The following is a 141,236-nucleotide window of genomic DNA, read 5'->3' as shown; positions in this document are numbered from 1 at the left end:
AAAATACCCTGTGGTTTGTTATTGTACTGTAATAACTATGCACAGTATGGATTTCTTTCCCCCTGCCGATACAACCGATAATTACCTGCTTCTCATGGCCGATACTGATCAGATAATTTCACATTTTTGTATTTTAAAAATAAGTTGATAACCTGTTTATGCACACCTGAGGGGAAGAACGACTAAGATGTAGTGAGAAAAGATGAATGATTTAATATTCCATAGCTCTGACCGAACCAAATCGAACTATATTATAATTTCATTATCGGAATAATTCATAATAATATGAATCTACCATTATGGGACGATAATTTATTGGCCCGGTATATATCATGCATCCCTAGTATTCTTTGTGTCTAGCAGCTTTGCCTGGTTTTCATGTAATTAAAACATACTTGATTCTTGCAGTGTAACCACAAAGAAATTATATGTAATATGCTACCCATTGATAAGCCCAGGTGGGTGTGTTCAGCTAAGAGTTGAATATGTTTATATTCCCACTGATGTCATTTGTTGAGGGAACACAGTTCTGGCAGGAAGAGGCTACAACAAACAGTCAAGGTCATCGACCCACTTCAGGGAAAAGGCCACCAATCAGATACTTTGTCCACATCCCCGATGTTTCAAAAATAGCAACGATTCCCTAACGTGAGATTGTAGACAGGGGAAGCGAGTATTCCGTCTCTATTAATGGTCAAATATACACCATTTGCTAACAGTTCCCTCCTCTTCTTTCTTTATTCTGTAAACGGCTCTCTTCCTCCACATTGTTCCACACTGCCACGTTGCAGCCCAGTTAACCAGGGGGAAGTCGAGACACCTGGATCTAGCTCGGTTTTCCATTGAGATATTGTTCTCCTTCCAGGGCCGTTACTAAAGCCGTAGTCCACGGTCATGTGATGACCGTGCTGATGATGTGGCCTGGCTGACCTGATAGTGAGAAGCAGGCGAGCGAGGGGACTCCACACCCCCACGGCCCCAGAACACTCACCCCTCTCCTGGATCCAATGCGCGGCGGGGGTGTGTGGGATTACTCTCACAGGAGGAACTTGAACCCTCTGACTTCCTGCCCACTGGTGAGGTCACCGGTCTCAGTGGGAGTGTCTGTGAAATGCCGGCTCCATAACAGCCCACTGATGGCAGCCAGGACCGTGTGGGTGGGGAGGAGGGACGAGGAAGAGGAGCAGGGGATGCGGTGTGGGGGTGGAGGAGGAGATGACAGGTTGATGTGGGGGGGGGGGGGGGGGGGGGTGCCTAGGAGGAGGCCAAGGAGGTGGCCAAGGAGGGGTAAAAAAACAAGTGTCCAGTGCCTGTCTCCAGTGAGCCCCAGGCTCTTGGCAGAGCGCAGCATGCGCTCGTGTTATGGAGAGGACTGCTCTCTCTTAAAAAATTAGACAGAGGGGGTGGGGGTGTGAAAGCGACATAGCCAGGAAAATCTCACGAAATGGCGGAGAATGTTCCAGAGCTGCCTGCCCTGACAAAACTCTCTGCTTTTCATTAATCGCAGATGCTTCGTTGTAGTAATTGCTCTGCGAGGCAGTCTGTGGCCCTAAATCTCGCTACGTGAAGGTTCAGATAAGGATCAGCACTCCATTAACCAGAATGCTCTGCTTCACCCCGAGGCTGGACTCATTTATGACTGGCAACATGTGGCCTCCAACAAGCCAGATGTCTGTGTCTTGGGTTTTTACAAAGGTCCATGCTGTCACAATAAAGTCACTTTGGACAAAAGAGACGTATAAAAGAGTGTGTTACACACTGTGTGACGGTACCTCATGCTGTTCCCTGCCTCTCGCTGACTGAAGGATGATCTCAGTGTGATTAAAGCCCCAGTGTATTTTGTCATTTTGAAGATATTTCATATTTTTCGGAGTCACGTCCTGACAGCCACACTGTTTGCCAAATATTTTTTGACAATTCACTTGATTTTGTGCTCAAGACTATGCAATGGAACTATAGTCATACTATGTCAATTCGATCCTGACTCAGGATGAGCTGTTAACTAGCTAGCTAGCTGTTAGCTACGTTAGCTGCCCGCTGCCTCCTGCTATAACAATGTTAGTCGGGCTCAAAAAGCTACCGAATGACCAAAACACTATAGCTTGTTAACCATTTTGAGTCATGCTGTTTCCTATGGGGCCGTCCGTTTTCCGTTGGCCGGTTGTTGAGATCTCAGCAATAATGTGGTGATCCTGGTGGCTAAGCTATGGAGGGATAACTGTTTCCGGCGTAATTCATGCTGTTTTCCCCGGCCTATCTCCTTGGTGTATCTCACACAGATAGCGTAGCACATCAGATGACGTGCGACTTTATAGCAGGAGCTCATAGGAGGTTTGAAATAGAATACCAAACCGTTAAACGGGCAGAAACACTGACTGGAGGGCTTTTTAACGAGCGGGCTGCGCCCAACTCTCCATGAAGGTCAGGTTGCTCGAGGTGATCACTGCTCCCTATAGGCAGCGATGTGAGGAGCTGGGCTGCTGCGCGCCTGCCGACTAGGGGGAGCACCTGGTGCTGCGCCTGAGGCTGCAGCGGCTGCGGCCCTATAGGTATAGGGGTGAGCTATGGTAAAGGAAGGGAGGGGCAGCAGCATGGTGATCACACACACAAAGCCATCTTGTTTTAGGCCCGGCTCAGATGGAACTGCTCTGTTGCCAAGGGGTCCGGGCTCCACATCCTGCCACCCCCTGAAAGACCCAGTCTTCAAACAAGTCGCATGAACAAAGACCCATACAGGCTGCGAGCTGCGCACGCAGGCACATGCATGCACCCACTCAAACACACACACACACACACACACACATGCACGCACGCACGCACGCACGCACGCACGCACACACACACACACACACACACACACACACACAGACACACACACACACACACACACACACACACACACACACACACACACACACACACACAGAAGTACTCAGTATTTCACTATCCATATCTCCCCTCCATCTCTGTCTTTACCTCCCCCCCCTGCCACCCTCATTCATACTCCAAGTATTTCTCAAGAGGTCATGCTTTCATACGCGAACTCACACACAACAATGTGATTACGCTATTCTCTGTCAAGCACACACACACACACACACACACACACACACACACACACACACACACACACACACACACACACACACTCTCCCCCTCCTCATCGTCTCCCTATGTCCCACCCTTGGGCAGTGGGAGCGTAATGCCTTCCAGATGTTGAGATGCTGTACTCTCCAGCCTTACCAAACTCTGGAAGTTTGTGCCCCTCTCTCTCATGGCGTTAATGGTGCCCAGGAGGCCTCAGAGGAGGAGGAGGGGGGAAGGGGGGCGGGGGGTCACAAGACCTTTCAAGCCCCTACTGGGCCTACAAAAAAGCCCCTGCATCCTTTCCCTTTCACAAGGTAATCACTAATCTGTCCTCTCTTTGCAGCCATCAGCAGGGCTTCAAACGAAAAGCCGCGTGAGGAACACGGGTGTGGTCTGAAAGACATCCTGGTATCATTCGAGAGAAGAAGGTGGGCTCGCATACATGCAAACAAAGCCATCTTCTCCAGCTGTCCTCCTGACCAGATGGGTAGTGGTGGTGCTGGTGGATGGTGGTAATCCTATTGGGTTTCATTTGTCTGCAAGCATCTTCGGGTTGGGCCTTTGGGTATCTGGTGTCAGCTGCTCCTCATCAGCCCAGGGCGTATTTACCGTCCTACCTCTGTCTCCCTTCTGTCCCTTTCATGTACTTCTCAGTCGAGTGCTGGGAGCATCCAGCGTAGAAAATCAATGACCAAGGGTCTCCAGAGCCAGCTTATGTTACTGTCTTCTCTCCTTCGCCTCCCCTTGACCCTTACTCAATGATCTTGTGTCACAGTCTCACAGATTTATGTCCCATACCATGTCCCAAGCTGCGTTCAATTAATCCGTGAAAAGCCGATCATTAGGCCTTCCTCAGTGTGGACCCTAAAGCGTCCTGGGACACATGCTAGAGAGGCACACTCCCTCAGGCGCTGTGTTTTAGTATGCTAATCTGTTCTTTAGAACCAGTGCTGGATCTCTTCTGGCTGCTATATGCTCTACTGCTCATTTCATCGGGATGTTTTTCTAGACAACCTTGGGGTGTTTGGATGGTGAAATATTAATAAGAGTGACACAGGACTGCGTCCAAAGTTGCGGCACATATCCTCCCGGGAAAGACCGTGGAGAGATCAGTGAGTTTATGGCAAGCATTGCAGGGCTAGACCATTAGAAATATACTAGTATGGCTGGGACAGAGGGACACTGCAGCGAGACGGCACAACAACATTTTGGCAGGCAAGCGGGTCTGCTGGGTCTTGAGGCCATGAGTGGGGCCGCGGCCTCAGCTCGCAGACCCAAACCAGAGAGTGGGCTGGGGAGAGTACTGTAGGAAAAAGCTCCAGGCACAGCAGCTCTGTGAGAATGGGTCCATCTGCAGCAGCACATGTTGGACACCGCCCAAAACAAACAAGTTAAAATTAAACCACAGAAAGACAGCCAATCTGTGTGTTTAGAGTTCTTTCAAACAGAGGATTACCGTGTTACCATTTTCAAAGGTCTGAGAAATTGTCAATTTTGTGGTTTATCTGACCACAATACAACCAATAATCTCGGTAACAGTTACACCACTGGGCTGAGGAACAGCTGGTCGCCACGTAAAAGTAGTAATGTAGCTCAACTGATAACAGTTTTAAAGGGAAAGCCGAGGGTTTTTATTTCAACTGAGGCGTGTCTCAATAAGCAAGTCACATCCTGGTCATGTGGTCAAACACTTCTTCTTCTGCGAGAAATTATTTGTATAGCCAAACCAATGAAACGCTTTGTTCCGAAATGAGATTTTTGAAATAAGTGACTATTGGCCTTTGACTGCTGACATCAAAGTATAGAACTCACAATTGAAAGCTGTTTTATGACCAGTGTCCACAAACATGTTTGAGGATAGAATTATATTGGGTCCTGCTTTTAACATTCTTTCTTATCTCCCCCCCTTATCTATATTGAGTATTTTAAATGTGCATTTTGAGTTCAGCAACACTACCTCTGTAGCTACTGTACTGTATCATGCTCACAGGACACTGCTACCAATTTCTCAAAAACAAAAACAGCTGTGTGTAAACAGAAATAGAATACATACCTGAAAAGGCCATTGGTAAGTGATAACTAGGACAGCCTTCTATAATCCTCAACCTGAATGGCACAGGAGATTGTTTCACAAACACCACAATGTAATGAAACCTGACCAATGTAAGTCAATCCAGGCGTGCAGTATCGTTAGAGCTGAGTGACGTGACATGAAATTTGCCTTTGAGTCACAACTTCCAAGTTCATAAGTTCACTTGCAGCTTTCCACTTGAAATGCTTTTGCACTTCTGATTCGCCGTTTGATGTTCAGAAAACCACCATATCCTTATAGATCAGAGTACGTGAGCGTTGAGGGCTCTGAACACACACACACACACACACACACACACACACACACACACACACACACACACACGTGATGCATTCTCTTCCCCTGCACTGATAATACGTGATTCCAGGTACATGTGAGTAACAGGAAGCCCATGTTCTTTTTTTTTATATTATACAGTATTTATTGGTTTTTCATTACTTGACAAGGCAATAATCAACATAAGAGCATACAACAATCAACAAAGCAAATAGATACATAACAGCAGTTACATTGTTTACAAATCTAAAATACACAAAATAATAATGTGAAAATAAAAATCAGACAAAAAAAACTTGCATCCCATCCAGAGAAACTCACGTCACATTCAGAGGTATAGGGTAGCAGAAGTGGGAGTGCAGAATGGGGGAGGGAGTGGAGGGCTCAGGGGGTGACACATTCAAAATATGCCCAAAATGGAGACCAGGTCACGTAGAAAACCTTCAGGTTTAGGAAGGCCATGTTCAAAACCAGTCACCTCTGACGTGACCTCTCTTGGGTTTTCCTATAGGCTTTGTTACGGCCTCTGAGTGAGTGTATGTGGTTGCTGTGGTTGCCACTGCGGAGGTTCCCAAATCCATATGATATCCAACTGGGTGCAGCAGCTCCCTCCCTCCACCAATACCAAAAGCTTTGCTTGCTTTATAACGTTTTGCGTGGCAACAACATCCTGTTTACCGAGAAATAGAGAGAGATCAAGAGATAGCTTGGGTGTTTTACTGTTTTTGGTTTGTTTTCCCTGAAATCTATTTCATGTCTTCTATTGCTTATTTCTTTCTTTCATCCATTCAATTTGGCAGCACATGACAATAAAAGCAATAAATAAAGCAAGTTGAAATTGAAATGGAGAGAGAAAGAGATAGAGTGAGAAACCTGATCAGATTTCTACCTAGGTATGGTGTTGGAGGTGTTGGAGATGTGGGGCGTTTGATTTGACACTATGCTGCTATCTAGTGGTGACTAATATGAACCGGTGCGGCTTTACTGCTGTGGCCTTGGAACTGTGAAACAAAGTAAAATCAATCCCATATGAAATGTTTATTATGTCTAAATGAGCTCAATGAAACTTAGTATCCGCATAGTGTAAACGAAGGCATCCAGAATAATGGATTGTGTGCTGTGATTTCTTGTGGGCCACCCTCCTTGTATTCAACATGTGGGGGAGCCAGAGATCAGGGAGAATATTTATGTCTTCAGAAACAGAAACATATCACTTACACATGGTTGATGTTTCTCTGCAGTGACCTCTTCAGCATCATACTATAGTGCATGGTGGGTTATAAGCAATAACACAGTCACATTCTTTCCCTCCACCTGGGGTTGCGTTGCACTTCATGGCCAGATGCCATTATTGTGAGCTGTTGACAGATTTGGATATCGTGCAAAGGAGGCCTTTGGAGGATTTCTCCATATATTGACATATTGGAGCAATAAGAGGATTCAGGAGAGTCTTTGTCAGTCAACTGGAAAAAATATTTACAGTTTATTACTCCCAAATGCATTACATCATCTTTTACAATCTCTCCACGCAGCACGTTTCACCCAAAACCCACTTCTTTCACACTCTATAAATACATGTAATATGGTGAGGCTGTTGCAAGTCCAAATGCTCATTGATGGGCTTTAAATGCATCTTTTGTATTTAATTATTTGGTAACATTTTACATTAAGGGTACATTAATTAACGCTTAGTTAATGCTTAATAAGCATTCATTAAGCCTTAATTAACATTAATTAATGTGTCTAGTAATCGTTTGCTAATGGTGTTCATGTAGCCTATACATTAAGTAACAGTTAATTCATACAACAATAAAAATGTAATCACTTAACAAATGTCTCTTGTTAACATTTATTAATGGTTTACATGTTACACGTTAATTAAGGTACTAACTAATATTAGTAAATGGTTGAAGAACATTTTAATTAATATACGCCATGAAGTTGAGGTTTGTGGTTCCTTTATCTTCATGTGGCTCTAACCTGATTGTGCATGTTCTATTAACATTACCATTAACCATTTATTAATGCTATCTGTGACTGTCCTAAAGTTGAAAACATGTAACCCTTAAGTAACACTTCATAAATGCATACGAGTGCTGAATAAGCATGACTTAACCATAATTAACAATTTATTAATGCTCTTTGTGACACTTATTTTAAAGTGTTACCAATTATTCATTGTTAAGTTGCTTTTAAAAAACTGAAAAAGCCTCTATCAGAAATCTTTGCCTTTGTCCTCCGTCTTTCACTAACCATTCCCACATGGCGATGATGTCAAGCTGTGCGTTCCAGTAACCTCACGTCACCAGGCTCTCTCAATGGAGAGAGAGCCTGCTGGTATCTGTTACTGGTCAGTTTTGTCATCCGGTGTGAGATCCACAAGATTCGGCGGATCTCACGGCCTGAATCTGACAATTTGTTTCCGGTCTGTGCTGCAGTGTCATCGTTCCCTCAAGATGATTTTATATGCTTTTACTTATTGTTATTTTTGTGGATTATAGATAGCTAGATAACTAGATAACATCGCTACTATGTGTAGCGATGTTTTTAGAGCAGAATTGTTTTTTGGAGCATAGATCATTTCCATACCCGCTGGATTTGCAACTGCCTTCTCTTTTTACCGGATGAGGTGATGCAAAGCATTTTGGCCCTAGACTAGCGTTCCAGAGCAATGATCCTCCTCTTGGGGCCATCAGGCACGATAGTTTGACCAAAGCACCTGCGGTCAAGCCCTGTTGTGTTGCCAAGCATCCACCCTGCTGAAGTGCCCTTGAGCAAGAAATCCCTACCAGCTCCAAGTGCTGCTCCAACATCACTGCTGGAAGAGAGCAAGTGGGGGTGTGGGGGAGAAGATAATTTCCTGGCTGAGATTACAATAAAGTATCGCATTACTATTGTGGAGTCTGTGCAACATCGTATAAATCAAAAATGTGTCTTGGCTCACGACTCATATGGTTGTGATCAAGGAGCTATTAGATGATCCCCTGTCTCCCGGCTGCCACCTGGGAGCTGCTGGATGAAGCAGACTGTTGTCAGTAAAAGTCCAGGGGCAAAGAGGGGCCTCCCACATGGGAAAGGGAGGATTGTTCTTGGAGAGGCTTTCTCTCCTATGACTCAGCTGGACAGGAGCTGTGAGCCTCCCTTCTACAATGCAACAATGTAAATTACTCAGAAAGGAGGTGCCAAGGTCCCCTCAGACCCATCCTACTCCTTTCCTCATTTCCAACTGAAGAGAGTGGTTGCATATAAAAGGAGGTGGGTGCAGAGTAAAGGGGGGGGGTTGGAAAAGAAAACACAAGAGAAGAAAGGGGGAAAAGGGGATTTAGGCCAACACCTGTATGTTGACTTCATGCTGGCACGTAGAGCAGCAAATCTACTCAAGGCAGGATAAATAAAAGCAGGATCATTTCTTTGTTAACGGCTTTTTAGTAAGAATGAGGGTGAAAGAGTGGGGCAGTAAACGAATGCAATGCAATCAGTGAGTGAAAGGCAGAGGGGGCTGTGGGTTTGAGAGGAAGAGGAAGTGAATCTGGTGCATGTTGAGTCCGGTCAGCAGACAGATTATTAGAGGTCATGAGATAAGAGGAACGGACCAGGGGGAAGACTAGTTATCTCAGTCACGACTCACTTAGACGGGAGAGTGGTGTCAAATGTTTTACACTGATTTTTGAAACCACTCTTCCTGCCGTGGCTGCCTTTTCATCGGCTTCTTGCAATGTCCTCATAAAGTGGATATTTCCTGTTTGTTATCTAGTTCTTTGTTATCTGGTTCCTGCATACACTAGCTCTTCCTTCATGGTCACAGTGGATATTGGCATGGCACGTTTCCATCATTAACTGTTTAACAATGTGTTTCTTGCTCTGCCCATCTACAAAGAAAGTTACTGGGCTAAAAAAACTAACTTGAAAAGATGTGTCTGTGAATGAGGAATTGATACAACCACACATGACTGAGTTCAGGAAATGAACATGAACAGGAAATGACCTAAACTACTTAAAATAATAACAGGAACAAATGCATCCATACAGAAGTTGTCACTAAACCTAATAAAAACGCTTCCTGTTCCAGCAGCCGATTTGTATTATTTCACCTTCTCATGATATTATATTAATTATGAATATATAAGAATTAATTTTAGACTTCTATCCTAGTAATGCAGTGGTTATACTTTCTTCACACACAAAGGTGTTTTGTGGAGAACTGACAGAATGATAAAGAAGGCGTAGGAGACGGCTCGCATCTGGTACACTGGAACCTCCCCAAGAGAGTTTGTATGGAAGGAGATCATATACAACATCCTTCCTAAAAGCACATATGTATTCCAGATCGGGCCTGTGCTCAGGCTAATGATCAAGGAAAGAATGTGATCTTTGGCAGGGGAGTTTCTCATTGTTAATACTGGGGCCTGTAAATGCTCAACACTGAGCGGGGGGATTTGTGCAATATGAGGTCTGAAAAGAAATCTGGGAATGTGTGTTGAACATAAATATTACGATATCAACATGATTGGCTTCCATTAGGACAAATGCAGATTAGATTTGGGATACAAGTAGTTTTACTCTGGAATTCCTATGGATTTCTGACAAAATTGGCAGGGGCAATATGGTTCTCAAACTTTTTCACATCGAGGATGGCTAAACTGACACAAATTAAAGCACGGACCCCCATTTGATAATATTTTTTCCCGGAGTCCCCCATCTAAGATTTTTTACTTTTAGATGTTTTATTACAGAAATATGAAACCCATGACCAAAATAGTCATTCTGTCTCATGGAATTACACTGAAAATAAATGGTTCCCCTTTTTGCTGGGAACCACCTGAAACCCTCTCAAGGACCCCTGTGGGCGTCCGGGTAGATTCCTGGAGCTATTTTCAGCTTAATGAGTTACTAGGCTGATACATGGGACGGGATGGGATTCATTTTCTGAGATGTCAATTGATGATTCGTTTGTTGTTACATGCTGCTTTGGCAATACAGCACTTTTTGTTTTTAAACTGTCATGTCAATAAAGCACATTGATTGAATTAAATTAAAGAGAGAGAGAGAGAGAGAGTTCATGAGAGATGGTGAAGTAAGCATGTGTGAGAGAGAGAGAATTAAAAAGATGTGTGTGTTTGTGTGTGTGTCTGAGAGAGAGAGAGAGAGAGAGAGAGAGGTAGTGATGAAATACAAAGCTGCTGAGACAAACCTCTCTGGAAATCAGGATGACTAAGCTTGAGGATATTTTTCCCAGGAACTTGGCTAACAATTTTTACTATATAGGAAGCAAAAGGAATGAAGCATCAAAGATATCCTAATGATGAGTCAGGGCATTTTTGGAAAACATGCCCAAGGAGTGTGTCTGTCCAGGCACCGGGAATGCTTCTCATGGACACAGAAATTGGCTCCAAAATGCCAGCAGTTGCACAAGGAATCCGCAGACACAGAGGGACCTCTGTTAAGACTCATGTATTCTCCAAGATCACATTACAGTGACCATTGCCTGAGTTAAGTCCATGGACAACAGTCATTATTGTTGTAATGCGAATGGCCCTGGGATTATTCTCTGTAGGCTATTCACAATTCTTGTTTTTCAGTTAAACATGCCCACTGAGTTTTCAACACAGATGCTGAGGGGGCGGGCTGTACTCAGAGGTGTGAGAAAAGAGAATCTGGACCTCCAAAGCTGACGTGAGTTTGGCTCTGAAGTACAAGGTCACCCTATCAGTGTCCAGAGTTTTGTGTATTAATCACAGACAGCACTCACTGCTTCAACACACAGCCTATATATCAATGTTTTCCCTCATTTCCTTCATTGTTTTGGCCTCTCTAGCTCTTTTAATTGTTTATTTTCATATCCGTTTCCTCTGTCTTTCACAATAAAGTGCTGATGATGAAAGAGTTAGTGTCATCTCCTGGAGTGGATTTAGGATCCTGGTTGTGTTTACTTTCCCCAGCCAGCAGGCTCATCACATTCCTTTCACTAGTCCTCCCACTGGCCTGTACAGTGTGCAAGTGTGTACACAGTGTATGTGAGCTAAAAAGGCACAGGGCCGGATTAACACAGCGTGGTGCCGCTGGGTGACCCCACTAGAAGTGCCCCCCTCCTTCCACTTTACATGTATTTTTTTATTTTATTTACTATGGCAATAAAGACAACAGATTTACATGAACGTATTGCTAAAGTGCAGGTTCAACACATCTACTAAAGAAAAGTGTAAGACACTACTAACTAAAATAAGCAGGTCATTTTATACAGGGAGGTGACGTTTTGAAGAATGGTCTCACTACAATGAAATTCATCACACACAAATAATACATTGGGCTAATTAAATCCACAAGAGTCTCAATTTTCAAGTCATACCCAATTTAAGCAATTCCAAGACTGTTTAGGGACCACAGTATGCAGAAATATTCAAATAGATAGATAGAAAGATAGATAGATAGATAGATAGATAGATAGATAGATAGATAGATAGATAGATAGATAGATAGATAGATAGATAGATAGATAGATAGATACGTACGTACAGAGAGAGAGAGAGATACAGAGATAGATAGATAGATACTAGATAGATAGATAGGTACAGAGAGAGAGATACAGAGATAGATAGATAGATACTGTAGATAGATACTGTAGATAGATAGATAGATAGATAGATAGATAGATAGATAGATAGATAGATAGATAGATAGATAGATAGATAGATAGATAGATAGATAGATAGATAGAAAGATAGATAGATAGATAGATAGATAGATAGATAGATAGATAGATAGATACTTTATTGATCCCCTTGGGGAAATTTGGGTGTCCAGCAGCTCATACAGTCTGATAAAAACATAAAAACACAGATTAAAATGACAAGAGACATTAGAAGAGAGGAATAAAGTATACACAGGGATTAAAAACCAGGGTTATCTTAAAATGAGATACTTAAAAACATAAAAAACATGGAGTCATAAAGAAGAATTGTTAAAAATAATTGAATTTAGTAAAAAAGTGCCAATAAAAATAAAAATAAAAGTCCAATAGTGTAGTAAAAATTATGAAGATTGCACTAGTTCCAGTCCAAGCATGTAATTCATTGCACCAGAGTCCAGTCAGGTAATGAGCCCCTACTACTGGCAGAGTTGTACAGTCTGATGGCTGTGGGGACAAAGTACCTCCTGAAGCGTTCCGTCCTGCAGTGCAGTGAGAGGAGCCGACCACTACCTCTGCTTCTCTGGCTTGTCAGGGTGGTGTGGAGAGGATGGCTGGCATTGTCCATTATGGCCTGCACCTTGTGGTGTATGCCTCTCTCCACCACAGTCCCCATGGAGGACTGAGCCAGCCTTCTTCACAAGCTTATCCAGCCGACCAGTGTCTTTCTCCTTACCGCTGCCTCCCCAGCAGGTTGCAGCGTAGAAGAGGACACACTAGCCACCACTGATCTATAGAACATGTGCAGCATTTCACTGCGCACATCAAAGGACCTCAGCCTCCTTAGGAAGAAGAGCCGGCTCTGCCCCTTCCGGTAGATAGCATCCTGTGTTCCGCGACCAGTCCAGCTTGCTGTCCAGAAGTACTCGCAGGTATTTGTAGGTCTCCACCACCTCAATGTCCACCCCGCGGATGTTGACTGGGTGAGGAAGAGGGGGCTTAGACCTACGAAAGTCAACCACCATTTCCCTGGTCTTGGAGGCATTCAGCTGGAGATATAGTTGTTATTGCTCCAGTCGCTGAAGGACTGTATCAGTTTTCCGTACTCCGCATTAATCACGGTGTCATCAGAGTATTTTGGGATGTGGCAGGATGCAGAATGGTACTTAAAATCTGCTGTGTACAGAACGAACAGGAAAGCCAAGACAGTCCCTTGTGGAGCCACAGTGCTGCTCATCGTCATCTCAGAAACAAAGTTCCCAAGCCTGACGAACTGTGGTCGTCGTGTCAGGTAGTCTGTGATCCAGTAGACAAAGGAGGGATCCACCCCCATGCATCACCTCGAGCTTGTCTCTGACTATGTGGGGTTGGATGGTGTTAAACGCACTTGAAAAGTCAAAGAACATCATCCTCACATAACCACCAGGCTCGTCCAGGTGAGAGTGGGCCCGGTGAAGCATGTAGACTAGGATGGCATCGTCCACTCCAATGTGTCCCTGGTATGTGAACTGCAGAGGGTCCATTGCATGCTTGACCTGGGGTCTCAGTAGGTGCAGAAACAACCACTCCATGGTCTCCATGATGTGTGATGTGAGGGCCCTACTTTGGGTACCAACACGAGACGAGGCATGATGTTTTCCACAGAACCAGGACCCTCCCCCTTTGCAGACTCAGGTTAAAAATCCGCTGGAGAGGCTCACTCAGTTGGGCTGCACAGCTCTTAAGCAGTCTTTGGACACACCATCTGGAACAGCTGCCTTACCAGGGCGCAGCCTCCCTAGTTCCTTCCTCATCTCCTCTGGTGTGAAGTGCAGGGGAGGGGTCCAGGTGTGTGGGGAGTTGCAGCCGAAGCAGTGCAGGTATTGACATGGGGAGGAGAGGGGGAAGAAAAAGCTGCTGGTGTCGTGGGGAGAGTGAGCGGGAATGGCTGTACCAGCTGGGGCAGGGCAGAAATTGGCTGCAGAATAGGTGAAAAGAAAAAAGAATGCGTGGTTTTTGCCAAAAACTGGATGGGATTAGCATAAAGTGGGCATGTCTGAAATGTGGGTACCCATAGAACCCATTCTCATTCAGATATCTTGAGGTGAGAGGTCAAGGGACTCCTTTGAAACTGGCCATGCCAATTTTCCCCTTGCCAAAATTTAACCTAACTTTGGAGCGTTATTTAGCCCGCTTCCAGACAAGCTAGCATGACATGGTACCAATGTCTTCTATAGTTTATGATAGCGCCTCCTTCACTGGCAGCTTTAAAAATGAGCCCATTACAGCTTCTGAAAGACGGTAATGTCAGCCGTGGCCAGCATCCACAAATCATTTGGTGCCCCCCCCCTTCCCCCCAGCAAGCAATTGGCTCGATCCCCTGGGCACTCACCCAATGCCTTATATGGATAATCCAGCGCCGAGCACCTAGCAGCGTCTCAGCTACAAATGAGATCACCTGAATTTGAGGGGATTTCCTTACGTGAATCATGTGGGAACTTTCTTTCTTTTCCATCCCTTTGCTTCGTATCAGTCCCCTCAACACTTTCAGTTTCCTTCTGAATGTCCAGGGGTTTGCATCCCTAAGTGACCTTAGTGACTTTGCTGCGTTCAGTGCAGTATACTGTATAGAGGACAGAATTAGAGCAACACAGAGATGATAGTTATTCTGTATGTAAAGTGTAGCACAAGTGTACAAGCACAAACACTGCCATGGTAAAGGGTTTATTTTCCACCAGGGTCATCCATAGTAAACATGTCTGCCCCAGGCCTTATTTGTATAGATTTGCTCGCAGTTAACCACCTCAAACGTTCTTGGATTCATGTGATTGGCTATACAAATAAACTTGACCTGACATTGACTTGACTACCGCAGCAACAACTCATACAGTCTGTGGTGGTGAGTTCAGCGTGCCGATATGACACACAAAAAATATATATACTGAAGTACTCTACTGGTATTGGTATCACTTTCACCCATTGATACCTGATGCAGCATTTGCGTGTATATCCCTCATTTGTGTGTGTATCCCTTTATGGAATTTTCGTTAGTCTGCACCTCTCCAAACTTTTTGGGTGTGCTCCACTCTACTATATTTTGAACCCCTAGCAGGCTGAAATTTGGCATGGAGGTGTGTGTGTGTGTGTGTGTGTGTGTGTGTGTGTGTGTGTGTGTGTGTGTGTGTGTGTGTGTGTGTGTGTGTGTGTGTGTGAAGGTGTGTGTTTGTGTTTGTGCCAAGTGGCTAAAAGCTAAAAGGGGGGCAGTGGGGGATTGTGTATGTGTGTGTGTGTGTGTGTGTGTGTGTTTGTGTGTGTGTGTGTGTGTGTGTGTGTGTGTGTGTGTGTGTGTGTGTGTGTGTGTGTGTGTGTGTGTGTTTGAAGGTGTGTGTGAAGGTGTGTTTGTTCTCATGCCAATTGGCTAAGAGTGATGGGGGTGGGGGTGGGGGGGGGGCACATTTTTTAAATACAGAATGGCAGAGGCAGAGTAGGGTGGCCTGCCCCTATACCATGCTGCATTTCTGAAATTCACATTCAGATTCACATTCACATAGCTGCGACCAAGTTAACCCCGGTCGCAGCTATTGCAAATTCATGCTTGTTTTTTCCCCCTATCAAATGAACAAATTAATATATAGTTGGTTTCTCTTTAACTCTATACAAAAATCTCAGACAGTGTCGTACTTTTCCCATCATTTATTTTCCTGCATGCTTCGACTTGTGTAAACAAACATCTGAGGACAATTCAGCCAAAGAATCAGGAATGCTTTGACAGTGACCAACATGTCTCTCTGATGTCCCTCCAAGCACAGCTTTTGAAATGACAACAGGAAGGCACCCCTGGGAAATCAGATAAAAAGTAAAGCACACAACCACTTGCTGAGCAGGTGCAGGACAAACAATCAGTAATCAATAAAAGTAGTAGAGTCCGCACACTGCTGTAGACTTCTCCCACATTTATTTTTGACGTTTCGGTCACAAACGACCTTCAGAATCATTCTGATGGAGATCCTCTGTTGATCGAAACATTAATAAACTGCATATCTAGTGTGCGGACAATACTTTATTTTTCAAGCATTCACGGACAATACTTTATTTTTCAAGCATTCACGGACAATACTTTATTTTTCAAGCATTCACTTTTCCCATCATTAATTTTCCTGGGACAGTATCCTTTCACTTGTTGTGTAAACATCTGAGTACAGTTCAGCCAAAGGAATGGGAATACTTTGGCAGTGACCGACAAAGCTCTCTGAGGTCCCTGCCACAAAGCTCTCCGAGGTCCCTCCCAAGACCCAACATGTCTTTTGAAATTACACAACAGGAAGTTAACCCTGGAAAATGACCAAACTGATAGTGATCACACTTGCGTGCCACAAGGATAACGTTTGGAGACTCAAGCCCCCTGAACATTTCAGTCCTCTTTGGCAGCTTCGCTTGTTTAGTTTTCTGGTCCTTTCACCCTGTTGCTTGGAAACACCCAGACCCCCTTGTCGAGATTAAACTTTGCTATTGGCAAGTGTTCATTTGGCAATTTATTGCAATTCTAATCACAATCTTCTGTTTGTTATGTGAGTGCGTATGACCAATTGGGCGAGAGCAGAGGCAAAACTGTGCCTGTTTTTACTTTCTCGTGAATAGGGAGTGCTTTTACAGACACGACTGGAATCCCAATTGCTTGTTGTCTCAACACAAAACCCCCTGTTGTCTTTCACGGACTCACTCCCTGCATATCTTCTCCTATCTCTCCTTCAGCTCCCATCCGACACGCTGTTCAAATAACCTTTGACCCTAACTGGAGTCACTTGACAACTTGCAGTGTGCAGCTGTTTATTCTCAGCCACCTTTGCAGCTTTCCACTGGTCTGCCTGAAGTTACCTGCGGAGCTCTATCAGAGGGAGTGCTGGGACAGGAAAAACATTCTATTATTGTTATATTATCGTTTGTGATCGATATCTCTCTGGGCTTCAGTTGCAGTTGGCTAACCCTAACCCTCCTAAAAAACAACAACATGTGTCTCAGCCTCCAGTTTGTTATTTCTGGCTGGAGCTAGTCTCCCACAGCTTCATCAGTCTAAGGTCACTTATATCATCAGCCTTTCTGCATCGGCTCTATCAGAGCTTGTGTTCAGACCTTTACTCATCATGTATTCAGATCCTGCCATTCTAAGAAACTGAAAGTATACTGTGCTGTGGAGAAAGAGGAAGAAAACAGGATGTTACCGCATGTTGTGGAAATTCTAGCGTCAGATTCGTTTCTTCTTTCAATGTAATTATGACGAGTGAGTGACGCAAAGTGCTTCTTACTGTAGAAACGATGCCAAAATAATTGTCTTATTGGGAAGCGGGGCTTCCTAATACAATAAAACCAGGACTCGTTAAGACTGGCTGTCACCATGGTATCTAATGCAGCTCCAGATACAGTGGTTACAGCTGCTCTTAATGAGTCCAAACATAACACACAGAAGATATCATCTCATTTGTGAATGAATGCAACCATTTCCATTATTCTAACTGTAACAAAGCAACAACAAAAAAAGTATCAAAATAATTTTGATTGCATAATTATCATCTGAAAGCTCACTGGCTAAATAAAGTATGAAAATGTGGCGCTGGTAGAGCCATCACTCTGCCAAAACCTGTGCGTGTGGGGGAGTAAATCTTTGCACTGGTGATCTGGAGAAATGTGGGCATAATGAACCCTTCCAGCAAGAATACAAAAACATTTGGGGCATTTTATACTATCAATTCTGTTGATCACATTACTCCAATCCTCATCTCCCTTCCCTGGCTCAATGCAAGCCAGATCTGGTGCTTCTGTTAACTTATAACACCATTATCTTTCATTATCCTCATCATCCCTTATTGTAATAATAAATAATAATGGTTAATTTATTTTATAAAGCACTTTTCAATGACCCAAAGACGCTGACACACTGTGAGTACATAGAAAGCAAGATGACAACAGGCACCAGATATATGGAAACAGAGGGGAGGGAGGGAGAGTGTGGGAGGGACAGGGACCAGACAGAAGAGAGGGAGGTGGGGGAAAAAAGGGGGGTGGCGAGGTAGGAAGAGGTGGTTAAGGGTAGGGGAGGTTGTAAGTTTGAGAGAACAGGTAGTTTTTTTTATTTTTTATATATATTTCAGTTTTTCGGAACAACATATGAACAAGACAAACAGGCTCAGACACAGGAAAACGAAAGAAAAAACTAATAAACAAACAAACAGAAACACATTATCAACATTCAGTGCTACCAGTCGTGTAAGGTGCTTATATGCTTATAAGAGGTACTGTTGAGGTCTGTGGGGAACCAGTCTGGTGAATCATCCGTCGCCCCCAACCTCAACAAGGTAGGCTAGAAATAGGTCCCAAATGGCAAAGAATTTCTCTTTAGTGAGTCAGTCCTCAGGAACCTAAGCCTCTCCATCCGTATAACAGAGGTCATATCCGTCAGCCACAATTGAAAAGAAGGCGAAGTAGAAGACTTCCATTCTTTCAAGATTAGTTTTTTGGCAACAATTGTCCCTTGTGTCAGAGATTGCTGCACAATTGTGGAGAAGTCCAGAGAGGATTCTGAGCAGCCGAAGATGGCAAGTTCTGCTTCGGGTTGAAGGGTTATTTTATAGGCCTTAGAGTACCAGTCAAATATCTTGGCCCAGAATCCGGACAGTGAAGGGCAGAACCAAAAAGCATGTGTCAATGTGCCCTCCGACGCCTGACACCTATCACATAGTGGTGAGACAGAGGGATATATCTTATGTAACCTATGCTTGGAGTAATGGAGACGGTGAGTGACTTTAAATTGGATCAGCTGGTGTCTACTATTAACTGAGCATAGTTGTATTATAGACAGACTCCTTTCCCAAATAATGTCAGATAAATCCACACCTAGTTCCACCTGCCATGCTTCTCTAATCCTCTCCGTGGACACCATGTTACATTCGTCAAACAGACATACAAATCTGGAGATAAGACGTTTGGAGTGAGGAGGGACCCGCAAAACATCGAAAAAAGCGTGCTCACTTGGTAGCATTTCAAAGGTTTGAATCTTGGATTGAACGTGATTTCTGATTTGGAGGAATCGGAGCCAGTTTGTGTCTGACAATTCAAACTTCCTTTTCAGTAAATCGAAGGATGCAAAATAACCATCAATGTATAGATCTTTGAGGGAAACTAGCCCCTTCTCACTCCAGACATGGTAGATTTTGTCTAACCACAGAGGCAAAAAAGAATGATTGAAACAAATTGGCATGTGAACAGAAACATCTGGTAAACTCAAAACCTTCCTAACTTGGTTTAGAATTCTGACAGAGTTTCTCACAACAAAACTTGAATTCTGTAATGCCCCCGGCTTCTCTAACTTAGAAAATAACAGGGTTGGTAGAGAACATTTGGCAACAGAGCTGGCGTCCATTTTCAGCCACAGGGGGGCTCAAAGAGTTAAGTTACGAGGAGTACCTTGCCGCCAGAACATTAAAGCCCTCATATTGGCAGCCCAATAGTAGTGCCTAAACACTGGTAAGGCTAGTCCTCCCTCAGATTCCCCATCAATTCAGCCCCGAATCCATCCGGTCCAGCTGATTTGCCTGATGGGAAAGATTTAATGGCAGAAGTTATTTCTTCCAAAGTGAAGTCGGAATCCAAGTCCTTTCTGGCAGCGTCACTAAGTTTGGGTGCTTCAAGAGAATCAAAAAAACAATTCAGATCAGTTTGGGCGGCCTCACACTTAGACGAATATAGTTCACTGTAAAATTCTCTAAAGCGGTCATTTATCTTCTTGGGGTCGGTCAGCAGGTCGCCCGTACTCTTGATTGAAAGAATTGAGAGAATTGACCAGAACAGGTAGGTTTTGAGTCAGGATTTAAAAGTGGGGAGTGAAGGTGAGTGAGTCTCTGATAGGCTGGGGGATGGAATTCCAGAGTCGGGGTGCAGCTCTTGAGAATGCTCGATCTCCAAAGCTTTTCAGTTTGGATGGTGGAACGGTGAGGGGAACAGTAGAGGATCGGTACGGTTAGGGCGATGGGGGAGAAGCATCGACCTACATATCTCAATGGGGAGAAGGAGGTCAGTCAGATAAGGGGGGGGCAGGCTATGGAGGGCTTTGAAGGTGAGGAGGAGTAGTTTGAAATGAATGCGGACAGGCGATGTGATCATGGGACCGGGTGTTTGTGAGACAACAGTGATTTATGACCTCATCAGTGTGTATTAAACCGCTCATCAAAACACTGGACTATTGCTGGGGATTAAATTAGCATTTTAATTGATTGTTTTTAGTGAGCCTCTCTTCTGAAGAAAGTGCATTTTCTAAATCCAATTGAGGATTGTTTAGACTTCATTGAATCTCGTCCTCCCCAACCCATGGATGGCACCAAAGGTTCCACTGAGCATTGTTGGGCCTCTCAATCACCAGCTACAAATAAGTAACTTAAGAAAACAAATTTCAAATTTGCTCGAGTGACCTCACTGATGACATCATAACTGCTCAAGTGACATTACTTCCGTCACTTTTGTGTGACACAAATTGTGACTGATAGACAGACACTGCCCACACCATTCATGCCCCCCCCCCCCATCCCGGGTACATCTACCCATTCCCCTTCCCCCCATTCATACATCAGCTCTCCCATTTAACCTTTAGCTTCAATAGACCTGAAAATTATGAACAGTTTGTTTTCCACCAGTAAATCCTAAACATCAGAATCTGTAGTGTAACTGCTAATAATGACAGAAGAACATTAAATTGTCATTTATAATTTAATATAACTATGAAAATAATTCTAATTTGATGTAAACACAAATATAATGCTTTATAAAACACATGACTACAATCACTTTCCAGTAAACCTCTTTCCAGTAAACTTTTTCTGTTGCACATTGAGAGAGAGAGAGAGAGAGAGAGAGAGAGAGAGAGAGAGAGAGAGAGAGAGAGAGAGAGCGCGCGCGAACGAGCGAGTACACTTCTTCTTCTTGTCAGTGTCGGGGTATTCCAGTAAGTGGGGCATGTGTTTGCGGTTTGCCTCTCCTCTAGATTTACTCATCGGTTCATAAGACAACAGATCACGAGGACGCAGAGCCAAATGAGTCGCTGAGCCGAACGGACGACAGAATACATTTGGAATAGCCTACTGTTCATATCAAATGAGTGGAAGTACTTTTCTTCGACTTGTGGGTCTCCTCCTCAGTGCGACAGGTAGGCTGTTTTTCGTTTACTTGCTCCTCAGCAGTTGCTTGTTTGATAATGGGGAAAATCCATTATTATAGTTATTATTATTATTATTATTATTATTAATAATAATAATAATAATAATAATAATAATAATAATAATAATAATAATAATAATAATAATAATAATAATAATGTTTTTGATAGTGGCTAAGGTAGGCTAAACTATGTTGCTGGCCCATGAAATCTCGGATTTTTATTATTATTATTATTATTATTATTATTATTATTATTATTATTATTATTATTATTATTATTATTATTATTATTATTATTATTATAGCAGACTACAAAAAAAGCGTTGTATGAGCATCTTATTTCCCTAAGCTTGACAATGAAATAGCGGCTTATTAAATACCAGCAGGTTGAAAGGGTTGAACAGCCACATACCAGGTGCAGAACCTTGTTTAAACCAGAAGAGGGCACCATCAAAGAGAAAACTGGCTGTCATGACCATGCTTTATACAAACCAAGTTGTGGAAAGCTAAGAAACGTCATCATCATGTCGACAGAAGGCATGTTTGACCGCATAGAATGAAAAAGAAACCCTGCCGTTTCATGCTGCCACAGCGTTGACTTTCTTGATTTATTTCTTGGATTTGAGACTGAAGCTAAATTTAATTGAACTGAATGAGGCATAAAATGACAATGAAGGCCTAGGCCTATTCTAATGCAAGAGGCAGCAGCCAACATCTCAAACAGGAGTAGCCTACTACACGTTTCACAATCTAGATAAGTCCCACTTGAAACCTTTAAATAAAGTAGGCCTACAAATAACTTCTAACGATTAAAGGGATACCAGTGTCTCTGTTTTGGGGACATGTGGCTCTAACTTGTGTGAAGTACCTCTTACTGCTTTGTGTCTCATCGTATAGTCAAGTTTCCAGTCAATGTAGCCTACATTTATTTTACAATCCTAAAAGTCTAAGTGTCAGAGGAAAGTCTATTGAAACGCCATGGATTACTGCTGTTACAAGATGGTTAGATTTTTTTCTTTTAGATCAATCATCCTTTTAATGCCATTTCAACCATATTTTACTGTCATACTCCAATATGTTTAGCTAATACACATTATAGGGGAGGGCAAATTAAGCACCTAAACACAGTTTACCCAGGGCGATTAGATATACACATTTATGACCTAAATTCATGATATAATAGTAAATGGTAAGTGATGTAAGTTATAGGCTACTGTACAGAGATATAGGGTATTTCAAGATCATCATCATCATGACTAGTTTACCAATACCTTCTTATTTTAGCCCTACCTCGTTGACGGTATAAAGACACACAAGACAAAGTGTTAGCACAAATGAAATGTTTCCCAAGTGTGCAAATACTATGGATCTGCCCTCCACCCTGCAGGTTTGCATGCCTCCTGTCCTATTGAGCTGAGCCCCCGCAGTGTTGTGGTGCGATATGGAGGCTCCGTGTCAGTCAACTGCAGCACATCAGTCGAACATGAGGGGATGGGCTGGGAGGCTTCTGTTGGAAGCGGCATCGGTCTAAAGGAGGATGTCAACCATGTGACCTGGACTGTGGAGAGCCTAACAGACTGGGGCATCGCTCCCAAATGCTTCATCAACCCCCTGCTACCAAGTGGGGAGAGTGGGAATCAGTGTCTAAAGACCCTACGAGTGGTTCTTTACAGTAAGCCTTGTTTTGATCCTCTTTGTACAGAACAGAGCAACACGTTGGTTCTCCAGCTGTTTTTCTGATAACCTCTACTTTGTCTCTAGCGTTTCCAGATAGCATCGGTGTCGTCTCCAGGGCTGGCTCTGCTGGTGTGATGAACGAGGGGGAAGTGTATGACCTCACATGTGACACCCAGCATATTGCCCCGGCTCAAAATCTCACTGTGAAGTGGTTCAAAGGGAATGAAACCATAAATGAAAGCAGGTTTCACAGAGGTCTTCCCGTAAATGTGCACAGCTATACAGCTAATAGGACTGATGATGGAGTCCAGTTCAGATGTGAGGCTCATTTGGACCTGGGGCCAGAAGGACCTTCTCTTTCTGTCACTTCACCACAGTATCCTGTTACAGTTCACTGTAAGTATACAGTACCATACATATTACTAACTTTATTTTCCTGGAGGGAAGGTTAAGGTCAAATTGGCCTCGGAGAGAAAGGCATATTACTGTGTTATAGCTCATTTGACCTTTAGAAAACGGAATAGAATCCTTGATAAGTTAGAGTTTGGAGTTTTTTTTTACTATTCCATAATAAGCACTAAAGCACTATAAGAGATATTATGTCAGCAGAAAGCCATCCGTGATAATTGCATCCCACAATGGGTTGCTGTTACTTTAATTTCGGTTGGACAACACAGCTTGCTTGGGTCCAGACCTTCGAATCTGCCCAGTCCACTGAGTTGAGTTTTGGCTGCTTCTGGAAATGGAGCGTCATGAGGTGACACTTCAGTCTGATATCCGGGTAGCAAATGTAGTGTAAAATGTCTTTTGGGCCTCGAGAAGAGATGTTTGAAAGCAGGCGAGGCCTGCTGGAGCCTTCTGCAATTTCCCTTTTAAATATGACACATATCATAGCTCAAGGTCACCTTAATCCCACGACAATTTCAGTAAGTTGAGCAACTCAGCCTGTCTCACTCTCCCTGATTATATGCCAATAACTTCAATCATACTTAGTAAAAAGACTAGTACTCAACCAATATCTGAGAAGCTCATAGTTCATAATCTTCCACACACACAGCTGTCATAAGAACAAATAGTCCCATACTGGTGGGGCACAAGTCTAAAAGAGGAACGCAACAGTTCTTGTGCATTACTGTATAATTGACATCTTGGTTGCTTTTTGTCTGTTGAACTCTAGAAATAAATATAATATGGTGGCATAAGTTTTTGTTGTTTTTGCCTCCCTTTAGTTGGACCAGATATAAACTGTTCTACGATCGAGATATTGGAAGGGGAGAGCTTGGAGGGGCGATGCCGTGTAGCGGGGAATCCCTCCCCCTCCGTCACCTGGCTGAAAGATGGGAAGCCCACAGACCCCAATGACCCACTGGGGAGGCACAATGGTGGGCCATACACCATCAAAGCTGAAGGCAGAATCATCACCGACAGGGACATATGGGTCTCCGTGTTGTGTGAGTTTCACATTCAGTGTTTGCATCAACCAGGACCACATGGCCCACAAGCCCAACTCATTCAAATTAGTCTAAGCGAGCTTGAATTCCTTGACTCCACCATATAAGCAATTGTTTTGTTTCAGATGGACCCGAGTTAAGCTGTCCAACAGCCAATTACACTGCGGTGGAGGACGCTACTCACAACTTCACCTGCACTGTTGAGGGCTATCCTCAACCTAACGTCACCTTTTACAAAGACGGGGACAAGGTGGACCTCCCAGAGAAGCTAACCAGGAGTCATGCAGGGCGGTACATGATCGTTGCCTCGAACCAACTCTCAAGCGTCAGTCACACAGTGGATATTCATGTCTTGTGTAAGTTATACAGATTGTCACAACACCGCCGGCCCCGCCCCGGGCATCGTTATTATTAATATCGTTAGGCAATCGTTTGTCTAGGGGCTTCCAGCGACCTGCAATGATCGTAGGATTAAGAAAGAAAGAAAATGGTTGCCACAGCTTAGTGAGTTTAAATGAGGCTTACTTACCTGTTGATGTAGCGCTACTAGCACCTAGCTCCGGTCCAGCTGCTTGTCTTTGGCGAACCCGTTCCTCCGGTGGATCACCAGCCCTCTGCCCGTTTTTTCTGGGTATCATTCAAAGTAAAAAACGACTCGTTTAATTATCAAGTCTTACATTATGGGGTAAATCTTTCCTCAGAAGCCAGCAAGAGACGTTTCTGGAGTTCCCTCTCTTTCTATGGCTCTGGCCATTCGTTCATGTGGGGGAGGAGTGGCGGGAATACGTAAGCAGACATGTGCACATGACCTTGGGCCGCACATCACGGAAGTAAAACAAGGAAGAAAAACCCCTTCAAAATGCTTCATGAGCAGCTTACATTCGAATGAATGGACGGCCATTTTCGATACCCTATCTAGTCTCTTTTATACATCCATGGGAAATACACATGCATTTGTCTATCTCACGGCTTATGAGAATGCCATAGTTGATGCAGTCTGGGATGCTACTCGGCGAGAGCGTCCTAACCCGGAAATCCTATTTTAAGCCGTCCGTACTGACGTAACCCCTGTAGGCTCCACCCAAACTTCACCATGGCAACCCGTTATAAACAACATGGCGGATCGGTGAACATAACACAGATCAATAGTGCGAGTGACTCTTAATACCGGAGATCTTTACTTTTGCTCTGACACTCACACTCATTCATATTGTCTCTAGACCCACCATCGAAGATCAACGAGCTGGAGGACACTGAAATTGAGCTCGGCTCTACCGTGGGGCTGAAGTGTTCTTCCATGGGCAACCCGCGACCAGAATATCGCTGGGAATATTACCAGGTTGACAATGTGAAGGAGGAAACGGAAGATGGAGTGTCCCGTCTGCACATCCACCATGTCACTGCAAACAACATGGGCTCCTACACCTGTCACGCCAGCAACCAGAGGGGGGTCGTCTCTCACACAGCCAGGGTCACCGTAAAAGGTAAGGTCAATATAATCAATACAACAAGAACGCAATAAGCAGGCTGGTGCCAGACGATGCAAACAGATTGTCTGGCATTGGCCGCCTGCTTAGCGTTTAACATTTTGTCTAATGAGAAAGGGTAGACAGTTAAGTGGGTTAATGTGCAATATAGTCCTTGATGTGAGATAGATCCTCATTCATTCTAATTGAAAGTAGGTTATTGTATTTACTTTTTGTTTGGCAGTCAAGCCTTTTAATAAAATCTGAACACAGTAGTGGTTCTTAACGTGGGCTTCGGGGACCACCAGGGGTCCTTGAGGGGGTTCCTCCAGATCCCCCGAAATGCCACAGGCTGCCACTGAAGTGCCACTAGCTGCCACTGATGGAGGCTACCACTATAATTGATTTAATTCATTGGATTTATATAGTCCCTTTCAAAGCGCTTCACATAGGCTATCAGGGGAGGGGGTGGGAAGAGCTCAACTCATCCACCACTAGCTGCTACTGACATGCTACTGAGATTCCACAAACTCCCACGAGGTGACATACCTGCCAGTGCCACTAAGAGGATCCAAGAGGGACATCTCTCGGTTCCAGGGGGTCCCCAGCAAATTGATGATGAATTGCTAAATCTCAGCACAATTTCTTTTACAAGACAGAGTGTAGAAGATTGAGTATTTTGACGAGAGTTTATCTGTTATCTCTCTCCCTACGATACAGATAGTTATGGAATTCTGGACACACACACACACACACACACACACACACACACACACACACACACACACACACACACACACACACACACACACACACACACACACACACACACACACACACAGGGGTGCCCAAATCACACACACACACACACACACACACACACACACACACACACACACACACACACACACACACACACACACACACACACACACACACACACACACACACACACACACACACACACTTTCACATTCCTATTATAGGATTAGGGCCTACAAAAAAACTACAAAAAAGTCCAATGAATGAATGTTCGAGTCCAAGTCCAAGACAGTCCGAGTCATGCAGTGCTGTGCCCAAGTCCAAGAGCCACTACTTGTCCTGAAAATGTGTCCAGGACTGTCCTGGCAGGACATTGTGTCCAAGACTCAAGTCCCACTCGACTCCAACATTGGATCCTTGATATGAAAAAGGTTGAGAATGAATCACTGCCCTACAGTATCCTCATCCTGTAACTGTACCACAAATGCTATACAGTAATAGGCTTACATTTATAGACGCAGGCGGTGTCTACAGGCCAGGCAGGCCAGTGTGGGGGAGGGTTGTTTCCTTTGCAGGCTGTGATGTTTAGCAGCCAGGCAGCGACACGGTGACTGGAGCCAGGGAGCCGCAGCTTTTAGCTTAGCGAACTCCCAAAGTCAACAAGTCCAGCGCGTCCGGTGAACTTGACGGGAAGGAGCAGCAGAAACTTTACAGGGGCTCAGACAGTATAACGGAAGCGACTGAAAACCAAACTATTCGTCCAATGGAGGATTTACACTCTGTTCGCCTCCTTTCACTCATCTTGGCGTTGGAGCTGATGTCGTTTTCTAACGGGTCAGAATCAAGTAAGTTGCCATACCTCTGGTGGCACCGTCAGACCACCGCGGTGCGCGGCGCGCTCCCTTCCCGGCGAGATTGACATGGCCCGGGCATGTATAGTGGTTAGGTAGGCTGCTAAATAGCACAACATAAAAGTGGGTATTTTGCCTGTTTTATGGCCTGTTGCTGAAGAATCATGGTGAAACCACTCAGCGGCGTTGAAACGAGTAGACTGGAGCAAGTATTTTAAATGTATGAGTCATTTTAAAGTGCCTTTTGAATAGTTAACGGATTATCTGACATAATGGGCTACGGTAGCCCATTCACTACCTTTGGTGATTTTGCTCAACATAATATATGCGTATGGTGTCTCTATTGCACCAATTATGGAGTTTATAATAGCCTAAATGTTCTGGTATCACTATAGAAGTATTTATATCTTTTCTATAACACAATTTGGTTTAGGTAGGCTATGATGAGTTTATTTCGATTTAGTTTGGGAGGAAAAATACGGTTATAAAAAGTTTGACAAATACTATTGTTGGCATCAAGTGCCCCCTTTCCTAAGCGGATGGGGAGGGGGGTATATCCTTCCTGACTCTTTTCCTGTTTTAATCTCTGATTCACAGCATAGGATATTGTTCTACAGTCTACAGACATGTGACTTTTCACCACTTCTTCTCAGTGCTGGACTACTAGGAAATGTGTTATGATGATAGAGTGTATAATATTATAGAACAAGACTGTAATAACATCTCCCCCCTTGTTCTGTATGCCACAGGCGCAAAACCCGAATGCCCTATCAAGATAACTCCAGACAGGATGGTGGTACAATATAAACACGATACCAACGCAGTCGCAACGTGCAAATCAACATCCAACATATCCAGCAATGAGAAAGAAATATACTGGCAGCGTCCACATGGCATCATCATCAACAACACCCAGTGGTCGCCCAGCCAGGACTATGAGGAATGGGACCCCAGGCCTGTCTGCACTGCAACGTTCGAGGGAATTGGAAGATGCCAGAGACATTTGGACTTCACCATGTATAGTAAGTACTGATAACTTCCCTTTCCTGCTCTTTTTTGTACTAGCCCTGTCATTACATCTAAAGGGGTGTCAAACATGCGGCCCGGAGGCCAGATCCGGCCCCCCAGAGGGTCCAATCCGGCCCAAAGGATGACTTTGCAAAGCGTGAAAATTGCACTGAGAAGTCCTTCAATCCAATGTGATGCACTTGTGAAGGCTAAGAGGTACCAGGTTTCAGGAGCAGGGATGGGACTCGATACCCGGGTCCAAATTTCTCAAAACCTGAAAATCAATAAGGTCCGACCTTATCGATACTGTTATCGAGTAGCGGCCGCTGATCCATTAATTCCCCCCCGCCAGTCTTTCCCCTCTCTGATCTGTGCGCTGAATTCCCTGTCAAGTGCCCTGAGGCTGTCACTGACTCAAGCCTGTGCTGCCGTGCAGACGTGACTCACGTGAGTGACTGTCTTAAGTAATAAAACTTAAGGATTGAATCACGTGCATCACGCGTGACGTGACACGCCCCCTGTTCACTATTAATTTCATTTGGTTGCGAACTTGCGTGACAGTCCAGTCGACACAGGAGGAAGTGACAGGATGAAATGATCAAAAGCTTGGCTACACTTCACCAAAGTGAAAGACAAACCTGAAGCCAAATGCCACCCAAAGTATGCATTGTCCACGGACGCCACGCAAGTCCCATTCGTTGACATAATCCACTTGATAACATAATCCCAAAATATGCGGTCCCAGGCAGTGATGAAAGTTCCTTGTGCCATGCGTCCTGCTCTGTGACACGTCATGACAAGTACCGTGGTCCGACCATATTAGGAGGGCAGGCGGCAATGTAGCCTAATAGGTAGTCTCGCTGGCCAGCCTCCTCTCCCTTCCGTCCGAGGAGTCTGGTGCCGCAGGTCTCCATAGTGGGATTGCGATGGGCGGCGCTTAGCGGCAGTGCCCTTGGAAAATAGTTTCCAACAATCCAATTTGCCGTTTTCTTTTTCTTTTTTTCTCAATGATTTTTATTGAAGGACAGACATGGCAAACATGAGCAATCAACATTAATTATCTCCTTCAGATTTTCTTTTTTTTTGACAGCAGATGCCCCTTCCCTCCTCCCTCCCCGTTCCCTCCCACCCCTACCTTGAAAGACCCTGATTCATACTGGTTCAGCGAGTGTATATTCAGTCCTGATTCCGAACAACAAAGTAAAGCACATCGATAATTCACAACAGCAAAATGTATGCACACACACCATAGCAAAGGATAAAAATAAATAAAATAAAAAATGAATAAAAATAAATACAGTTATACAAGTAATACAAATAATTTTCTCATTCCGGGGGGAGTGTTTGAAGGTTCATAAAGTAATCTATCATGCCTTGCCATCAATTTGCCGTTTTCAGCGTGTAGCAACGGACTAGCATGTAGGTTTCTGCCGTTACCTTGCTAGCTAGTTAGCATTGTTGTTTTCACTGAGGCGGGAGGGCACTATTTACAGCGACACACAGGGAGGAGGGAGCGGAAGCCGCTCTGATTGACATGGTCGGAGCCAATGACAGAGTTTGTAATAAGCCGGGAGCGGACATCCGGCTGCCACCGAAACAGTCGCTCCAATGGGAGAGCAGAGTAGAGCAGGGGAGGGTTTATCCCAGTTATGGAGACCTGCGGCGCCAGACTCCTCGGACGGAAGGGAGAGGAGGCTGGCCAGTGAGACTACCTAATAGGTGACCGTGGGTGTAGAGCATTGATTGTATATATTAGGTATAGAGGCTATTCTACCCAGTGTGGATATTCAATGTGTATTCCGTAAAAAAAAAAGCCCAAATAGTTTGCAGTGCACAATATGTGCAAACTATGAAAAATGTGTTTTCACAGCAATATAAAATTGAGAGAGGGAATATTATGAGTTTATGACCTGTTTAACTCCTAACAGCTTGTTATAGGCTATAAAAAAAACACTAATGCCAAGATTTTTGTTTCAATCAAAGCAAATATTTAAATTAAAATACAACCATTCATTTCATAATAGTTGTTTCCACTGGTTCAGTATCAGTACAGAGCACATCACATCTTGAAAAGTCTGGAAACAAATCATAGTGGTGTAAGGATAACAGTTACTCGGTATGTGAATAACATTTATTTTCTTTATTGTTGGAAAAAGTGTTGCTGAGTGCTGATGTCTGTGCTGCTGATATTATTTTACTATTTGCATGTCATCATGTGGGCCCTATTCCTTTTCAAATAAATGCACAGCAACAGCATCAGCAGTTTTTGTTTATTGGAGGCGAGGCTAATCCGTCATGTCTTTCCACCAAATAATACAAAAGAAAAGTATCGATAGTGGACCCGATAAGGACCCGGTTCGTTAAGCAGACTCGAAAATGGTATCAATATCAATAAAAATTAACGAGTCCCATCCCTATTCAGGAGCAAGTTAAATATTAAGTATCCTATTCATGTTATCTGTATTAATCACTAAATCGTCAGCTATTTTCATTACCTTTGTTTGACTATAGAGAATTGCACAGTTGCCATCAATTGTAATCAGGCATGTAGTGATAAATACAGAGGTGGGTAAACTATCCAAGGTGAGTAGTTTACCCACCTTGTTTGCCCTCATTGATTTAAATACAGTTGATCTGAAAATAGGTGAGTAAACTATCTGCCTCATTTCAAAGGTGTGAGTAAATTGCGTTCACTTGCGTTTACCTTCCACTACACCTATGATTGTAATGCCCACAGTTACAGACAGTAGATAATGTGCTTGATGGTACTGTAGCTGAGATAACCTTACATGAGAACATGTTCTCAAATGTACCTGTAATTCTTTACACTAAAATAAACTGGAACATTTTGAGATTTTGTCATGGGTTATTATTTATTATTCGTTTTCATTGTCTGGCCCACTTGACACCAAATTGGGTCGCATGTGGCCCGTGGACTAAAATGAGTTTGACACCCCTGATCTAAACAGATCTGTCAAAAAAAGTTTTCAACTATTGTGATTTGTTTGACACTTTCTTTTATATGACCCCTCCAAAGAAACACCAGACAGTGTCTCCATCCAGGCTGTGAACCACACTGGCCCGATGGTGGAGGGGACGGAGTACCAGCTGCGGTGTGACATCATCAGCGTCGCTCCTGTGCAGAACCTCACTGTGCGGTGGTACCAAGGGAACAAAACCATCAAGAGCACCGGTAGGCAACTTTTCTGTTATCAAGAGAGATTTCAATTTAAAAAATGCAGCACAGGTAAGATAATGCAAACTGTGAAAAGAGGTAGTGGCGTGCTCAATGACTCTTTATCATATAAGACTCACGGAAAAAACGCAGGTGCTCTTGAAGAAAAAGGGTTCGAGATCATCAGATGATATCAATCAATATAAACTGTAATTCTTCATATATAAACCAGTCTATTATGAAGCAGGACATTGCCAAAGAAAGGCTTCTCTCAGACACTGATGCAGTAGGGTAGTGTTCAGGATTAGTGTTCAGAACTGTTCAGGATCATTACTGTGTAATTGCTCACAAACTGTCCTTCACTTGGATAAGGAAGTTACTTTAAAATGATTTGTTTTGCCTTATAGTCTATTATGCCTCTTTGACCGGCCTGCACAGCCTGCTTTGAAAACTTTACTAGGGAATCATCTGACTTCAGTTACGCTTGTTGTGACCGTAAGGATGACTGTGATTGGATGACAGTTTCAATTTCTTCCTTCAATTTTCGCCCCCTTTTGACCAGCAGGCATGCTGCGAGTGACTGGTTGCCCACCACAGAAGAAGGCGGACTGCGACAACAATGTGATCAGAACACCGGTGGATGTGTCGTCCACCATCAGTGTCACTCTGGGCAGAAATCAACATGCAACGGAGTTCAGATGTGAGGCTTTCTTGGACCTGGGACCGCAGTCTCCTTCACCTGTGACCGCCAGTCCTCTCAACATCACTGTCTATTGTGAGTCAGAGACCCGAAATACAAAGTACTCTTTCTGTGTGTGTGTGTGTGTGTGTGTGTGTGTGTGTGTGTGTGTGTGTGTGTGTGTGTGTGTGTGTGTGTGTGTGTGTGTGTGTGTGTATGTGTGTGTTGGGGAGGGGGCATAGTTAAAGTTGAATACCACTGAATGTCAGCTTTGAAATATAATATAGCTGCACCCTCGGGCAGTCGAGCCTGTCTCCCGTAACCAGAAGCCCCCTAATCTGTGGCATCACACTGACATGCCGCTCTACCAAATGTACCACTAAAAATTTTATCAGTTCATCCTGGAGTCAAAGTGGACGTTTGAGGCAAATTTGAAGAAATTCCATCAAGGCGTTCCTGAGATATCACGTTAACAAGCTCGAAAATGGTGTCCGAGAGGTCACAGTGGCCTTGACCTTTGACCTTTGACCACCAAAATCGAATCAGTTCATCCTTGAGTCCATGTCGACGTTTGAGGCAAATTTGATTAAATTCCGTCAAGGCGTTCCTCAGATATCGCGTTAACGAACATCGGACGGACAACCCGAAGCCATAATGCCTCCGCCATGGCTATCGTCGGCTGACGCATAATAATCGTTTTATAGGGATAAGAGAATATTTTCTGGCTCAACACTTACATGATAATGATAATAATACAAAGCTCATTTGAATCTCAAAGTTCAGATAATACTTAAATATGTTCACAAAGTCAGTCTCCCATTCATTAGGAATGCTAAGACATTACTAGTCTTGTCTCTGGCTCCGGGAGATGATTGTTTATGTGTAACAGTAGCCAGCAGTCGTGCTGTGCAGTGAGTCAAACTCACTCGCCCTCAAGACATGCTCCAGCGACAGATGCTAGGGGCACGGCGGCACAGTGGTAGTGCTGTCGCCTCACAGCTAGAAGGTCCTGGGTTCGATTCCCGCCTGGGACGCTGTGAGCGCTGAGGGTGTGTCCCCCATGTCTTCAGTGCCTACTGCTCAAGTGGGCTATCTCATCAAAAGGGCCTTTGTGTGTGGAGTTTGCATGTTTTCCCCGTGCTTCCCCTGGGGTTCCTCCATACAACATCGGTATAGACCCCCACTGAAAACATGCAGAAGATTGTCATCTGACCAGTGACGTCAACGTTTCAAGATGGTCCCCGGGCAATGGGCGCTGTACACAAAGAAAGCTGCCGACTGCTCTTGGCTGCCCCCTGGAGGAAGGACATGCCTGAATGGGATAAATGCAGAGTATTTCACCAGCCACCATCGGCATGAGTGTGTGTGGCTGGCCGCATGGGTGTGTTGTGGGTTGTCGCGTGACAAATAAGACGGGTTTGTCAGTCCAGTAAAAAAAAAAAAATAGAGCCCACTAGAGCTCTCTCTCTTTCTTCATTCACTCTCTGATATAGCTCACACGACCACCACTTTGGCTCGAGGAGCTGGGAAGGAGGGGCCAACTTTGAATGCTGGGTGTTTACAAACAGCAACTGACAATTCCTGAATAGTATGCCTTTAACAGTTAAACCTTAGCACTTTATTACCATAACACCTGAAAGTCTCGTTGCCCCCCCCTTTCCAGTGCCAGTGATACACATGCATTGAAGTGTAAAACAAGAAGTGACTACTACTAAAAGAAAAAATATGAACATAGAGTGGTTTTGGCGGTTGCTTGCCATCCACCGCAGTTGGCTTGACTATAGCGCGATATCGCAATATTGTGGTTATTGCAACAACCCTATTTCAGTGTGTAGCCTTCTGCCTGGGACCCAAAAAATAGTCTAATAGCCCAGACACACCAATGCGATCGGGGCCGTCGGAGAGCATCTGTCGCCCTAGTCTCACAGTGCCAGCCATGCCTCCATCGCTGGAAGCTTGCTGACGTCGACGGTGTGTCTGACTACGTGAGACTACTGTCGCCCTAGTCTTTGAGGTGTGCCCCGCACAGTTGGCTCTAGTCGGGCTTGTCGGCGGATTTCTTGGACGATTCTACACGTTGAATCGGCGTCAGTCCGTCGGTGAGAGAAATCACTCTGATTGGCTGGTTAAGCGAAGCAGTGCAGGAGAAGAGAGGGCACACACAAAAACATTCTTCTCATTTTTCAACTTTATCTCATCTGATCATTCCAATTCATGAATATTTTGACAAAAGACCCATTTAGTGTGGTCTCTCCTTATTTGTACACACATCTGCAAAAGACCAGGCAAGGGCTGACAACGCCACTGCCATTTGCAACTTTTTATCAGACATACTCTCGATTAGAAGTAACTATATTACAAAACCATCAATTTTCCATCGAGGACCACTTTGGAAATACGTGTTTAAGTAATGCTTTTAAGTGCTTTTGTATGTGTCCTGATACTCCTCTTGAGTCTTTGTGCTTCTGAATTCCTCATAAAAATCTAATCAAAAATCAAAAACCGTTTAAGTGTTAAGCAAGAGTAGTGTGAAAATGATAGGCAAACACTGCTTTGTTGCATCTATCTGGTTTGTATAGCCGCAGTCCTAGGTCTCACGCAGGCGCAGAACATACGTGGTAGTTGACCGTCGGCCACAGTCTCCGCGGTGTGTTCAAGTGCAACTTTTTGGCCCCGACACAGGCGACGTGAGGCGAGGCAACAGTCGGCCTTCGTTGCCACTATAGTCCTTTGAAGTTGGGTGTGTGTGTGTCTGACTGTCTGGGGCTTTACTCTGTGTTCCTGGTTTGAAAATATGTGTCTTGCACTGAGATCCAGGTTAAATAAATGTTTTTCACTGCCCAGTCCTACCATTATGTCATCCATAACACAGGCCAAGATCAACTTGACATAATACTACGTTTGTCATGTAGAGCTACCAGAAATATTGTAACGCATTTTGGGTCGCATCCTTTTAATGGTTTCTGACCTCCCTCTGCTCTGTGCGCCCCTCTGTCTCCACAGATAAGCCCGTCATTAACGCCACAAAGCTCAACGCCACAATACCAGTGTTCAGAGGTTATCCTGAAGTGCTGGTTTGCGAAGCCGAGGGTCACCCGCCACCGAGGATCCAGTGGTTCTACAGCCCTGAGAAAGTGGTCCGTGTGTCTGGAGCCAATCTCACCGTCTATGAAGCGGGCCTCTACACCTGCAATGCCACTAACGATGTCGATTCCAGCTCGCTGGACGTGGTGGTGATTCTAAAAGGTAACGGCACATTTCACCTTAAACTCCACTGTGTGGTTTTGGGAAGGAAGTTGGAATCTGTGCCAAAGAGCTATAATTGCACACAAGGGCTCCATTAGGGAAAGAGGACCAGGAAGATGGCTTTGAAGCTAATGACACACTCCCTTTCCTCCGGTACAACAGAGGAAGTCATTTTCAACAGTTACTGTTGTTATTTTTGATTTCTTAGGAGGTTTGAACATTTGCAAATGATTACTGCATGTCATTTTCCCTCACAATTACATGGTGCGGCTGTAATCTGTGACCCTACGTTCAGACAAAACGCAGAGAAAAAAGAAAAATAGGTGTCAATAAAAAGATGAAAATGGAGTGAGACGGACGCAATTGCACTCTAGACGGTACACATTTAGGCAAAGAGCTGTTAGCTTGCGTTTAATTTTTCCCACTTTGAGCAAGAAATTCACCTGATGCAGAGTAGGAGTGGGTCTCTATCCTGATGCAGAGTAGGAGTGGGTCTCTATCCAGGTAACCTGACGTGCCAGATTGTTTGTTACACCGAACCATCTGGGAACTCATCATTGAAACATTTGGAAAAGGGCAGGCATTTTCAAAAAATACCTGGCAGGTGACTGGATGAACAATCTGTCTATCGCTGTCTATCACAGGCTAATGCTAACTTTAACCACTTAGGACCGCCTCCTCTTTCCTCTGACACTGATTGGTCCACACCTGGTGTTTCGGAGTCAAACGGATTATGTGGCAGCATGGCAAGTTGGATTTCTCACATGATCGTGATCTCGCAAATCCAGCTGGCTTGCAAGGTTACCATCGAGGCGTCGAAATTTATTTCCAAAATGGCCAAAGAGCTCCTTTTAGACATGCGTTGCTATGGGGGTCAGTCACCTGGTAGAGAGCGTACCACAAAGGCTAGTCCTTCCCACGGCCAGGCCGGCTCGGGTTCGAATCCGACCTGTGGCCCTTTGTCGCATATCATCCCCTCTCTCTCCCTATCTTTCCTGTCTATCTACTGTCCTATCTAACAAAGGCGAAAATGCAAAATGCAAAAAAAAAAAAGGTCACTCAACGTCGTTCACATACGGAGACAGAAACAAAAAGGAGAGGGCATGGCAGAAGGCCAGGTTCGGGTAAGTTTTGTCAAGAATGTTTAGCTACTTTTTATACATTTGTTGCTACTTTTGTATCAATCGGTGTCATCAAACATGATTGCATGTCGCCATAGCATTCATGCGAGTATATTCTACATTGCTTCTTGTCTGAACGTAGGGTTACATGTTAACCTCGTAAGCGGATAATTAGCAACATTTTCATAATGTTGATTTGCACTTCTGCTTATAGGTAGGCATAGTTGCATCTCTATTGATACACTGGTAGAGTAATAACTGGAATCGTAGTTCAGATGTTGTCATTGCATGTCAGAGAGGGAGACCATTTGAATGTTTACAACATTAATGGGTTGTCCATTTGATTTTGCCTCTTTCATTACAGAGGACTACCTGCCCCTCATAGCAGGATTTGTGGCCGTCACAGTGGTCATCATCTCCGTCATCTTCATCTTCGTCTACTCAATCTACTACAAGAACACCAGGATGCGCAAATACAGTTTAAAAAACCCCAAAGTCAACACCCAGAATGGCAACGTAGCTCACAACGGCTTGGACGCACACGCCCTCCCCATGACCCATCGGTCTTAACAGGGCATCTATTTCTAGAACAAAATGGAGAACTCTGACCACACTGAATGAGCAGCCCCGCTCCGCCACCAGAGACTACAGTGGTCAAGGGGCTGAATACCACTCGGTCAGCTGGCTGACTTTGCACTCTGGACCCTTTGGAAGTATCTCTTTCAATCAGCCCATGCATCAGCATATGTGTTTTGTGGTGCCGGCGTGAGGCTGCAGTGGCACCTCCCCAAGATTCTAAGAACTGCCACTGGCCTGCTTGGCTCGCTCCTCCTACCTGTGTCTGGTTTATGCTTGCCAATACTGAGGACAACTTGAAGCAGATGGAAGAGAGACTAGCTTTGGAGCTTCGGACATATGTTCATTTGTACGTCACCTCATCCTCAAATTACATAGATCAGAGGTTATCAAATGTTTTTCAGCCAAGGACCCCTTACAAGATAGAAAATATACCGGGGACCCCCTCATTCTGATTTGTGATTTTGGGCTAAGCTTTATTGTTTCCACGGTAACGTGCTTGACTTTTAAATTGATAAATTTGTTAGATTAGAAAGTAATCCATGAACCATTTTATATTTGAAGCATACAATATTTTCGTTGAACTATGAAGCTTTTGCAACAACAACAAAAGTTTTTATTTTTATTTTCCTGAAAACCTTTTGCGGACCCCCTGGCAAAGTGCCACGGACCCCCATTTGAGAACCACTGATATAGATTACCCGATGTCACTGAATTCATATTGAGAAATAATGCAGAACATGGGTTTCAGAGAATAAAATTCGTAACCCAATCTTTAGATTTCTAAACGACCTATGGGTGATGTCACACTCACTACCTCCATATTTTACAGTCTATGGTAGCAAAGGTGACACTTCAACTGCATAATATAAATCAGCCTTCAGTGCTCATAATCTCTGCTCTACCTTTTATAGAATAATCGGATTATGAAAGACCCCATTAATTGGTATCTATCTTCACTTCCTGGATAGAGTTCTCAGTTTCAGCAGGATCCCGACGGGACCCCGACCCAGAACGACGGGCTCGGGCTGACAATTTATGATAATTGGTCGGGTCGGGCTCGGGCTCTGCAAAAAGAAAGAAAAGAAAAAGAAAGATGTCTTTACAGTAGGCTAGAGTAATGTCTCTTTATTCTCCCTCCTTCTCTTCCAAGCTTACAATACACATGCATGCATGCACACACATGCATTCCCTGTTGAAACAGGATATTGTGGCCGGGCATAATGCATCGCAGTGAGGCGTCATTCGAAAGTCTAAAACAATGGAATATGAGTCATGGAGAGAAATGAGATTTTATCTGATGAGAGTATCTATATATTTAGGCCACCTAGTGCAGCATGAGCTCACCATTAAAGATATACCGTACTGTGTTTTCCAGGAAATACAATTAGTTACTGTAATTTCATGGGGACTTGAAGTCAAACAGCCTGAGTTCTTAGGCTGTTCATGTATACTACTGGAATGTAACCGTTTTCGGTGAGCAGAAATAAGAAGCGGTGTAAGGACTGAAAGTGTAAGTCAGAGAAAGTAGTTTTTTTTCATGAGCACAAAGGGAATCTAATGCACAAATGAATGTCTTTGTTGTCTTTGGTTTGACGTTTCTTATTTTTGTGGATTCTGCTCCACCAGCCACCACACACAAACTCTGGTAAATGTATATAAATCACTTTACAAACCACATGTGATTTTAGCGTGGTAGTGATACCCAGAGATTGTTGGTGTGGTGTTTGCAGAAGTCCACTAACACGAGGTGCACTATTTCCTTTTTTTGATATCTTACTTACCCTTACCCTTAAACTGTTGACCCTCTGGAAGAGCATGTTAGCTGTGACCCTTTTGTGGACATGTTTTCGTGCGCAGACCAAGTCCCCTGAGCCCATGATGCCTTCATGATGCCTTCACTTCTTTCTGATTCTTTGACTCCTCTCAGTGCCTGGCCCTTTGTTGTGCCATTACATTACTGTGTCCGGCGTTTGGGTTAAGGACATGTTGTCTTTTGCCTCATTTGTATGCTTCAACTTAAAGGGACACTCCTCCGATTATCAACGCTAATTTATTTTGCACATAATCTCACACATGTCCAAAAACTGTAAACAGTTTTGCAGGCATTCATTTAGTTTGACAGTTATTGAAAGTTGATTTGAGTGAAGTTGTGGACCAGTGATGTCATTTGCGCATTAATTAAATTTGGGATATGTCTGAGATTATGTGCAAAATAAATCAGCATTGAAAATCGGCAGTGTCCCTTTAATGACTGATAGTCCAATGCCCATTGGAATTGTACAGGCAGATTAATATTTTATGTAAAACCTTATATTTATTTATGAAAAACTATAAAGATAAATTGGACTGCATGAAGGGATGTGTGCTACTAAGGTAAAGGACTGTTTCTCTACCTTGATATTTGTTGAGGTAAATAACTGCAAATAATGGGAGGGCCAGTAACGTTGGTGTGAAAGTTTGAGCCCAGAGAATAAATAAACAAGTCTTTGGAGGACAACATTATAACCCACTTGTGAATACTGCTGTAAATGTTTTGTGACTAGTGTAAAACTATTTTAATATTAAAAAGTTGGCTTTTCCATTTTGAAATTACCTTTTCGCTGAATAACAAATGGTTAAGGATGGAAGGAATTGGGGAACAATCTACCCGTGTGTAAAGAAATCACAATGGAATTGTATTTTCATAAACAAGTTAACTATTATTCTTCTTTACTATTCTTTCTTTACTAGTTAATACAAACATTTCCAAGCAGAAGCGTAATGCCCATTGAAAGTGAGGGGGCAGTTGCCGCTTCAGAATTTTTTGAAAAAAATAATCATGGCAGTCATTAGTAGTAGAGCATCAATCCCCTTTTCAAACATGTGACAATTAAATGCTGTTAGTTATTATAGGCATAGTTTGCATAGCAAGTTAGTTGGCTACTTGTACAAGGCAGATAAAGTTGTAATGTTAGCCAGAGCTGTTATGGCAGTGAGCTGTTAGTTTTTTTACCAGCACTATCACATGTTATACTGTAGTTAGCAAAACACTGAATTCCATTTGATGTTTCCAGGTCAAGATGCAGTTCTATAATTAGCATTATATTGTAGCAAGCTAAGTGTTTGCAGTGGCAGTAACTCAGGCAGAGAGATTATCTTAGTTCCAGTGACAAGTCCTGTGCCTCAATACACCACATGACTCCAGGAAATGTCTGTTTATTTACGTTGCAACACACCATCAAACATAAAAACTCAGAGGGGGTCATTGAACTATACCCCCGTCTCACTTAAGGCTGAATTATGCTCACCCTGCCGTGAAGGGCGCGGGGGTGGAGCGAGGGGCGGGCGCGTCAAATTACGTAAATTTGTTGGGCGTGGTTAGTCGCGAGCTCCAGCGGCCGCTCGCGTTCTGCCTGATTTTTTTTCTAACAGCGCGAGCTTCTCTCCAAACATGGCTGCTTTCGATTCACTGAACCCTGAACACTGAGCTGTGTTTTCACCACATTTCTTGACCCATGTGGTAGGCTATAAACTTAGATTTGCAACTGTTCGTTTTTAGTCATTTCACCAAGTAAATGTGTTGTGTTGAGAGCATGATTGAGAGAGATTAAAAGCAGCACAGAGTAGGCAATCAGGGCTGAGAAGTAAAAACGGCTTTCAGTAAAAACAAGTTTGGTGAGTCCTTCATGTGCTGATGTGCGGTCGTTTGAGAGTGAAAGCGCACTCAGTACTACACAGCGTTTCATTGCGACTTTTCACGGGCTGTTCTTCTCACCATTGTACAATAGCTACAATACATGCTGATCACTTTCTGAGTATAATGGCATCAGCCCCAGCGCGAGGTCTGCACGGTGACTCACGGAGACTCGCGGGGCCCCACCCCCACGGAGCTTTGCTCGAGCATAAGAGCACCTTTATGGTGTCAACATCCAAAACTGTAAGACAATGTAGCTAGCATGCAATAAACTGTACCAGTCATCACATAACACTGCAGACAACCAACAACACATATACAGAGAACAGGAATGTTTCATTAATCTCCAAAACACATTGTTGAACACACTACCCCCAGAGCATGCTGGGAAACTCCGCCTACTTCCCTCAGCATGCTACAATATAATAATAATAATTAGCATTGTGGATATAGTCTTTCTTATGTGAATAACATTTTGGGTGAAGCAAGATTTAGCTAGGCTATATTTCAAGAAAAGTGGCAGCAGTGTAGTGTAGAAGTGAGTGACTAAGCTAATAACCATAAAAGTAGAAATAATTGACCAAAATCTCAAAATAAATGTACAGTAGGGCCTATTTACCCTAATGAGTAAAGGAGCAAAAATATTGATGGATAAAACTGAATAATGACATCACAATAGTCTAATCCTAATGTTAATTTAAAATGAGATATTCCTCTAAATCTGGCGTCAAATGGCCAACATTTTAGAAATAGCTAAATGGACCATTTGATAGATAAATCAATCAATCATGAGTGGATTCAGCACACTTTATCTGGGCAGATTGATTGAATGATTGCAGATCTATTCAGACCTTAGGTGCTGCCGAAAATCTTTAGCCGGCCAAATGTCGCCCCCTCAGAATTTTGGCTTGCATGACGCTCCTGGGGTCTACTGGCCTACATGAGTCCCCTAATGTCAAGCAGATCCACATTGCTGGGCGATTGTGCTCTACTACAACACATAGGGACAAAACATCTAATTTGATTCAATCAGTTAGATAAGATTTGCCCTTTCATTCTTGGAACCACAGCGGCACAGCCTACTTCTTTTGAAGGTTTACAACAGGGAATGTGGGGCGTGGCGGCTGCTTTCATGGACAAAAATCACAGTCCGAATTAAGAATATGTTTACCCAAACAATTCCACGCAGGAAAAAACGTACAGGCAATATCCACGACTGGGAAGGGAAATGGAGATTGTATGACATATGGGTCTGTCTCTGCCACCTGGCAAAGCGATGTTTTGGTCATGCGTTCGTTTTGTTATTAGTTACGCCCAAAAGTAGTTTCAACGTGCAATACTTATTTACTATCGGAGGGTTTACGAGAAACACGTGAATGCAGCACGGCTGCACTGAGGGGGCAGGCTAACCTCGCGTCACCAGGCTCTTCTCGGCGAGGTTACATTGTACTTTCACTTCGTTCACACACTTCACAGTACCATTCACACTCCGCAAGTGGATTTTCGGACCCAGAGAAGAAGATCAGGGGAGAAGAGCGGCGCAGTGTACCAACGAGGGAAAAACTTTGGCGAAATAATCCTTTTCAACGCGACCGTTTGGATTGTTTTTAATATCGTAAACGTGTATATTGCGCTCATCAATTGTGGACAAACAATGGCGTGGTTAGGCCTATTTGTTTTCACCGGAATAATGGCACGCATAGGTAAAACGATGTTTTCCGTTGTGCATGCTTTTTGTTTTTGTTTTTAATCACATTTAGGGGTGTGCCGTAACGTTGAGGGGTTTTCTCTGCTTTGCATGTATAGGAATCCAACAGGTTGGCCTACGTCCATTTTATAGAAAAGGCTAACTAAAACCATACCTAACTCATCCGGTTGTTGCTTCGTTTTGTTGTGCTTAGTCTCGTCTAGGCTTTATATAATGATCGGACTGTTGTAATCATCGCACAGTTTCTGTTTTTTATGATGATTTATTTAACTTTTAAAGTTGAGATCCCGCCTCCAAGTTGCCATTGACTTACAATTACAAAATATAATTCTGTTCTGGTGTGAGAGTTACAAATTATGTATCCCATTGAATGGGATAAATACTGTGTAGCTATCACACCAGTATCTGATACTATTTGTATTTAAGATGTTGTTTTATTACCACTTGTATCTCATTGTAGTGTATAATAGGCCTTCTTTGTTTACCCTGTATTGTCCCATACCGTTTACCTGCAGGGCCTGTGATGAGTGCCTCTTGTCCCATCGAGCTGAGCCCTCCCATCGCGGTGGTGAGATATGGAGGCTCCGTGTCTGTTAACTGCAGCACATCAGTTGTACATGAGGGGATGGGCTGGGAGGCTTCTGTTGGAAGCGGCATCGGTCTACGGGATGATGTCAACCATGTGACCTGGACTGTGGAGAGCCTAACAGACTGGGACATCGCTCCCAAATGCTTCATCAACCCAGAAAGTGGGGATCAGTGTCTAAAGACCCTACAAGTGATTCTTTACAGTAAGTCTTGTTTTCATCCAATTTGTGCAGGACAGAACAATGCTTTGATTCTGCAGCGTTTTTTCTGATAACCTCTTGTCTATAGCAGGGCTTTTCAAAGTCTGAGACTGTGGGCCGCCCCTCAGACAAAGCTAAATTCCTGGATTCCTAGGGGGTCATTGTTATTTGACCCCATAGAGACAGTCCGCATGTCTGGGAACGCCCATACAGGCTCTAGGAATGCCCACAATAGACGCTGGTTAGCTGGCTCAGCCTGGCTGGGGGCGTGGTCAGGGTGGGGTAAAAACCCCCGTTCTATCCATTCAGCAAAGTTAGAATTTAGCTGATAACCCAGGCAGACACGATCGGGGATTTAAAACTCTCTCGTAACGGGACAAGCCCCGTCTTTTATTGTCACACGAACACCACAACACATGCTTGCGGCCACAACACACTCATGCTGACGGTGGCCGGTGAAAAGTGTCCTCTGCATTTAACCCATCCAGGCATGTCCTTTCCTCCGAGGGGCAGGCCAGGAGCAGTGGTCGCTTTCTCGTACAGCGCCCGGGGACCAACTTCGGATGTTGTCGTCACTGGTCGGATGACGATCTGATCTTCTGCATGTTTTTAGTGGGGAGGTTATATACGGAGGAACCCCCTGGGGGAGCACGGGGAGAACATGCAAACTCCACACAGAGAGAAAGGCCCTTACGACGAGATACCCCACCTGGGCAGTAGGCACTGAAGATATGGGGGGGAACACAACCACAGCGCCTACAGTGTCCCAGGCGAGAATCGAACTCAGGACCTTCCGCAGTAAACGCACATCTGAGCAGACGTCTTGTGTTCTGCTCTAGAACCCCAACACCTGTAGTTTAGAGCCGCAGCACCGTCTTTTAGTGAGTCAGCCCATGAGATATATGGGCGGTTTTACCCCACTCGCGCGCCAGCCGTTTAACATTTTGTGGGCGTTCCCAGACATGCAGACTGTCTATGACGAGACGTGGCCTCAACCTATAGGACTGAGCCAAAATAGCCTGACACTGCTGTTTGACATACTTCAGACTGCCCTGCAGGGGCAATTCTAGGATCGGGGCTCAGCCCCTGATCAGAATGTGACATGATACAGTGCCTTGCAAAAGTGGTTGACCGACTCCCCCCCCCCCACACCCTCTCTCTCTCTCTCTTGTGAAAATATTTTGAATATGCTAAAAGTAAGACACTGGAGCACTCTTGACTGAGGAAGACAGACACTTGTCGAAATGTCAGTCAGCACCGTACAATAAACATGCAGATGGAAAAGAGTGCTCCAGTGTCTTACTTTGTGAAGTGCCCAGGTAAAAAGTTTTTCTACACTGTCCTTCACTGTTGAGCACCAGGGGCTATATTACAGAAACTTCCTAACTTGAAAATCCTATCTAGGCCTATCCTAACTTAGATGGGAAGTTTCTGTAAATATGGCCCCGGGACCCTTTTATTCCAAACTTGGCAAAAGCGTGCTGGACTTCACTGTTGAAATTGAATACGGTATGCTGTTTGAATGAGTATCCATTCCAACCCCTTTCACTTTGGCAAACCTCAATTCAAATAGGTACCCAATAGGCCCACTGCAATGAATGTGGGCAAAACAGAAACTGTCTTGGCATTAAAACTGCACTCACCCAGCACTGTATGAACACCTTACTAGTACTACTGGGTATGTGTCGGTTTTCAGCTCAGTGTCAACCTGCTACCAGTCTCATCACATCCGCCTTCCGGTTTGACATTCTGAGGTGCTTTTCTGCTCAGTTGTTTTTCACACCATTTTGCATCAACACTAGAGCAGTGGTTTTCAAACTTTTTGTGGCCAAGGCACACCAACTGGCAAGCCACAATCTCGAGGCACAGCTATTTTCATATCCATGCAAAATAGCCTGTAAATGCTTTTTATTTGCTTTCTTTACTACTTTTACTTACTAAGAAAACGTATTCAGTTAACAAAATAATTCAGAAATAATTAATTTTAAACTTTGTAAAATTACATCAACATACCATTTAATCAATCCAATTCATTGTTTAAGCAGAATAGAGCAATTTAGTCAGTTTCTTATCTGACCTATTCTCCTTACTTTTCCATCCACCTGTTACTCTGCCATCTGTGCTGTCTGCCGACTGACACTCTTCACCCAATGCAGTTCTTTCTCATAATATCATGATCTTTCTCTGTTTTCTTGGGGGGAGGGGTTCGATGCCCCCATCAGTTAACAAGAGAGTCCATGCAAGGGAAAGTAACAAAAGTGAAAGTAAAATGACTGCTTTACTTTTTGAGCCCCCCCACCCCACCCCACCCCACCCCGGGAAATCATTTGAAATGGGCCCTGACAACAACTCTGTTAAATGTTTGATTTTGTTGTGAATTACACCACGTTACGTCATATACCTGCCAATACAACGTGGGAGTCTCCCGATTTTTAACCCTTTCTCACTGTGCTCACGATTGGTAATTTTCCCGCTAATCTCCCGATTTGTAAGATATGTGTCATGGCAGCTGGCAACCCAACCCAGAGGCAGTGACGAGTGACGCACGGTGCCTAACTGCGTCACTGCACTCGTTCAAGCTCTCAGTGGAGCCACATTAGCAATACCATGCGTTTTGCAAGCTATGTTTCAAGCTATGTCGTTATGCAAGCTATGTAATGTATGTTCCCAAAATGATGTTAGCAAACATGCTAAACATTGATGCCAAACACAAACAAGCCGTGGAAGCACAGAGGGGAACTTCTACCATATTCCATATTCACTGACACCCTCAATGTTTGCGCTTGATCATTTTTGTGATGTAAATTTTAGATGCTCACTTTTCATCACATCTTTTGTACGTTTATTTTATCATTACCGGTATGCATTTTACTGTGAGTTATGAATTTTCACAGCCCAATATTGGCAGGTATGCGTTACACGGATAAGTTAATGCTCCCTGTGAACATGGGGGTCTGTGCGCCTCCACTCCACTCGGATAACACTTTTAATGAATTACTAGTAAGTAATATGAGTTTTTGTTCCTGGACCAACTTCCTAGTATGTGCTGGGGAAACCCCGCCCCCGAACTCATATATTTTCACTACATGCAGAATACTGTGTCTTTAGGACCCTGGGGCCTACTGTATGTAGCTGACATATTATGTTAGACATGGCTGTAAAGCTAGATTCCTGCTGTTCTAATGAACCAGATGTTCATTTCATCTTGATGTGAGGGGTCAAGGGAAGGGACCCATTTGAAAATAGTCACACACATTTACATTTCTCCCCAAAAAATTGCCGAATTTGGAGCAATGTTACACACGGTTGGTTCCCATGAGGGAGCTACATTATAACCTGCCAACATTAGGCTTTGAAAAAGAGGGCAATTCTCTCTGGGGTGTCACTGAATGGCTTATCCTCAATGTCCCCCCCCCCCCCGCACCCATATAACCTACAAATTACACCACAAATTAATAGAATAAATACAAGGATGTACAGTAAATTACTTTTTTAGTCTTAAATTCATAACTCACAGTAAAATAAATACCGGTAATGATGAAATAAAAAATAAACATACATGTACAAAAGATGTGATCAAAAGTGAGCATCTAAAATTGACATCACAACAATTATCAGAGAGTGTCAGTGAATATGGCATATGGTAGAAGTTCCCCTCTGTGCTTCCACAGCTTGTTTGCTAATGTCATTTCCCCCACTGGGTTCTACGGTGGGGAACATACTAGGCTACATAGCTTGCAAAATATAGCTTGCAAAACGCATGGTATTTGCTAATGTGGCAGCTAGCGGTTAGAAACGGGAAGGTCTCGCACTGAAATTTGGCAGCGCATCTCTTCTTGGGATATCAATGTTTCCCATACATAAAGGAATTTGTGGCGGGCCGCCACAAAAGGATTTGGACCGCCACAAAATGATGTTGACCAATTTTTTTTTTTTTTTTTTTTTTTTTATTATTATTATTTTTTTTACAGTGCACCTGAACGCAACATGCAAGATATCCGCTGAATAAGTGTCCAATAAATGTTCATGTCATTCTGGCCAATACTTCCGTTATAGCATTTCAGTCTGGAATATGGAATATCTTTCAATAATCTATGATTTAGCTGCTAAATTGTCAAATACCGCCATCTGCTCGCTACCCAGGCACTTATGTATGTACTTAACCTAACTAACTTAAAGGAACACTCCGCCCATTTTCAACCAGCTTTGTATCATTAGAACATCAGTAGTATATCAGAAAACTGTAAACGGTTTTGAAGTCTGTCATTTAATTTGACAGTTATTGAGTGTTAAAGTGTGGACCAGTGACATCACTGGTCCACACTAACTCAAATTAATAACTCATTAAGTCAAATCAACTCTCAATAACTGTCAAACTATTCATCATTCATCTAGTTTGACAGTTATTGAGAGTTGATTTGAGTTAATGAGTTATTTAATTTGATGTTCTAATGATACAAAGCTGGTTGAAAATGGGCAGAGTGTTCCTTTAACCTAACTAACTATCAGGTGTGCACAACATTGTCAGCCTAAACTCCGGCTGACACCCCAAAAACCTACAATCCGCTACAGAAAAATGTATATTGTTTGTTTATTAACTGTCTCCTCGCCTTCTATCATTTCACGAAAGTGGCAAAGCAAGTTGAGTATCCCTGACCTATAGGGAGAAATTTAGTTTGTCATTGTAAACCCACAGCACAGTAATGATGACATGTTCTTACTTAGATCTAGCCTTTTAATTTTGCTCTTAAGCTTTCTCAAAGTACACCAAATTCATGCATTTTACTTTAAAATGTTTAAAAAAATCTCACGGGGGGGCATGCCCCCGCACCCCCAAGGTATCTTGATATTGTTCAATTCAGTACATTCATTGAGATCTTATTAGAATCATGTGCTCAGCCAGACCTGATGTCATGTTTTATGGGTCTGTCCCCATTGACTCATTGTGTAAGACACTACTGTATTACAATGATCAAACCAGACTTGATTGTCAAAGAAGACATGTATTTGGTGAACCCTTGACCAAGCTGAACTTCCCCTGGCCCGGTGTCGGATGTACTGTATGCCCATATTTGATCATTGTATTCTCTTATTGAGATCATGTCACTGCTGACTCTGGAATATTGCTGTGCTGTCGATTAATTGCATTATCTCTTGTGTATTGCTGTATTGTATGATTTACTATAAGACATGGCCTGAGGCTCCAGTCTCTCGCTTTTTCCCTCCTACCCAGTAGGACTTTTTGATCATAAAAACCAGCAAAGTCATTTTTGCCTTTTATTGACTTTTATTCAGTTCAGTAAAGATTCAAATGTTTCTGTGACACTAATGTAATATTGTGTTTCACTTCCATTCCCTCTTCCATACCCTCTTTGCTTTGTTTATTAATGATTTAGCCCAACAAATTAAAATGAAAAATCTTGGTCTGCAAATCGGTGATATGAATTTGAATGTTTTGTTGTACGCAGATGATATAATTCTCCTAGCAGGGAATGAGAAAGAGCTGCAGATTATGTTAAATGTTGTTCATCTTTGGAGTAGGAAATGGAGATTATTAGTTAATAGAGAAAAAACTCAAATTGTACATTTCCGGAAATCAGGTACAAGGAGAAGCATTTTTGATTTTCATGTTGGAGCTATGTCATTGGCATATACCAGTTCATATAAATATCTGGGTTTTACTTTTGATGAATTTTCTACGTTTGAAGAGGGCGTCAGTGTGTTGGCCGACACTGCTGGTAGAGCCCTGGGTTCAGTAATAAGTAAAGTGAAAACTTGTAAAAATCTTGGTTATGCTACATTTTCTAAGCTTTATGATGCATGTGTGTCACCAGTTTTGTTTTATGCAGCTGGAGTTTGGGGAAGAAAGGAATTTTCTAAGGTGAATGCCATCCAAAATCGTGCAATCCGATGTTTTCTGGGGGTACATAAATTTACACCTGTGTTGGCTTTTCAAGGGGATATGGGTTGGGAGCCTTGTTTGATCAAACAAAAAGGTGAAATGTTGAGATTGTGGAACCGTCTATCTAATATGCCAGAGAGTAGAGTTGCAAAACAAGTGTTTAACTGGGATAAAGCACATAACTATCCATGGTGTAATGATATTAATGATGTGTTCAGGGAAGCTGATCAGCAATTTATTTTCAGAAACAGTTTACGCTGTAGTGTTCGCTATATTAAACATAGGCTATTTCTTGATTATAAAGAAAAATGGGCCAATGACATCTGGCTCAAACCAAAACTTAGAACATATGTTCAAATTAAAAATATGTTCACTCCAGAACCCTATGTTACTTTACCCCTGGATAGATCCAGAAGATCTTTATGTGCCCAGTTGAGAACGGGTACCCTCCCTTTGGCTATTGAGGTTGGCAGGTTCAATTCTATTGCTGAGGAGGAGAGACTTTGTACTGTATGTGAATTAGGTGTTGTGGAAGATGAATTTCATTTTTTGTTTCATTGTACGCTATATGAGGAACCAAGATTATCTCTATTTCAGTTAATGCAAAATAAGAAACCGGAACTATTTTGGTCAGGAGATGATGCGAAGTTGGAATGGTTGTTCAGAGATGAAGTCTTCAGTTTGGCCAGGTTTATTGGGAGGGCTTGGAAACTCAGAATGGAGAAGCTGTTCATCTGAATATATAACTCTGTCTTGTTTATGTTTGAGCATTTTGTAGCTTGTTTGTTGATTTGTTTGTATTGTTGAACTTGAATGATTTGTGTCTTGTAAGCCCAGACGGGCTGGGCACCTTGAATATGGTGCATGACACAGAAATAAAAATATCTATCTATCTATCCATTCACTGAGCCTCTCCTGAAACTCTTTGGAGCCCCCCTGGGGAGGCCCGCCTCCCACTTTGAAAACCTCTGATCTATAGCATTTCTAGAGAGTGTCTTATTATTTCTTGTTGCTATGAAAAGCACAAAGTGTGAACAATAATTTGTCATGATTGAAGTTAACCTCTCTGGTGCTTCTCACCACATTCTGTTTTTTTTTTTACAGAAATTGACAGTGTGTCCATCCCGGGTGATATAGGCACGGTGGTGGAGGGCACAAAGTACCCCATGCAGTGTAAAATTGTTGGTGTCGCTCCACTGAGGACCCTCTCTGTCAGCTGGTACAAAGGAAATGAAGTCATCCACACTGAGTCATACGACAGCCTGAGTAACTCCAACTCCAAAACTCCATCGGATGCATCATCTCACCTCCAGTTCACCCCCAATAGAGATGACAACGGTGCTCAGGTCTTCTGTGAGGCAAAACTAGACCTTGGACCATCGGGACCAAATCCTCCCACGATGAGATCAAAATCACTTGAACTGACTGTACAGTGTGAGTTTCTAATCCCTTTAAAGAGCATGGTGCAGGGTAGAGACCCCCAGTGAATGTAAAGCCCCGGCCAAAAACCAACTACCGTAAATTCCGGACTATAAGCCGCACCGGTGTATAAGCCGCACCTGCAAAGTTGACTATTTTTTACATATATAAGCCGCACCGGACTATAAGCCGCGGGTGTTTTAATGGTATTTTTTTATTTTTTTTTATTGTGTTTTAATGTTTAATTACCATATGTAAGGGTTCATGCACAGTGGGGATTGTCGGGAAAGAGATGGCTGTTTGAGGAAGCTCCCATTTATTAACATTTCAACAAAACAACATAACACAACACCACCTGTGTTGTTTTTTACAGTGCACACAGTGTCATACAGTGTCATACAGTGTGGTGAAAAGAGGGCAAGAGAGGAAATTAAAACAGAAGTGGATTTATAGTTAGAAAGAGTGCTAAAAAAGAGAGATTTTTTTTTTTTTTTTTTTTTAAATCCATAGATAAGCCGCAGGGGCCAAAAAAGGCCAAAAAACGGGAAAAAAGGTGCGGCTTATAGTCCGGAATTTACGGTAATATCCACAAACTACCGGCTTTTTCTTTGGTCTAAAAGTTACCAAGCCGTTTTTAGTTTCGCCGATAGAACGACCCTCCAACCTACACGGCTGTTTATCGGATCTCCGATCTTCCGACTGAAATCTGACTTTCTTAAAGGTTAAAGTCTTTACATTGTGTCCAATGGAACCCAAATGACAGAATATGCCAACAGAAAAAAAGAAAATGGGGGAAAAAGTGTCTGTCCTAGTGCACCAGCGTCAAGTCAGCCAAAATGTAAAAGTAGGTCTTCCGCTTTAGGGCTTTTAAAATAAAACCTGTATTGTAACGTTAACCTTATACATTTTTGCTTTATAGTCACAGTTTCACTCCATGTGTAATCTTAACATCACAAGTAATTTTGATACAAGGTTTCCGTTTCATTCGTTGAAATACCTTTTTTCCCCAAAGGTGAGAATTTGAATGCCTTTATTCTGAAAGTAAATCACAGTATTTCCGTTGCTAGTCTGGCTAACTGTCGCTGTGTTGAGACAGCCCAAATATTACAAATATTATATAGTGTTTGAGAAAGATAATGTTAGTTAAAATTTCTATCCATTGATTATATTGATTAACTGTTATCCGTCCGTGAGCATATCGTGGCACTATGACAATGTCACGTTCATCTAACTGCTTTAGTGTCCAGGTCGCTGCAGCCACAATGAGTTCATCTGCCTGCTCCGGGGGAGCAGCTGTAACGTGTTGGGAGGCAATGTGAATGTGTCAATGGTGGCAAAAAAAACATGTATAAGCGGTAATTTTGATGTAAAAAATGTATATATGTCGGCCGGGGCGTAATATCTTTTACTATATAATCACGAAATGGCTGTCCGTCTGAGTACATTTATCTCCCCAGTCATTACTCCGATCGCATAAAAAATTTGCCAAATCACTTTTCATGGGCCTGGAATGTATCTGGTGCCAAAAACAAATTGGGGGAGAAAAAAAGAGGGAAAAAAACGCCCACTGGGGGCTAACGGCAACCGTTTTTAGGCCTTCACACTCACAGAGCCATTGTGACCGCTGATGTCATCAGTGATGTCACTCGAGCAATTGTGATGTCATCAGTGATGTCACTCAAGGAATTGTTTTTCATAAGATACTATATACACTACACTGTAGTGTACAAGTACAGTATTTTCTTATATGAGTGATTGATTCAAATCTGACAAAAACTACCCCAGAGGTCACTAGTCACTACAGGTGATTTTATTTTGAAATCTAAAGAAAAGCCAAAACCAACCACAAGATTACTCAAGTTTGTAAGAAATAGTGGGTTATTTTACTTTTATCTCTTTACTCCTCAGACCTTCCGACCTTCATAAAGCCTGAAACGGAGAAGCTGCAGATTGAAAGTGGTGCTGATATCGCGTTAAACTGCACTGCTGTGGGTAACCCCATGCCTGTATACAGCTGGCAGTTCCCACATCCCATGACAGAGAAGACGGAGAATCGGGCCATTTGGACCTCCTCCAAGCTGCTTCCAGGCACCTACAACTGCTCAGCCTCCAACGCCGTGGGCACCAGCACCAAGCAGTTCATTATCACTCAAATTCCAAGTAAGAAATTGTTACATTTTTCTCAGCTTGTTCTAGGCAGCTTGTTCTAGGCTTCTTCATTATTCTCTCGCTGTGTTTATAATTCTACACTTCCTCCATGCTGTTGTTCTCCATTGTTCTCCATCAGGTAGTCCTGGGACCACCGCTGGGATTTTAGTGGCTGTGCTGTCTGTTTTTATTGTTATTTTGGTTTGTGTGGTTTATCAAAAACAGAGAAAGTCTCCTGTCGCAGCACCTTTAGAGTTACAGTCTGGACAATTGAGCTGAGAGAGAGAATGTAACCAACACTCCGCTCTCCCACAGGGAACCGATCAACATTTGCAGCCATTCTTGGAGTGCTACTGGCCCTGGGGGTCCTGCTCTTCGTGGCCCTTGTCATCTTTCTAAACCGTAAAGGACGCTGCCCTCCTGGAGGAAAGGTCATATGAACTATGTAAAACGAACTGACTTTAGTTTTTTTTATGCAACTCTGCATGGCTTTTGAATGACAATGGTGCCCTCTGTTGTCGTTTTTGAGGAGAAAACATGCCAAATACATTTGATGGCCTGGGAGCATGGTAGCATGGTTAGGTTTGGGTACCGAAACTCGGTACCACTATGGTACCGGTACCTTTACAACCGGTACTACCGGTACCGAATTGCAATGCAGATTTAGGTGCCTCATTTAGTGACCATGCCTGCGCTGCTGAGTGAAATATCTGCCTTCCGGTACTCCAAAACCGGTGCAGCACGCGCACCTTCACTAACATCATTTGGAGCACACTGCTTTAAATCCTCTTAAAAAAATAATAATAATAATAATACAAATAAAAACTAAAAACATTTCAAATCAGTTCAGGCACCTTTTAGGCACCGGTAACATTTTAAGTATTTTAGTTTTCCTTCCAGTCTTGCTTGGCCACTTTACCTTTTAAGAATGCATGATCCTCGTAACTGTCTCTTAACATTTTACTGCTTTGTCCACTTGTGACACCTTTTTGATAATAAGCCACTGTAGACAGAGCAACCTTGTGGAAAAATTCAATGAACTTTTTCTTACTTGAAAAAACGATGACAAATGATGAGATTTATTGATGTCATGTCTCAATGGAAACCACACAACTGTGTTGAAACAGGCATTGCGTTACTGCCTGTTTCCTTTTTAATGACGCATTCTGTACTGTATGTTGTCATGTTGCTCAGTAATCGGTTAAGGAAGGAGTTGAACAGCACAATAATACCACTAATTCGGCACATAGGCTTGGAAGGGTTGGAATTGGGGGGTTAGATCACCAAATGATTCCCGAGCGCGGCACTGCTGCTGCTCACCGCTCCCCCAGGGGATGGGTCAAATGCGGAGAACAAATTTTGCACACTCAGGTGTGTGACAATCGTTGGGACTTTACCTTTACCTTTACATAGGACAAAACTTTAATGATTTTTATCCACTCAGGTATCATCTGTGTGTATTTTACTTCAAAGTTGCCGTAGACATTTGCATAATAGAGCTACAATAATTACCTATGCGGTCTGTGAAATCTGTGAGGTGCTTCTGCTATGGGCTAAAATGCTGTTGGTGAGCAGATTTTATTTTATTTTATGTGGTTTACATTTTGTGTATGTTAATTATAGTTTTACGTATACAACATGCTAATTTGTTCCAATGGTGTGATTTTATATGCACTATTAATGGATTTTGAATGTGTTGCTAAGTGTACACTACACCCTTGCTGTAAAGTGGGGTCAAATTGTTTTTTTGTGAAATGTGTAGGCTTTTTTATTATAGAGAGCCAAAGTCACACCCACATCCGGTTTAGGCATATGGACAAAGATAATTCATTCAAGTTTTGGTTGAGTTAAATTTTCTATGGTCTCTCGTGATTCCAAATGTAGCTAAATCGCTTGGCTTGACAAAGTAAAACTAAGCATTTTACAAAATGTAGATGGAAAAAAGAATGGCGGATGAAATCTCTTGGTGTGTATGCCTAAACCGAAAGTGGGCGTGACTTTGGTTCTCTATTAGACAGTTAGATTCTCCTTGAAATTACCTTAATTGGAGATGGGAAATTCCATGCTAGAAATGTTTGGTGTACTGGTACTGGAAAAAGTACCTTTGTTTATTGTTGTTATTGTGAGAGTGGAAATTATAGAATGAGAGCAAAGTCATTTTTCAAGGCTATAAAACCAAAACGGGTCCTTGAAATCTTTGATGGGGGTGTCAAGGCCTTGAAAGTTTTTGAAAATAGACATAAATAGACATGGGTCAGTGAAAGTGTTTGAATGTATCTATTTTTTGTGCAAGAATGTGTTTAAAACACAGTCTGCCATCACTGTAACAGCACAGTTGGGAAGTGTTCACACTTTAAGCCTCTCTCTGTTTTTATTAATTGTGAGCTTCTATAAAGCCTGCTAGTTCTCATTATTAGGGCTGGGTTCAAAAAATCGATTCTCCGATTTTTAATCGATTTTTATTTTAATCCTCGATTATCGATTCATATGTCCAGAGATCGATTTTTTTTTATAAAAAAGTTTATTTTTATTTTTATAAACAGGCTAAAATATTATGCTGTGTGTGGTAGTTGAAACATAGTTTCAAGTTGACGTTTATTTATGTTTGTAGTTGAAACATAAATACTGTAGGCTACATGAATGGAAATGTTTGATCATTAATATCTACTTTTAAGCTGCTTTCACACATGTCTGGAATTCAGGAGTTATCTAGAGGCTATCCGGCTGGCTGTCATGTGTGAATGTGTGCATGTGGCTCATGCGCGCTCCCGCGGATCCTCGTCCTATCCGGAGGGAAGTGTACCCCCAGCCGTAGTCGCAGAAGCGTATTGTCCCCCCCCCCCCCCCCTCCAGAGCTCCGTCAGCTCGTGAGTGCATGAGGACAGAGACGAGATCGTGACTTATTATTATTATATAAATAGTCGAACATGAGCGAGCAAAAAACACATGCCATTTGGTTTCCAAATGAAGCTCAAAACTGCTCCGTGTGCGACAGCCAACATGTTGCGGATTGCTGGATTGAAAGGCTCATGGCTCTGATCTGATTTCATGTCTGCTTCGCACAGCACACACATTTAATAAGCATTTTTGGACGCGAGGGTCGTCCCGCTTCCCAGTATTGGACATCGCTAGGTAGGGTATCTGGATCTGGTTGCGTTCATGTCTTTGATTTAACGTTTACACAGCGTTCGCGCAAATTCCAAGTAGCGTCAAGTCAGGCAGTATAAAACGAAAACTTCCGGGTATAACCTTCGCAATAATGGCAATTAAATAAAGTAAATGCACGTGTAATGTTTTTTTGTGTGTGTTTCGAAAGATACAGAACGGAGATAAACTGGAAGAATATCTGCTCCCTTCGAAAAGTCAATTTTAACCCGTAGTGAGTCGACATTCTGATTTTTTGTTACTAAGTAATACAACATTTATTTTATTTTGAAGGTAAAAACGTCTAGCTTCCTGTATTCTGTATAATTCTAGTAGGTTTGAGGCATTTTAGGACAACATAGCAAAGACCTGTTTTGTTTGTACTGCTTGCGACTCGAGGAAATCGATGCATCTGGGCGTGAGTTGTAGGGTTGTTTAATTAATTACTTACTAACGTTATGCGCAAACGATTTTATGCCGTGAACGTTAGGCAGTTATCGCCCAATATGTATTTTTAGTTTTCACAACTGTGTGGTCATGCCCAAATTCCCCCACCCCCGCCGCCCGCCCCCTCTCTACTTTACAAACTCTGCGGAGGTGCTACTCATGTGTGAATGCAACATGCCTCATGTGTGAAAGGGTACACTTCACCTATCATCCGGGGCAGGCTCAGTGGGGGGCAACCCTGACCTGATCCGGAGTTCATGTGTGAAAGTGGCTCAAGTCCCCTGAGCCCATGATGCCTTCATGATGCCTTCACTTCTTTCTGATTGTTTGACTCCTCTCAGTGCCTGGCCCTTTGTTGTGCCATTACATTACTGTGTCTGGCGTTTGGGTTAAGGACATGTTGTCTTCTGCCTCATTTGTATGCTTCAACTTAGGGGCACTCCGCCGATTATCAACGCTGATTTATTTTGCACATAATCTTACACATATCCAAAAACTAAACAGTTTTGCAGGCATTCATTTAGTTTGACAGTTATTGAAAGTTGATTTGAGTGAAGTTGTGGACCAGTGATGTCATTTGTGCATGAATGACATTTTGGATATGTGTGAGATTATGTGCAAAATAAATCAGCAGTGAAAATCGGCAGTGTCCCTTTAATGACTGATAGTCCAATGCCCATTGGAATTGTACAGGCAGATGAATATTTTATGTAAAACCTTATATTTATTTATGAAAAACTATAAAGATAAATTGGACTGCATGAAGGGATGTGTGCTACTAAGGTAAAGGACTGTTTCTCTACCTTGGAGGACAACATTATAACCCACCTGTGAATACTGCTGTAAATGTTTTGTGACTAGTGTAAAAGTACCTGTGTGTAAACAAATCACAATGGAATTGCATTTTCATAAACAAGTTAACTCTTATTCTTCTTTACTATTCTTTCTTTACTAGTTTCCAAGCAGAAGCGTAATGCCCATTGAAAGTGAGGGGGCAGTTGCCGCTTCAAATTTTTTTGAAAAAATAAATAAAATAAAAAATCATGGCGGTCATTAATAGTAGAGCATCAATCCCCTTTTCAAACATGTGACAATTAAATGCTGTTAGTTATTATAAGTATAGTAAGATGTACTGCTTTACTTGAGGGGTCACAAACATGTTAAGTAATGGTAAAGTAAGCAGGAAGTAATGGTGCATTCCTTACTAACAACTCGGTAAGATGTACTGCTTTACTTGAGGGGGCACAAACATGGGAACTAATGGTAAAGTAAGCAGGAAGTAATGATGCACTAACATGGTAAGTAATGGTAAGGTAATCATGAAGTAACGATGAGTACTCATGAACAACTGGTAAGTATTTGGTGGAGTCATGCTCACGAACATGGTAACTAATAGTCAGTTCTTAAGGAACTACCTGTTCATGAACTAGTGAAATATTAAAAAAAAAATAAGGAAGTAATCATTACTTACTGGTTCGTTAACATGGTAACTAATGGTCAGTTCTTAAGTAACTACCATGGGAACTAATGGTCAGTTCTTAAGTAACTACCATTAAGGATCTTTAAGGAACTACCGATTAACTATTAATGAACTAGTGAATGAAAACTTTTTTTTAGGGAAGTAATAATTACTTACTGGTTCGTTAACATGGTAACGTAATGGTCAGTTCTTAAGTAACTACCATTAAGGAACTACCTATCAACTACTCATTAACTAATCATTAACTATTCATGAACTAATGGTTCGTTCCTTACTCGTTCCTCAGTAACTACCCATTTTTTGTGTTACAGTATTATGAAGTGTTACCCTTATATGTTTACCCAAACAATTCCACGCAGGAAAAAACTTACATGCAATATCCACGACTGGGAAGGGAAATGGAGATTGTATGACATATGGGTCTGTCTCTGCCACCTGGCAAAGCGATGTTTTGGTCATGCGTTCGTTTTGTTATTAGTTACGCCCAAAAGTAGTTTCAACGTGCAATACTTATTTACTATCGGAGGGTTTACGAGAAACACGTGAATGCAGCACGGCTGCACTGAGGGGGCAGGCTAACCTCGCGTCACCAGGCTCTTCTCGGCGAGGTTACTAAATTGTACTTTCACTTCGTTCACACACTTCACAGTACCATTCACACTCCGCAAGTGGATTTTCGGACCCAGAGAAGAAGATCAGGGGAGAAGAGCGGCGCAGTGTACCAATGAGGGAAAAACTTTGGGGAAATAATCCTTTTCAACGCGACCTTTTGGATTGTTTTTAATATCGTAAACGTGTATATTGCGCTCATCAATTGTGGGCAAACAATGGCGTGGTTAGGCCTATTTGTTTTCACCGGAATAATGGCACGCATAGGTAAAACGATGTTTTCCGTTGTGCATGCTTTTTGTTTTTGTTTTTAATCCAGATCACATTTAGGGGTGTGCCATGATGTAACGTTGAGGGGTTTTCTCTGATTTGCATGTATAGGAATCCAACAGGTTGGCCTACGCCCATTTTCTCATCCGGTTGTTGTTTCGTTTTGTTGTGCTTAGTCTCGTTTAGGCTTTATATAATGATCGGACTGTTGTAATCATGATCGCACAGTTTCTGTTTTTTATGATGATTTATTTAACTTTTAAAGTTGAGATCCCACCTCCAAGTTGCCATTGACTTACAATTACAAAATATAATTCTGTTCTGGTGTGAGTTACAAATTATGTATCCCATTGAATGGGATAAATACTGTGTAGCTATCACACCAGTATATGATACTATTTGTATTTAAGATGTTGTTTTATTACCACTTGTATCTCATTGTAGTGTATAATAGGCCTTCTTTGTTTACCCTGTATTGTCCCTTACCGTTTACCTGCAGGGCCTGTGATGAGTGCCTCTTGTCCCATCGAGCTGAGCCCTCCCATCGCGGTGGTGAGATATGGAGGCTCTGTGTCTGTCAACTGCACCACATCAGTCGTACATGAGGGGATGGGCTGGGAGGCTTCTGTTGGAAGCGGCATCGGTCTACAGGAGGATGTCAACCATGTGACTTGGACTGTGGAGAGCCTAACAGACTGGGACATCGCTCCCAAATGCTTCATCAACAAACTGCTACCAAGTGGGGAAAGTGGGGATCAGTGTCTAGAGACCCTACCAGTGGTTCTTTACAGTAAGTCATGTTTTCATCCACTTTGTGCAGGACAGAACGATGCTTTGATTCTCCAGCTGTTTTTCTGATAACCTCTACTTTGTCTATAGCAGGGCTTTTCAAAGTCTGAGACTGTGGGCCGCCCCTCAGACAAAGCTAAATTCCTGGATTCCTAGGGGGTCATTGTTATTTGACCCCATAGAGACAGTCCGCATGTCTGGGAACGCCCATAGGCTCTAGGAATGCCCACAATAGACGCTGGTTAGCTGGCTCAGCCTGGCTGGGGGCGTGGTCAGGGTGGGGTAAAAACCCCCGTTCTATCCATTCAGCAAAGTTAGAATTTAGCTGATAACCCAGGCAGACACGATCAGGGATTTAACCACCGCAGTAAACGCACATCTGAGCAGACGTCTTGTGTTCTGCTCTAGAACCCCCAAACCTGTAGTTTAGAGCCGCAGCACCGTCTTTTAGTGAGTCAGCCCATGAGATATATGGGCGGTTTTACCCCACTCGCGCGCCAGCCGTTTAACATTTTGTGGGCGTTCCCAGACATGGGGACTGTCTATGACGAGACGTGGCCTCAACCTATAGGACTGAGCCAAAATAGCCTGACACTGCTGTTTGACATACTTCAGACTGCCCTGCAGGGGCAATTCTAGGATCGGGGCTCAGCCCCTGATCAGAATGTGACATGATACAGTGCCTTGCAAAAGTGGTTGACCGACTCCCCCCCCCCCCCCCACCCTCTCTCTCTCTCTCTTGTGAAAATATTTTGAATATGCTAAAAGTAAGACACTGGAGCACTCTTGACTGAGGAAGACAGACACTTGTCGAAATGTCAGTCAGCACCGTACAATAAACATGCAGATGGAAAAGAGTGCTCCAGTGTCTTACTTTGTGAAGTGCCCAGGTAAAAAGTTTTTCTACACTGTCCTTCACTGTTGAGCACCAGGGGCTATATTACAGAAACTTCCTAACTTGAAAATCCTATCTAGGCCTATCCTAACTTAGATGGGAAGTTTCTGTAAATATGGCCCCGGGACCCTTTTATTCCAAACTTGGCAGAAGCGTGCTGGACTTCACTGTTGAAATTGAATACGGTATGCTGTTTGAATGAGTATCCAACCCCTTTCACTTTGGCAAACCTCAATTCAAATAGGTACCCAATAGGCCCACTGCAATGAATGTGGGCAAAACAGAAACTGTCTTGGCATTAAAACTGCACTCACCCACCCAGCACTGTATGAACACCTTACTAGTACTACTGGGTATGTGTCAGTTTTCAGCTCAGTGTCAACCTGCTACCAGTCGCATCACATCCGCCTTCCGGTTTGACGTGTTGCATTCTGAGGTGCTTTTCTGCTCAGTTGTTTTTCACATGGATATTTTCATATCCATGCAAAATAGCCTGTAAATGCTTTTTATTTGCTTTCTTTACTACTTTTACTTACTTAGAAAACGTATTTAGTTAACAAAATAATTCAGAAATAATTAATTTAATTTAATTTTAATTTTTTTAATTTTGTAAAATTACATCAACATACCATTTAATCAATCCAATTCATTGTTTAAGCAGAATAGAGCAATTTAGTCAGTTTCTTATCTGACCTATTCTCCTTACTTTTCCATCCACCTGTTACTCTGCCATCTGTGCTGTCTGCCGACTGACACTCTTCACCGAATGCAGTTTTTCTCATAATATCATGATCTTTCTGTTTTCTTGGGGGGAGGGGTTCGATGCCCCCATCAGTTAACAAGAGAGTCCATGCAAGGGAAAGTAACAAAAGTGAAAGTAAAATGACTGCTTTACTTTTTGAGCCCCCCCAAAAATTCATTTGAAATGGGCCCTGACAACTCTGTTAAATGTTTGATTTTGTTGTGAATTACACCACGTTACGTCATATACCTGCCAATACAACGTGGGAGTCTCCCGTTTTTTAACCCTTTTCACTGTGCTCACGATTGGTAATTTTCCCGCTAATCTCCCGATTTGTAAGATATGTGTCATGGCAGCTGGCAACCCAACCCAGAGGCAGTGACGAGTGACGCACGGTGCCTAACTGCGTCACTGCACTCGTTCAAGCTCTCAGTGGAGCCACATTAGCAATACCATGTGTTTTGCAAGCTATGTTTCAAGCTATGTCGTTATGCAAGCTATGTAATGTATGTTCCCAAAATGATGTTAGCAAACATGCTAAAAATTGATGCCAAACACAAACAAGCCGTGGAAGCACAGAGGGGAACTTCTACCATATTCCATATTCACTGACACTCTCAATGTTTGCGCTTGATCATTTTTGTGATGTCAATTTTAGATGCTCACTTTTCATCACATCTTTTGTACGTTTATTTTATCATTACCGGTATGTATTTTACTGTGAGTTATGAATTTTCACAGCCCAATATTGGCAGGTATGCGTTACACGGATAAGTTAATGCTCCCTGTGAACATGGGGGTCTGTGCGCCTCCACTCCACTCGGATAACACTTTTAATGAATTACTAGTAAGTAATATGAGTTTTTGTTCCTGGACCAACTTCCTAGTATGTGCTGGGGAAACCCCGCCCCCGAACTCATATATTTTCACTACATGCAGAATACTGTGTCTTTAGGACCCTGGGGCCTATGTAGCTGATGTTAGACATGGCTGTAAAGCTAGATTCCTGCTGTTCTAATGAACCCGATGTTCATTTCATCTTGATGTGAGGGGTCAAGGGAAGGGACCCATTTGCAAATAGTCACACACATTTAAATTTGTCCCCAAAAAATTGCAGAATTTGGAGCAATGTTACACACGGTTGGTTCCCATTAGGGAGCTACATTATAACCTGCCAACATTAGGCTTTGAAAAAGAGGGCAATTCTCTCTGGGGTGTCACTGAATGGCTTATCCTCAATGTCCCCCCCCTTCCCCGCACCCATATAACCTACAAATTACACCACAAATTAATAGAATAAATACAAGGATGTACAGTAAATTACTTTTTTAGTCTTAAATTCATAACTCACAGTAAAATAAATACCGGTAATGATGAAATAAGAAATAAACATACATGTACAAAAGATGTGATCAAAAGTGAGCATCTAAAATTGACATCACAACAATTATCAGAGAGTGTCAGTGAATATGGAATATGGTAGAAGTTCCCCTCTGTGCTTCCACAGCTTGTTTGCTAATGTCATTTCCCCCACTGGGTTCTACGGTGGGGAACATACTAGGCTACATAGCTTGCAAAACGCATGGTATTTGCTAATGTGGCAGCTAGCGGTTAGAAAGGGAAGGTCTCGCACTGAAATTTGGCAGCGCATCTCTTCTTGGGATATCAGTGTTTCCCATACATAAAGGAATTTGTGGCGGGCCGCCACAAAAGGATTTGGACCGCCACAAAATGATGTTGACCAAAAAAAAAATATATACCGTAAATTCCGGACTATAAGACGCACCGGTCTATAAGCCGCGGGACCAAAATTGACTATTTTTTTCTTCTATAAGCCGCACCGGTCTATAAGCCGTGGGTGTTTTGATGTTTAATTACCATATGAAAGGGTTCGTGCACAGAGAGGAATGTCGGGAAAGAGATCGCTGTTTGGGGAAGCTCCCATTTATTAACATTTCAACAAAACAAAACAAAAGTCAGGTCACTAATCCCCAGACAAAATCACACAACAATAGGCTATATGTGCAGCAAACCTGTAACCAGAGAAGTCAAGTCACTAATCCTCGTCTTCCTCTTCTTCCTGCGTACTGAAACCACCAAAGTCCTCATCTTCAGTGTCGGAAACGAACAGGTTCAGGGTGGCTTCGTCAACCACTCTCCTCTCTCCTTCATTGTCACTCAAAACCAACGAACTCCTCTTCATCACTGTCGGCATCGAACAGCCTCTGAAGCCTCTGACGGCCCTCAGCGCCAGCTGTGGCGGCGTCATCCTCTTCATCCCGCAGCAGTCCAGCGTTTTGGAACCCGTTGGTGATTGTGGATGTTTTCACACTCCTATAATATTCCGTGATCTTCCTTTGTGTGAATTCGCCGAAGTTTGTGATTTTCTCCTGGTAGTCGGGAGGGAGTTGTTCAGTAGTTCTCCCCCGGACGGACAGTCCCTTTCGTCTCATGAATCGGAAGCACCAAGATGGCCCACCTCTGAAATGTTCAATTTTCATCTCGGTGGCGACTGTTTTGGCCTTCTGTCGGATCTGCACCGTGGAAACGCCTCGGCCGTCTGCTCTCTGGGTCAACACCCAGTCCTCAAGGGAATCTTCAAGTTCCGGCCATCTGCTTTTGTGGCCTCTGAAGGACTTTTTTGTCTTCTTACACTGAGACAGTTCCTCCTGCTGCACCGTCCAACGCCTCACCATTGACTCATCGATGCCCAGGTTACGCGCGGCTGCTCTGTTTCCCTCTTTTAGTGCGAGTTCGACTGCTTTCAGCTTGAAAGCTGCTTCGTGTGAATTTCTGCGTACCTTCCCCATGGTAAGTGAGAGAGAGACTGCTCGTCTTGTTGTGATTCCGGGCTGATGAACTTTGCTTACCGTAATTACCATATGTAAGGGTTCACGCACAGAGGGGATTGTTGGCTGTTTGAGGAAGCTCCCATTTACCGTATTACCGTAACATTTCAACAAAACAACATAACACAACACCTTTGTTTATTTCGACAGTGCACACAGTGTCCGCGGTGTGGTGAAAAGAGGGCAACAGAGGAAATTAAAACAGAAGTGGATTTATAGGTAGAAAGAGTGCTAAAAAAGAGAGATTTTATTTGTATTTGAAATTTTTTTTCTGAAAAAATCCATAGATAAGCCGCACCGTTATATAAGCCGCAGGGGCCAAAAAACGGGAAAAAAGCCGCGGCTTATAGTCCGGAATTTACGGTATATATATATATATATATATATTTTTTTACAGTGCACCTGAACGCAACATGCAAGATATCCGCTGAATAAGTGTCCAATAAATGTTCATGTCATTCTGGCCAATACTTCTGTTATAGCATTTCAGTCTGGAATATGGAATATCTTTCAATAATCTATGATTTAGCTGCTAAAATGTCAAATACCGCCATCTGCTCGCTACCCAGGCACTTAGGTATGTACTTAAAGGAGAATTTCGTTTTTTTACACCACGGTCCTCATTTCCAGGTTAAAATATGATGTTTTACTCACCGAAATAGTTTGGCTTCATTCGGATGCCCACGGAAGATTTTGAGCTCCGAGTAGTCTCCTCAAACAGGCTATAACGAGAGCCTGCGGCCAGCGTGGGGCATGCTGGACGGGAGTGCACGCGCTCTCTAAATGACACTTTTTCTGTCAGATCACGGTTCATTAAAACTGCACTCACCCACCCAGCACTGTATGAACACCTTACTAGTACTACTGGGTATGTGCCAGTTTTCAGCTCAGTGTCAACCTGCTACCAGTCGCATCACATCCGCCTTCCAGTTTGACGTGTTGCATTCTGAGGTGCTTTTCTGCTCAGTTGTTTTTCACACCATTTTGCATCAACACTAGAACAGTGGTTTTCAAACTTTTTGTGGCCAAGGCACACCAACTGGCAAGCCACAATCTCGAGGCACAGCTATTTTCATATCCATGCAAAATAGCCTGTAAATGCTTTTTATTTGCTTTCTTTACTACTTTTACTTACTAAGAAAACGTATTTAGTTAACAAAATAATTCAGAAATAATTAATTTTAAACTTTGTAAAATTACATCAACATACCATTTAATCAATCCAATTCATTGTTTAAGCAGAATAGAGCAATTTAGTCAGTTTCTTATCTGACCTATTCTCCTTACTTTTCCATCCACCTGTTACTCTGCCATCTGTGCTGTCTGCCGACTGACACTCTTCACCGAATGCAGTTTTTTCTCATAATATCATGATCTTTCTGTTTTCTTGGGGGGAGGGGTTCGATGCCCCCATCAGTTAACAAGAGAGTCCATGCAAGGGAAAGTAACAAAAGTGAAAGTAAAATGACTGCTTTACTTTTTGAGCCCCCCCACCCCACCCCGGGAAATCATTTGAAATGGGCCCTGACAACAACTCTGTTAAATGTTTGATTTTGTTGTGAATTACACCACGTTACGTCATATACCTGCCAATACAACGTGGGAGTCTCCCGATTTTTAACCCTTTCTCACTGTGCTCACGATTGGTAATTTTCCTGCTAATCTCCCGATTTGTAAGATATGTGTCGTGGCAGCTGGCAACCCAACCCAGAGGCAGTGACGAGTGACGCACGGTGCCTAACTGCGTCACTGCACTCGTTCAAGCTCTCAGTGGAGCCACATTAGCAATACCATGCGTTTTGCAAGCTATGTTTCAAACTATGACGTTATGCAAGCTATGTAATGTATGTTCCCAAAATGATGTTAGCAAACATGCTAAACATTGATGCCAAACACAAACAAGCCGTGGAAGCACAGAGGGGAACTTTTACCATATTCCATATTCACTGACACTCTCAATGTTTGCGCTTGATCATTTTTGTGATGTAAATTTTAGATGCTCACTTTTCATCACATCTTTTGTACGTTTATTTTATCATTACCGGTATGCATTTTACTGTGAGTTATGAATTTTCACAGCCCAATATTGGCAGGTATGCGTTACACGGATAAGTTAATGCTCCCTGTGAACATGGGGGTCTGTGCGCCTCCACTCCACTCGGATAACACTTTTAATGAATTACTAGTAAGTAATATGAGTTTTTACACCACAAAATATTTTTAGAAAATGAAAAATGTATGCTGTTTGAATAAGTATCAAACCCCTTTCACTTTGGCAAACCTAAATTCAAATAGGTACACAATGGCGCCCACTGCAATGAATGTGGGCAAAACATTAACTGTCTTTGCATTATAACTCAGCCAGCAATGTATTAGGAACACCTTACTAATACTGGGTAGGTGTCAGCTTTCAGCTCAGTGTCAACCGGCTACCAGTCACATCGCACAATCTGATTTCACCAAGTAACAGTTGTTCCTGGACCAACTTCCTAGTATGTGCTGGGGAAACCCCGCCCCCGAACTCATATATTTTCACTACATGCAGAATACTGTGTCTTTAGGACCCTGGGGCCTATGTAGTTGACATATTACAGTATGTTAGACATGGCTGTAAAGCTAGACTCCTGCTGTTCTAATGAACCCAATGTTCATTTCATCTTGATGTGAGGGGTCAAGGGAAGGGACCCATTTGAAAATAGTCACACACATTTACATTTGTCCCAAAAAAATGGCCGAATTTGGAGCAATGTTACACACGGTTGGTTCCCATGAGGGAGCTACATTATAACCTGCCATCATTAGGCTTTGAAAAAGAGGGCAATTCTCTCTTGGGTGTCGCTGAATGGCTTATCCTCAATGTCCCCCCCCCCAACCCCCCCACCCATATAACCTTACACCACAAATTAATAGAATAAATACAAGGATGTACAGTAAATTACTTTTTTAGTCTTAAATTCATAACTCACAGTACAATAAATACCGGTAATGATGAAATAAAAAATAAAATAAACATACATGTACAAAAGATGTGATCAAAAGTGAGCATCTAAAATTGACATCACAACAATTATCAGAGAGTGTCAGTGAATATGGAATATGGTAGAAGTTCCCCTCTGTGCTTCCACAGCTTGTTTGCTAATGTAATTTCCCCCACTGGGTTCTACGGTGGGGAACATAGGCTACATAGCTTGCAAAATATAGCTTGCAAGACGCATGGTATTTGCTAATGTGGCTAGCGGTTAGAAACGGGAAGGTCTCGCACTGAAATTTGGCAGCGCATCTCTTCTTGGGACATGTTTGACTGCGATCATCCACCGAGAGCTTGGGCCAAAGACAAAGTGGGATATCAAAGCAAGACACCTCAAGTCACTTTATCACTTTACATTGTTTTCATGAACCCCTGACCCGCTGGACCATCTGCTCACTATGTATCTTGATATTGTTCAATTCAGTACATTCATTGAGATCTTATTAGAATCATGTGCTCAGCCAGACCTGATGTCATGTTTTATGGGTCTGTGTCCCCATTGACTCATTGTGTAAGACACTACTGTATTACAATGATCAAACCAGACTTAATTGTCAAAGAAGACATGTATTTGGTGAACCCTTGACCAAGCTGAACTTCCCCTGGCCCGGTGTCGGATGTACTGTATGCCCATATTTGATCATTGTATTCTTTTATTGAGATCATGCCACTGCTGACTCTGGAATATTGCTGTGCTGTTGATTAATTGCATTATCTCTTGTCTATTGCTGTATTGTATGATTTACTATAAGACATGGCCTGAGGCTCCAGTCTCTCGCTTTTTCCCTCTTACTAGGGCTGTCACTTTTTCCCAAAATAAAGTTCGAACGAACTTTAATTGCCCGAAATTCGTTCGAATATATTTGAAGTTTTTTGGTTAATTAAATTTTTTTTTTTTTTCAGTCCAGGCCACCGGGCATCAGCCCGACGTGTTAGCTTGGACGCTCACAGTCACAACACTGCCTCACAAACTTGGCTGCATCCAACTCGAGACAACTTTTCAGACCCTGGAGACAATCTTTCTCAGAAGAGACTAACGCGACAAATCTGGAGACTTTTTCTGACATGGGATTAACATTACCAGCAAGCAGCAGTTGGTTAATTTTGGTTCATAAAAAAAAAAAAAAAAAATCGAACTGTCAATTTACATATCGAACACGAACCCCTCCCCCACATTCGAAGTTGCATTCGAATTTCGAATGAAAAGTGACAGCCCTACCTCTTACCCAGTCTGAGTGAGACTGAACTGACCAAAGACAACCTTTTGTACTCTTTTGAGTAAAAAAAAAGTACTTTTTGATCATAAAAACCAGCAAAGACATTTTTGCCTTTTATTGACTTTTATTCAGTTCAGTGAAGATTCAAATGTTTCTGTGACACTAATGTAATATTGTGTTTCAGTTCCATTCACTGAGCCTCTCCTGAAACTCTTTGGAGCCCCCCTGGGGAGGCCCGCCTCCCACTTTGAAAACCTCTGATCTCTAGCATTTCTACATAGTTTCTTATTATTTCTTGTTGCTATGAAAAGCATAAAGTGTGAACAATAATTTGTCATGATTGATGTTAACCTCTCTGGTGCTTCTCACCACATTCTGTTTTTTTTTTTACAGAAATTGACAGTGTGTCCATCCCGGGTGATATAGGCCCGATGGTGGAGGGCACAAAGTACCCCATGCAGTGTGAAATTGTTGGTGTTGCTCCACTGAGGACCCTCTCTGTCAGCTGGTACAAAGGAAATGAAGTCATCCACACTGAGTCATACGACAGCCTGAGTAACGCCAACTCCAAAACTCCATCGGATGCATCATCTCACCTCCAGTTCACCCCCAATAAAGATGACAACGGTGCTCAGGTCTTCTGTGAGGCAAAACTAGACCTCGGACCATCGGGACCAAATCCTCCCACGATGAGATCAAAACCACTTGAACTGACTGTACAGTGTGAGTTTCTAATCCCTTTAAAGAGCATGGTGCAGGGTAGAGACCCCAGTGAATGTAAAGCCCCGGCCAAAAACCAATTAATATCCACAAACTACCGGCTTTTTCTTTGGTCTAAAAGTTACCAAGCCGTTTTTAGTTTTGCCGATAGAACGACCCTCCAACCTACACGGCTGTTTATCGGATCTCATCGGATCAGCTGGCAATATAAATAGCACGCCCGATGGAAACGCTATTTTCCGCCCCTTGATAATAACTGGCATCAGTGCTTCCGACTGAAATCTGACTTTCTTAAAGGTTAAAGTCTTTACATTGTGTCCAATGGAACCCAAATGACAGAATATGCCAACAGAAAAAAAGAAAAATGTCAAAAAAGTGTCTGTCCTAGTGCACCAGCGTCAAGTCAGCCAAAATGTAAAAGTAGGTCTTCCGCTTTAGGGCTTTTAAAATAAAACCTGTATTGTAACGTTAACCTTATACATTTTTGCTTAATAGTCACAGTTTCACTCCATGTGTAATCTTAACATCACAAGTAATTTTGATACAAGGTTTCCGTTTCATTCGTTGAAATACCTTTTTTCCCCAAAGGTGAGAATTTGAATGCCTTTATTCTGAAAGTAAATCACAGTATTTCTGTTGCTAGTCTGGCTAACTGTCGCTGTGTTGACACAGCCCAAATATTACAAATATTATATAGTGTTTGAGAAAGATACTGTTAGTTAAAATTTCTATACATTGATTATATTGATTAACTGTTATCCGTCCGTGAGCATATCGTGGTGCTATGACAATGGCACGTTCATCTAACTGCTTTAGTGTCCAGGTCGCTGCAGCCACAATGAGTTCATCTGCCTGCTCCGGGGGAGCAGCTGTAACGTGTTGGGAGGCAATGTGAATGTGTCAATGGTGGCAAAAAAACATGTATAAGCTGTAATTTTGATGTAAAAAATGTATATGTGTCGGCCGGGGCGTGATATCTTTTACTATATAATCACGAAATGGCTGTCCGTCTGAGTACATTTATCTCCCCAGTCATTACTCCGATCGCATAAAAAATTTGCCAAATCACTTTTCATGGGCCTGGAATGTATCTGGTGCCAAAAACAAATTGGGGGAGAAAAAAAGAGGGAAAAAAACGCCCACTGGGGGCTAACAGCAACCGTTTTTAGGCCTTCACACTCACAGAGCCATTGTGACCGCTGATGTCATCAGTGATGTCACTCGAGCAATTGTGATGTCATCAGTGATGTCACTCAAGGAATTGTTTTTCATAAAAAAGATACTTGTATATACACTACACTGTAGTGTACAAGTACAGTATTTTCTTATATGAGTGATTGATTCAAATCTGACAAAAACTACCCCAGAGGTCACTAGTCACTACAGGTGATTTTATTTTTAAATCTAAAGAAAAGCCAAAACCAACCACAAGATTACTCAAGTTTGTAAGAAATAGTGGGTTATTTTACTTTTATCTCTTTACTCCTCAGACCTTCCGACCTTCATAAAGCCTGAAACGGAGATGCGGCAGATTGAAAGTGGTGCTGATATCGCGTTAAACTGCACTGCTGTGGGTAACCCCATGCCTGTATACAGCTGGCAGTTCCCACATCCCATGACAGAGAAGACGGAGAATCAGGCCATTTGGACCTCCTCCAAGCTGCTTCCAGGCACCTACAACTGCTCAGCCTCCAACGCCGTGGGCACCAGCACCAAGCAGTTCATTATCACTCAAATTCCAAGTAAGAAATTGTTACATTTTTCTCAGCTTGTTCTAGACAGCTTGTTCTAGGCTACTTCATTATTCTCTCGCCGTGTTTATAATTCTACAATTCCTCCATGCTGTTGTTCTCCATTGTTCTCCATCAGGTAGTCCTGGGACCACCGCTGGCAGGGGCGGACTGGGAAAATAATTCAGGCCGGGCATTAGATACCAAGCAGGCCAGGCCGATACGGGCCAACGCGCGTGCCGGCGTCCGAAGGGCGGCGGCGAAAAATTTGGGCCGTTTGAAGCCCAATTTGGGCCGTTTGAAGCCAGATTTAGGCCGTTTGAAGCCCAATTTGGGTCATTTGAAGCATGATTTGGGCCGTTTGAAGCCCAATTTGGGCCGTTTGAAGCCAGATTTGGGCCGTTTGAAGCCCAATTTGGGCCGAGTCCAATTTTACAATGAGATGCACCCACTTTAACCCTGAATAAAGTAATAAAACCACTAGTAAACCAGTAGGCGGCGCCTGGCCTGCTGTTCAGTGAGTGGCCTGACTGCGGGCACCAAATGTTTTTTTTTTTTTTTTGCAGGCCAGGCCAGGCCACCGGGCATTTGCCCGACGTGCCCGATTATGCAGTCCGCGCCTGACCGCTGGGATTTTAGTGGCTGTGCTGTCTGTTTTTATTGTTATTTCTACATAGTGTCTTATTATTTCTTGTTGCTATGAAAAGCACAAATTGTGAACAATAATTTGTCATGATTGATGTTAACCTCTCTGGTGCTTCTCACCACATTCTGTTTTTTTTTTTACAGAAATTGACAGTGTGTCCATCCCGGGTGATATAGGCCCGATGGTGGAGGGCACAAAGTACCCCATGAAGTGTGAAATTGTTGGTGTCGCTCTACCGAGGACCCTCTCTGTCAGCTGGTACAAAGGAAATGAAGTCATCCACACTGAGTCATACGACAGCCTGAGTAACGCCAACTCCAAAACTCCATCGAATGCATCATTTCACCTCCAGTTCATCCCCAATAGAGATGACAACGGTGCTCAGGTCTTCTGTGAGGCAAAACTAGACCTTGGACCATCGGGACCAAATCCTCCCACGATGAGATCAAAACCACTTGAACTGACTGTACAGTGTGAGTTTCTAATCCCTTTAAAGAGCATGGTGCAGGGTAGAGACCCCAGTGAATGTAAAGCCCTGGCCAAAAACCAACTAATATCCACAAACTACCGGCTTTTTCTTTGGTCTAAAAGTTACCAAGCCGTTTTTAGTTTAGCCGATAGAACGACCCTCCAACCTACACGGCTGTTTATCGGATCTCATCGGATCAGCTGGCAATATAAATAGCACGCCCGATGGAAACGCTATTTTCCGCCCCTTGATAATAACTGGCATCAGTGCTTCCGACTGAAATCTGACTTTCTTAAAGGTTAAAGTCTTTACATTGTGTCCAATGGAACCCAAATGACAGAATATGCCAACAGAAAAAAATAAAAATGGCAAAAAAGTGTCTGTCCTAGTGCACCAGCGTCAAGTCAGCCAAAATGTAAAAGTAGGTCTTCCGCTTTAGGGCTTTTAAAATAAAACCTGTATTGTAACGTTAACCTTAATATACATTTTTGCTTTACAGTCACAGTTTCACTCCATGTGTAATCTTAACATCACAAGTAATTTTGATACAAGGTTTCCGTTTCATTCGTTGAAATACCTTTTTTCCCAAAAGGTGAGAATTTGAATGCCTTTATTCTGAAAGTAAATCGCAGTATTTCCGTTGCTAGTCTGGCTAACTGTCGCTGTGTTGACACAGCCCAAATATTACAAATATTATATAGTGTTTGAGAAAGATAATGTTAGTTAAAATTTCTATCCATTGATTATATTGATTAACTGTTATCCGTCCGTGAGCATATCGTGGCGCTATGACAATGGCATGTTCATCTAACTGCTTTAGTGTCCAGGTCGCTGCAGCCACAATGAGTTAATCTGCCTGCTCCGGGGGAGCAGCTGTAACGTGTTGGGAGGCAATGTGAATGTGTCAATGGTGGCAAAAAAAACATGTATAAGCGGTAATTTTGATGTAAAAAATGTATATGTGTCGGCCGGGGCGTGATATCTTTTACTATATAATCACGAAATGGCTGTCCGTCTGAGTACATTTATCTCCCCAGTCATTACTCCGATCGCATAAAAAATGTGCCAAATCACTTTTCATGGGTCTGGAATGTATCTGGTGCCAAAAACAAATTGGGGGAGAAAAAAAGAGGGAAAAAAACGCCCACTGGGGGCTAACAGCAACCGTTTTTAGGCCTTCACACTCACAGAGCCATTGTGACCGCTGATGTCATCAGTGATGTCACTCGAGCAATTGTGATGTCATCAGTGATGTCACTCAAGGAATTGTTTTTCATAAAAAAGATACTTGTATATATACACTACACTGTAGTGTACAAGTACAGTATTTTCTTATATGAGTGATTGATTCAAATCTGACAAAAACTACCCCAGAGGTCACTAGTCACTACAGGTGATTTTATTTTGAAATCTAAAGAAAAGCCAAAACCAACCACAAGATTACTCAAGTTTGTAAGAAATAGTGGGTTATTTTACTTTTATCTCTTTACTCCTCAGACCTTCCGACCTTCATAAAGCCTGAAATGGAGAAGCTGCAGATTGAAAGTGGTGCTGATATCGCGTTAAACTGCACTGCTGTGGGTAACCCCATGCCTGTATACAGCTGGCAGTTCCCACATCCCATGACAGAGAAGACGGAGAATCAGGCCATTTGGACCTCCTCCAAGCTGCTTCCAGGCACCTACAACTGCTCAGCCTCCAACGCCGTGGGCACCAGCACCAAGCAGTTCATTATCACTCAAATTCCAAGTAAGAAATTGTTACATTTTTTTCAGCTTGTTCTAGGCAGCTTGTTCTAGGCTTCTTCATTATTCTCTCGCCGTGTTTATAATTCTACAATTCCTCCATGCTGTTGTTCTCCATTGTTCTCCATCAGGTAGTCCTGGGACCACCGCTGGGATTTTAGTGGCTGTGCTGTCTGTTTTTATTGTTATTTTGGTTTGTGTGGTTTATCAAAAACAGAGAAAGTCTCCTGTCACAGCACCTTTAGAGTTACAGTCTGGACAGGTGAGCTGAGAGAGAGAATGTAACCAACACTCCGCTCTCCCACAGGGAACCGATCAACATTTGCAGCCATTCTTGGAGTGTTACTGGCCCTGGGGGTCCTGATCATCGTTGCCGGTGTCATTTTTCTAAACCGTGAAGGACGCTGCCCTCCTGGACGAAGGCCATCAGAGGTCATATGAACTATGTAAAATGAACTGACTTTAGTTTTTTTTATGCAACTCTGCATGGCTTTTGAATGACAATGGTGCCCTCTGTTGTCGTTTTTGAGGAGAAAACATGCCAAATACATTTGATGGCCTGGGAGCATGGTAGCATGGTTAGGGTTGGGTACCGAAACTCGGTACCACTATGGTACCGGTACCTTTACAACCGGTACTACCGGTACCGAATTGCAATGCAGATTTAGGTGCCTCATTTAGTGACCATGCCTGCGCTGCTGAGTGAAATATCTGCCTTCCGGTACTCCAAAACCGGTGCAGCACGCGCACCTTCACTAACATCATTTGGAGCACACTGCTTGAAATCCTCTTAAAATAATAATAATAATAATAATAATAATACAAATAAAAACTAAAAACATTTCAAATCAGTTCAGGCACCTTTTAGGCACCGGTAACATTTTAAGTATTTTAGTTTTCCTTCCAGTCTTGCTTGGCCACTTTACCTTTTAAGAATGCATGATCCCCGTAACTGTCTGTTAACATTTTACTGCTTTGTCCACTTGTGACACCTTTTTGATAATAACCCACTGTAGACAGAGCAACCTTGTGGAAAAATTCAATGAACTTTTTCTTACTTGAAAAAACGATGTTGCTCAGTAATCGGTTAAGGAAGGAGTTGAACAGCACAATAATACCACTAATTCGGCATATAGGATTGGAAGGGTTGGAATTGGGGGGTTAGATCACCAAATGATTCCCGAGCGCGGCACTGCTGCTGCTCACCGCTCCCCCAGGGGATGGGTCAAATGCGGAGAACAAATTTCGCACACTCAGGTGTGTGACAATCGTTGGGACTTTACCTTTACCTTTACATAGGACAAAACTTTAATGATTTTTATCCACTCAGGTATCATCTGTGTGTATTTTACTTCAAAGTTGCCGTAGACATTTGCATAATAGAGCTACAATAATTACCTATGCGGTCTGTGAAATCTGTGAGGTGCTTCTGCTATGGGCTAAAATGCTGTTGGTGAGCAGATTTTATTTTATTTTATGTGGTTTACATTTTCTGTATGTTAATTATAGTTTTACGTATACAACATGCTAATTTGTTCCAATGGTGTGATTTTATATGCACTATTAATGGATTTTGAATGTGTTGCTAAGTGTACACTACACCCTTGCTGTAAAGTGGGGTCAAATTGTTTTTTTGTGAAATGTGTAGGCTTTTTTATTATAGAGAGCCAAAGTCACACCCACGTCCGGTTTAGGCATACGGACAAAGATAATTCATTCAAGTTTTGGTTGAGTTAAATGTTCTATGGTCTCTCGTGATTCCAAATGTAGCTAAATCACTTGGCTTGACAAAGTAAAACTAAGCATTTTACAAAATGTAGATGGAAAAAAGAATGGCGAATGAAATCTCTTGGTGCGTATGCCTAAACCGAAAGTGGGCGTGACTTTGGTTCTCTATTAGACAGTTTGTTTCTCCTTGAAATTACCTTAATTGGAGATGGGAAATTCCATGCTAGAAATATCTGGTGTACTGGAAAAAGTACCTTTGTTTATTGTTGTTATTGTGAGAGTGGAAATTATAGAATGAGAGCAAAGTCATTTTTCAAGGCTATAAAACCAAAACGGGTCCTTGAAATCTTTGATGGGGTGTCAAGGCCTTGAAAGTTTTTGAAAATAGACATAAATAGACATGGGTCAGTGAAAGTGTTTGAATGTATCTATTTTTTGTGCAAGAATGTGTTTAAAACACAGTCTGCCATCACTGTAACAGCACAGTTGAGAAGTGTTCACACATTTAAGCCTCTCTCTGTTTTTAATTGTGAGCTTCTATAAAGCCTGCTAGTTCTCATTATACACATCAGTGTTGTAATATTAACAAACCTTGATCCATGTCTCAAACTGCCATGTTGGGTCCTTGCATTTGAGGTTTAAGAAGGTGTGGGACCCCTGATCAAAAATCCCGACCTCAATATAATGTATTGTATGTAAATGTAGTTTTTCAAATGCACTGACTCGTTCTTAAGCTTACGCCAACTTCTGTGTCAATGATTTCCTTAGGCAGAATACTGATTGAGCCAAAGTCAAACTCGTGTCTTTCACTGAATATGTTTCCTTGCCACCTTTTGTCAACCCCCTGGACCTCTCTCCCATTCTATCTGGCAATACATTATACAGTGCTTTGACCGCCATACTAATTAGTCCAAAACAATGTGAATGTAAAGCAGACCATTTGTTATCCTGCCTGTGTTGGCCAATATAAATCCCTCTCTTTTTTTTCTTCTAAAATTGTGTTCTTTATGTTGTCGTTCCCAGTGAAGGCCTTGCCAGAAAACACTGTTTGTGTATGCTCTGACTGTGTTGCTATAACAACCTGGCAGAGCAGATATTGCTCAATTTGTCTTGGAGTAAAAAAAAAAAAAAAGCTTTATTATAGGCGCACAAGCTTAACATATTTGTGCAGAGAACTTGCAAAGGGGCAGCATAACCAAACAAGCCATCGAGATATCTGTACGTTGAGATTAGCAGCTGTGCTTTCCATGAATACACCAATAAGCATCCGCTGACTTGCTCACTGGCACCTCGGTCGTGGTCAGTGTAGCATTCTGGTCACAGTGTGAGTCCTACAGGCTACATGCTGCCTGCTGGGATTTGACAAAGCATACAAGCAGCATACGAGCAGAACTGAAAATAAGCGTTTGTTCTCACGGACTTACAGTTGGACAAAAAAAGCTGCCTGTAAAGATAGGCATCCCTTATTTGATCATGGTAAAATGGCAGCGCCTGAGGCACATATGGCGAATTATTAGTATCGTGTATTATTAATATTCAATGCATCACACCCCAGAATCAACATGTAACTGTAATGTAGTTTGGATACTGGCTTTTTCTAGGCAAACAAACTGACTGGGTCGAAGTTGTTTCTTTCAAGAAGAACTGAAAGTTCTGTGTGGAACTAGTTTTTTGGTTTTGTTTTGAACTTCATATCACTGTATAGCTTTATGAATATTTTTCAGCTGTAGTGTATAATAGTTTTTCTGAAATGCCCTAGATGGCTGTGCCTTTTATTGATCATGTTTCTGTGTTTTTCCCCTTGTCTTTTTTTTTATATAACAAATAAAAATGGGTGTAGGCCTATTACTCTTACACCCTAACAAAAAACAAATCACATTATTGTTCCTACGCTGTTGTATTGTTGCTACACTGATCCTTCCAGAGGCCTACCACCACCTGTCAAATTTCCCTCTCTCCCCTTTACCCCCCCCCACCCACCCACCCCCAAAGTCAGCCTGGATGGAGGGCGCCCCTTTGTTCCAACATAGTTCACTCCAGAGTTGCCAAGCACGGTCAAGTTGGAATTTTCTTTCTCCTCTCTCTCAATCGACGGCTCACTGGGAAAACATGGGAAAGAACTTTCTGAAATGGATTATCGCACTCTGCCAGTTTTACTCGGGTAAGATGCAATATGCAACATGTTTTTTTAGTTAACTTGCTGGAATCGTTGATGCTGTTTGGTGCAATAGCCTACTTTACGATGGTGTTTTATCGACTGTGATGTAGGCTAGGTAAATGAACGTGTGTAAACCTCAAGTCGGTGACCATTAGGGCATCACAACCACCAACATAGGGCCTATAAAGAGAAATCAATTACACGTTTAGCCTACATTTATGCCTTTCCTTTAGATTCTATCATTGTATAATTACACCATTGTGTTGTTACTCTTTAGTTACTATGTAGTAGCCTATGATGTGCATTATGGATAGCTTAGGCCTATATGTCATAAATACAAATAGACCTATTTATGTCAGGATAAAAGGTGCCTAAACTTTATTCTGCAAATAAAATTGTGGCTAAACTACATTTAGGTGAGCTTGCCCTCCACCACATCCCACATAACCCGCATGGGTGCCTTTTCCTTCTGGCAAGCGAGGTGAGCGTAACGATTTGAAGGGTTATGTTGTGCTAATTGTGAATCAGCTGTCAGTCATACAATATAGGAGGATCAATAGGTTAGCCTGCTTGCCTCCCCTGAGTTTGGCTTAGGCTAGCCGAGACTAAGGCTAGCCTACTCACGTTTGCGTCACATCATGTCCCTCAGTTGCCACTGAAATAGCCTAATAATAAACTACTATAGGGTATGCACGGCATGGTTTGCATTTCTTAATGACATTGTAGCCCATTCTACATTATGTGTGTGTGTGTGTGTGTGTGTGTGTGTAAAACCCTATAACCCAATCCTATTATACATTTAACAAAATATCACAGCAAAATGAGGCAAATTACCATTATATAAATTTCCTGTAGGAATATTAAAGTGATGCCATAAGAGAAAAAATGTCAATAAGTCTGGCTTTTAACTCATTATTTAGTCCTAGTACTAGTATTATAGGAATATTACTATTTATTTGTGTGTGTGTGTGTGTGTGTGTGTGTGTGTGTGTGTGTGTGTGTGTGTGTGTGTGTGTGTGTGTGTGTGTGTTTTAGCAGGGTTACATAATAGGTATAGCCTGCATGGCTTGTATAAATGGAAATGCTGTCAGTGATGCCAATGATGGTGATGGTGATGATGCTTATGTCTCAGTGTCAGGTGAAGGTTGCTCCCTAGTGCTCAAGCCCTCCAGGGTTGTGGTGGCATTCGGGGAGTCGGTGTCAGTCAGCTGTGAGGCAGCCCGCCCGGTGCGGGTCCTGGGCTGGGAGTCGGCCATCGGCGCAGCACACACCCAGCAGGACCTGTCTGTCCAGTGGAAGGTGGACAGCCTCATTGACTGGATAGAGGAGCCCATCTGTTACGGAGTGTTTTTCACTGCCCCGAGACAGTGCGAGGAGAAACTCAACCTCGTCCTCTACAGTGAGTCAACATCCTGGAACAGTTCACCCAAAATGAAAATTCTGTCATCATCTACCTGTACTCATCACCCTCATGCCAGTTGAAACACAGGTGGAGTTTGTCCATGTAACACACAGGGCCACATATCTGTGGGTTGCCACCAACACAACTTGAGAGAAAACCAGTCACCATTGACTTCAGTACAGTACATCTGAAGTCAATGGTGACTGGTTTTCTCTGGAGTTGTGCTGGCAGCCTCCCTGTGTGTTATATGGACAAACTTCACCTGTGTAACTGGCATGAAGATGAGTAGATGATTCGAGAATTTTCATTTTTGGGTGAACTGTTCCAATGCCCGGTGTAGAAACGAATCATCACTGATGAAATTTGCTACGCATCATCACTGCTGTGTATTTTAATTTAGAGACCCCAGACAGCGTCTCCATCGTCTCTGTGAACCACACCGGTCCCATGGTGGAAGGAAAGGAGTACCAGCTGCTGTGCGAGGTCCAGAACATCGCTCCTGTCCAGTACCTCACACTGCACTGGTTCAGAGGGCAGACTGAGGTTTATAACCACTCCTTCACCGAGCTCACGCCTTCCTCACCCGTCCAAGTGTCCTCTATTCTCATGATCACGCCGACCAAAGCCGACAACGGGGTGCAGTACAGATGTGTTGCAGAGCTGGACCTCGGACCGGAGGGACCACACCCTCCTCCATCTGTGAACTCAGAGCCTCTTAATGCCTCTGTATACTGTAAGTCAATGACATTCCACAAGTCAAGTCAAGTTTATTTGTATAGCACATTTCATACACAGATGCAGTTCAAAGTGCTTCACATAAAATGGATGACATAAGAAAATAAAAAAAGAGGATAAAATAGACATTTCATAACAGCTTTGTCTTTATACTGTAGTTTGGACACCAAGCATACCCTCTACTGGTACCTTGCGTCTTCTGCTGCCCGTATATGCCACAGCATTGGGTTTGCATAAAATCAGATAGAGGCAATTCAAAGTGCTTCACATAAGATGGTCGACACAAGAAAATAAGAGAATAAAAGAAGAGGATAAAATAGACATTTAAAAGCATCACAACAGCAGAGTAGTTGCAAAAAGTTAAAAACTTACAGAGGAATAAAACAAGTTACAGAGCCAGTCCTCCTGCTAATAGAGTGTTGTTTTAAACTAGTAGTTTCAGTCAAGCAATCCGATTAACCAAATGTATGTTTACCACTTGGTGGAAAACTTTTCATGCATTTGTAACTGCTCTATTAAAAGTTCCTTGTCTTGTGATTACGGGATACAACTGTGAAGCAATAATCGTTACACATATAATATATATCTCATTGAAACAACATCTAACCCCTGTGACCTTCTCCCTAGATCCCCCAGCTTTCCTCAGTCCTGAAGCAGAAACGTTGGACCTTATAGTGGGTGCTGAACTCACCTTAAACTGCACCGCCGCAGGGCACCCCACACCTGTGTACACCTGGCAGTCCTCACATCCCACACAGGAGAAGATGGGGGATGAAGCTGTTCTTTCCTCCTCCTCGCTGCTCTCAGGAACCTACACCTGCACTGCCTCCAATAAGCTTGGCAAGAGGAGCAAGCAGTTCATCATCAAGGCAAAGTCCAGAGGTAAGGGGGGGACGGGACTTTGAAGTGTATTTTTGTGGGAAGTTATCACCATACATTGTGTACTATTGTGTCTGCATCTTCTGTTGTCTTTACTCAGGTGTTTAAAACAAGGAGTCCACATAAGGAGATTTCAGCTAAAATGGATTTTAGCCTGTTTGAGGACGGATATGATAAAGCAATCGTGGCTCACCAGATAAGAAGATCCTGTTTCACACCCAGTGTGGGACCCCATGAAGAAAATGACCTGAATAGCCTCAATAGTGATTGGTAATTGATTGCCGTGTGGGTATTTTAACCTGATTGTATTCTGTGAACTAGTTTGTTGGTTTAGGATAGGATACAGCCTTTTCTAGGTGATATCCTGTTTGCTAATTTATATTGTCTTTTGTTAAGACTCATTTGGCATATTAGTGTAATTCAGTCACCCTGGCCTATAAGATTACTAATGTGCACTCTTAATGTAGTAATAACTACATTACAATTAATGATTGCTGTTGGACTATTAATAATGGAATATTAATACTGAATAATTGCAGAATGTTATTAATGTTACAAATATCCTGGCAGATAGGCCTAAAGTTAAAAACTGATGTTAAATGTCACAGACCATCATTGTAAATACAGACCGTTTCTTAATTTGTTTATCTGTATGAATAAAAGTTACAATAAGAACAGTATCATTCATTATTGTGATGTTCTTGTTGGGTATGGCTTTCCTGTTCTCTCATTTCAAGTGACAATAAAAGGTAGGCTACACAAACAGATCAAATTATTGCTAAAACTTTGGTTACATTAAAAACATCCTAGATCAGTCACTCATGCTTGTCCTACTACTCTGAACGACCAACAGATGTCGCTGTCGCGTAAATTCTTTTGCACTTTGTAACGAAGATCTCATTGGCTCTCAACGGCGTCACGTGATCAAAACATCACTAGCAGGAAGTGCCAACTTTTGTTATTAGCTGAGCAGTAAACTGGACAAAGGTAGGACACGAGCTTGCAGACGTTTATTATTACGTATTATCCTTTATGATTGAAAAGATGTTCGTTTAAAACAAATATTGTAACAGCACAGTATTGTTTGTGAATCATACAGTACGTAGCACACATTTGCCTCAGTAGGCTGCGTATCAATATCAAATGTGTTCCCGTCTTCCTCCAGGCATGCCACCAAAAGACCCGTGTCAAAAGCAAGCATGCGCAATTCAGACGTGTTTACAAGGTAGCTACACAAAGTTGTTACCTATGTTCTTTTATTTCGCTAAAAAACTAAAGCCAAAACAATTTAAGTTTCCCGCTTGCGTCCCTCTTCAACAGCTAACAAATACATGGCGAGCCAGTGTGAGGATGTGATCAAGGCGATGCGGCGATGCTGCGAGGCGCAGGCTGCTGGGACCTCCGTCTGCTGCTCGGGTTTCTCCAGCGTGGAGCAGAAGTCCGCTGGGGATAAATAAGCACCACACAGATCCATGTGTGAGATCATGATGTGAATCATGAAACAGTAATAACATTGTATCAATGTTGTATCTTGTGAAGCATCCCTGTGTTAGTAAACTGCAATGGTGGAGTTGTTTGCAATGTTTTTATTTGTTTTGTATATGATTTGCTAACCCATTTCTGCCACGGTAAAAAGAAAAGAAAAAAGAAAGATCTCATAATTATGACTATTCCACAATTATGATACATTATCATACATAGCAGATAGCATACTTTTCCCTCATAATTACGAGATAGGCTTACTAGTCAGGCCTAGTATAATGTAATTATGAGATGTCATATTTATGACAGTCATATAGTTCACAACTAATTTCAAAATGCACTGATTTAGGCTAAAGTCAAGCAGTTCAATGATCTTGGACATTCCAGTTTTTCAGGGATCTGGTTTGCATAAGATTATTATAAGTGATGTTTGTGTCACTGGCATGCAGGGTAGTTTGTCAGGAGGACATAGGTCAAAATATAGCATGGTTTTATTTTACATCCAACGATCAACTGAGTGAAAGTCATTGCACAGTAAACAAAGCATTACATTCAGTAATTCATCAAATTAAATTCACACATATAGGCTACATCCTAAGCAGGGGTCTAGTGGTAAATACAGAGGTGGGTGTGAATTTACCCACCTTGTTTGCCTTCATTGATTGATACAATTGACTGCCTCATTTCGACTATGCCCCTGATTTAGCGTGGCATTGCCAAACCAATACACATTGCACTGCATTGCATTTTCAAATGTGAATTGCATGCAAATGCAGCTGCCACAGCAAATGAAACATGAGCTAGCTGGCAGATTCGTCAGGCCCCAAGGGTAGGCCTACCTAAGTCCAGGGATGCAAACTCTTGGAGAGTGAAAAGGGTGATAGCAGGGCAGACACAAAACCAGTCAAAATCATTCCCTTAAGTGCCTTATTTTGGGGTCAAAAAGGTGACTTGTCATCTAACGGTGACTAATTTGCATCCCTGTAAGTCACCAGGCTGCTGATGTGAGGAACTGGTCATTATCCCTCTCACACAATGAATTTCTTTTACATCTACATTTAGCCCACTAAGCCCTATCCAAGAGAATAAGAAAAAATACACAACAAAATATAGATACCCCGGAATGCACCATCACCATACAGCTCTTTCTTCAATGTTAATTAAAAGTGTTTTAGGGTGGAATTTCCCTTTAATGTGAGCTCACTCCTTTGTCGCTTCAGCATCTAAACAATAGCCTACTACTGACAAATAATAAATAAATAATTTCCTAAACCACCTCACATCACATCCTTCTGCCTTCTATTGATCATCAATAATTGATGTAAAGCACTTTGAGCTGCACGTTGTGTATGAAAGCAAGGTGCTATTAGTAAAGGTCATTCATGAGAAAACTATACGAGGGATCAGCCGAGCAGCATTTTGGTAAACAAACCGCGTTACTGGGGGGAAATGACAATGGAGCCAGCCTTGCATGTCTCATTCTAGCCAAACTGCGACAGTTCACAAACTTTAACACGACATGCATCTATACCTCTGACTCTTGAGCTACCTCGGCTCTCACTCAGAATGTCAAAATATAAGCCGTCAGTTTTTGAGATATGAACGCTTATTTGACACAACTAATACTAGTTAACTGCCGCGCTTCCGGAGGATTTGCGTTGTCGTAACGTCACGCTGATTCCTCGTATAGAATATTACCGTAGATACAAGGATAAAATATTGCACCTTGTGAGTTCTGGGATGAATGGAAAATGTACTGTCGTGGTGGGTGGAGATCCTGGCGCCGTACGTCAATGCACGGATTACGTGGTGACATCAAGGCGGAAGTGTGAACTTTCTAGAATTTGTAGCTGATTTGTAGCAGCCAGCCTTGCACTGTAGCTAGCTGATGCCTGATAGGCGTATCTGAATTAGTCTTGGCAAAACAACATCTCAGAACGTCTTTAACATCTCTAACGCCGTGAATCTTTCAGTCAATATTTGTGTAAGCTACGTTTAGCCCAGTGACTCAGCCTTTCGAAAAAATATCGCAAGCTAACGTTGTCTACGTTAGCATCGTGCTAGCATAATGTCTAGAATAGACTACAGCGTGTGGGACCACATTGAGGTCTCAGATGATGAAGACGACACCCACCCAAACATCGACACACCCAGCCTCTTCAGATGGAGACACCAGGTACTGTCCTGAGACACGGAGCAGCTCAATTATAAAGTGTTGCAGTGATTTCTGTTTAGAGAAGGGTGCACATACACAGTTAGCAGGCTAACGTTTGCTAACGCCACATATAACCAGTTCCAATCTTATACTAGTAGAAGTGGAACTGCTTACATCATTTATTAATATATTAGGATTTTCAAGCATTAGTAATTATCCAGACACACAGGAAAGGAAGTAGTAAACGTGTATCAACAAGCTAAAAGAGGTGTTGGACACAGTACTTGTTCAGACCAGAACCTCTGGCTTTGACTGTCTTATCTACTGATTTGTCATCCTTAAGGCACGTGTGGATCGAATGGACGAGTATCAGAAGAAGGGGGAAGACTTGGAGAAGGCATTTGTTGAGGCCAAGCGTAAGCTGGCAGATGCACAGAAGAAAACACGAGAACTGGCCAATTCAGCAACAGATGACGCCAAAGCAGAGCTGAGCAAGGCCCAGGCTGAGGAGAAGAAACTGAAAAAAGAAGAACGAGATTCTGAGAAGAGACTGGACGAACACCGGCGGGAAGAGAAGAAGATGCCGTGGAACGTGGACACGCTCAGCAAGGAGGGCTTCAGCAAGGTGAAAGATGTTTGGAAAAGTTCTGGCTGCTGGAGACCACTCGTTTCTGTAGCCCCATTCTCTTTCTCTTTTTGTTTGGCAGAGAATGACACATCATACTGCAAATTCCTTGCTTATTGGTAAACATGCCTAATAAAACATGACTTCAGACCTTTTCCAAATTAGCATACACATGATTCACCAAGCAGCACTTATTTCAATCAAACTGCAGGTTGTAAGATGTACATTACTCACTAACGGCCCACACCCCAGTGTATTTCGGTGGTAAGATTACAATAAGAATTCAGTGAGTAGTAACAGGCAGGCTAATTTAATTAAGGTAAGTTCTCCTTCGTTAATAATATTATTATGCACATCAAAAGAACCAGTGGATCCTAACATTTGGGAAAGTGATGCCAATGGATGAAGTGAACAACAGATATAAAGGCTGTAGATGGTTTCTAGTTGCAACTTTCTGTTACTGTGTCTCTTCCATAGAGCGTTGTGAATGTCAAGCCAGACCCCAGCGAAGAGACTGAGGAGGAAAAAGAGCAGAAGCATAAAACCTTTGTGGAAAAGTATGAGAAGGAGATCAAACATTTTGGTAAGAATCACACAAACATTTGTTGGTGTCACACAATTCTTCACTGCATCTCAGAGCCATTCTTGAATGCGTGTTACAGAGTTTTAGTAGTTGAGGGTAGTGAGGGTCCTTCAGTGTCATCTTTGCTGCAGGCATGATGCGACGTTGGGATGACAGCCAGAAGTACCTCTCTGACAACCCTCATCTAGTATGTGAGGAGACTGCCAACTACCTGGTCATCATGTGCATTGACCTTGAAGTTGAGGAGGTAAAAGCTACACAAATATTTCTTCCTCACTGGTTTATAATCATGGCACTGATGTTTTAGGCATTGCAAGCATTTTAGGGTGCAAATAATATTGAAGGTAGTTTATAGTATGGAGCTCAGGGATTCCCCTCACTTCCTGTATCCTGCAGTGCTGACATTACCCTTGCACAGCCATTATATCATCACATGACATATTTTTCACTATAAAGACTATTCTAAAAATGCTTTGTTTGCTTCTTTTATAGAAACATGCACTGATGGAGCAAGTGGCTCATCAGACCATAGTCATGCAGTTCATTCTGGAACTGGCAAAAAGCCTCAAGGTGGACCCCCGCGGCTGCTTTCGTCAATTCTTCACAAAGATTAAGGTGATTGTGTGCTTCGGTGATACATCATCGAAGAAAACGTGATTTTATTGAAGAAATGAGGGTAGTTGACGGGACACCACTCTCTCAAAGAGGGTGTGTTCACATGCACAAAGTACACTCATACATCAGGGAATTGTATGTTCTTCTGCTGTACTTCTAAAGCCCTGAACTAATATTTACCTTTTATTTTTTATTGTTTTGTTTGTTTTAGTTTTAGGTTTTACACACACAACTAGTGCAGTGCCCGTTCAAAATATACATGTCCAGAAGGGACCTATTGCTGATTGCAGCTTTCTATAGAACCGCGTGTGCCCGTTCAATACGTGTGCATGTCCGGAACGGGATGATTGCTGCTCGCTTACAGCTATATCGAGAACCGCTCATCAAAAACCTATCTGCCTCTGTTCTTTTCTCCTGTGTGCTCATTCTCTCTTGGCCAGTTTAACTGAGCCTTTGTCCCACTCAGCCAGTAGGAGCCCTGAAGCCCCGCCCCGCTGTGATGTGACAGTGTTTATATCAAACAGCCCCCGCTGCACTCAGACACAGAGCTGACCAGCTCACTGTTCGCTTGATTGGTCAAAGTTTATTAATATTGAGCGTGTCCAAATTGCACCAAATCCGAGACTGCATGTCTTTGGGTCCCCAGCAATACACCCTCCCAAGTGTGAAGTTGATCGGACGAAGTTGTCGAGATATGCGAAGGACACACACAAACACACACATACACACTCACAGACAAATTCCTTGCTTTATTATGCCTCTGCCGGCGATAGCCAGGCTGGATGCATTATGGATTCGGGTTGTCCGTCTGTCCGTACGTACGTCGGTCTGTCGTTAACGCAAAATCTGAGGAACGCCTTGACGGAATCTCTTCAAATTTGCCTCAAACGTCGACTTGGACTCAAGGATGAACTGATTAGATTTTGGTGGTCAAAGTTCAAGGTCACTGTGACCTCAAGAATGCCATTCCCAAGTTCGTTAACGCGATATCTCAGGAACGCTTTAATGGAATTTCTTCCAATTTGCCTCAAACATCCACTTGGATGAACTGATTAGATTTTGGTGGTCAAAGTTCAAGGTCACTGTGACCTCGTGGACGCCATTTTCAAGCTTGGTAACGCCATATCTCAGTAACACCTTGACGGAATTTCTTCACATTTGGCTCAAACGTCAAAATCTGGACAGACATGGATGTTGACTGCTCACTTGTTGGCGGAGGCATATTACCGCGGTGCTGTCATTTTAGTTTTATAGTATGATTTCATTAGCCTGGGTAAACCCAGCCTCCACGTGACCTGCTGGAGCAGGTCACGTAAAGGCTGGGTTTACCCAGGCTATGATTTCATGGTCGCTGACTTAACCATGTGATCTCCCTGCAGACGGCAGACCAGCAGTACCAGGATGCTTTCAATGATGAACTGAATTCATTCAAGGAGCGGGTTCGTGGCAGGGCTAAGATCCGCATAGAAAAGGCCATGAAGGAGTATGAGGAGGAGGAGCGACAAAAGCGCCTGGGGCCCGGAGGGCTCGATCCTGTTGATGTGTACGAGTCCCTGCCAGCCGTAAGTCCTTGCTTTTAAATTCCCCCAGAACATTCCGTTTTTACTGTCAAATTTAAATGGCTCATCTGAGTATGTTCTTGATTGCAGGAGATGCAGAAATGCTTTGATGACAAGAATATCCAAATGTTACAGGAGGTTATTAGCAAAATGGACCCGACGGTAGGTTGGAAACCGTTGCTTTGTCATTAAAGTGTGTGTGTGTGTGTGTGTTCACAGCAGCAGTTTTGAGTACTTTTCCAGATGTTTATATGTTTGCCCGTGGAGTCTGGACAAATCTTGTTAGCGCCGTACATGCTTTATCAACGGACCCGAGTCTGACTTCCGCTGTCAACACCTGGCGCGCTCCCTCACGGCCGGTTCACACACACGCCTACGCCTATGCCTACGCCTATGCCTACGCCTATGCCTACGCATATAGGCATTGCTTCATGCACGCCTGGCGCCTATTTTCGTTCACACAGGACGCCACGCTCTGCGCTACGCTGAACACATGAGCAGCGGTTTTTTTACACTTTTCAGATCTGATTTATAGCATGGGTGAGTCCTCTTTTTTATTGTAATGTGCAAGTGAGGATGTCTGTCTATTTCTTGGCCCGCTGTAATTGTTATTTTCCCTCGGGTAATCATGTGACTATGAGTCATCAACACCATGAGTGATACATGCATTGAGACAGGGGGGGTATATATACATCTGACAGAAAAGACGTTAATAGAGGAACACATGAAGGACAGCTCTCTTACTATGCACTCGTTAATTCGCGCTCCACCCTCCCTTTTGGGCAAACTCGGTAGAAAATATGGCCCAAGTCCACCAGAAACAACAGCCAGCTTGACAGTTCAGCGCGCCTAGAGCTGAAAAATAGAACAGACGCCTAAACGATAAATGCAGCGCAGCGTAGGCACAGCGCGAGCGTGGCTTCAGCACAGCGTGGCAGCGGTATGTGTGAACGCTCTCGTCTGTTAACAAGGACGCCTAAATTTTAGGCGTTGCTTAGGCGTTGCTTTAAGCGTTGCTCTAGGCGTGTGTGTGAACCGGCCGTCATTCTACAAGGCTACAAGGCCCTCTGCTGTGACAGCATCAAGCAGCATCTCTCGCTAGCAAAGATAGATTACAATGATGTGAACTTGAAGGTATGCAAACATGGACCGCTCGCTAAAACGTAACGCTTGCCGTTGTAGCACAAGAACCACAGTAACGTTAACGTTAGCAGTGATGTCGACCTTAACGTCGTCCGGATCCTCAGACAGGCACCGGGTGGTGAAGCAGCAGTCCAAAGACAAGTTTCAAGCTAACTGGCTCAGAATATATCCGTGGCTCCAAAGTGAAATGAGCTGCTTATTTTTTAAATGTACGGTGCTTCGCCTTTTACCAGCCGATGTTGGAAAACGTTAACTTAGATGGTTTTTCTCATACAGCAGAATTGAAAAGAAACTGTGAGGCAGATTCAGCAAAGACTGTAATGTCATGTGAAGCCCCCTTCCCCTTTTTTAAACAAAGTTCAGTGGGAAGAGATGAAGCAGAGAAGCGTACAGGGAAAGAATAGTGCATTGAGACAAGAAAAGAATGAGCCACCAAAACAAAGACTAAGGACACAGAGGAGAAGGAGAAAGAGACAACCAACTACAGCATAGTCCAGAGAAATCCCTTATTGGAGGAGAGCTGCAAAATGCAATCTGAGGTAGGAATAGGACAATGTAAGACCAGTAGTTCAGCTCACTAGTACAGTAATTCTCAACCTCTTCCATATTAAAGGAGCTCTAATTTACTACACATTAGTGCCACAGACCCTCATTTGATGAGATTGTGTCTCTCGGACCCAAATATGAAAATATTTGTATTGTTATGATTTTGTCCAGAATTCCCATCCTGGAAAAAAAAAGCTGTATTGTAGCTAGAGAGGTAAGAGTGAAACTATAATCAAAATAGCCATTATTCTACATTCTCTAATTGTTAGCTTCTTGTAAATGAAATAATTGAAGTTTAACAACACATCAATTTGCCGGGGACCCCGTCGAAGCCCCTCAAAGAACCCTGGTGGTCACCGGACCCCATGTTGAGAACCACCTTGTAGTAACCTCTGCTGCCCAAAGTCTATAAATCCCCCCTATGTGAAGCATGTGAGGGAGGAATTTGCCCAATGAAATTCAGGCCCTGCCCCCCACATTACATTACGTCATTTGGCAGACGCTTTTATCCAAAGCGACTTACAATAACACATTTTTGTCAGCAATAGAGCAATCAACTATGCAACACAGTCTATGACAACTACAACTTCTGAAGGAACAGTGGTACAAGTTTAGTTCACGTTAGTTTTTTGCACACAATGCACCCCTTCCCCCCCCCCCCCCCCCCACACACACACACTTTATGTCCCTGGCCCACATTCATTTTAAGTCGTGGCTGGCGTGATCCCATCGCAAGATAGTTTCTAGATAAGGTTTAATTTATAGTTTCTAGATGAGGTTTCATTTTGTTTTATGCATGATACAGCCAGTTCGGTTGGGATTCAGATTCCCAATGACTGTGATAGGACAGTTGTATAAATACATAGCGATACAATAATACAAGTATTTTTGCGATGTCCTATTTTGGCTCAGTTAACTACACGTTATTGTTCTGTGCTCTTCAGGAGGCAAAGGTCCACATGAAGCAATGCATAGAGTCGGGGCTCTGGGTCCCCAACTCCAGGACAGATGGTCCAGAGGGTGACGGTCCAGAGGGTGACGACAAAGAGGAAGATGCCATCTATGAGGAGGTGAAACAGGAGGTGGAAGAAAAGAAGAAGGAATGACCAACACTGATTTTATGATATGACTGTTTTTGCTAAATGTACTCGCCCACTGTATTGCTAGCCCCCCTCCCCCCCCATGTGTATGACTAGTTTGTTGCCTGAGTCTTGGAACAATGACCCTGCAGAACTGCTCAAAGATATTTAGCTGAGAGTTTAGGAAATTGTCCTAGTGTTCACTAAACTGCACAGCAATCATGCATCAGTATCAACTGCTTGGAAATGAATTTACCTTTGGTGTGTTTCTTAAACATTTTTTTTTGTTTGGACATCAGTAAAGCTGTATTCTTACATTTATGCTTATACTTCTGTCTCATTGTCTTTCTGTGTGCGCACGCGTGTGTGTCTGTGTGACTGATGTGTGGTTGTGCAGTTCAGGAAAAATGTTTTTTAATGTCCAATTTTTGTGGGATGTGTACATTTGAGATTTTATGTGAAGCGTGAGTGATTGTGATGATTATAGTTCATAGAATCGATGATTCAAGCAAAATAGAGACACTTTCTCAAGAAAGGAAGTTGTTGCTATTATGTCAGAACTCAACCAGCAGGTGTCCTGCTTTTCATATAATAAAATTATAGGACTATATATGGCAGCATTTACATGAGTGTATTATGCATTAATAAGGTTGGTATTTGTATTTGTCACTGCCTTAAATATAGGGCAACAGTGCATTATGCATATTGTTTTCATCAAGTTTAGTTTGTCATTTTACCATATACATCTCTAAATGAGTTTCTCTGGGATCAAGGTGCAAACATAAATAACACTAAGAACAACACTAACATGATTAATAATGCATGTTATCAAATTTAATCAGTTTGGTACAGTGTGATGATCAGTGAACTGGTGAGTTTGAACATCACGGCAATAACCATCCAACAGCAAAAGTGTAACCTCCATTTTCACAATCATAACCCCCTACTTAGTATTAATGTCTATAATAATTTCTCAAATCAATATGTCAGTCCACTGAGCCCAGAGAGGTGACTGCATTTTGGATGTTTGTTTATCCATGGATGGGACCGTGTGCATGCGCTCCGTGCACGCGTGCTGGAGGGAAGGAGAGGGCGTGGCTCCAGACTGGTTTCGAGAAGCAGCTTGTCGTCACGACCGACTCACACAGTAGTTCGTGAGAATCCATGACAGCAGCCGAGGGGGGAAATACGCTCGCAAGATAATGAAGACTACATGTCATTTCGGCTGACCGTGTTAGGCTTTACATCACACCTTTGAAAGCTCGTCGTTAAATGGTAAGATAGCATACTTGTTGTCCAGCCATACACCTTTAAAGTTTGGAAATAGCAATGTTGTTTACTTTCTGTATTGTGGGTCGACTGCTAGGCAAAAGAGGTCCCATCACGTTTTTGGGCCAGTCGATGACGCAGCGACACACTTGTATGTATGTTTGTATGTAGGCATGTTATAATGATAATGTTTTGTTGCTGCGCTGTATGCTACTGCTATTGTTACCAAGGATGTTCTATAAACTATTGTTATTTGTTACCCATAATGTAAACAATAAACAGGCTGCAATCCGGAAGGCCTTTTGACAAATTGATCCGATTGACCGAAGCCAGAACATTTTCCCTTGCTTCCCCCCCCCGGATACTTTCGTTTTCTAAACTGTAATAGCACATGCCCCCCCGCCCCCCATTTTTTTTTTACCGGACACTTTCTTTCGTTTTCTAAACTCTGTAAAATGACAATAGCAATAATAATAATCAATAATCACCAGGAGCATAATATATATTAATCACAGGAGCATAATATATAGGCTATTCAATCAATAAATACATAAAGGCATAGAGTAGAGAAATATGTAACTGTAACATTAAAAATGTCACGTGAACATAGGCTTAGGCTTTAACTACTCTGCAGGTTCTCAGGTCCCGGGACTCCCAGGAGGTCCCCAGCAAAAAGGGGAATCATTTATTTTCACTAGTCCTTCCAGAAGTAACACGACAGAATGTAGGCCCTATGACTATTTTGCTCATGGGTTTCATACACTTTGTTTCTGCTGTAATACAACATATACAAGCAAAAATCTTATCAGATGTTGGACCCTGGGACAAAATCTTACTGAATGGGGGTCCGTGGTCTAATTTGTGTCCTTGACGTGAAAATGTTTGAGAACCACTGCTGACTGCTCGTGTGTGTGTGTGTGTGTGTGTGTGTGTGTCAGTGTGTGTAACCCTCAGTGATTCAGCTGCCCCTAGCATGTCTTTTCGGGGGCTTTCCAAGAGAGCCCGGCCGGGGGCTTGTCCTGGCCTGTGTGAGCCTCCTCAGGGGCAGGGCGTCCATGTCTGCCTCTTCTGGTCAAAGGAAGGGGAGCGCTATCTGTCCCACACAGCCGGCCAGGTCACAGCAGAGGAGCTGTGCGTCTCCGCCGCAGAGGCTGTAGGTAAGACTGACGCAGAGGCTGTAGGTAAGACTGACGCAGAGGCTGTAGGTAAGACTGGCGTCAGCCTTCACTTCATCAAGTCAAGTCAAGTTTATTTGTATAGCACATTTCATACACAGAGGCAATTCAAAGTGCTTCACATAAAATGGTTGACAGGAAAAGAAAAGAAGAGAATAAAATGGACATTTAAAAGCATCACAACAAAACTTTAAAAAAGAGTATAAAAAGTGCATTAAGCAACAGGCGCAGCAGTTGCAGAAAGAGCTAAAAACTTATAGAGGACTCATTGGGTTTGCATAGTAGCTGTCAGCAGTTAAAAGCGACGGTAAACATAAAAGTCTTTAGTCTATTTTTAAAAGTAAGTAAGGTTGGGGCAGATCTGAGGTCTTCAGGCAATTTGTTCCAGCTAGCAGAAGCATAGTGGGTAAATGCAGCCTTCCCATGATTTGATTTGATCCTAGGGACAGTTAATAAGCTGGACCCTGTTGACCTAAGAGTTCTAGACGGTTCGTAGTGTGGGAGCAATTCAGCTATGTATTTTGGGCCTATGCCATTAAGTGATTTATAGACTAATAACAGTATTTTAAAATCTATTCTATGACACACTGGCAACCAGTGTAACGACTTAAGAACTGGAGTGATATGATCAGCTTTCTTAGTCTTCGTTAGAACTCTAGCAGCAGCATTCTGAATGAGTTGAAGTTGCCTAAGTTCTTTTTTGGAGAGACCAGAAAAAAGGCTATTGCAATAGTCTAACCTACTATAAATGAAGGCGTGAATTAGTTTTTCTAGATCCTCTCTGGACATGTATCCCCTAATTCTTGCTATATTTTTAAGATGATAACAAGCAGATTTTCTAATTGACTTAATGTGGGAGTTAAAGTTGAGATCGGAATCAATAATAACGCCAAGATTTTTGACTTGATCCTTAGGCTTCAGGGATAGAGACTCAAGGCGTACAGTGATTTTAAGCCTTCAAGACACACCAGGGTTGCCACATGCCTGGAAAGTGCTTGAATAAAAGTAAAACAAATTAAATCAAGTACTTGAAAGTGTTTATGATTCATAAAGAGGCCCTTAAAAGTGCTTGAATTTAGCCTACCAGACTCTCTGAGTTTGAGCCTTGTGCGCTCCGTCATCTCAAAATGGCGGGGCCAAGCTCGATAGACTTTCTTCCTATATACAGATCTACAGTAAATGCTGAGGATTTCAAGATTACTTTGAGTTTTAAGTGTTTATGATTCATTCTGATGTGTATAAGCATGACTGGAAACACATTTGCATTAGAGGACTTACGACAGTTACGAGACTGGTATATGTGAACATCTCTGTGAACAATTGGCCCGTCACTTTGAATTAATGTGTCCCTGAAAAGTGCTTGAAATCTCCAAACATGACAAAAGAGTGGCAACCCTAACCCTGACACACCCAGATACAGTAAATGCTGTTTAGCCGGTGGTTGGTACTTTATTCTGGCACTGAGAGACGTGTAACCTCTTTATTTTCTCCCCCACCCCCAGGCATCACGCCTCTTTGCCACGCATTGTTTGGTCTTTACGAGCCAGAGTCCCACTGTTGGTTCAGCCCAAACCACATTTTCAGTCCAGAGGAGAACTCCTGCCTTGTACTTCACTACCGTATGAGGTTAGTCAGCATTCTTGATGACACACACTGAGCATAGTTCCTTACAGTGACCTCCAGGAACGTCCACTAACTGTTTCCTCATACCCAGGTTTTACTTTCGGAATTGGCACGGCCTAAATGAGAAGGAGTCGGCGGTATCTCGTTATGCCCTGCGTCCTGGGACAGAGCAGGGGGGCTCGCCTCTGCTGGAAATCACCTCCTTGGAATACCTATTCTCCCAGGTGTGTGTGTGTGTGTGTGTGTGTGTGTGTGTGTGTGTGTGTGTGTGTGTGTGTGTGTGTGTGTGTGTGTGTGTGTGTGTGTGTGTGTGTGTGTGTGTGTGTGTGTGTGTGTGTGTGTGTGTGTGTGTGTGTGTGTGTTTTAGCCTGCTGTCCGTGGCTTACTGTGTATTTATTTATCATTATTCACGCTATTTGTGTGATGTAAAATCCTTGCCTTTTGTGTCCCCCAATAGGCAAAATATGATTTTGTGAATGATATCGTGCCGTTGGACGAGGTGCAGTCGGAGGATGATCTCAGTCGCTTCAAGAATGAGAGCTTGGGCATGGCTGTGCTTCACCTCTCTCACCAGGCCATGCAGACAGGCTGTACCCTACAGGAAGTTGCCAAAAAAGTCAGGTAATTCGTTGCTGAAGAGCGAAGTGAAGATGGTTTGGCTTTGGTATGTCATTCAAGCTATCACTTGTACTAGTGCACATGCCATTGAGAATAGTTTGCAATGCACATCCCGTTCACCCTGTCTAAAAGATTTCAGTTTCGTTGTGTGTTTGCTGAGTCAGCAATCACACAATGACAAACACGGGCACGCGCGTGTCCGTGCGCGTGCGCACACACACACACACACACACACACACACACACACACACACACACACACACACACACACACACACACACACACACACACACACACACACACACACACACACAGCTACTAGTGTGTATATACAGGGTTCCCACAGTCATGAAATTCCTGGAAAACTTATGGAATTTGAAAAAACTGATTTCCAGGCTTGGAAAAGGTTTGGAATTATCAGTGTGTTTTGGAAAAGTTTTGGAATTTACAGTTTTTGGATATTATATGTCACGTTAGGTTGATGCTTCACTAGTATTACATGATATTCATAGTATTCCCCAGAGCTGTATCATAGAAGAGTTGCAACATCTCCATTCACTCCAATGGACCAGTTTTTTTTACCTCACTGACAAGCGGTCAGTGAGGTCAGTCAACAGTTTGCAGCAATCACCTTTCTAGTTTTCTGTATTATTTTGAATATGTTGTGATTGTGTAATTATCTTCATAATACTCTATCTTATTCTTATCTACAGTATCTCCTATTTTCTGCTGCTGTGACAACCCGATTTGCCCTCGGGGATCAATAAAGCTTCATCTAATCTGATCTAACCGCTGCTTGCCGATAAAATGCTTCAATCTCTCTTCACAGCTTCCTGCGCTGCATCCCGAGGTCTTTCTCCAAACACATAGGCAAGGACAACTTCCTGACCAAGATCAGGATCCAGCGGGTGTTTGCAGACTTTGTGCGCACCTTCCAACAGCACACAGTGGATAAGGGGCGTCTGGGCTCCCAGGAGGTCATGTATAAATACGTCTCTACACTGGAGCACCTGGCACCGCGCTTTGGCATCGAGACCTTCCCCGTGTCCCACTTGGAGCTGAGGGAAGATGGCGACTCAAGTGGCTCTTATCTCAACAACACTCACGCCCACGGCGTCTCTGAAGCCAACTTCACAGCTTCGACCACGCACGAGATCCTGGTGTCCGGCACCAAGGGGATCCAGTGGAGGAAAGTGTCCGGGCAAAAGGTACGTGTAGACCCTTTTCATGGGGGCCATTTTGTGTCGAAAAGGCAGAATAAACATAGGTGCAAGCAAAACACTAATGACGGTTTCCAAATTCCAATCATGGATGTTTGAAACCCTCATTAGTGTTTTGCTTGCACCTGTGTTAACCCTGCCTTTTCAACACAAAATGGCCCCCTGTGAGAAGGGTCTATTCTGTGCCTCTGATGTCCTCTTTCTGCGGTGCGTAGCGTTCTTCTGCTCGTGTGCTCTTGGCAGCGCAATCAGTGTCAGTGTCTCTTTCCCCCAGGCTCAGGAGAACAGTTACTACAGGAATGATTACATGGGTTACACGAAGAAAACAAAGAAGCAGTCCAGCCAGCCCAGTGTCAACACGCCCGATGAATGGACGTCGTTCTGTGACTTCCCTGAAATATCGCACATATCCATCAACGGAGCTAATGTGTGCATTAGCACGCAGGACAACCACTCAATGGTGAGAGCACTTGAAATGTTCCGTAAAGGCTGCAACGCATTCATTTAATTGGTAAATGTTGGTTGGTTGTAAATGCATTCACTTAATTGATATACTGTGTATTGGTCGTTGTACTCATCAGAATGCTACTTCCTTAAAGTATCTGAATGTGCAGTATGCATGTTTGCCAAGGTGCACACCTTTTATTTTCTGCAGTTGTATGTGTGTGAGAGCTTTGGGTTGTTGGTATGCATTTCTACATACCTCTGATGGTAATCTGGTGGTGTTTGTGTGTGTGTGTGTGTGTGTGTGTGTGTGTGTGTGTGTGTGTGTGTGTGTGTGTGTGTGTGTGTGTGCGTGTGTGCGTGCGTGTGTGCGTGTGTGCGTGTGCGTGTGTGTAGGAGGTTCACATGAACTCCAGCCGGGAGGCCCGCTCCTTCATCTGCCTGCTAGATGGATACTTCCGGCTGACTGCAGACGCCCACCACTATCTCTGTCATGAGGTGGCCCCTCCAAGGGTAGTGCTGAGTGCAACAAATGGACTGCATGGGCCTATGCAGTGAGTATCTCCCTCTCTCCCTCTTTCTCACACACACACACACACACACACACACACACACACACACACACACATACACACACACTGTATATACACACGCAAGCACAAACAGGGGCGGGTGACTGTGCACGACAGTAAGCATGATCAGACCTGTAGCCTACATTTGACTTTTGGGTTAATAATGTCAAGGTTCCTGTCTGAACACAAATGTATCAGTCATTGTCAGAACTTGTGGAGCAATGTGTTTTCACAGCACCCCAAGTTTCGGCCATTTCAACCAACAAATGTGAGACTTTACTTTTAAATTCTCTAAATTGATGCAGTAAAAAAAAAAGAAGCTTGATTTTGAGTTGGTGTGTACTAGTCAGAGTTGTCCTGATCTCAAATGTATCAGTCATTGTCAGAACCAATGGAGCAATGTGTTTTTAACCCACCCGAATTTTTTAGAACTGAAGCCATTTGAAGGGACAAATGTGGGTCTTTGACTTTGAAATTCTCTAAAATTATACAGTTAAAATACTTGATTTTGAGTTGTATGTGGTCAGCTGTTGTCCTGAACTCAAATACGTCAGGCCTTTGGGACCTTTGGGGGGTGGCAGCAATAATAATAATGGGGCGGTGCAATACATTCCCCTGTCAGGCTGTAACGATGTGCACAGTGTGTTATATTATCACAACTCTGTCAGGCTGTAACGATGTGCACAGTGTGTTATATTATCACAACTCTGTCAGGCTGTAACGATGTGCACAGTGTGTTATATCACAACTCTGTCAGGCTGTAATGATGTGCACAGTGTGTTATATTATCACAACTCTGTCAGGCTGTAATGATGTGCACAGTGTGTTATATCACAACTCTGTCAGGCTGTAACGATGTGCACAGTGTGTTATATTATCACAACTCTGTCAGGCTGTAACGATGTGCACAGTGTGTTATATTATCACAACTCTGTCAGGCTGTAACGATGTGCACAGTGTGTTATATTATCACAACTCTGTCAGGCTGTAACGATGTGCACAGTGTGTTATATTATCACAACTCTGTCAGGCTGTAACGATGTGCACAGTGTGTTATATTATCACAACTCTGTCAGGCTGTAACGATGTGCACAGTGTGTTATATTATCACAACTCTGTCAGGCTGTAACGATGTGCACAGTGTGTTATATTATCACAACTCTGTCAGGCTGTAACGATGTGCACAGTGTGTTATATCACAACTCTGTCAGGCTGTAACGATGTGCACAGTGTGTTATATCACAACTCTGTCAGGCTGTAACGATGTGCACAGTGTGTTATATTATCACAACTCTGTCAGGCTGTAACGATGTGCACAGTGTGTTATATCACAACTCTGTCAGGCTGTAACGATGTGCACAGTGTGTTATATTATCACAACTCTGTCAGGCTGTAACGATGTGCACAGTGTGTTATATTATCACAACTCTGTCAGGCTGTAACGATGTGCACAGTGTGTTATATTATCACAACTCTGTCAGGCTGTAACGATGTGCACAGTGTGTTATATCACAACTCTGTCAGGCTGTAACGATGTGCACAGTGTGTTATATTATCACAACTCTGTCAGGCTGTAACGATGTGCACAGTGTGTTATATTATCACAACTCTGTCAGGCTGTAACGATGTGCACAGTGTGTTATATTATCACAACTCTGTCAAGCTGTAACGATGTGCACAGTGTGTTATATTATCACAACTCTGTCAGGCTGTAACGATGTGCACAGTGTGTTATATTATCACAACTCTGTCAGGCTGTAACGATGTGCACAGTGTGTTATATTATCACAACTCTGTCAAGCTGTAACGATGTGCACAGTGTGTTATATCACAACTCTGTCAGGCTGTAACGATGTGCACAGTGTGTTATATTATCACAACTCTGTCAGGCTGTAACGATGTGCACAGTGTGTTATATTATCACAACTCTGTCAGGCTGTAACGATGTGCACAGTGTGTTATATTATCACAACTCTGTCAGGCTGTAACGATGTGCACAGTGTGTTATATTATCACAACTCTGTCAGGCTGTAACGATGTGCACAGTGTGTTATATCACAACTCTGTCAGGCTGTAACGATGTGCACAGTGTGTTATATTATCACAACTCTGTCAGGCTGTAACGATGTGCACAGTGTGTTATATTATCATAACTCTGTCAGGCTGTAACGATGTGCACAGTGTGTTATATTATCACAACTCTGTCAGGGTGTAACGATGTGCACAGTGTGTTATATTATCACAACTCTGTCAGGCTGTAACGATGTGCACAGTGTGTTATATTATCATAACTCTGTCAGGCTGTAACGATGTGCACAGTGTGTTATATTATCACAACTCTGTCAGGCTGTAACGATGTGCACAGTGTGTTATATTATCACAACTCTGTCAGGCTGTAACGATGTGCACAGTGTGTTATATTATCATAACTCTGTCAGGCTGTAACGATGTGCACAGTGTGTTATATTATCACAACTCTGTCAGGCTGTAACGATGTGCACAGTGTGTTATATTATCACAACTCTGTCAGGCTGTAACGATGTGCACAGTGTGTTATATTATCACAACTCTGTCAGGCTGTAACGATGTGCACAGTGTGTTATATTATCACAACTCTGTCAGGCTGTAACGATGTGCACAGTGTGTTATATTATCACAACTCTGTCAAGCTGTAATGATGTGCACAGTGTGTTATATTATCACAACTCTGTCAGGCTGTAACGATGTGCACAGTGTGTTATATTATCACAACTCTGTCAGGCTGTAACAATGTGCACAGTGTGTTATATCACAACTCTGTCAGGCTGTAACGATGTGCACAGTGTGTTATATTATCACAACTCTGTCAGGCTGTAACGATGTGCACAGTGTGTTATATTATCACAACTCTGTCAGGCTGTAACGATGTGCACAGTGTGTTATATTATCACAACTCTGTCAGGCTGTAACGATGTGCACAGTGTGTTATATTATCACAACTCTGTCAGGCTGTAACGATGTGCACAGTGTGTTATATTATCACAACTCTGTCAGGCTGTAACAATGTGCACAGTGTGTTATATCACAACTCTGTCAGGCTGTAACGATGTGCACAGTGTGTTATATTATCACAACTCTGTCAGGCTGTAACGATGTGCACAGTGTGTTATATTATCACAACTCTGTCAGGCTGTAACGATGTGCACAGTGTGTTATATTATCACAACTCTGTCAGGCTGTAACGATGTGCACAGTGTGTTATATTATCACAACTCTGTCAGGCTGTAACGATGTGCACAGTGTGTTATATTATCACAACTCTGTCAGGCTGTAACGATGTGCACAGTGTGTTATATTATCACAACTCTGTCAGGCTGTAACGATGTGCACAGTGTGTTATATCACAACTCTGTCAGGCTGTAACGATGTGCACAGTGTGTTATATCACAACTCTGTCCCCCCCCCCCAGTGATGACTTTGTGCTGCTGAGGCTGAAAAAGGAGGCAGCGGAGGAGGGAGCCTTCCTCATACGGTGGAGTGCTCTCGACTATCACCGCATCATACTAGCTGTCCTGAACAGAAACCAGGTAAGATGACACCCACAGTGTGGGTCCCACACTCATCTCTGGGAAAGGAGAAAGCAGAAATCTTAGCAATACATACCTGTGCGTGTGTGTGTGCGTGTGTGTGTGTGTGTGTGTGCGTGTGTGTATGTCTATGTCTGTGTGTGTGTGTGTGTGTGTGTGTGTGTGTGTCTGTGTGTGTCTGTGCGTGCACACACTCGTGCCCCACAGAATGGATTGACGCCGAGCCACAAGCAGTTTCGGATTCTGCACAAGGATTCGATGTTCCGTCTGGAAGGCTGGGATCGAGAATTCTCCAGTGTGAAGGAGCTCACCGACAGCCTTAAGACCTTTGTGCTCAGGTCCGGCACAGACAGCTTCACTGTGAAGAAATGCTGTCTACCCAGAAACCAAGGTTTGTGCATATGGGATTTAAATTCAAGTTCAAGTTGTTTATTTACATCTAGTCAACAATGCACCATAGAACAGAAACATAAATTATGTGAAACAGAGATATGACAAACTTCACGAATGGCAAGATACACAAAAATAGATTATAGCAGATATAAGTAGGACATGACAGCCTACCTATTCTACAGTACACATACTATAGTCTAACCTACCCTGGCACCACCATCTTTAAACCCTCAAAGCATACAAGGAAAAACTTGCATGGAAAAAAACGCATGTGTTGCTGCTTCCTCCCAAAATTCCCCAAGTGTATTTTCCGGTTCCTCTGTGATATGTATGTGTATATATGTCTGTGTGTGATGCAGAGCTATCCTCTGTGATATGTATGTGTATATGTCTGTGTGTGATGCTGAGCTATCGGCCCAATCCCAATTCTTTTCTTAACCCTCAATCTTAACCCTCAAGCTCAACCCTCAATCTTAGTAGCCCTCAAAACTAAGTGTTAAGGGCTATCTTGCGACTTTAAAATGGGACAGCCCTTAAAGGCAGATACGTCTTCAGACTGTGGGGGGCAGCAATATGCCAAAGCTCCGGATCCAGTCTGTCAATTCAAAAGAAGAGGAAAAAAGCATCCCTACAAATATTTCCTTGATAATATAGATGTAGAAATTACGATAACCATTGTATTATCTTAGTTTAAATGTCATTTTATGGATTTCCGTTTTGGAGCCTAACACATTTGTTGTTGCTAACTATCGATAGTCAGTAGCCGTGCTGGTGCGGTCAAGCCATATTATTATTATTATATTATATTATAACATTGCTAACATTGCAACGTAGCCGAGTTAACACGGTCACCAGTTAAACCGAAACATGTTATCGGCACTGCTGGATGTTGTAACTACTGACTACCGTGTTCATGTGATAATAGTTTGCAGTTATCTCCCATGCTTTTTATCTAACGATCTATCATTACATAAACACTGCAGTCAAGCCAGCCCTCACGTCGGAAAGCACGGTCATTCTAGCCCCCACTTGTTTTGTGGTGCATACTGTAGCCTGGGAGATAACACTAGCCCGGTCATCTTACGAAAATGTCCGTGCAAACATTACACGTAGGCTGTATCTTGATAAAAACAACTCAACAACGACATTACCACCGAGAATTATGGCATTTCGTAACAACGTTAACAATGTTATAATATAATATAATAATAATAATAATATGGCTTGACCGCACCAGCACGGCTACTGACTATCGATAGTTAGCAACAACAATTGTTGTTAGGATTCCAAAACGGAAATCCATAAAATGACATTAAACTAAGCTAATACAATGGTTATCGTAATTTTTACATCTCTATTAACAAGGAAATACTACTTTGTAGGGCTGCTTTTTTCCTCCTTTCGCCGCCATCTTCCATCTGAATGGATCTAGCTGATGACATGCAAGGGATTCTGGGATCGCACTCACTGCCAAGGGTGGTCCTGGAAAATCTCAAAAGTAAGGGCCATACAGCCCTTAAACTTCACCCTTAACTCAACACACTGAGAATCGAGACAGCACTAGCACTTCGCGGGAGTGCGCATTTTTGAGACTGAGGGTTAAGATTCAGGGTTTAGATAGGAATTGGGATTGGCCCATCCTCTGTGATATGTATGTGTATATGTCTGTGTGTGATGCTGAGCTATCCTCTGTGATATGTATGTATATATATGTCTGTGTGTGATGCAGGGCTATCCTCTGTGATATGTATGTGTGATTGTGTGTATACAGTATGTCCAGTGATGGGCAAGCTACTTGAAAAATGTAGTAAGCTAAGCTATCAGTTACTCTTGATTAAATATAGCTAAACTACATTGAAGCTATCCCCAGAGAAATGTAGCAAGCTAAGCTACGAGCAACATGGCAAAAGCAGCTCGCTACATCAAAGCTACTTTTTTCTCACATTGAAATCAACTTCTTGTCAAAGAACAACTTTCCACTAAACAAATAGGCAGGCAAAAAAAACTCATTTTGATTGTTTATATTATAAAACACACTGAAACTCTCACTGGCACAATATTCAAAAACAGAACGTCTTCTTCATCACTGCCAGTGGCTCCCTCTGGCTCTGCCATCTTTCAAAGTTCATTGCTGATGTGACTTCGCTAGCACATTACATATTTTGCCCTACCCTTAACCAATCATCAGTCTTCATGCCTAAACCCAACCCAATCAGAGGCAGAGTAGTGCCGGGTCTTGCTGCAAGAGAGGCACGGTTGAGACAACAACACTAGTTGTCCGTCATAATGGAACTGGAAGTGCTTTATTGGCTACACAGGCACACTTGACATATGCAATGTCTCCTCCTGTTTAATCCAAACCACAGCAGAAATCTCCACTGCATGCTTTGCTCTCTGGCGAGTAGCTTGTAGCTTTTGCGGGAAGCTACAAGCTACTTGGGTCTATAAATAGCTTAGCTACTGAAAAAGCTCCTTGGTTCAAAAGTAGTGAAGCTACCACCAAGCTACTGAGAAATGTAGTTAAGCTATGTAGCTTCGCTACTTGTAGCAAGCTACTGCCCAACACTGAGTATGTCTGTGTGATGCAGAGCTATCCTCTGTGATATGTATGTGTATATATGTCTGTGTGATGCAGAGCTATCCTCTGTGATATGTATGTGTATATATGTCTGTGTGATGCAGAGCTATCCTCTGTGATATGTATGTGTGTATATACAGTATATGTCTGTGTGATGCTGAGCTATCCTCTGTGATATGTATGTGTATATATGTCTGTGTGATGCAGAGCTATCCTCTGTGATATGTATGTGTATATATGTCTGTGTGTGATGCAGAGCTATCCTCTGTGATATGTATGTGTGTATATACAGTATATGTCTGTGTGATGCAGAGCTATCCTCTGTGATATGTATGTGTATATATGTCTGTGTGATGCAGAGCTATCCTCTGTGATATGTATGTGTATATATGTCTGTGTGTGATGCAGAGCTATCCTCTGTGATATGTATGTGTATATATGTCTGTGTGTGATGCAGAGCTATCCTCTGTGATATGTATGTGTATATATGTCTGTGTGTGATGCAGAGCTATCCTCTGTGATATGTATGTGTATATATGTCTGTGTGTGATGCAGAGCTATCCTCTGTGATATGTATGTGTGTATATACAGTATATGTCTGTGTGATGCTGAGCTATCCTCTGTGATATGTATGTGTATATGTCTGTGTGTGATGCTGAGCTATCCTCTGTGATATGTATGTGTATACTGTATATGTCTGTGTGTGATGCAGAGCTATCCAACCTGCTCGTGATGAGGCAAGGTGTGGATCGCCGCACTCACCCCAACCCTCTGACCCTGAACCTGACCCAGTTGCGCTTCCATCAGATCAAAGACAAAGAGATCGTGCAGGTGAGGAGACCCGCTCGCCGCCTCCATATGACCATCTGTTGGTCCGGTGGTGCTGTGACTGACCCGGTAGCATTTTTGCGTTTGTGAGCAGGAACAGCACTTGGGCCGTGGGACCAGGACCAACATCTACTCGGGGCGTCTGCTGGTGTGGGGCGGAGGGGAGGACGAAGAGGAGGACGAGTTCAACAACAACCTCTCTGTCCGCAAAGGCATCCGAGTGGTCCTCAAGATCCTAGACGAAAGCCATAAAGATATTGCATTAGTAAGTAGACATTAGTAGTAGAGCCATATGATCTTCTGCTAAGCCTCTGATAATAATGTTACTGTGGCAGTTTATTGAATATGACTCTATCTATTTTTTTATTTATTTTTATGTATTTGCTGTTTGCTTTTTCACTAATCCCTCCTGGTTCTTTCTCTTAGGCTTTTTTTGAGACGGCCAGTCTCATGAGTCAGGTGTCCCACAGTCACCTGGTGTTTGTGCACGGCGTATCTGTCAAAGGATCTGAAAGTAAGAGCAATAAGGCTATTCAAATTCATCACCTCACCTCTACTTCTAGGTGTGGGACTTCCTCGTTGGCTACTTCCCCATCACACATTAGCAACAGTGTTTATTGTTGAATTTATCTGATCCTTCTTCCAACTGAAACACAAAACCCAATACACAACCACACTTGTAGTGCATCCCTTTGTTTTGAAAGTTTTTCCTATTTTGCATATGATGCCAGAGGTTGGGCCTCCCCCTCAAACTGCTCCTGTCTTTGACTTCTTCACAGACATCATGGTCGAGGAGTTTGTGGAGTTTGGGCCATTGGATGTTTTCCTCCGCAAAGAAAAGGCATCGGTGACTCCTCAGTGGAAATTCATCATTTCAAAACAACTTGCCAGTGCCCTCTTTTATCTTGTGAGTTGATCCTCCTCTGTAGTCTTTGGACACTATAGATCAGTGGTTCTCAACTGGTCTAGCCCCACAACCAACATTTTGCCTTAGTCGTGACCCAAATTTAATATTATTATTTCTTTAGGCCGACAGTTTAAATGGTGATGCTCATCAAGTTTCAAGAATCTAAATTTAAACTGTATCGAATATGAAATATTAAAGGCAGACTTTTCTTGAATAAAAAAAATGCATTTATACTGCATGCAAAAAACGGCATGGTTTTTGCCAGAAACTGCATGGGATTAGCATAAAGTGGGCATGTCTGTAAAGGGGAGACTCGTGCCCATTGAACCAATTGTGATTCAGATATCTTGAGGTGAGAGGTCAAGGGACCCTTTTGAAAATGGCCATTCCGCCAAAATTTTACTTAAGTTTGGAGTGTTATTTAGCCCCCTTCCCGACCACTCAAAACGGCCCCGCAACCCACTTCTGGGTCGGGACCCACCAGTTGAGATCCACTCCATAGATTATGCAAATATACAGTGTTACATACTGCAGTTAAACTCTAGATATTCTGCTGCTTTGACCACCAAAATCACCAGATTCAAATGTATTAATCTAAATCTTTAGCTTTTTTGTGTTGTGTGATGAAACAAACAGAAAACATTCAAGTTTCTTCTTGCATCGTTGAGGTTTTTGGTTCATTCGTGTTCGAACTGAATGATCACAACTAAGATAAATTGTTGCAAGTGAACTTCTGGGATCTTGCGCAGCACAACCATCTTCACTATCTTGTGGTTGCGGTGGCCGAGAAAGCTCAACGCACTGCGACTTAAGAAAACACATGCAAATAGACAAAATACACGCAAATTAAGAAAACATCTGCATCATCAATTTGACAACACATGCGGTGAAAATACAGACAACACAACCAAATACAGAAATGTGCTGCAAGTAGCACAGACGACAACGGCTGTTTCCAGGGGACACAAAAAAGTGATGAACCCAGCTGGGACACGCTTGTTGTTCAATGCTTTGTGACTTTTGAAGTTATTTAAGTTGGCTACTCATCAGTGCTGTTGGCCAATGACAGTCTGTCCTTTATCAGGAAGTCTTTATTTATCCCTTTTGTTCTTCTGTCCTTGCGTTTATGGTATAAAAAAAAAGTGTCTATTTGGTTATGTTGTGTGTATTTGTAGTGCATGTATTTGTATTTGCAGCGCGTTTGTCTATTTGTGTCGTGTGTATTTGCAGAGCATGCATGTGTCAAATTGATGAAGTTGTTTTCTTAATTTGCTTGTGTTTTGTCTACTTGCATGTGTTTTCTTAAGTTGAAGTGCATTGAGCTTTCTCGGCCACCGTACAGAATCAGATGGCTGTTGTCATTTCATAGGCCCAAATAAGTGGACCTAGTTTACCATACCGTTGTCTTTACGTGCTGGTATTTCACACCTGTTGTCTCAATTTGCCATTACCTGGTTTTGTGTTTAATATTAGCTGGTGTTGCCATTATGTTCATCACAAACTGCATTCCAGATACTTAATGTCAGTACCAATTTGATCATTATAGGAGACCAAGCAGCTTGTTCATGGCAACGTCTGTGCCAAGAACATTTTGGTGGCACGTCGGGGTCTGGAGCATGGCACCTCTCCCTTCATCAAGCTGAGTGACCCAGGCATCGCCCTGGCTGTCCTGTCACGTGAAGGTCAGTACCATCACCCTAAATGTCCTGTCACGTGACGGTCGGTACCAGCAGCTGTTAACCTCTCTCTTCTAAAAACAAAAAACAAAACTAATGTTACTCATTCCTTCTCAAACTACTTTCTACAAGTGCTACTGTATTCCATCAAAAAGTTGTAGCTGTCATAGATTGTGTTGCATAGTTGATTTCTCTACTGTTGACAAAATGTGATATTGTAAGTCGCTTTGGATAAAGGCATCTGCCAAATGACGTAATGAAATGTAATGGTGTGTTAAATCAAGCCTCACTTCTGTAAAAAGTCATATTCAGCTTCAGATGCTCTCTATTTTTGTTTTGCCTTATTTTAATCAGATAAAGGCACAGGAAACCTCACAGAGACCACTTCCTGTTGCCCGTTTCCCGGTTGTCTTGCAGTTTCATCATCTCACAGTGCACCACTGAGGCTCTCAGAAGCAAAAACTCGCCCTAAAAAAAGTGTTATTGACTTTTATGGGGACTTTGCTGGTTTAGAGCTCTTAGCAGTTTTATGGAATTAAGGTCATTCTTATATAAAGCAGCCATGCTATCCACAAAGATCATCTGAATTATACTTTATGCAACCATTTGTTCACAAATTTTGAACATTAATGAACTGGCTAAGATGATTTGCGAGTTGTGCTTTGGACTGGAGTTCCACCTGTAGAACACTGTGAGCTTGAGATCACATCAACAGGTTTAAGTTACTTCTGCTTTGGCTTCACAAACAGAGCCAGGAGCTAAGCCCACTCAGTGGGCCCACTGGTCTAAAATGTTACTTTTAGACCAGATATTTTGACGTGATATCGTTTTTTGTTTCTATTTTGGAAGTTGTTTTCTTTGTTGTATTATGTGTAACTTTTTGTATGTTTAAATTGCCAGGTCTCTTGCAAAAGAGATTTTAAATCTTTCTCTCCCTTTTTTAAGTGAAATAAAATAAAAGTGTTTTGTGGCTTTTTGAGGTACCTTTGAGGCTAACATTTTATCATCACTGTCTGCACTGCAGAGCGCCTTGAGCGCATCCCATGGATTGCCCCTGAATGTATCCAGAGCGGCGCGCCCATTGGCAATGCTGCCGACCAGTGGAGCTTTGGTGTCACACTGCTGGAGATCTGCAACAATGGTGATCTTCCCATGAGTGGCAGCACCTTGTCTGAGGTAGGCCCGTGCCACTGCCGTCACCCCCCGGTGTCACTCCAGCAGCCACACGCCACCCTTCCTTCTGACCTCTAACTGTGACCCTTTATCCCCCAATAGAAAGAGCGCTTCTATCAGCAAAAGGGTCGTTTAACTGAACCGTCCTCCCAGGAAATGGCCAGCTTCATCAGCATGTGTTTGACCTACGAGCCGGTGGAGAGACCCTGTTTCCGCACTGTGCTCAGAGAACTCACAGAAATCATGATCATAAGTAGGTTCTCGCCGACTTAACTATGTTTTCTTCTTTTCTTTCAACTTCTCCCGTTATAATTCATAACTGCTTTTTCATGTCTGTGCTCAGATCCTGATATATCCCCCAGTGAGGCTCTGCCCGACTCAGACCCTAGCGTGTTCCTCAAACGCTACCTGAAAAAGATGCGGGACTTGGGCGAGGTGAGTTCCTATTGCACATGGCCAGTGGAATGTACTTGTCCCTCTGTGGTCAAAGCTGTCCAAGTCAGTAACTCACTGCGCTTTGTGCCACTTCAGGGTCACTTTGGAAAAGTGACACTCTACTTGTATGACCCAGCCAACGATGGGACAGGGGAACGTGTCGCAGTGAAGGCGTTGAAACAAGAAGAATGTGGCCATCTCCATGAGGGCTGGATGAAGGAGATTGAGATCCTCAAGTCCCTGTACCACAGCAACATTGTCAAGTACAAGGGCTGCTGCACTGAGCTGGGTGAGTCCTAGCCACTCAACTGTCATCTGTCTGTCTGTCATCTGTCTGTCTTTACACCATCTGCTTTGAATAGGTTTGCTGCTATGCTTTAACAGTGTGTACATGTGCAAATGAGAGTTTGTTCATGTGTCAAACAGGCACCTCCTTTTTAGCTGGCAGCGCTCAGTAGATGCTTAAGGAAAGTGATGATTACTCTAGCCCCTGCTGTTACTGTGCAAATAGTGAAATCAATTTGAAGTGCAACTCTTTCCCCCATATTTTGAACATTCAACACACAGCATGCAGAGCGCTACAACAGAATAGGCAACAGCTCAGTCTTGGCATTTGAAACAAATCAGATGCATTTCTTGTACATTAACAGGAGGGCAGGTGGTGCAGCTGATAATGGAGTACCTCCCGCTGGGCAGTCTGAGAGAGTATCTTCTCAAACGTAAGCTGGGTATGCAGCAGTGCCTCCTCTTTGCCCAGCAGATCTGCCAGGTGAGACTTCTTTCTTTTAGCTCGGTCCTCTCCTTTACATTGTTCCTTGTGGTGTTTGTGCTATTGTTATAGCATCACGTCTTGTTTTTCTAATTCATGCTTTGCAACCAGCGTTGCCAACTTGGAGACTTTGTCGCTATATTTATTCAAGATTCAAGATTCAAGATTTTTATTGTCACTCCATGGTACAAGTATCACGTGTGAAATTCTTGTGCTCTGGCGACTTTATTTCTCAAAAGCGACTAGCGACAAATCTGCCGACTTTTTCTGACCATAGGAAGCAACGTTAATGTGTTGGATCCAGTTGAATTCCAACGGATTTGCACATAAACTGGTACAGTTGCTGCCGGGTTTTCTCTCTCTCTCTCTCTCTTTCTCTTTCTCTCTCTCTCTCTCTCTCTCTCTCTCTCTCTCTCTCTCTCTCTCTCGTTCTCTCTGCCTGTCTGATGAACACAGCGCTTCACAGTGCAGCCCCTCCTATGTTCTATGACCTACAGTATGCACTACCTCAAGCACTTTGTCTTGTTACTGTTGTTGTAAACCTGCTGCAAGTTGAATTGTGTAAATAAAGTTATTATAAAAAAAGGCTCAATGACACTGGTATTCTCCTCTAAAAAGCATGATCTTTATTGTATTGTATTGTGTTGTGTCTCTAGTCTCTAACCCAATACAGTTTTAATTAAAATCCTCTTCTTGGCCCATTCTCTCTCTATCATGTTTGTCCTTCTGTCTTGTTATTCTCTTCCCTAAAAGGGGATGGAGTACCTGCACTCACAGCGATACATCCATCGAGACCTGGCTGCCCGTAACGTCCTGGTGGAGAATGACAACCTGGTGAAGATCGGAGACTTTGGCCTGACGAAGCACATCCCCGAAGGATCGATCTACTATCGCGTCCGCGAGGATGGAGACAGTCCTGTCTTTTGGTGGGTTCATTCGTGCAACAGTTGAACAGTGTTCCCAGATGCCTCTGCCTCGACTCTGGCCAGTGAGTTGTATTTTTTCATGCGTGTGCTGTGTAGGTATGCCATCGAGTGTCTGAAAGAGAGCAAGTTTTCCTTTTCCTCTGACATCTGGTCGTTTGGTGTCACGCTGTATGAGATCCTGACCCGCTGCGACCCTCGCCAGAGCCCTCCGACGGTATGTCGACATCGGCCTCTCGCCGTCATCTCAAACATGCACATCTTTCAATGTGAGAGCGGTCAAATACATGTGGAATCTGTGTGTTCATTGTGAAATGTGCTCGGGTGTGCTTTTTGTAGAAGTTCATTGAAATGATGGGGAATGTCCAGGGACAGATGACTGTGATGGTGCTGATAAAGCTACTGGAGAGACCCAAGAGATTGCCTTGTCCCAGAGACTGTCCACATGATGTAATAGACATATTGCACATTAAGATATAAAATTTTCAGCGTTTTCAGTACACCTTATAGTTCCTTACTAAGTTCCTTACTAACACTTTATTTATTTATTTATTTATTCTTTACCAACAGGTGAAGGTGTTGATGGAGGAGTGCTGGGAGGCCGACCCTGAACAGCGACCATCATTCAAATCCCTCATTGAAAGAATTGAAAAAATTTGCAAACAATATTATGACTGGCAGTCTAATACGAATGTTTCCTTGGCTCAAATTCGTTGAGGAGGATCCATTGCAGTTCCACTTACCTACACGTCAACACTTTGCCTCTAGAGTACCCATACTGTATAACCAAGCGGCAACCTCCACCGCTGGAAAATGAAGCCAGCCTGCATTCTTTCTAATGGCCAGTAGGGGGCGACTCCACTAGCTGCGAAAAGAAGTCTGATTGTTTGGAAAATGACCGTACTTCTCACTTGATTTATTACCTCAGTAAACACTTTGCTGATGAGTTGATGGTCTCAATCACTAGTTTCAGGTCCTCTTCAATACAGCATGATGTTCATATTATACTAGCAATCTCACGCGCTACGCGCGCTCGATTCCTAGGCTCGCCCACTGCGTGGGCTCGCCTCACCCGCCCTGCAGCTTGCCCGCTGCGCGCCGCATTTGCAGCTCGGCCGCTATGCGGCCTCGCCCACATCATTAGATAATTAGGACAATCACCTAATTAAAAGATCTGGCTCCGTCAGGTCACCCGCAGGGGTGCTCTTTACACTTCCTGCAAGTTTCAGCCTGATCGGAGTCGCACGTAACACGGCATAGCTGTGGCCGGACAGAATTCTCCTCAATCTCACACACACACATGGACACTTCTCATTCTTATTATCAGAGGATAGGATGGTCCCATTTAGAGTAAAATAGATGATAAAGCAGACTATGCTTCGGGGCATGATTGACAGGTCGTCTGTCCAGTGATCGCGCAGCTCGCCGATCACGGACCAATAGCAGCTGTGCACTGTGGCTCTTCTCGTCCTAATATGGTTACTTCTGAATCAAAAAAGAAGAAAGAAAGATGGTGATGGTGATGGTCAGAATGCCAAACTCGGCTTCAAAACCATGTTCAAAACGGGAGTCCACGGACAGTCACTGTGGCTATGTGCATATTTGTATACAGTCTTATAACAGGCTGGCCAGGATTGTGTTTCCTGCTCTGCAGTGCCCCCTGCCTGCACTCACATAGCTGTGTAACATGCAGTAAGCTTCTTGTGGATGAAAGCACATCTGTCCTCTTACTTTTAACATAATACTGAAAATTCCATGTTTCTTGTCTTATGTAGGGGGGGTGTAGGTAATTCCTTTAACAATTATTATTCAAAGTGAACTTGTCTTTAAAACATGTTCACAGTTTGCATGTATCACAGTACGTATTAAGAATTTCTGTAAGTTCAGCAACATTAGGATCTTTCTTTTTGTTTAATTTTACATCATCATGTTTAAAATTACGAATGTGTTCTTTGCATTTCTTACAAAGGAGCAAAATTATCTAATAAACCATTTTTCACACAACCCTGTCATGCATGTCTTACTGGAATTAGCATAATACTGTAGTTGTTTTAAAATTTGAAAACTACCAGCTGTCCTAGGTAACAGTTCTCTGTCAGGTGAACCCACTGATCACACTCACAGTAGATTCAAGATTCAAGATTTAAGATTTTTATTGTCACTCCATGGTACAAGTATCACGTGTGAAATTCTTGTGCTGTGGACTCCGTTTACAACATAGTACAAGTATAACAGGGCATATGAGTGCAAAAACAACAAGAGACACAACAAGCAATAAGGCAGTATAGTGATAAGACAAGTCAGAGACAGTGGCATATTCACTGCACATAGGTGCGCATGTCGTGTGCATACTTTAGACGTGATTCAACATTTTAAATTCGGCGTATTTGACATACAGGTGCAAATAGCATATTCCTTATTAAACATACAATTAAACTGCGTTTTAAATTCGGCGTATTTTGACATACAGGTGCAAATAGCATATTCCTTATTAAACATACAATTAAACATTAGACATACGTAATGGTAGCAGCTACAGTACGGTACAGTACGGCTACTACACTGTGTATGTTAAGGAGTCTCGTGGCCTGCGGGAAGAAACTGTTCCTCAAGCGATTTGTGCGTGCTTTCGGAACCCTGTATCTTCTCCCTGAGGGTAGCAGGGAGAACAGGCTGTTGTGCGGATGGTTTGTGTCTTTGATGATCTTCACGGACCTCCTGAGGCACCGCTGTTTATACAGTTCATGCAGATCTGGCAACTCACATCCTGCAGATGGAAGAGACACCTCAGATATACACGGGCAGTTGGTTTTACACAAGTCAAAATAAAAATAGTGACAAAGTCTGAATTGTAGGTCAGGTGCTTATCTCCTGTCACTGTAGTATGAAGCAACTTCTGTGAACAAGTTTATCTGAAGAGAAAGCCAGGCCGCCACACTTGGTGTCAGAGTCCAGTTCTGTTTTTTTTTATTCTGTGATTTGGACTCATACCCCAGTCAAGGAAGATTTGACTATGAACACAACAATGACTTTTGAAGAGACTGTTGGACTAGTGAAGCAATCTATTTCTACATATAATGTTGCTTATTTGAATAGACAACTCCAAAATCACAGTATGGTATTTTGTTTTGTTTGTCACATTAAAAATAAAATTGCCTACATATTTTGGTCATGTTATGACTGGTAGGCCACCAGGGAGTGGTAGCTGTCATGATCTATAAAAATGTCCTATTTGAATCATGCTTTTCATAAATTTGGAGGACACAAAATAGATAGCCTAAGTTGAGTCTGGTGACTGAAATATCAGTGAAACTGAATTTTTTGCTGGGGGATGTAGGGGACCGACCTGGAACCCCTCAAGGGTCCCCAAGGTTCGCAGACCCTACTGTGAGAACCACTGACTGATCTAGGTTACACTGCAGCATTTCATATCCATTCATATATAAATGTGCTCTAGAACTGGTTCTCAATGTAGGGTCTAGTCTAGGGACCACCAGTGGCCCTTGAGGGGGTTCCAGGGGGTCCCCAGCAAATTGATAAATTGTTAAATTTCAACATTATTTCATTTGAGAAGAGAATGCAGACAAATGAGTGTTTTGATCATAGTTTGTTATCTAAAATACAGTCATGGGATTCTGAATCTGGACAAAATCATATCTAACAATAAAAAATATTGTCTGAATTGGGTCGAAGAGACGAAATCTCATCAAACGGGAGGGTAGGGGTTCACCCTCTATGAATGCAGATTTGAAAGGGCCCAAATGTTGAGAATACCGTAACTGCTCTCGAAGGAAAGGATGATACAGGACAGGACCCCAGCCCCGCCCCTTCGCCGTTACGTTGCAGTCATGCCCCTCTCGTCCAATGGGAAGCGGCGCTGAGCCCATGTGTGTATTGTTTAAACTGCTCAAATTGGACGGTGTTTCCAGACCGAGAAAACTTCCACCAAACTGAGTGATGGCGGCCGCCGTGTCCGTTAGCGCAGCTGCCAGAGAAGAAAGCACAGACTCAGGGCTCAGTTTCGCCTCCCGTCCGCTTCATGAAAATTACGACCTCGCTGTGGACCACGTAAACTGGATGTCCGGAGACCGCGGACATCCCGAACTCGAGCCCGGCGACGAGGAAGAAACAGCGGGGAACGAGTGTCAGCGGAGGGCCGATGAAGAGTTGACATCCCTGAGCCCCGAAGAGATCGAGAGTCGCTTGGATAGAACTCGCCGAGAGTTTTACAATCGTCGAAAAATCATAATAAAAAACCTGCCATCCGATGTTAGCAATCAGGTAAGTCTGATAAATGCCAATCAACTAACTAGAAGTTCGAAGAGTTTGAGGCGATTGATTGATGGGGTTGTTTGGCTAATGTTAGCTTAGCTCCAATATGCCTGCCATGCTACCTATGCTTGCTAGCCTTTAACGCGTTAGCTACGTTTAGTAGATGCGGTGTTTTTGTTCACTTTAATCAGCAAGATATAATACAAAAACAAACACTGTGCCATCTGCCAGCCAGATAACTGATATAGCCTTCGTGAACGTCAACAGCTTGGCGGTGTCTGAATTGGTTTGTTGTAGCTAGTTGACTAAACACGGCAACGTTATGTTAACAAACGGATTCAGATGACTGTCAATAATGGTCAACCGTGGCCTATATGACCTGCCAACTCCGGCCTTGTTGGTAACAGTTGGTATCAACATGCGTGGTTCACTTTGCTTAGTCGAGCTCTCACGTTAAATAATGATAGTCTTTACTTGCGTTAGAGGTACCATGGAACTTTATCACTCTACCAATTGCAAAATGCTGACGTTTGGTTATCGAGCCGCCCCAGATTTTTTACATGATGCCACATTTTTTGGAACGTGCTTGACTCGTGGGGAACGGTGGGCCTGCGGGCGGTACCATTGTTCACAGGGGGGAGCATTGGGAGTTCGAGATGTGAACGGGAGTTGCAATGGAGACAAAACGTTTCAGAAAATGCTAGACACTACAGCCTCGCCATTCGTTTGTGAACGGGCAAAAACACTGCAGAACAGTTTCCCCCCACAACAATGAGTCAGTTATTTACCTCCCACCCCCCCACAGTTGTCCTTGCTTTGCTGGTTTCCTAGTGGACATTAATACGTTTATTATTTCATGCTTTAAGCTGGTATAGGCCAATAAAACTTGAATGATTTGAATTGGTAATTGCACTTGAATACTGGAATATGATTACATGTTCATTTTTTCTTATCTTTTTCAGGAGGTGCATGAGCTGTTGGGCAACTATGACCTGAAGTACTGCTTTGTGGACAAATACAAGGGCACAGGTTGGTGTAACAGCTTGTCTGTCATTCATTGTGTTGTGTGCTTTGCTCAATTCAGCAGTAGATACTGGTAAAATACATAATCGTTTTCAATTGGAATACTTGTTAGTGGTCCTTTTCCATCATATCTATTGAGCACCTTCTAACTACTTGATCCCACTATAATTTGTGCTGGTGGTAGCTGTGTGGAGGCGCAGCTGCAGGTTATCTAGCACTAGTGTTCCCAAACTTTTCAGCCCCCCGACCCCCAAAATAACTGTGCTGCCAGAGGCTCGTGACCCCCACTATCCCCGGAGGTGGCTCAAGCATAAACGTTGGTGCACATTTTGTAAAACAAAACAAACAAGTATGGTTAAAATGTGCTCTTTTTTCTGATTTCCCCCATTTTCTCCCCAATTGTACTTGGCTAATTTTCCCCCTGCTGCCCCGGTCGCTGCTCCACCTTCTGCCGATCCGGGGAGAACCGAGACTAGCACCATGCCTCCTCCGACACATGCCGCTTCTTTTCACCTGACGGGGAACTTCACCGGCAGGACGTAGCACGTGGGAGGATCACGCTATTCCCACTAGTTCCCTTCCACCCTGACCAGGCACCCAAGATGTGCCCTCTTTAGTTGTTTTTTAAATTGTATTTCACACATTTTGTAGTTCACATATTCTTATTCTTTATTGCACTGCAGACCGGTTTAAAATTGACAATATTACTGCGGACCGGTGTGGGTTAGGTAAACAACATTGAGTGATGGCTAACATTACCATGCTAACTTTAGCTGCCTTGTACAAGTAGTCAACTAACGTGCTATCTAAACTATGACTATAATAACTAACAGCATTTCATTTTTTACATGTTTGAAAAGGGGCTTGATGCTCTACTATTGACTGCCATGGATTTTGATTTTTTTTTCATCAAAAAAATCTGAGGGGGCAGTTTCAGTGGGCATGATGCCTCTGAGCAGCACTACTACAGAAGCTCACTTTAAAAATAAATTGTGTGAAAACCGATCTCTCTCTGTCTCTCCTGCATTGAGCTTGTCATTCATGCTTGCTGCACAAAGTAGTCACGGCAAATTTTATGTGCTCTGTCTCTGTCCCTTGTCACCCTCAGCATTCGTGACACTGCTCAATGGCGAACAGGCGCAGTGTGCCATCAAAGAGTTCCACCAGCATGTGCTGCGGGACCGTGAGATCTCCGTGCAGCTGCAGCCCACCGACGCTCTGCTGTGCATCGCCAACCTGCCTCACGCCTTCACCCAGCAGCAGTTTGAAGAGTTGGTGCGACCCTTCGGTAACTTGGAGCGCTGCTTCCTGGTCTACAGCGCCTCCACTGGCCACTCCAAGGGCTACGGCTTCGTGGAGTACATGAAGAAGGACTCGGCAGCCCGGGCCAAGTCGGAGCTCCTAGGGAAACAGCTGGGCTCTCGCATGCTGTACGTGCACTGGACCGAGGTGGGCTCCCTCACCTACCCGCTGCTGCACTCCAGATGCCTGTGTGTGGACCGCCTTCCCCCCAGCCTGCTGACCGCCCAGGACCTCCGCAACGCCCTGGCCGACACCCACGCACCAATCTTCTGCCAGGTCAAATTCACCACGCAAACTCACACTCAACTAAATGCCCAGTAAATATCAGCATGTCATGTTGTCAGTTATGACTAATGCGTATTGTGACACTTTCTTGGAGGTCGAGCAAGCAGAAGCGGTGCTTCCACAGGAAATTAGCATTTGGCCTTTTTTAAATGCGAGTTTCATTGCACAACTGCTGTAGATTTACATCCAAGGACATGTAAACCAAACCGTTGATTTGAGCTGCCATTAATAGCCTTCTACAAGATCGTAAAAATAACACTTGACGCTGATGAAGCATTATAAAATGGATAGCTCCGGTCCTTATGATTGGTTGAGCTGGATTCGAAGCCATAGTAAAAACACTATAAACACACACCTCACATCACAGTATTACTCCACCATGTTAGCTACGTTAAATAAGCCCGCTGCCTGTAACAACATTTGTTGGGTGACCAAAACATTAACTTCTTAAAAATTTTGAGTCACACTCTTCCTATTGGCTTTAAAATCCCTTATCCAGTTGTTGATATCTCAGCAATAATGCAGCTAACCTTATGCTTGCAGCTAAGCTAATACGGAGGGAATACTGTTTCCGGTTTAACTTGCGCAGTTTTTCCGGGGGTATCTGATGACGTGCAAACATTGAACTGACTTGAGGGGGCTTGAAGGACCAGCTGTTTAAGACTACAAGAGGTGTTTAAGAGAACACCCCTTAGCTGTTGTAAAATCACTGTAAAAGCCTTGATATACTTTGGCGTCAAATGTGCCGAGGGGTGCGCCATGGTCGGCGAGCCTGCTGGAGTAGACTGCGTGCAGCTCCTCGAAAATGTGACTCGATGCAGCTGACACGAACGGCGAGAGTATAATATAATATAGATGGCGTCATGGGGAGATAACGGAAGGGGGAAAAAACTAAAATACTGATTCCAGCTTGTTAAATGTGAATATTTTCTGGTTTCTTTAGTCTAAGATGGTAAACCGATCGTCTTTTGGGTTGTGGACTGTTGGTCAGGGCAAAATAAAACAGTTGAGGAGGTCATCATGAGCTTTGGAGTAAAAGTTGAGGATGTCATCTTGGGCTTTGGGGGAAAGTTTCGCATAATTTTTCACCATTTTGTGACATTTTATACTAGACAAAATGACTAATCGATTGCTCGAGAAAATAATCAATACCTTAATCAATAATGAAAATAATAGTTAGTTGCATCCCTAACTCAATAGCTCTCACCTTTGCCCTGCTTTTCATGTGCCCACTCCAAGTTTCTATAGCAATGAGCATAGCTGGTTTCTATGGTGATGACCAGCTGACTCCCCCAGGTGGTGTCATTCAGCAGGCCTTCTGGAATGAGAAAGAGCAGTGTCCTTTTATCACAACACACGCATAGTAAAAGTTTATGTTGCTTCCTGCTATTTGAGGATTGTAGCAAAGGCTGTGGTAATTAATTCAGAGGTCACATGGTAATTCAAGGGAGGCAGTTAGGTGCTCAAGCTCTCATTGCAACAAGCTGCTATTGGGCAGGTTAAAGGTGATGAACCTGATGATAGGACATCAAGAGGCCATATCTAGTGATGGGTGATTGAGTAAAGGCTCTTTTGTATATCTGTCTGTGAGGATTAAACTAAACGCTCAACATCTGGATGTGGTATAATTCCTGCCCTGGGTACTTTGAGGAAAAACTGCCATAAAATGCCATCGATTTTGGCAATGACATGAGGTTCAGTGCAAGATGGTTAAAGTGTGGATTCAATTCTACCATCTTCAAAATGGCATCGATCAATTGTGAGTGTAAAAGTGTATATCTTGGGCACTAATGGGCAGTTGGGCCCAGGGAGTGCTTAATTGTGTGCATTTGTTTGAATCCAGTGTAATTTCTGACAATTAGAAACACAATTTAAAATCGAATAATGACATTAGGATGTCACAAAACTGCCATGGCATCTTGAAGGAAAAGGCCATTTCTCTGACCATTTCACAGTAACGTAACGTTTGCTTTTTGCTTATTCCAATGCTCCTCTTGGATCCTGACTTTCCTTATAACAACTGAAGCTATTTTCAAGCCAAGATAAAGATGTCTTTGTTAGATCTAACATATTTCCAAAATGATTTGGAATGTGCATTTTCAGATCGGCTTTTAGCGACCGTAATATAATCAACTGAGTTTCAAATTAAGGGCTGGTGCAGAAAACACTACGGGAAACGGAGGTGGGGGCAGAATTCGAGGGTGCGTTTTGACTACAAGACATAATAGCCCGTTTGTTTATCCGCGTCACTGCTGGCAGCTTTGAGCTGGTCATGTTCATGTTTGATCTTATGTTCATCTCTCCTCTCCACAGTTGGCTCAGGGCCAGGATGGAAGTTTCCGGCGGTTTGTGGTGTTGGAGTTTGCCACGGCGGAGATGGCCGAGGAGGCGCAGCGGCTGACTGACGGCAGGGCGCTTGGCGGGGCGCACATCCGGGTGTCCTTCTGTGCCCCCGGTCCCCCAGGAAGAAGCATGTTGGCTGCTCTGATTGCTGCCCAGACCATGGTAGTCAAGTCCCTCTCTAACCCTTGTCAAACCGATGTGTCATTCGCATGTGTTTTTTTCCATTCTAAATGAGTAGCCCCTTGGGTTTGTGCTGATTGTCTTCTGCCCTCTCCCATCCAGGCTGTGAACAGAGGTAAAGGTCTCCTCCCTGAGCCCACGGCCATGCAGATCCTCACGGGCCTCAGTAACCCCGCCACCCTCAAGATGCTGCTCAACCCGCTGACCCACGGACGCAAACAAGGTGAGAATCTCCACCGGCCCTCTGGACACTATATTAACATTCTATATTAACATTGCCGTTGAGCTAAAACAATCGTTGCCAAACTGGGGTACGTGTACTCTGATAAAGGGCCACATGGATTAAAAAATCAGGGAAAGGCGGTACTGAAGCCCAAAAAGTTTTGAGGACCACTGAGCTAAAGGATTTGCTGTGGTGGGGTGGATGCTGACTGTTGTCTTGGTGCGCAGGTCTCCTCGGGGCGGCTCCCACCTTACCCCTGCTGGCCAACCCCGCCCTCTCTGCTGCCCTGCTCCAGCTGCTGCTCCAGAACCAAGCCCAGGCCCAACAGGTACTGCTGCCTCGCCCTCTCTCACTCTCCTCTTAGCATGCAGGGATTAAAGTTCTCAGTCGCTGTGACGGATTTCAGTCAATTGGAGTCAGATATGAAATGTGAAAAGTACACAAATTAAAGCCCCTATGTATATTATTTTATTTCAATTTGTGTATTGTATTGAGTTTGAATGAAAGCTTTTATTTTGAAAAATTCAGTTTGACTTTATAAAAACAACAACATATTAATTGTGATTTATTATAGCAGCTAATTTGCATATGTCTATGTTGGAACCTATAACATACTGATTCAGCCTGGAACATAATTCATGCATCATTACTGGGTGTTTGGGAACTTTAGAGTGAAATGAGTGTGATATGTACACACTGTCCACCTTTTTTTTTTTTTTTTTTTTTACATGAAAACCTGTAGGAAGCGACCGCACGGCGGGGAAAAAGCGGACACTAATAAAAATCCCGAAATAGCTAAAATAGGCCTGGAATAATTTTCAATCAGATTTTTTTTTTCTTGCTTTAATCCTTGAGCATGTCTGTCTGTTTCCATTCGTTCTCTCCCACTCATGCACCCCCCCCCCCCCAACTGTCTGCTCTCTCTCCCTTGTTGCCATTAGCAAGCCTTTCTGGGAAATCAGCTTCTCTGGGCTCAGGTGCTGCACAATAAAGAAAACCGTCTAGTGCCATGTGTGAGTGATAATGATGTGTGTGCCTCGTGTGCGTGATAGTGATGTGTGTTTGGGCTTTGGAGATCACTGTGTGAGGTGCTGGTAAGCGTAGATGGATCCCTCTGTTTTGCAGTAGAAAGGCAGTCCCTGTGAGGGTAAGCTCTCGTTAGGAGTGTTTTTGTGTGTGTGTGTATTTGAGTGGTGCCGAGTGCTGTGGTGGGTGTGCTACTCCGTTGTGCACAGAAAGTGTAAATACCCACTATTATTAAGGACTTAATATGTGGTGAGTAAACCTCGCCTGTGTTAAGTGTCCTCATGCAGATGTGGTGAGTAAGCCTCGCCGGTGTTAAGTGTGCTCATGCAGTTCTGCAGTGTTCCTACAGTTGAGTGTTGTAGCCAGGCTGTGCAACCCTGAGTGATCCTGAACCCTGGCCTCTTCATCTCCTCTCTCCTCTGGCCAACAGGCAGGACTCATCGGGGAGAACCCTTTGGCCACGCTGCCTCTCCAGCAGGGAGTCCATCTGCTCGGAGACCTGTCCCAAGGTTTGATATCCGCTGACTCCAGCCGTAGCTCCTAGAGCCACAAACTGCATGTTTTGCTTTGCTTTTGCAGCTAAAACATCTGTAGCTATATTTGCCTGTTAGTTCCGTTTGCTCTCAAACTGGTCATTATTACTCATGTCATGATATTCTGCTCACGGTTAGATAACCCATAATTGAATGTGTTAGGGATCACACACACACACACACACACACACACACACACACACACATCACATCACATCACCACATCATATTAGATGTGGTTATCGATTGTAGTATTAAACATTTTTGTTGCAAATCTGATTCATTGATGAAATGTTTTCAGTCTAACTGCAAAGAGCACCAGCATAAACGGGGTGAAACAACAGTTAAGTGGGATCCCAGCCTACATTAATTTCCGTTTAAGGTAAAGTGCATTTGTCGCTTTCCCTAGGTGGTGTGGTTCCAGGTCTTGGCCTGCAGGCGGATCCTCTGAAGCCCATGTCTCTTGGCAGAGCCCTGACGAGGGAGCAGGAGTCCGCTGCAGCGTGCAACTTCCCCCAGACTTCCTCCTCCACCCTGCAGGGCATCTCCATGCCCCTACTGGCTGGCATGATGGGGGCAGAAGCCCTGGCAGCACACGGGGTGAGCTGCCAAGTAATTTCCATAGTGTGCTTTCTCCCTCTTGTGTTGACTTGCTGATTGTAACGGGTTACTTGCTTTTAGCCCAACAACACATTTTTAACCAAATTAAACCGATGTACGTTTTCCTGTGGAGAGAAAAAAAAAACATACATTTCCCCCCCATCAGCTATCCATACTTGGTGATCCTCCTAAAGAAGGGAATCATCCCTCGAGTGCCTTCCTCAATGGCCACCACAACCTGTTTCCCTCAGGTGAGATGCTGTTTTGTGGTTCTGGTGTCCCTGCTTGGTGATCTCTTCCTTGTTCTCTTGTCGACTGGTTCATGCCACTATATATATAACTGTTGGTGCCTGTCTGCCTTCGCCTCTGACAGGGGGAAACTGCAGAGCCCACCCCTACAGGAAGAGGCCTACGCTAACTAATGTGTCCAACCAACGCACGAACCAGAGCGTGCAGTCGAGTTACAACCTGCGCTACCAGGAGTCCTACAACCCAGAATACCCTCCTTTACACCAGGTAACCACTAGGGATCCTGCTCTATTTATAGCTGGCTTTGGAAAGCATCTGTAATGTCTTACTGGCTCATAATGATTTTTACAACGTTAGTCACACTTGTACTGGCCGCTCATTGCCTGCTTTTGGTATGGGCTGTATGTGATCCGGTCTGATGCCCATCTGCTGTCTGTCCTCAGGATCCCCTGGCCCACCTGTATGAGCAGCAGGAGAACCTGGACACTGGGGCCATGGCAGGATTTGGACAGCAGGTAATCACCCTTCCCTCCCGCGCACTCATGGGCTGTTGTGCAATCAGCCACTGAGCAGCAGCATTTTTTTTTCACACTTTGTTTATTGGATTTTCAACGTAACCAGCATTTACACCATAACTGCACCTGTAAGTTATTTAGTACAAATATATTACAATTGTTTACAGCTCAACTAGATCAGATAATCGTCCTCAACGTCCTACAGTCGATGTCGTATGTCATTAGTGATGGGAATTAGGGCTCTTTGAACGGAGCCGGATCTTATGGCTTGGGATGTGTGCGCACGACATGTGTGTGGATGAGATTTAGCTTAGGCCCCTCCCCCCGGTTTGTACAAGGTAGTACAAGTGGAGACAGAAGGCACCACAGCTCCAAGCCGGTGAAACACGCACGCATCCGCACACACACGGGTCGGACATGCGCAAAACTGCACCACTTACTTCAACGATTACATTTTATTTTTAGGGGCCAGGGGTTACTCTGTTTATCTGCAAAATAATCACTATTTGGCTTCTCAGAATGATGCTAGAAGTGGCCAAGAAAAGGCCATACGTTAATTTGCATATCAGTATATAATGCTGCCCTTATGCATGCAGCATTGTTGACAGTATTTATTCATTTATTTATTTTTTAGGGGCGGGGGTTACTAGGTTTATCTGCATAATCACCTTTTGGCTGCTCAGAAAGTCGCTGGAAGTCGCCCGATAACGTCATAGGATAATTTGGATATCAATATATATATAATGCTGCACTTGTTATGCGCGCCGCGGCATAGCCCGTTTTAATACCAGGGGCAGGGGTTACTAGCTTTATCTGCAGAATAATCACTATTTGGCTGCTCAGGAGGTCACTAGAGGTCGCCAGATAATGTCATACAATAATTTGCATATCAATATATAATAGTGCTGACTCCGCCCACCCGGGGCAGTTTCGGCATTACAAGTGGGTGCGCGCTGTGATCATCAGACCTCCCTGGATTAGACGAGCAAGTAGAGCAAAGTGACATCAGCCATACCAATTTATTGCTAAATGCTTTGGGATTCAACACATTATTTAGACATGATCTGGGGCAGACAGTGAAATGTGGGCACCATGATAAAAAGAACGGCTCCGTTCATGAGAAGGGGATTTCCATCTAAGCCAGATTAATTGTCTCACCAACAAAGTGACACAGGCAAATACTAGGGCGGTCCCGAGTACCATATGTAGGACCTCGAAGCTACAGGGAGATGGAATTTGAACATACGAAGCTTCTACACAGCGATGACGCTGTCTAGTGTAGTGGCTCGAAACCAAGACAACAGCAGCGCTGTGACGCACAGCAGGCAACACACTACAGCCAAACAGGAACAAACGGTAAACATGTACGGTACTCACATTGGGTTGAGAATAGGAAAGTATGTGTAGTTTATTCTTTGTCAACGTTTTGCACAACACGTCTCAGCATTGCGGCTTGTAGTAAACTTTCTTTGTTTCTTGCCCAACATTGTCACAGCCTAATGTTGGCAGGTGTGTGTCCGTTTTTAACCAGCTAGTAGCCTTACATTGTTATTTAGGGGGGGGGAGGGGGGGGGGCTATACGCAGTGGAAGTGGTTCCTGGGAAATTTGGTTTGGTATGTAGTGGTACTTGGGACGGAAAAGTTTGGGAACCTCTGCTATAGTTAATTCTCCACTTTGTACGTATAGACTCCACATACCTTTCATCCACTTTAACAGGCCATCAAATTAAACATGAGACAACACAAGCTACGTGGTCTGCAAATTAAAAGTCGGCTCTTCTCCTTCACTCGTCTCGACTTTATACGTTTCATATTGGCCGTCAGGTGCTAATTTGCATATCAATCGACTGTCATCCCTCCTTATCCTACATACTGTGTATGCTAATTAATATAATGAGGGCTAGCCTATTTTCTCTCCTTTAAATTTTCATAGGCTAAATTATAGATGAATGCAATGATAATTCCGAATGCATTTCCAAATGGTTCAAAGCTATTTCCCTGTTTTAATTGGCACTAATAAATCACAAACACTCATTGTTATAAAGCCTGTCTTGTCAATCAAATGTATACTAGTCCTGGGAATGCTATACCTCAATTTGTCAGGTGATGATACCGTTAGTCAAGTCCGAGTGCTTTCCAAATAGGTTGAGGCGATTTTATCTTTTAACGTAAAGTTATTAATTAGCCCTATTGAATCACAAACATGCACGGTTCTATAACTGCGGTTTTGTAAAACCGATTTGGAACCTTGGCGTACTGTACTTTGTTCGAGCTTACACAGGAGGGAGGGGGTTAGCTGAGCTGATACTCTGCTGCTGATGATTTTAAAGGAACACGCCAACATTGAATCGGGCGGCTCACCTGGTAGAGCGGGTACCACAAAGGCTAGTCCTTCCTGCGGCCGGTCCGGGCTCAAATCTGACCCCTGGCCCTTTGCTGCATCTCATCCCCCAACTCTCTCTCCCCACCTTTCCTTTCTATCTGTGACACGTGTTAATGGGGACTGTGTCTCTGCAGCTTTCACGTCAGCCTGACTTCAGGGAGCGCTCTGCCCACTACGGTTACCCTCCCAGCCCGCCCATGTCCTCATACTTCAGCTCAGGGCCTGGGGGCCCCATGAGCGGCCGCCTCCCCTCCACCCAGCTCAATAAGGTGAGCCTGAAGCTTTGGACTGATGGTTGCTGTTAGGAATGCATGAACAATTTGTCCGATTTGCTGTTCTGGCTTGATAACCGATATTTACTGATGTCGTTAGGATCTGTATAAAAATAAGTTTCTATGACAATCTGATTTGTAGATACTGTAAAACGCGTGTAAACACTGAATTTGAAAAAGTGATGTCCTTCTTAGTTTTCGTTATTTCCAAAACACTTGGAACAGCCCATAAATCCTATGGTACCTAATGTACCGCATTGTTTCCTCTCAATATAACATTTTTGGCCAATACGATAACTGATATTAAGATTGCTGTTATTTTGCTCATCGGACCGATACAGATGTTTTAAAAAATGACTAACATCGGCCGATACGATATTTCTGATATATCGTGCATCCCTAGTTTCTGTCATGTTTCAAGGGCCTTCACCTCGGTGTGTTTGAAACGGTGGGCTTTACAGTTATCAACGCTAAAATATCAAGGTAGCAATCATGAAAAATAAGATCAAATGGAGTTTTGAGCTTCCAAGAAGAAGTTATTTTCTCATGTATATTTTGTTGGTGTGTACAATTCACCCTTCGTTAAGTCCTGCCTCGTTTGCTTACTGTTGCTATGCAAGGAAAGCTTTTACGGTTGCTAACATAGGATGGGTCAGTGGCCATTCTAGGGGAGGATTAGCGAAGGGTCTATTGTGTAAATAAAGTGGTGGATTGGATTCTGAGACTTGGTTGTTTCTCCTCAGGCTGTGGGAATGCCTCCTGTCAGTCATGCCAATAGTTTTCCACCGGGCCTGGAGAATGGCATCAAGGTAATTTTGCCACTTTCATCTTTGCTTTTTCTACATTATTGTGACCTTCTTAAACTTTCAAGCTGCTGTACTAGTATTTCATTTTCTTCCCCCAATTAGACTCCCATCGGCGGACACAAGCGTGTGTTCTCCCGGCTGATCCCGTCTCCAGAGCCGAGCCCTGAGGGGCCCTATGTGGGCCAGCACTCCCAAGGCCTGGGGGGCCATTATGCAGACTCCTATCTTAAACGCAAGCGTATATTCTAACTACAGCCAAATGCCTCTTGCTTTGTGAGTAGCCATTCAACAGCCAGGTCATGATGGACCCTCCAGATTTCCTCCAGTAACTACGCTATTTTAGCTCGGCAGTCCATTGATTCCTGTGTGCTCCTGCCAGCGACCCCTGGAGGGCGCTGGGGAGCGCAGCCTGTTGCTATCCGGACAGTTGCGTGCCAGTCTATGGGAGTTTTTGATGTTTTATTTTTTTTCTCCCCATTGTATATATGATTTCAGTGTGAGTAAATTAAGTTTTTATCCTTTTTTTTAATTTGCTTTTTAATTTCAGGAAGCCCTTTTTTGAATACTTGATTATCCTGTACAGTAAGAAAAAAAAACATAAAATTAGCTGACTAAATCAAGTATTTTTTTTTTTGTTATTACTTGTTGAGTGTGGTGTGTCAATGGGTTCAGAGCTGCAGATAGTTTGGCCATTGCAGTTTTCAATGGCTCCACTATTCTGCCCCATGGCTCTTTTTTAAATAACTTGCACTATGCCAGGCTGCTTTTTAAAAATGTTGGACATCTCACAAAGCTGTTGTGTATGATATTTAAATAATTGCAGCCAAAGGAATGGGCTTGCATAGTATAAAGTAACCAAACTTTCTATCGAGAGGCTCTGAACTTTTTTTTTTTTTTTTTTTTTTTTTGGCCTTCCTATTTGCATGTAAAAAGTTCAATAGTTTGTTTAATGGGATGGTGTTTATGTGTGTATTTTTCTTTATTTTTTTCCTTCTAACTTGCTGCCACAGGGTTATATTTTGCTGTATGCTTCTTTTTCTGCAGCGGATTCAGGCCTTTGGTTGACATGCAGCTCTCCATCCAGCAGTAACGATGGCTGTATGTACTTGACTCTGTATTCGGAAACTGAAAGCCTTTTACCAAATCCACTCTGGATTATTTTCTCAAGCCTTAATACATTTCCACGTCGTTTGTCCTTGAACCGCACCCCTCCATCTTGTTACGGAGTCTGTTCTGTGCACTGGTTATTTTGAGTGATGCACTTGGAGAGCACAGGTCACTATACTACCGGTACTCTGTTCTCACCTGTCTAATGGGCTGTTTTCGAGTCTGTTCTCACTCATATGTCCAGAAGTTCAATATTTTCTGTGTTGGTGTGAGTTCTGTCTAAGTAAATTTTTAATGTCTTGGGAAGTCCCGCCACCACACCTGACTCACTGGTCTGTTCTGAATGGGTGGGTGGTGCGGCGGACATGGTGTGCCATTCCTCGATCCACCAGCAGATGGTGAATACGGGAACACCTGCAAACCTCTCTTCACTGAGAGGCTTGGCCTTCATGTTTCTGTTAGTGCCTCATTTGCCCCTTGTGTGGTGGTTGTCTCCACCCTGCAAACCAGTAGGGGGAGGTGTCCATCCTCAGACAGTTGGGATGACGGGCGCGGCCTGTATTCTAACTTGGAAGCGTTCGTGTGAAGTTTTTCTGGTAACCGTTGAGTCTGTCTGGGGGAGGTACTAATGGAAGCTAGCGGCAGGTGATTGGTCAGTGACAAGTCGTGTTTTTGGATTAAGCTCTGGTTGACAATTTGATTGTGATAACCCATTACCTCTGACTTTGGTAGGAAATGCAAATACACTTGAGCCTTAACATTGTTTTCTGTGATCTTATCCCGCCCTGTGTGGGCTTCCAAATACATTTACCATTTATGTGTTATTTGCTGTGTATATACTAAGCTTGATAATTTTCCTCGGAGTCCAAAACTCTTTGTTTTCTTTACTTATATCTGCCTCTGGTCTGGTGTTTTGATTGAATTTGCTGCTCAAAGTGTTTTGTGTTTGTTTTTGCCTGTATGTTTGAAAGATGATGTGACCAAGAGTGGCACCACAGCAGCCTGCTGATGTTGTGTATGGACCAAGAGATGCTGCTGTACTGTAATGATCATTATGAAGTTGATTGCTTTCATTCCAACTGCTAGCCCTCTAATCTTGCCATGGTTGTCTCTGTATGCGTGTGCGATGTGAGCAAGTAAATGTTATTTAAAACTAATTTGGTTATGATCTCGTCATTTCAAAATGTATTTCTCTCAATGAAAACCTCCAAGAAGGAAATGCAATGATTCTCCCTTGGTCCATGTCATAATACCATGCTCTCTAAAAATTAATCGGCTGTGATGTTACATGCTCAGTTTCATAGAGTAAATGTCTGCTTTTTTTGGGAGAATGGCCAAAAGGCTTATTAGTCAATTGAACAGTTGGCAGCGACACAAGGCACACTAACGTGATTGCATCATATTTTCTTGCTACGCCTCAGTGATGAACCAGAGAATAGAGGCGGCTTCTCAGCCTAGCTATCCCACATTAGTGTGCACATCCAGTGTTCAATTTGTCCAAAATTTGTAGGGAATATGTTTGCTCATGATGATTTGCACTAGTATGTCAAACCAACTCTTAAGCAACCTTGCTTGTAATGTATTGTGTTTGGACCCCAGGAAGACTAGTGGTCGTTTTGGCAGCAGCTAATGGGGATCCTTTTAAATAAACAATAAACTTTGAGTAGTCTTATTTAGTACTCACCCCATACCGATGGAATGTATCGGTCGGGTGTAGTTTTTTATTCCACGAAACATTAGACAATTGAAGTGGATCGGGACCAACTTTCAAATGTAAAAAAAGAAAAACATACTTTACCCCTGGATAAATCCAAGGGTGTGTCCCAACCGCCCCCACCCCCCAATTTACGCACACATTTAGGCTGTTCTGTGATCTCCTTTTGATAACTAATATATGTTTTCACTTCCATTCACTGAGCCTCCCCTGAAACGGTTGCCAGCCCCCTGGGGTGGCCTACTGGCCACCTCCCACTTTGAAATCCTCTGGTGTAGATGGATTGGATTTTCAAATGCACCCCGCCCAAGTCTCTAGAAACCAGATGCCAAGTTGACTTAAAAAAAAACATCATTTACACCCTGTTTTTAGCTGAAATGTTCACTGTAGTCATGTGCTCTAAAACCATCGGGGGCAGTTATATAGTGTAGCCTGCTCCAGTGAAGATTTCAGCTATAAACAGGGTCTAGTTTCAAGTCAGCTTGGCAGTTCTGGACTAAAAATGTCACCTAATCTTCCACTGGCATGGGGGTGATTGAATAGATAGCCTGGGTAAACCCAGCCTCCATGTGACCTCTATCATCAATGTGCTATCAGTCACAAAGTCTTCGTGACTGATAGCACATAGAGGTCACGTGGAGGCTGGGTTTACCCAGGCTAGTGAATAGATGATGATAATGACCAAATTTTCATTTTGGGGTGAAGTTATCCTTTACATTCAGCATTCAAGTGTGTTAGTGTTTGAGGACAGTTCCTTCTGTATTGGGGAACACGAAAGAACACTGCTAATATTTCCCATAACCAGAAATAGCTACCTCAATTTGTGATGCCACAGTGATAGTTACATAGAGGATCAATTGGAAAGTATTAAAATGACAATAACATTACCCATTATTATTTATGAGGGTGTGCATATTGTGGCTTGAAATTTAAAACGGTGCTATAATATAATCTGGTTTGGGTGTATCAATAAGGATCATGTGCAATTGCCTTTGAACTAAACACAGAGGCAGACTAGTAGCTTTCTCATGGTCAACCAAGACTTTCTATCTTCTTGTCATTCAGGGGAGTGAGTTTTCTATCCCGCTATAAACGGCTCATGGCATCATAGCCTATTTGGTTACACTTGATCTCGGTTGCACTTACACGACAAAAAGGCTGTAATCATTGCAGATGATAGAATTTTCATTTTGCATGTAGATTACAGTGAATCTGTATCATTTAATGCAGCAATGCTACCACAGCAGTTAGAGCTGATGCATAGTAAAACACCACAAAGGGTTGTGGTGTTGTTTTTTTGTCTTAAGTTACACACCGAGGTCCAGTCATTATAATTTTTCTCCATTTGAGCATTCTTCATTTGTGATAAATGAGGCTGCAGTGATCTGCCGTCACAGCTCGTCTACCTCCCCCTCTGTATTTGGTAAACTCGCAGGTTTCAGCAGCATTCAGCAGCAACTGCAGGGTGACTGTGTGGGTGGAAATATGAAAGGCAGAAATCTAAATGTGTCTGACACAGCGTCCACTGAGCCTCGCTGGTTCCCTCTGAGAAGCTCTGTGTAGACAGGCAGCAGGTATGAGAAAATAATTCAGGGATGCTGCTGAAGGCATTACAGACCGAAATAAAATAAAATCTCCACATGCCTGGGAGAAACACATTAGATTAATATAATGTCACCAGGTCTGAACAATATCCACCCATCATTTACTGTATTCTCATTTTCTGTGTCTTCACAGATTGATGATCCAAAACGAAGAGTAGTTCTCTTTTCTGAAATGCCACGACAGAGAAACAAATATGAAGTCAAGAGTTTGCTCACTGGGGACTGTCACAAAATAATAGGAATGTAACAAAAGGAAGGTTTCGTGGCCAGTGAAATACACAATTGTCTTCTTGCCTCTCAGAGGACGGCTCAATCAGCACCTGGGCTCCTTGAGGCTCAGTGGGACCCCCAGAATGACGGCTAATCAAAACTTTTCATCCTGATTACTGGCGCTAGGAAAGCTCCTCACCAGCCCCTCGGCCTCTGCCACCTCTGTCTGAAGGGTTGAAGGGCAGCAACACCGGGGCTTTACGCCGCACAGCCAGACGTCTGAGCTGACATTCACAATTACTACCCCAGACCTCACTTCACCCCCTGCTGGGACTCTGCTTGAAGGAGATGCTGGAAATACGGAGGCCGCCTGGGAGGAAATAGCTGACATTTCACGTTTTGTTTTTTCCTTTAATTAAATCCGAATGGCATCAGGCTCTTTTCGTACAGTCTCAGCAGAGCAAAATGGATTTTCTCACTTCCCAGCTGTAGCCTACTGATTTCTTGCGGTGTGTTTATCGACGAGAAAAGCAACCTCAATCTAAATATCAAACTTTATAGGTGAAACTGGCTTTTGGAAAGACAGTGGCCGTGACTGAGTTTGAGTCTATATATATATTTTTTTTTTTACTTTTAGCTATTTGGGGGAGTCTTCGCTGACATCCATGCTAACAGTTACAGTGTATAATATCATCCATCCACCCAATGTTAGTTTTTACTGAGGTGCCTTGCTCAAGGGCACCTACCACCCCCTTGGTTTGACATTACTACCCATCATAGTGCAAAACATCATGATGACCAAACATATTCCCTTCAAATATTGGACAACCTTTAACACTGGAGTGCACACTAGTATGGGATAGCTAGGGTGAGAAGCATAGGGAAGAAGAGAGGCCTATTCTCGGGTTCATCACTGAGGTGTAATCTAGCTAAAATACGATACAAACACTTTAGTGTGCCTTGGGTAGCTGCCAATTGTTCAATTGACTAATAAGCCTTTTGGCCATTCTCCAAAAGAAGCAGACATATTAGTTGAAACTGGGCGTGTAACATCATCACAGCTGATGAATTTTAGGGAGCAGTTCCCAACCTTTCCCCTCCAAAACTCACATGTCATTTTCCATCCAGCTATTTCATGTTTGCTTTAGTCTTCCTATAGAACACATACATTATATTATTTGCAGTGACATAATGTGGTCTCTTAATTCCTTTGCTTCAACAACCACATGGGCCATTTTATTTTACTTGATTTATGAAGTTCTTTTTGGGTAAAGGCATGCAACTGGATCAGCCAACATCTTAGAATTTGACTTTTTTGGGATCATTTAAGTTCAAGTGTGAAAGTTTGCTGTGGAATGAGCAGATTGACATGAAATGAGATCACAGTTGAGTGTTCGGAAGCAGCTGAGAGTGAAGCTGGGGCTTCAAGTCTCACAATATGCATCACATAAAAGCTGACATGGCATAAATAGGATTAACCACAGTGTTTCTCTGGTAGCTGTGTTACATCTCTGGTAGCTTCATTTATATAAAAACTAGAACGACCGAAACGCGGACTTATGCCTCCGCCATTAGTTCATTCTTGAGTCCAAATCGCCATTCGAGGCAAATTGGAAGAAATTCTGTCAAGGCGCTCCTATGATGTTGCGTTACAGAGCTTGGAAATTGGGTGTCTGAGGTCACAGTGACCTTGAACTTTGACCACCAAAATGTAATCAGTTCATCCTTGAGTCCAAGTGGATGCTTGAGGCAAATTCGAAGAAATTCCATCAAGACATTCCAGAGATATCGCGTTAACAAGCTTGAAAATGGCATTCGAGAGGTCACAGTGACCTTGACCTTTGATAACCAAAATGGAATCAGTTCATCCTTGCGTCCAAGTCGATGTTTGAGCCAAATCAGAAGAAATTCTATCAAGCCGTTCTTGAGATATTGCATTAACCAACTTGGGAATGGCGTTTGTGAGGTCACAGTGACCTTGAAGTTTGACCACCAAAATGTAATCAGTTCATCCTTGAGGCCAAGTTAATGTTTGAGGCAAATTTGATGAAATTCCGTCAAGGCATTCCTAAGATATGGCGTTAACAAGCTTGAAAATGGCGTTGGAGAGGTTACAGTGACTTTGACCTTTGATCACCAAAATGTAATCCTTTCATTCTTGCGCCCAAGTCGACGTTTGAGCCAAATTGGCAGAAATTCCATCGTTCTTGAGATATCGCTTTAACAAACTTGGGAATGGCATTCCTGAGGCCACAGTGACCTTGACCTTTGACCACCAAAATCTAATCAGTTCATCCTTGAGTCCAAGTCGATGTTTGAGGCAAATTTGATGAAATTCCGTCAAAGGCATTCGTGAGATATCGCGTTAACAAGCTGGAAAATGGTGTTTGAGAGGCCACAGTGACCTTGACCTTTGACTATTGACCACCAAAATCTAATCAGTTCATCCTTGAGTCCAAGTCGATGTTTGAGACAAGTTTGATTAAATTCCGTCAAGGCATTCCTGAGATATCGCGTTGAAAATGGCGTTCCAGAGGTCACAGTGACCTTGACCTTTGACCTTTGACCACCAAAATCTAATCAGATCATCCTTGAGTCCAAGTTAATGTTTGAGGCAAATTTGATGAAATTCCGTCAAGGCGTTCCTCAGATATCCATATTTAAGTTCAATTTGAGATACAATTCCAATTTAGCGAGTGATACCAAAACAGCTCTGCTCAAAATTTCAGTTTCGCAGCCCAAAATAGAAAATCTAAAGGCAAGGGGCGGGTGTTGTTGAAGATGAGCATAATTATTAAAGACTGAATTGAGTGCTTCTGAAGAGTTTCCCAGAATGAGATCATGGCCAATTTCCCCAGATAAAAAGAGAAAAATGGAAAAAGGTGTGCTCTTACTATGCCTACTGTATGTGGTTTTACACACACACACACATACACACACACACACACGCACACGCACACGCACACACACACACACACACACACACACACACACACAGACACAGACACAGACACAGATAAGCAAACACAGAAGCAGAAGTAACATCAGAAAGAGTGGTGAGAAAACCCTGCTGTTGCATGGCACCATGCCAGCACGATGCATTTCAGCACTGAGAAAGTAGACCAAGATAACAAGCTCCTCCAGAGGGAGCGGCATTGGATTTACTCTCAACACGTGGATTATTGCTCGCCTCTGTACCTCTAGTCCTCAATGCTGAATAGAAATATTATTTGTGGTTCCTTTATTGTTGATTTCCAAATGTCTCTGGCTTTTTTAATTTAAAGCAAAGAACGTGAGCGATAATGTGCTGTCTACATCTTCCATCGTAGGCTGAAAAACTTGTCTGTTCAGAAAGTACCTCATGTTTTTCCTCTCCCTCCTGAATCCCGTCTCCCATATCTCTACTCTCTCTAGGACACTTTTATCTTGAAGTGCAGCTCTTATTTCCTTTGCCAGCACTTTTCTCTTACATGATCGCTCTACGATTAAAGGAGTATTGTGAGAGCACTATGGCTCTGAACTTTGCTCTCCCTACTTTTGGTTTGGCTTATAATGTTGGTAACCTTGCAAGGCATTGACGTGTATTCCACTGTGGCACTCACTGTCAGTCGCTCTGGATAAGAGAATCAGCTAAATGCCATCCATCTTCAACCGCTTATCCGGGATCGGGGCGTGGACGTAGCCATTCCAGCAGGGGACCCCAAACTTCCCTTTCCCTGGCCACACCATTATCCAGGCTCTGACTGGGGACCCCGAGGCGTTTCCAGGAGATATAAGCTCTCCACCTACCCATCGGTCTGTAGTCTAGCCGGAAGTCCACAAAAAAGCCTTTCGTTTTTGAGATACCCCCAGTCTGGGGGGGAAAAAGCCTGATCCTCCCACGTGCTATGTCCTGCCGGTGAAACTCCCCGCACATGTATCGGAGGAAGCATGTCTACGGCTCTCCCCAAATTGGCAGAGATGGAGGGAGCAACGACTGGGGCAGCATGGGGAATTGGCTACATACAATTGTGGAGAAAATGGGTGAAAAATCCGCGATAAAAACAACAGAGACCTTGAAAGCAGCTGTGGGTGGAAACTGAGCGGCCTTTGTGGTATAGTCTGACACTTGACTCCAGTCTCCAGTTGCCCCTTTAGCTCCACTGCCTCATCAATAGCAGTTTGGAGAAGCTCTGAATAGCTATCGTGTCATTTGAGGCCTGGCCGGTGCTCAGCATGTCCCTGAAGTGACCCACTGTCCCTAAAGTGAACCTCCACCTTGCTTCCCTACTGCTGCAGCCTTTTACCTCAAACCTACTACTGCCTCCACGCATCACTGGCTTATAAGCTCCTGTTGGTTCACAGAAAGAAACATAACACAAAAGCTTTGGAGGAAAACTTGACGAGACTTGGCTGCTGCTTGTGAGCACGATCCCGGTCACTTGTTTTTGGTAGCCTGTCTGAGTTTTGATAGTGTTAAATGTACAGCTTATAGCCCAACATTAGCGTGGAATCAGCAACTGAGTCTTGAGACACACACACACACACACACACACACACACACACACACACACACACACACACACACACACACACACACACACACGCACAATGTAGCGTCCCATGCAGTTTAGAGGAGGGTTGACTGGTAGACAACATGAACAGGACCCTCCACCCCTGCTGCAGGAAAAAAGAATATCTGGTGTTTTATTTCAGGAATCCATTTGATCACTTAATGTACATTTGAAAAGACTATTACAGTACTTAGGACTGTAACTCAACCACTCAACATGCTTATATATACCTTTATGTTAACCTGAATGGTCTCTCTCTCTCACTCACACAAGTTGCCAGACTATTCCTCACTGTCAGGAAAGAGGTGTAGTGGATTAATATTTCATGGCCCTCCATTGGCGGAGGGGGTGGCTCCAGTTCCCAGCATTCCCTGACAACTTCCCAGCATTGTCTGATGTGTCGGCTACACTTAACTTCCCAGCATCCTGATGCTGGATGTATAGGCTACACTTAGTTCCCAGCATTCCATGATATCAGATGTGTAGGCTACACTTAACGTCCCAGCATTGTCTGATGCTGGATGTGTAGACTACACTTAGTTTGGGCTAGAGGCCAGGCAGGTTGAAGGTCTTGTGGCAGATATAATTCGTGACTGGGTGCTAGAGTGTGTGTTATGTGTAGCCTAGTCTTTTGTGCGTGTAATAAAAATAAAAATACACGGATAGTTTGTAGGCTACAATTAATTTGGGAAACTGTTCGAACCTTCTGAAGTATTTCATAGGCCTCCTCAAAGCTGTAGAAGACTTTGAATAAGTGCCCTTTTTGCAAGACACGTCTATGGCCAACATTACTGTGTTTCAAGCTAGAGTGAATATCCTGATAGCTTCCGAAACTAGAATGCCTAATGCATCTATTGGTACCAACCATGTCATGCTAGCTTGTCAGGAAAGGGGGTAAATAACGCTCCAAAGTTAGGCTACATTTTGGCGAGGGAAAAACTGGCATGATCATTTTCAAAGAGGACCCTTGATTTCTTACCTCAAGATATCTGAATGAGATTGGGTTCTATGGTTGTCCATGAGTCTCCCCTTTACAGACATGCCCACTTTATGCTAATCCCATGCATTTTTTTTCATGCAGTAGCCTATAAACTTGTTATTTTCGCCTTCTATTTGAATATATTTGCATACTGGGTGGGGTTCATAAAAAGTCTTGGAATTACATAATTTGGGTATGACTGGCAAGCTGAGACTCTTGTGGATTCAATGAGCCCAATTGTATTCATGTGTGATGATGTTAGTCACAGCAGCCATAACTTGACCTCACTGTATAAAATGATTTTCTTTTGTTACTACATTGTGTCTTACATGTTTCTGTAGTATGTGGGTTGAGCCTATACTTTAGCAATAAGTTCATGCAAATCTGTAGTCACCCAGGGGCACCACACTGTATTAATACAGGCCTGCCTGACTCTATGTCACTTTACTTTTTATAAATAATTATGAGAGGGGTGCGGGTGCCCTTTTCTCCCTGGAGCACCTGCCACCCAAAGTGCCTATGCACGCCGCCCACAGCTCACCGTCTAACTTGGCTCTTTGAATTCGGTCAGTGCTGCAGACTGAGAGTAGCCTCTCTCTGCACATCTGTGAACACTGAACAACCGTTGCACTCACTCTCCCCCGTGCTTTTTGGAATTGCAAAGTGGAGGGGTGCGGGTCTTCCATCCAGCCCCACCGAGAAAACACGAGAGGACCACTGGCAGCGACATGATGCGCCTGGGCCTGGCAATGATGTTTACAGCTGACTTTACTGATGATCATTCCAACCTTCTGTAACGGTGTCGGTGAGCCTCGAGGTTGTTATGAAACTGAGTGAAAAAGGAAAGTATTACACTAAATACCAGGTGTCATACTTTCACTTCATTTTCAGGGATTGTCTCCTTGGCCGACTGGTTAGCGTGTTCGACTTTGGTGTGTGAGGCATGACGTGAGACCCGGGTTCGATTCCCCCACTATGGACGCGGAACTCAGGGGAGGTAGTGAACCACTACTTCAACCCGGGTTTATAAGAAGTGCACGCTGGCCCTTGGCCATTGAGATTGTCCTTTAAAAAAAATCTTTTAATTTCATTTTCATGCATGTTATGCCAACGCAACACCTTGTTGTGGCATGATTATATTTGATGCCCATTGGCCAACCATAGACAACAGCCCAACAGACAAGAGTGGGGTAAGATGAGCCAGTGATTGGGTAGGTAGTTAACCCTGCACATGTATACCATCTGCAACTGTTTGCAGATGGCATGTAGATATACTGTACAATTCGTGCAATAGTCAGGTTTCAGCAGAGCTATACACTATAATAGTTTCTCTGCGATGCCTATCTGTCTCCCTCTCCAGTGGCGCCGGAACGAGTTTGCAATCAGGGGGATTTTTTTTTTTTTTTTTTTTTTTTTTTTATATAATTTTTTTGCCAAGAAAACGTTCTTGGCATATGGATGATTTTTAGCCATATTTAGAGGAATATCTCATTTTAAATTAACATTAGGATTATACTGTAGTGATGTCATTATTCAGTATTTTCTCCTTTTCTCACTCACTTGGTGACCTGCTCTCCCTTTAGGTCATTTTACAATTACACTACAACAGACAGCAACACAGGCAGAAACACTGAACTTATTATCATTATTATTATCACTTCGAAACACAGTGCAAAACTTGTCATCTCAACACAAAAATAAAATAACAATAACCGTATACGATTATAGCAGCAGCCAATGACAACACATTCAAGCCATCCTAAAGTTCATTAGTGAGTGCAGTACAGAGTCCGGGTCTGTCTGTCTCTCAGGTGTGATAATCCCACAACGATCACGGCTTTAACAAGTGTCACAGGCTGTGTAAACAGTGTAAAGTGGGCTCTAAGCGTTAGGGGCAGTTGCCCCCTCAGATAAAGGGGCCCTTTACACGAGGACAGTTTCTGAAAGAAACGACACAATAGCGTTTCCTTCACACCTTTTCCTTCACACCTTCTCCCTGTTTACATGAGGGCTGTTGAATTTTTAAAATGCCGTTATGTACATGCCAGGTCGCTAGGTGGCAGTGTGATCACCTTATTCTTTGCCCATACAAGGACGCTTACTGCATGACGATTATTTCGCTTTAAACGCGGAAGTAGAGTACACTTTCCGCAGTCATTTAGACTTGCCAAAAAGCTTTTTTCAAGCTAAAAAAACCCCCAAAACTGTTAAAGTTTTAATATTTGTCGGGTGAGAATGTAACATATATGTGACCAGTTTATCAGAATAACGCCTATTGGAAATCTTTAACGAGCAGCGAGGACCGGAAGCGCTGAGTGTGATCTGTCACCCTACTGCTACTGGCAGTGAGAAAACACTGTCGACGTGCTTTGTAACTATAAAGTTAAATGCCGACCGGGTACAGCCATCGGCTCCTCGCAGCAGTAACGTTATGAACATGTAACTGAAGTTGGCCGCAGTGTAGCTTAATTCTGAGTGTTGACAAACTTCATTAATACTGACGTTTTATTTGGTTGCCAACTCGCGCACGGCTATGGCGTAATCGCGTGTGTAGGCACGTCAGAGTTTCTGAAATGTGCCGTTCCAAAGCGATTACATGGAGCCCTCAGCCCCACTCAGCGGGAAGCGTCTCAAACAATTCCACTCTAGAGGGTGGTTCCAAAATGTGGCGTTTCCTAAGCGCGAATTCGCCGTCGCCGTCTTAACGGGAGGCACTAACGATAAAATAATTCCCCGTTTCCATAGGAAACCGTCCTCGTGTAAAGTGCCCCAAAAAAAGGGGGACCAAATTTTAAGGGGGACAAAATGTCCCCATGTCCCCCTGCTTCCGGCGCCCCTGTCCCTCTCACACTGATAATATATTTACAATAATGAGAAAGAAAGGAAAAGACTTTGCACGGCATCCACCAAATATACTGATGTACTGAGAGTCCTTTGGCATTTCAATTATTCCTCACAATATTAATGTATAACATGGAGAGCCATTTGTCCAGTTTGGTCATAATAAATCAGCCATTCAGTAAATGAATTGTTCAGCTGACTCAAGGAAGAGGGACATCATTTATTTCCACACCACACTGGAGCACTCCAGCCTGCACTGTGGCTCATGGTCATTTTTGTCTTTCAGTTTATCCAATGATCCCCTATTTCCAGCACTCTTTTTCCCCCGCAGGCAATATTTAAAACATTTGAAATAGCTTGATGATTTGATTTGAGTCCCTTTTTGTCATAACCTTAATAATAATAATAATAATAATATCAACAACAACAACAACAACAACAACAACAACAACAACAACAATAATAATAATAAACTTTAATTTCCTTTCGAATACGATTAAAATTTTAATATAAGATTTTATATTAAAATTTTGGTAATGGTTATACTGGTGATATTGATTATTTTTGCATGTAATTTAGGCCAAAGCAGTGATACATGCTATAGTTTAAAGTGATATTCTCAAAGATTTTCATGTAATACATTTCTAGTTAAGTCACTATCGCCAACTGAGTTAACACAATGGTGATTGAGCCTATGGCCCATTGATGGAAGCCTTTGCATTTTCAGCATTGCAGCGTTTATAACCTGGGTGGGTGTCTGTGGTGGTGACACAGATGATGCAACACTGTTTTAGCCTGGTTAAAACTATCTGGATCAGTGAACTCACATTCTGTATCGTTCTACGGTTCTGTCCGGCCTCCAGCCCGGGGCGGGTGTTTTCAGAAACTACAAAGTGTACGGGCCAATTGGGACATGCCTCATAGTTGACATAAAAAATGGCCAATCAGGAACGCTGCTGGCAAAATGGTAATGGCTGCCTCCATGGCTCTCCGGCTCGAACGGTAACGTCAAGGTTTGTCGAGTTTACATAGTCATAAGAACTATGAAATACTAATAATATTAAGTAAGAAATAGACTCAATAACAACAATTAAACAAGAACAGGAGTATGCAACAGCGGAGCTGATTGGCTGAAGGAGTAGTCTGTCAAGGCAAATACTTCCACCCACTGAAATTACTGTGCACACCTTGGAGTCCAGACGGAACCGCAGAATGAAACAGAATGTGAGTTCACGCATCCGGATGGGCAGGCTAAAGGCTAATGTCCACCAGATGCGGTACGGCTGCAATATGGCTGCGAACAGATCCACACTCATGTAATCTGTCAGACGTATGCGGAATCCGACAAAAATAGACCAGGTGCGTCATTTTTCCGTATCACATGTATCACCCATCTATTAACATGGGCGAGAGTCGATCCGGCAGTTTTACTGGATCCGCAATGCAGAGTAACGCATCTGGTGTACATTGCCTGTTACACTGTTTGGAATGAGCAATTACCGCTCATCGCCATAAGTGTCACCAAAGAGAACGGAACTGAAATCTCCAAAATTCTAAATCTAAAGTGATATTTCACCCTCAAATGTTTTCATTTTTAAAGCCCACATAACTAAGTTTATGAATGGACAGCCTCTGTCATGAACTGTCTTGGAAATCTGCAGTTAT

The 141,236-nt window shown here is 43.1% G+C and overlaps 7 protein-coding genes across 8 annotated transcripts; all 7 read left to right on the top strand.

The window, feature by feature from the left end:
* Positions 1–20,078: 20,078 nt before the first annotated feature.
* On the top strand, positions 20,079–39,909 carry LOC310788396 (hemicentin-1-like; the record flags this gene model as incomplete). The annotated part of the gene is made up of 11 exons (XM_083649954.1): positions 20,079–20,166; positions 22,648–22,881; positions 23,022–23,333; positions 24,167–24,388; positions 24,514–24,744; positions 25,609–25,872; positions 28,217–28,489; positions 31,513–31,668; positions 32,216–32,425; positions 35,333–35,575; positions 37,061–39,909. 11 exons carry the CDS (start codon positions 20,079–20,081, stop codon positions 37,264–37,266), a joined length of 2,439 nt encoding a protein of 812 aa, XP_083506080.1. The 3' UTR covers positions 37,267–39,909.
* A 2,542-nt stretch (positions 39,910–42,451) lies between these two features.
* Positions 42,452–57,417, top strand: LOC310787737 (cell adhesion molecule 3-like). The gene is made up of 5 exons (XM_083649226.1): positions 42,452–42,651; positions 43,172–43,447; positions 50,451–50,780; positions 52,674–52,925; positions 53,229–57,417. Exons 1-5 carry the CDS (start codon positions 42,603–42,605, stop codon positions 53,351–53,353), a joined length of 1,032 nt encoding a protein of 343 aa, XP_083505352.1. The 5' UTR covers positions 42,452–42,602; the 3' UTR covers positions 53,354–57,417.
* A 1,269-nt stretch (positions 57,418–58,686) lies between these two features.
* LOC310788013 (vascular cell adhesion protein 1-like) lies at positions 58,687–76,592 on the top strand. The gene is made up of 7 exons (XM_083649478.1): positions 58,687–58,860; positions 59,363–59,653; positions 68,777–69,106; positions 70,594–70,845; positions 71,623–71,952; positions 73,446–73,697; positions 74,001–76,592. The coding sequence occupies exons 1-7, from the start codon at positions 58,812–58,814 to the stop codon at positions 74,132–74,134; spliced, it is 1,638 nt and encodes a 545-aa protein (XP_083505604.1). The 5' UTR covers positions 58,687–58,811; the 3' UTR covers positions 74,135–76,592.
* A 2,049-nt stretch (positions 76,593–78,641) lies between these two features.
* Positions 78,642–80,884, top strand: LOC310788395 (vascular cell adhesion protein 1-like; the record flags this gene model as incomplete). Its single annotated transcript, XM_083649953.1, has 4 exons — positions 78,642–78,978; positions 79,382–79,714; positions 80,344–80,598; positions 80,696–80,884. 4 exons carry the CDS (start codon positions 78,642–78,644, stop codon positions 80,701–80,703), a joined length of 933 nt encoding a protein of 310 aa, XP_083506079.1. The 3' UTR covers positions 80,704–80,884.
* Positions 80,885–83,855: 2,971 nt separating this feature from the next.
* On the top strand, positions 83,856–90,711 carry LOC310788315 (hsp90 co-chaperone Cdc37-like). Its single transcript, XM_083649885.1, has 8 exons — positions 83,856–84,253; positions 84,576–84,857; positions 85,335–85,440; positions 85,572–85,687; positions 85,933–86,055; positions 87,435–87,617; positions 87,705–87,776; positions 90,248–90,711. The coding sequence occupies exons 1-8, from the start codon at positions 84,146–84,148 to the stop codon at positions 90,407–90,409; spliced, it is 1,152 nt and encodes a 383-aa protein (XP_083506011.1). The 5' UTR covers positions 83,856–84,145; the 3' UTR covers positions 90,410–90,711.
* A 1,064-nt stretch (positions 90,712–91,775) lies between these two features.
* tyk2 (tyrosine kinase 2) lies at positions 91,776–112,555 on the top strand. Its single transcript, XM_083648708.1, has 24 exons — positions 91,776–91,802; positions 92,590–92,808; positions 94,329–94,452; positions 94,541–94,673; positions 94,907–95,070; positions 95,897–96,275; positions 96,562–96,747; positions 97,128–97,285; positions 100,752–100,869; positions 101,077–101,260; positions 104,553–104,671; positions 104,763–104,933; positions 105,095–105,182; positions 105,448–105,575; positions 107,122–107,257; positions 108,276–108,427; positions 108,527–108,677; positions 108,768–108,859; positions 108,956–109,148; positions 109,510–109,628; positions 110,382–110,554; positions 110,651–110,768; positions 110,891–111,001; positions 111,122–112,555. Exons 1-24 carry the CDS (start codon positions 91,784–91,786, stop codon positions 111,266–111,268), a joined length of 3,582 nt encoding a protein of 1,193 aa, XP_083504834.1. The 5' UTR covers positions 91,776–91,783; the 3' UTR covers positions 111,269–112,555.
* A 1,953-nt stretch (positions 112,556–114,508) lies between these two features.
* On the top strand, positions 114,509–127,138 carry raver1 (ribonucleoprotein, PTB-binding 1; the record flags this gene model as incomplete). Of its 2 annotated transcripts, XM_083648723.1 has the most annotated exons (15): positions 114,509–114,832; positions 115,786–115,852; positions 116,955–117,424; positions 119,747–119,938; positions 120,059–120,179; positions 120,407–120,507; positions 121,121–121,192; positions 121,636–121,714; positions 122,148–122,338; positions 122,505–122,589; positions 122,712–122,854; positions 123,031–123,102; positions 125,620–125,754; positions 126,501–126,566; positions 126,666–127,138. In XM_083648723.1, 15 exons carry the CDS (start codon positions 114,509–114,511, stop codon positions 126,810–126,812), a joined length of 2,265 nt encoding a protein of 754 aa, XP_083504849.1. In that variant the 3' UTR covers positions 126,813–127,138. The 2 variants fall into 2 exon arrangements, with proteins under 2 accessions (XP_083504849.1, XP_083504850.1); XM_083648724.1 differs by lacking the exon at positions 121,121–121,192.
* Between the last annotated feature and the right edge of the window lie 14,098 nt (positions 127,139–141,236).

This window comes from Poromitra crassiceps (assembly GCF_964638095.1).
Source record: "Poromitra crassiceps genome assembly, chromosome: 13".
Taxonomy (NCBI): domain Eukaryota; kingdom Metazoa; phylum Chordata; class Actinopteri; order Beryciformes; family Melamphaidae; genus Poromitra; species Poromitra crassiceps.
The sequence above is the reverse complement of the archived record's forward strand: the minus strand, read 5'-3'. Positions and strand labels throughout refer to the sequence as shown.

Coding starts and splice junctions, on each gene's coding strand:
- tyk2 (XM_083648708.1), top strand. Junction 100,870..101,076: donor CTGTCCTGAACAGAAACCAG/GTAAGATGACAC, acceptor CGTGCCCCACAG/AATGGATTGACGCCGAGCCA. Junction 105,576..107,121: donor CCAGTGCCCTCTTTTATCTT/GTGAGTTGATCC, acceptor TGATCATTATAG/GAGACCAAGCAGCTTGTTCA.
- LOC310788315 (XM_083649885.1), top strand. CDS start 84,146: ATGTCTAGAATAGACTACAGCGTGTGGGACCACATTGAGGTCTCAGAT. Junction 84,858..85,334: donor GCAAGGAGGGCTTCAGCAAG/GTGAAAGATGTT, acceptor TCTCTTCCATAG/AGCGTTGTGAATGTCAAGCC. Junction 87,777..90,247: donor TTAGCAAAATGGACCCGACG/GTAGGTTGGAAA, acceptor TGTGCTCTTCAG/GAGGCAAAGGTCCACATGAA.
- LOC310787737 (XM_083649226.1), top strand. CDS start 42,603: ATGGCGTGGTTAGGCCTATTTGTTTTCACCGGAATAATGGCACGCATA. Junction 43,448..50,450: donor CCTACAAGTGATTCTTTACA/GTAAGTCTTGTT, acceptor TTTTTTTTACAG/AAATTGACAGTGTGTCCATC. Junction 50,781..52,673: donor ACTTGAACTGACTGTACAGT/GTGAGTTTCTAA, acceptor TTTACTCCTCAG/ACCTTCCGACCTTCATAAAG.
- LOC310788013 (XM_083649478.1), top strand. CDS start 58,812: ATGGCGTGGTTAGGCCTATTTGTTTTCACCGGAATAATGGCACGCATA. Junction 58,861..59,362: donor CGGAATAATGGCACGCATAG/GTAAAACGATGT, acceptor GTTTACCTGCAG/GGCCTGTGATGAGTGCCTCT. Junction 70,846..71,622: donor CATTATCACTCAAATTCCAA/GTAAGAAATTGT, acceptor TTTTTTTTACAG/AAATTGACAGTGTGTCCATC.